Below are 125,610 nucleotides of genomic sequence, written 5' to 3'. Positions count from 1 at the left end.
TTATGCGCTAGTGATCTGCCCCCAGCATGATTTCCACAAAGGCCTTCATGTATGTCCTTTAGAATGTAATTTGCCTCATCAATGGAGACATAACGCAAGTAGGGTAGAGAAAATCCCTTCTTGTAGAGAACCCCATCAACGAGGGAATATTTTGCCGCACGCATCCTAATCTTTCGTGCTTCCATGCGGTCCTGGGGTAGCTCTTCGTTCTCAATGTACCTGATAATAGGTTCTGCCCACTCCATGCCATGGGCCACCTGGTGTATTTTCTGTGGCCAATCCCAGACCGTGCTAGGCTCATCCAAATATCCCACGGGTATGGCTTTATCTTCCTCTGTGGTTGCCAGTCGAGCCAGGGCGTCTACCTGCGCATTCTCTTCTCGGGGAATCCGGTGAATAGAAAACTTCTTAAAAAAATCCTTGATATCCTCTATCTTATGTAAATAGGTCTTCATCTTCTCATCCTTGGCTTCATATTCCCCCTGGACTTGTCCAGTTATTAGTTGAGAGTCAGTATATGCTACTAGTCGTTCAACTTCCAAAGCTTTCGCCATCATGAGGCCTGCTAGGAGGGCTTCATACTCTGCTTCATTGTTGGTTGCTTTAAAACCAAACCTGAGTGCATATTTGATGCATTCCCCATTTGGGGAGATAATTACTAGCCCTGCCCCACTTGCACGGGCGTTGACAGACCCATCCACATATAACGTCCAATTAGATTCGGCTTCTTCCTGCTTATCTGCAGCATGCTCGGGCCCATCTTCTGGTGTGAATTCCGCTATAACATCTGCCAGTACCTGGGCTTTTAAGGCCGTTTGGGGTTTGTATTGGATATCGAACTTTCCAAGTTCTACCGACCACTTCATGAGTCGCCCTGAAGTATCAGGTTTGCGGAGAACCTACCTAAGTGGTTGGTCCGTCAATACTATTATTGTATGAGCTTGGAAGTAAGGCCTGAGTTTCCTCGCGGAGATAACTAGAGCAAATGCCAACTTTTCTATCCTTGGGTATCTTTCTTCCGCCCCCCTGAATGCACGACTAATGTAATATACCGGTTTCTGGTTTCCATCCTCTTCGCGGACCAAGGCTGAGCTTACTGCCGACGGAGAAACTGCCAAGTACAAATACAATTGTTCTCCTTGCATCGCCCGCGACAATAATGGTGGTGAAGTGAGATACTCCTTTAGCTCTGTAAAAGCTTGCTCGCACTCAGGGGTCCATGAAAAAGCTTTCCTGAGCACACGAAAAAAAGGCAAACACCTATCGGTCGCCCTGGAAATCAACCTGTTCAGAGCTGCGATCCTTCCTGTCAATCTTTGAAGTTCCTTGGTCGATGCTGGAGACTGCATGTTGAGAATCGCCTGGACCTTCTCAGGGTTAGCTTCTATCCCTCTTCTACTTACCATGTAACCGAGGAATTTCCCAGAGGAGACTCCGAAGGCACATTTACTTGGGTTGAGCTTCATCTGGTGTTTCCTGAGGACTTGGAACGTTTCCTGTAGATCAACCAGATGGTCTTGAGCTTTCAAGCTTTTTACCAGCATGTCATCCACATACACTTCCATATTCCTTCCGATTTGGTCCTTAAACATCAGGTTTACTAGCCGCTGATATGTTGCACCAGCATTTTTTAGCCCAAAAGGCATCACCTTATAGCAATATAAACCTTGGTCCGTGATGAAAGAGGTTTTATCTCTGTCTGGCGTGTGCATTGAGATTTGGTTATACCCTGAATATGCATCCATAAAACTGAGCAGCTCATAGCCAGCTGTCCCTTCTACCAACATATCAATTCTTGGCAGAGGGAAACTGTCTTTGGGGCACGCCTTATTTAAATCCGTAAAGTCTACACACAACCTCTATTTTCCATTGGCCTTTTTTACCAAAACAACATTGGCCAACCAGTCGGGATAATGAACATCCTGGATGAAATCAGCTTTCATAAGCTTATTCACCTCTTCTGATATAGCCATGTTCCTTTCCGTGGCAAATGTTCTTCGCTTTTGCCTGATAGGTTTGAATGTAGGATCTGTGTTTAATCGATGCTCAATCGTAGTTGGATTAATACCGGGCATGTCTTCATGTGACCAGGCGAATACATCTTGATTCCGTCTGAGGAACTGTATAAGAATATTTGTGAAATCTGAGGGGAGCAGAGACCCTATCTTCACTTTTTTTGTTATGTCAGTGTCATTCAAGCATATCTCTACCAAGTCCTCGATTGGCTTAGCCCGGTCTTGCTCATTCTCTTTAACTTCATCTACAATCAAAGCCTCCTGTTGTCTCTTTTCTTTGAGAGAGGCAACGTAGCATTCTCTGGCAATGGACTGATCTCCTCTTAGTTCGCCCACGCCATGCTCGGTAGGGAAGCACATTAATAGGTGATAAGTCGAAGTGATAGCCCTCATCGAATTTAAGGTCGCTCTTCCTAGGATGACATTGTAAGCAGATGGACAATCCACCACCAGGAAGTCGACCATGACAGTGACTTGTTTTGGGCTGGTTCCTGCAGTGACAGGAAGGATGACTGCTCCCAGAGGATAGACTTTGTCTCCCGTGAATCCCACCAATGGTGATCTGGTAGGTCTGAGTTTCTCTTTACCAATCTTCATCTTGCTGAATGCATCAAGAAAAATGATATCAGCTGAACTTCCATTATCTACTAAGATTCGCCGAGTATTATAGTTAGCGATCATCATGGTGACGACAAGAGGGTCGTCATGAGGTTGCTGCACATCTTTCATGTCTTCATCTGAGAATGTAATAACTGGATCACCTAAACGAGGCATCTTTCGATGTTGAATCTGTACTCCCACTTCGCACACCTCAGATGAGCTTCGCATTCTCCTTGCATAGGCCTTACGGGCTGAGCTCGATTCTCCACCTCCTGTACACCCTTCGGCTATGACCCTGATCTCTCCTATTGGTTGTTGATCAGGGGGGTGGTTATCTCGGCCTGCTCTTAGCGGGTTAATGTCGGTTCTGTCATTCCCCACAATAAATTTTCGCATGTGCCCCCTTCGGATCAGAGTCTCAATTTGATCCTTAAGGTCGAAGCAATCCTCTGTAGCGTGCCCATGGTCTTTATGGAACCTGCAATACTTATCACGAGGTCTCCTTGCCGGATCTGACTTCAACTTCGGTGGCCACTTCAAATATGGTTCATCCTGCATCTGTAGGAAAACTTGATCTATCGGCATATTTAAAGGAGTGTAATTTGTATACCTCTCCGTGTTCTTATAGCGAGATGCCCTTTCATTCTGGTTGACCATGGGTTTCTTATACTTGGTTTCCTTTTCATCTCTGATTGTCAGGGCCGGCCTTTTCTTGTCTGACTTCTTATCCTCCCCTTCTTTTCCCTTTCTCGCAATCATTGCATCTTCAGCATTCATATGTCTTTTAGCTCGAACCAATAACTCGGCCATGTTGGTAGGAGGTTCCTCTGATAAAGAGAAGAGAAATCTTGAGGTTTGAAGTCCTCCATGAAGGCGGCTAGGGCCACCTTGTCATCCGCTTCCTCCACCTGTAACATCTCCGTGTTAAAACGACTAATGTAATCTCGCAGTGACTCTCCCTTCTGTTGCTTCACAGTAAGGAGGTGGGTAGCCGGCCTTCTATGCCTCTGGCCAGCAATGAAATGGCCCACAAAGCCCTTACTCAATTCTTCAAAGGTTTCGATGGTTCCTGGCTTTAGTTTGTTGAACCATACCCGTGCTGATCCTTTAAGAGTCGTTGGGAAAACCCTGCACATGATCTCATCCGGCATCGCGTGTAGGTGCATAAGCGCCTGAAAAGTCTCCAAGTGGTCGAGGGGATCTTTAGTTCCGTCGAAACTCTCAATTGTGGGCATTCTAAATTTGCTTGGCAAAGGGCATTTCATAACCGAGGGGCTGAATGGCAAATTGGTTTTCTGCACCAAACCATCTATGGCTGCAATGCCTTTTCCCTTCATAGCCTGCATCACACCCTCCATCTTTGCCTTGAGATCCTGCATCTCTAGGTCAACGTGGGAAATTTCCTCGGTCTTTTCAATGACGGTCGTGTCTTCATGGGGTCGGGAACTCCGTGGAAGAAAGGGGTGGATCACCTCTCTATGTCGGTTTCCCACCTGGCTTTGTTCAACTTCGGTCTCATGTCGGGGAGGATGAGTATCCTGCTCTTCCAGATTCCCATTACCCCTGTTTGGATTCGAGAGGTCTTGGCGTGGCAAGCCCTGTTGAACCGGTGGAACAAGGTGTTGCAGGAGTGCTGCATTTTGTTGGATCAACTGGTCCATACCCTGATTCAGAGTTTGGACCTGCAGTTCCAACGCTGCAAATCGTGTCTGGTCATTTGGGACGTCTAGATTTTCACCCGACTCTTCCCTTTGACCAGATCCCTACGACGGTGTTCCTTCGGTAACCATACCAGACCGCAAACTTCTATACCCAACGAGTAATAAATCGATTCAAGGGAATCGCGATTCCCACAGACGGCGTCAACTGTTGAGGTTGAATTTCGCCGCGGTCTAGTACGACACCGTTTCCTGCAAAATAAGGATGGCAAAGTCAAACACCGGTGTGGTGCTGGCCGTTGACCCTCCGACGATCAAGTTAGCAAGGATTCTCGATAGAGAATTTTAATCGTAATTTGCTTAGTAGGAGTTTTTTTTGTGTGTACCTTATCCCCGAGTCGTCTTTGTCTTTATAGTCACTTCCCTTATTCTTGGTAAGGGAGTTTCATCGTCCTTAGCCCATGGAGCCTACCTCGTGGAAATCCTATCCTTGATAAGATTTGAACTTATCCCATGACAAATCCTATCCTAGATACGATTTGTCATCATTCTTATCTAATAGAATGGTTATCCTTAATAACGAGATATTATCGTCTGAGAGTTAGAGAAATCTGGTGGCAGGTCAATATTTAATTCCCTTTTTTGTTAAGTCAAGATAGGCTAGGGTTATTTTTCCCTATCAACTTGTCACAACATATTATCTGTAGATTGAGTATGGGAAAGAATCTCCATCTTCATTATCTTTGGTATCTTTTTGTAGATATCTAACCTTTTCCTTGATATCTTTGTTTTAGCCGGAGCCGGAATTCCGGCCACCCATGTCTGAGGTGATGCAGGCATTAGTCCGGTTGGTTCAGCGATCAAGTTTGAGATTAGATTCCAGTGCTTCTCGTCGGGTGGATGATTATGACTAATAATCAGGTTACTGCTAACTCAACTTGTGGAAAATGAGATTTCCAGGTTTACCTTCTGTCATGCCATTAAGTCTCTAAAAAGGATTACTATATTTGGCTTATAAAGAAAGGCTCTTTCAATCAACAATACAATATTTGATATCAGTTGCTGTTTTTGGGATTTTAGGTTGTTCATGTTGTGCCCAACTACAGCTGCTCAAATTTGATGACAAATTTTTGTCGTAAAACTCTGGATATTATCATAATACTGAATTTAGTTTTTAAGGGATGTTTCTTATGATTAATTGAATATGTTCTTGTCTTTACATTGAAAAAGAAAAAAAGAAAAAATCCTACACCTGTTTTATATCAAGTGATTTTTGTTTATATAGCAATGTCAAGTTCCAAAAAGATGAAGGAAGGACTACATTTGGTACAGGAATGAAATGAATCTATAAATGGAATGATCATTCTTCTTGTATTGTTTGGTTGCAGATATAGAATGATCATTTCCATTCCAATCTTGAATGAGTTTTGAATTGATTTTTTTCCAAAATACCTTTATTAATAATAAATAAATTAAACTGACAAAATAACATTGTCCAGAAATCATAAATTTGCATTCCTTACTGAGAAAAAGTTCATAAATTTGCATTTACAAAACCATGCATACAATACCATCAATTTCATTGAACAAAAGTATTTGTTGGAACAGCATTTATAACAAACTTCGTTAATCCTTTTTTTTTTTTCTCCTAAAAAAATAAAAATTAATATCCAGATTTATAACATATCGGGAAGTATCAAGCATGAAAAAATTTAGTGCAATACTCATGAAATGATTGTCTTAATTCTTCTCTCCCTCGGCTTTTGATCACTCATTCATATTGAAACTTGTAATTTCTTTCTTTATTTATTTAGTCTATTTTGTGACTCTTTAATTAAAACATTTTCATTCGCTTGACTTAAGTCATACAATCATTTTCAATAAGTGTCACTCTCACGTTCCTAGCGCGCTCCCGCTTTCATGCTCCGCGCATACTTTGGCTCAAATTCTCACTATTTATAACTTAATTTTGCCGCTTTCACGCTCCCGTTCTTAAATTTGCTTTTGCTCCCTTTCTCAAATTCGCTTTCGCTCCCATTCTATGTGTGCTTGACTAAAGTATTTCAGCGCTTACTTTTATCTTAAGAAATAAAACTTAGAAGAATTTTTCACCACTTCAGATAACAACAATCCTTTATCACGTTTGGGTTGGGCTTCTTTTTGTTTGGTCCTGACTCCCACTTCAAATAACAAATTCTTATCACTTTTGGGCTGGGCTTCTTTTTGTTTGGTCCCAACTTATAGTTGGAAAATATTTTAAGTTGAAACAAATAATCCTTAATTTGTAGATTGATGAGAACTACAGAAATTTTAACGGTTAGTAAAATATTTTTTATTTTTAGGTAAAATATATATCTTTATTTTTATTTTTTAGTATTTAGCAAAAGTTTAGGTCGAGATTAAGGTTAAGTCCATGGATAGGATGCGTAAAATAACTTGCCTAAAATTGACAAGTAAATTAATTTTGTTAGGTTTTAATTTTTTTTTCAAAATAAAAAAAATATATATATATATATATATTTTCTATGATACAGAGAGAGTAGTAGTAGTTCAAATGATATAAAACTTATTTCAACTTTATTACAAGGGAAATGCCTCATTACTTAAGGGCATTTGAGCCTTTTCCCACAATCACATATAATTAGATTTACATGAACAAACTTGTATTGACCCTGTCTGTTGTCCCTGTGGAAGATACAACAGAGATGGGATACATTAATAACAGACACTACTACTACTACAGCAACAATAATTACACATAATATTTCTTTATTACATACATGAATTCATTCTAATTAGGCATCACTTATGTAGGTACAACTCTTAGATGGCAATGTAACCCGCTTTCGGTATTCTGCCAAAGCCCACAGTGGGTATATATTCCTGTAGGCTGCATAGTGTAACATGCAATTTTTCATGAAAACTCCAGTAATTTCCTGCATATAAAAGTGAAATAAATCATATATATATTAGACAACTCCCCAATAAAAAAAGGTTCAATCATTATTACATTATGGATTAGAGTAAATTGCCTACTTCAAATGATTTCTCTCTTTATACAGTTTGATTTTGCATCTTAACAAATTAGTTGTTTGATTTAGTCATATGAATTACCTGTTGGGGAAAATCACCATTTTCCATTTGAGAATTGATCAACAGCTTTGCACAACGGTGTAGAGGTGTTGGATCTCTCTCCGCCTATTGAAGGAGGAAAAGTTGAGAATCACACACACACAAAAACATATATAGATATATAAGTATACACAAATTTAAGTGTGTAAATGTTGCATCAATGAACAAACCTGCCCAGAATGAATTAGACCCATCATGGCCCATGCAGTATGCACCAGATTTGACCTGTTTCCTTCCAAAGGTGTATACTCCTGTTTCACAAAACACAACAATTATCAAAAACTACAAAAACATAAATTAAAGTGAACAATTAAGAGTTAACATTTAATTTTTTGAAACAATGGATGCTTAAGCATTACCTTGTTTGGGCAGGAAAGATAGCTCTCTCCCCAACCACCATCGTCACGCTGTGTTTCTAGCAGAAAATGAACACCTTTACGAACAGTTGGACAATTGTTGTAAGTCCTGCCAGCAGCAGCCAGCCCTCCTAAGGCAAACCAGGTGCCATATGTGAAACACACTCCCCAATTTCCATACCTGCAGGTTATTTCTTCATATTATTTATCCCAAATACTTAAAACACTCCATAAAAAAATTAGCACTTGAATAGAGCTAGTGGAGTGACATACCACGAGCCATCTGGCATCTGTACATCTTCTAGGTACCTAACAGCATTCGCGATAAAATTCTCTATCTCTTTCTTCCTGTGTCCAGGATATAACTTCTTAAACAAAACGAGAGCCTGAATTGACGATGAAGTGCACTCCACATACCTGGATCACAATTCTATTAGTTAATTTCAAGGAGTTTTCACTATGCTGAATTTGCAAAAAAAAATGAGCTTCTGTGGTTCTTACTCATGCTCAATGACAATGTCTGCGAAGAATTCAGTTGGATTGAGCAGCTGCAGAGGAACGAAAAAACAGAATTTAGTTTATACACAACATAATGTGATTGTCAAATCAGTTGACAAAAACAAAGGGCATGTCATTTCAGTATGCTTAAGAAGTTACCTCCAACCACTCTTGGGCACCTGCTGGTTCCCATGCTGCTAAACCACCATTTTTGCTCTGATTCATATGAAACATAACTTATTGATATTACAAATATATCTTAAGTCAACGAATTAACATGGTTCAACAACTTTAAGCGCATAGAAATGTAGGTGTTAAGAATTTTTCTAGTTCAACATAAATGTGTCGAGAACATATTGAAGTGTGATATATGTTTGTGCAATTTCATCCTTTACCTGTAAAGACATCAATATATTGACAGCATCATACAGCCGCTCAGGCTCCATTTTCTCACCAACAATTTCTGGAGGCATCATTGAGAAAAGGAGACAACACTGAACAAGATAAAAGAATAAATTAGAGACCATCCCATGGTTGTCGAAGTGTGATCCTCCACTTGATTGAGGTATCTCAGCAAAATTAGACCATTTGATTAAGGTATATCTTAGCAAAATTAACTACCTTCAATCCTTCAGCAGTGCAATCAGAAACTTGCCATCCATGATCTTGATCAGAAAATGTCCATGATCCTTTAGAAATGTGTCGGTACATGCTTTTAAAGTCACCAGAAGGATTGTCCGTAACCTGCAAATTTTTAAAAATGATCTGTCACAATTAAGCCCCAAAAAAATTGTATATAGAAAGAGTAAATTCAGCAGCTAAAGTGAGAAATGTCTTTAAGAATTTGAGTTGAAACCTGAGACTTTTTGATATAGTCATGTCCTTTCATTAGTGTAGGTCCAATTTCATCAGTGAGATTACTAGCCAATAGTGCTTGAATGGCAAAACCAGTATCCCATTCCTGACTGCCAAAACTCTGCAAATACAATGGTGATTATGAAAATTAGCAAATTGAATTATTTTTAAATCCTCACTTAGGATGAGTTTCATTAACACTAAACATATTACGGAACATTTCATTACTTATTCACTATATTATGAAAAGTGAATGGTTGTGAAGAAAAAAAATAAAAATACAAACACTTCATTTTTCTACATATTCTAGAGAATATATAGAGTTAACTATTGGGCATTTATTCTAACCTGCATCTTCATTCCATCTTCAGCAACCCATAAATAATCTGGGATCCTAGCTAGGTGTTTCTTGAAATAGTCCCCATTTGGATCTTCAACCCAACAAGCAAGCATACATAATACCTGCTCAAATCAAGTGCGCGATATATTAGTAATTCATAAAACTTAGTCATACATAGCATGAGAGAGAATTATATCTCCCACATTCATACAATTCATACCTTTTCCACGCATCCAATAGTAATGTAACGACTGTTTTCATCTTCGTAATGTATGTGCTTCATTGTAGTTTCAAGAGCCTTTGCCCTCAACTTGTTAAAGGGCCAACGAGTCAAAAGAGGCTCGGTGCATATGTAAAGACTGTCCCAGAGCAAATCTTGTATCAGGGGATGGGGATAGTAAAGGTCCTCCTGCAGCAAGTACACATAAAATTTTATTTATATGTGCAGACACATTTCAAGGACATAAGAAAACAGACCAACTGTAAAAATGAAATCTTAGAAGCAATTATATGGTAAGTTTACCTTTGCACACAAATGGCGCACTTTCCTCCAATTGATTTGATCGTATGGTTCGGCATAAAGTTCTTCTCTTAGTTGTAGAATGAGAGGAGTGATTGGGCCAACAAACCTTTTCCCATATAAATATGACATTGGCATGTAAACCATCCGACAGTAGCACCACATTTTCGCTGCATTTACACGAAGAAAACGTTGAAATTTGAACTGAAGCTATGTTACAAATTGAGTTTGAACATCTCATATGACCAATTCCTATCTATTATTTGGAAAATCTAAGGATATTTTAGGTATTTGCTAACCTGGATGCATAGGAAGGAAAGTAGGAATGAGCCAAAACTCTGGGGGCATTGGGTTGCTTCCTGACCATTCGCAAACACCAAGTATCTACAACAAATAGAGATCACCTCAGCATATGCCATATATGGATCATTGAATTATGATTTGTTTGCTCTAATTTATTTATTTTATAGATAATAGAATTGAAGGGTGAAAAAAAAAAAAAAAAATTTGTCATACCGAAAGCCAAGTCTTTCCCCAGGAGGGTATGGCTGCCACACTACCATGGTCAAGGATCCATTTTCGCGCTCTGGCGCAGGCATTGTTTTCACCACCATCAGGTCCTTCTCCAAGTATACGCATACAAATGTAGCTGAGCGCGGTACAGAACATGGTGCTGTGCCCCTCAATGTGTAATCCCCACCCACCATCTTCGTTCTGTCATGTACCAAAATGAATTAGCTAGTTAGGTATGATGACACATGCATGCTCTTGTGTGTAATAATTACTCCATAAATATGAATCAAGTTTAGAAATGGTATATTCCAGAAGTATGTACCTGATGACAGTAGATGTAACGAAGAATTTCTTTGCAATGTTCTGCTGGAAATACAGTATTAAGATGCCCCGTAATGTACATGCACATCACCTACACAACAATTAACAGTGCCACTTAATCAGAATTTCAATGGATCATAACCAAATGCATCAATTGATTGAACCAAAACTTAATGTACCATGTGTAATGCTCTTCAGAACAGGACATTTGCAATGTTGGCTAGTGATTTTTTTTTTTTTTTTTTTTTTTTTTTTTGTGCATAAGTAATAGTGTAAATTAAAATCAAGATTATTATTTATCTCATGTTGACATTGATGAAAATGAGGAACATTAATAATGAAGAAGGGGAGTAGCTTACCAGAGGTGGAAGGAAAAAAAGGGGACCGGCATTTTCAGCAGGCCAATGGCCATCACTGGCCTGCAAGGCTGCAAAGAAATGGACAGCTCTCTTGAGGGAAGTTGTGGCTGTTTCAAGTGTGATTTCCTCACCATCACCAACCTTCACTTGGGGTATTGTTTGTTTGAACTTCTTCTCTTGCAGAAACTGGAACCACAGCAAACACCGGGATAAAATGTTAAAAGACACCCTCTCTCTAATATTTTAGCTCAACCTTTTTTTTAGCATAGATGGTCGTTAACATATCAAAATCAACACTAAAATTCTCAATTATATAGTGTAAGATCTTTTGAAAAATCCTAAAATTAACGGAATTGTTAGAATGACTTAAATATATATAGAGGGTAAAGTGCGAAGAAAAAAAAAGCCATGTTATATACTAAATGTGTAAATGTTTTCTTGTGCAAATTTAAAAACTGAAATATCTAAAATGCTGTCCTAAATTATTGATTTCAGTTTGGAAGAGTATTTTGAGGTTTTATTAAAATTTAAAAAAAAAAAAATGTTAAAATTGACATATTAAGGGACAATACAGACCAATCATTTCGTCAGAGTACACGCCTGTTAGTCTTCGTCAACATACCAGGGCCGTGGCTTATCGCGGCAGAGTTTCACTGCCTTTTGCTCTCCTTTTCATTCGTCAATCATTCTCAACATGTGCTTGTCTCTCTCTCTCTCTCTCTCTCTATATATAATATATAATCGAACAATTCACGTAATTGACAAAGAACAGAATCCCCATCCTACAGTACTAAGCATATTTTTCTCTATTTCACACTCAAAAGACGGAAGGCCTCCAAAACAGGAGTCCACTTTCCACCACGTGAAGTGAAACCGTGTAAGCAGCCGTACGTTGCTTTTTCTTTTTATGATTCATCAAAACTGTTTGACTCAAACCGTCTTAGTTGTCTGATTGTCAAATTCCGTACCATTTCTCTTTATATGAAATATTTGTAGGTATGATTACATGTATGCAAGTACCTGCGTTCGCCACAGGAGGTCGCCGCTGGGCTTGACCTGGTACCGGTTATTCCAGAACTGAAGACGAGCTTCTTCAACCTCGGCTAGCTCCTCCGAGCTGCCATTGTAGTCCTGCTCAAATTCCCATATTTGCCTCCCAACGTAGTTGTTTGTACTATACAGATACGGATCGTTGCCTCCTTCCGCGATCTTCAGTCTCCACATTTTTTCCAGATACTGATAATCTATTTATGTCAGCAACAACAAAAAAAAAAAAAAAAAAACAAAAAAACATTGATTTATTTATAGAATGTGTGGTCATACAATGTGTCAATGTGTGTGTATATATCTAGCTTCAGTTAACTTGCAAATATACATGTAATCCTCCGTCTTTCCTCTTTTGGAATGTTCAAAAAAAAGATGTTCAATTTTCTTTTTCAATGACTAGCAAATTTATAAATTGTTTTAAAACTTTTCCAAATTATTTGTTTAATGTACTCTTAAAAAGTTGTAGTCACAAAGATACTTATTATGAGAATCATAAAAATCATGAGTAGAGTATAAATTTGGACTAGCTACATAATTCAGGGGAAAAAAAAAAAACAAACAAGTACTAACACTTAGTCACTAATTAATTATATGTATGTATGTATCTTCACTCTTTTGAGTTTTCCAGATTATTTGTCAGAATATATATATCTACATAAAAAAGTGAACTATATGACCTCCTCCTCTTTTGTTGAGTGTTTGGACAAGCTGGGAAGCACCAAAATAGAACGTGGGTGTGTTTGCTATAACTGTCGGGGAAAAAAAAAAAAAAAAATTTGTGAAACAATTTGTCAATTGATTAAGTGAACTATATGACCTCCTCCTCTTTTGTTGAGTGTTTGGACAAGCTGGGAAGCACCAAAATAGAACGTGGGTGTGTTTGCTATAACTGTCGGGGAAAAAAAAAAAATTTGTGAAACAATTTGTCAATTGATTAAGAATTATCTATATATATGTGTGTGTGTGTGTGTATGTATATGTAGGTACCTGTTTGATATTGCAGAGCTGCAATTGGGTGACTACGACTCGATCGAAAGGGGTACAATATGTGTGTGTATATATATGGAGAGAGAGAGGTACCTGTATGATATTGCAGAGCTGCAATTGGGTGACTATGGCTCGATCGAGAGGGTGTGTGTATATATATGGAGAGAGAGAGAGAGAGAGCTTTTGATGTTTTAATAGCTAAAGCACCTGCCCATTTATATAGATAACCAAAGCTTACCTGTGTCATTGGAATTAAATTATTGATGTTCATACTATAACTTTTATTATTATTATTATTATTATTATTATTATTATTATTGTGTTGTTATTGGCAGGAAACTTGCATACACCTTCACTCACACACCCACCTAGATTTTTTTAGACTCTGATCATCACCGTCCACTTTGATAGATACAATTCTTTTGGAGGAAAATATATATGTGTGTATAAACTTGTTGAGCTAAAGAAGAAAAATATACCAAGGTATAATTTAATGATATTTTCTACTTTTTGGTCTTATATTTTACTCATCTTTCTTACAGTAGATTATTTTCTCAATATAGTTTTTTTGGGTAAGCAAAATTTTATTTTCTCAATAATTGATATTCAATATATACAAATCGATAAATGTTTCTCTTCTATCTCTCTCTCTCACACACACCTAACACAATTAGGAATCTAAATCTAACTTTAGTGTGAGAAGGGAGGCAATTGGAAAGATACTTGTCATAGAATTAGACCTTGTAATTTTTATATATATATATAAGATATGGTATAATCAACTTAGAAATTACGGTATATTTTTCAATTATTTAAAATCGACTGAATAAATTTTGTTGCTCTATTCCGCTCTATTCAATATCATAATCTTACTTAAATCATATATTATCAAGTTATTTAGCTCTATTCAATATCATAATCTTAATTAAATCATATATTATCATATTATTTATTACTAGCACGTTGACGTTAACTTTAGTCTTTCTCCATCCCTTTAGTATAAACCCCTCATTATGAATCATTTTCCTAATTAGCGTAATAGTGAAGGATAAGGTAATAGACATGACACATGAGGAGTTGTCCAAATTAAATAAATATATATATATATATATATATATAGCCACGTGTCAACTTTTGACTTTTGTGACAGAACAAGATTAGGGATCTAAAGCTAACATTAAGGTGGGGGTGGGACAATGGAGACATTCTCAGCCAAAGAAAGATGACGGAGAGTTAACCTAAATAGTACTAAATAAGAAAGGAACACGTGGAAGAATTAGTAGGGAGTAAATTGGTTAAACAATATCTATGTCACATCATTATTTGTAAGAGACGTTGCTCTTATGTTTTCATCAAAAAAAAAAAAAAATTCATATCCTGTGCGTATTTTTGTTCTTACTCCTATTTTCTTTCTATGACTTAAATTTTACTATTCTCACTTTTGAATTTGTAGCAAACTTAAAATATAACCCAATATATATATAGATAATATCAAAACCAGGAATCTGAAGGCATTTGAAATATAATTTTAGAGTGAGAGGATGGCAATTGGAAAGATACTTGTCATAGAATTAGACCTTGTAATTTAGTTAAAAAAAAATATATCTAAAATATACTATACTCAATTTAATAAATAAAATATTTTTTTCAACTACTTTGAATGAATCATAAAAAGAAAAACGTTTCGAGTCAAACACTTAACACTTTGGATGAATCATAAAAAGGAAAACGGTTTGAGTCAAATGGTTTAAAAACTTAATAATAAATAGCCACGTGTGAACTTTTGACTTTTGTAATAGAACAAGACTAGGGATTAAAGCTAACTTCAAGGTGGGACATGGGTGTGGAGACAAATGAGAAAGGAAGGAGAAAATCAGTAGAACTCCTTCCTTTCTCATTACTTTCTCATTTGTAAAAGAAAAATAATGTTACATAATTCTTTCATAATTCAACCATAGTAAAAGAAAAACAAAAGATAGTTACAAATAATATTACATAATTCTTCTTAATAAGTATCATTTTTAGGTTTTGGATGCGCTTTTACTTTTATGTTTTACGCGTGCTCTTATTTTTGTTCTCATTTTCTCTTTTTATAACTTAAATTTTGCTGCTCTCATATTTTGAACTCTCACTCTATATGACTTAGGTTAAAATAACCCAATATATATATATATATATGCATGGGTTATATTGTCAATTTCTAGTTATATGTCATTATTATATATAATATCAAAATTAGGAATCTGAAGGCATTTGAAATATCTAGAAAGAAAACAATAAAAGAATCTGTAACCTTATATTGTGAATTTCTAGTTATATGTCATTATTATGCAGCTCTGCTTCTTTTGTTGAATATATATAATATCAAAATTAGGAATATGAAGGCATTTGAAATATCTAGAAAGAAAACAATACCTTAGAATAATTTATTCAACAAAGAAGCAGAGCTGCATAATAATGACATATAACTAGAAATTCACAATATAACCCCATGCAGGGGAAAGGGAACTCACACTGGCCAAACACCTGGGCCCTGGCATCATATCAAAATTATACAATTGAAATTAATATTGTTGTGTATAGTCGATATAGTTATTTTAAATTTAGTTCCATAAAAATTATACGATTGAAATTAACATTGTTGTGTTAAGTCAAAATAGTTATTTTAAATTTAGCCCCATCTGCGTCTTGATTTCAACCAACAATAACTAGGGTCAAATAATGAAATGTTCACCACATGCACAAAATCTTCAAGTTTGGTATGATTTGAAAATTGAAAGGGCATATCACTATATCAGCCAATCAATTATATCTGACCATTCCAGGCGGTGGATCTCGACCAAATGAGGTAGGCAAGTTGTTTGACTTCCATTGAAATTGGAATACAAACTTAGACATATGTACTGATTATACCGTATGATTTTGAAATACAAATATATATGCTTATATAATATATTAGTGATGATTCTAATCCATTGACATTTGGTAATGTTAAATTGAAAAATTGGTTAAACAATAATTTATTAATATAGAAAAATGATACTTGATATGTGAATGTGTCATATTACAATATTTAAAATTAAAATTATTAAGTTTCTCTCTCTTTCGTTTTTTTACTATCTTTTCTCATCCTTACCCTCAAGAGTCCAATCTTTCTCTTTTATCGTTTTTCTCTCTCTCTCCATCTCCTTTCACACCACCGAATACCTTCATTCCAATAAAAAATTAAATCGTATTATAGAGAACGGATGTTAATGGAGTCTTGAATGTTAATAGAGTTCAAAGTGATTTTGTGGGTACTAATCTTTTGATTTTGAATAAATTACACTAAGACCCTTTGAGGTTAAGTCATATATCAACTAGATTAACATTTTGGCTTTAAATTTTACTCATATTTGAATTAGTGGTTTAACATTTTACTTACACTCCAAATATCAATTTTTGGTGTAGTCATAGTACTTTTAAGGTGTTAAATAACTATGCTATCCTTTTGACTTTATGTTAGACTTTATTTCATGTGTAAAATGACTTAACTACCCAATAGACTTATTTTAAATTACCAAATTATCTTAGAATCTAACCCTCCCCTTCTTCTTCTTCTTCTTCTTCTTCTTCTTCTTCTTCTTCTTCTTCTTCTTCTCACTAAATGTAGACTTTGTCTGCAAGTGCCTGTATTCAGTAGCAAATGTATGGCCAGGACCCTTTACATGATAATGATTTTAGAATAAATAAATTGTTTGTTTGTGTATATTAATATTCTAGAATGCACCATGAATGTTGACAATTTTTTGAAATACGGAATTTTCTTCTTAGAATTCAAATTTTATACTTATGTTATTAATATCTCAATTCTAAAAATAAAAAAATAAAAAAAAATAAAAAAGATTTTACTTGGTGGATAAATTATCCTAAAGAAACCAACAAATTTTCAAAAAGACAGTTTTGCATAAAACTAATTTTCAGATAAAACTGTAGGTCGATACATCAACTTGATAAACAAAATTGGTCAGACAATCAAAGTAAGTAAAAGTGGGACACACTGGGAGTCAAACTAGTCACAAAAATTGAATTAAAAAGGGCGCAAACTCATGTAGATAATAGTGGTGCAAACTCATGTAGATTGGGGCACCATCGACCTCTGTTGACACCCACACCACCACCACCTAGACCCACATGATCATCAATACTAATAAAAACCCAGACTCCACCCACTAGATCACATTCGAATCCGACCTTCAAGCGATGGGGGAATTTTACCGGAGAATAAGAAGAAGATTGTGTCAGACACATAACGCCTGAACCGGAATCCTTGCTGGTGATTGTACGGCATCGATCGACAGTGAGAGATGGGAACTGTCAAGCGGCGGAGGCAGCGACGGTGACGAAGCTCAGAACAGCTGCTACGGCGGCGACACCAACTCAGCCGATCTCATCCTTGAGTTTGCGGCCATTGGGGCCAATAAGGCGGATGTGAGAGAGGGCTTTGACGAATAACCTCTGTTAAATTCCCAATTCTTTGCGAAATTCGACCCTCTATGCTACAATTTGCAAGATATAGTCAATTCGATTGGGTCAGCTTCATAACCTCCATCTGAAAATGGACGATGTAGTGCAAGCATCGTAACCCAATTGCTGCCACTGGTGCTATTGTTTATGAATTTCTCTAACTTAGGTTTGGGTATTGTAACGGGATGGGATTTTGTGTATTTTTGGGTTTGGTTTTAGGTGGGTGGCGGTGCGGTTTTGTTTTGGGTGGGTTGGGGTGGCGGTGCAAGGAGGTGTTAGGGTGGGTTGGTGGTGATGGAGGTGTCAAGAGTGGGAGCTGGCACAACTACTTCATGACAACCCGGTGTTGAAAATAGATATGAGACTTTTTGTTATTTAAGATTATATATATTTTATATTAAAAAATTGAGAGTAAGATGGTAATTCGTAGAAATCTAAAAATAAATTGAAATGTAAGCGAAAGTTAAAATCAAAATTTTTATCTAGTTGAAAAATAACCTAATCTCGGAAGTCTGAATGTAATTTACCTCTTAATTTTTGACTCTCCATATACTTGTATTATTTTTACCGCCTCTTATTTTACAATCAACTAAACCTATCAAATCCCTAAGTTGTTTTTTATTTTTTATTTTCTTTATACTAACAAACTAGAGAAAAAATTGGAGATAATTACAGAAGGAACTAAATTCCTAATTAGAAGAGGAACGCTAGTGCAGAAATATTTATAGAAAAGAAAATGGAGATAATTAAAGGAGGAGTTAAATTTCAAAATAGAAGATGAGTTAGGGGATCGAAAATAAAATTAGAAATCGAATGCTTTGTAATGAGTTAACATGACCTAATGCTAAATATTATTTGTCTTTTTATGTCACATAGCTTCTGACCTAACAAATCAGTCTAAATTTTCTGTCCCAGTAACACAACTTACAAGGGTAATGTTATTGGCGCTCCAAATACTTCCTTAGGCTTCCACTATTTTATTCTAAATAAAGGAAATAACCAAAGCAACCTTCTTCTTTCCTACGGGTTCTCTCTTCGACGCCCAGTTAGATCTCTTTCCCACATGTTCTCTACAAATTCGAAAAGGAACCTCCCTGATCTCGCTTACCATGAAATGGTCTTGAGTTGTTTTTTTTTAGCAAATAAATGAATAAATCTTATTTTGAAGACAAAGGATTTGCTTGGATGGAATATGACAGTGTTCTTTTTCTAATCTTTGATGTAACCATCCGAAGTGAATTTTGCAGAAAATATATTGAATGGATTAAGATTTGGGTCATAAATTTACAAAATCTAAAAAGAAATTGAAAATCCAAATGAAGACGGTTAAAGCTTCAAGCTTCCAACCAATTCCGATCGAATGAAGGGGTATTTTTGTCATTTAATTATTATTGAAAGCAGATAGAGCGCCAAAAGCTAAATGCTGTTCAGATACGCATGAATGAGAGAAGCTTTGCTTTGTTCTGAGCGCACCGATGTACCTAAAGAGGAGCACAACCCCATTCAAGAAAACTTCCCAATCGAAGCCATGTTCTTTAGTCACAAACAAAAGGAAATTAAGATTACCTATAGATGATGTTTGAATCAAATATCACTGCCCAAAAAATTTCAATATTACTTTTCATTGAATTAGTCCATTAAATGGACCAGAGGTCTAGGACCACCTAATAATTTCTCAATAAAAAAAGTCTTAGTTCTTCAATACTAATGTAATTTAAATTAGACAAGATGCATAAAATTCCATATATGAGCCACTTAAATCAATGGATTCCTTAAATAAAACAGATTATAATCCTAAATACGAATTACATATATATATATACACACACAGAGGCACGGTATTATATTAAAAAAATCCATGAAAGATTTGATTTATCTTCTCTAATAAATTATACTTTATTATAAGGAGAAATAATTGATCAACAATATATTACTGCATTGGAAAGATAATTACTATTGTTTTGTTTGCTAGGAATGAAGGAAGAGATGTTGAATAAAGAGAGGAAGGAAGGAAGGAACATATGTTTTTTGTTTGGTAAAGAGAATATAATGAGAGAAAGTATAATAAGATGGATTAGTTATCCTTCCATCTTCACAAATTTTATTCCATCCAAAAATGTACAAAAGATAAACAGAAAAACAAGTGAAACTTTTAAATTACAATACTATCAATACTAGCTTATAAATTACAATACTATCAATACTAGCTTATAACATAATAATTTCATAAAGATTCAAAAGAGTATTACAATTTAAAACTCTTTCTTTCCTTTTTCTCCTAATAATTAAACATATATAAGAGTACTGATTAACTTAAATCCTTAGCCGTCACTGATTAATTATTGCGCAATGTTTGGTATTTCATTGAATTCTGAAGTGCAAGACTGTGAGAGTCAAATGAAACGAATTTAAGTGGAATTTTTAGTTCCTAAATGTTAAATTAACAGTTCCAATTGACAGTAAGACCAAAGTAAACAATATATTGACAGTAAGACCAAAGTAAACAATATATATATATATATATATATATATTTCTGTAAGTAATGAGTATGCCTAGAAATCACCACAAAATTATTTCATCAATTTCTAAAGTGCAAGATAGAAAGTCAAATGTAACGAATTTAAGTGGAATTTGTAGTTCCTAAATGTTAAATTGTTCATTTTAATAGTTTTCTTCGAATTGACCAGTAAGACCAAATATTCGATTAACATCAATTATGACAACAATAAACTATTTAAAAAATGAGACACCTCAAATGCATGTATGCACGGTGGCATGGGCTCGGTGAGTTTTAAGATACCGTTCACATTGGTATTCATTTTCCGCACACTGAATTGTGTTTACAGTATACATTTGGCCCCCAATTCATACATCCAAAATTAAAGAATAAAAATAAATAATAATAATAAAATCATCCTATCGTATGAACTCCTTTAGAAACAAAGACTTCCATGACAAAGTTTGGTCTGTCCATTGTTTTCTTGCAATGATTCAAGATTTTTTTTTGTCAAAAGTGAGCAAACGTAAGATTCGATCAACTAAATGTTGTACATATTCAATTAATTTGAACCATTAAGTCAAATTTGTCTAACTAAGCAATTTAAGTGGTTATCTAAGGTCTTTAACTAAAAAAATTCTTTTTTACTTTTTACTTTTTTCTCCAATCTCTTAATCTTTTTCTCCTCTATTTTACCTTTTTTATTTTTTCTCCAATCTCTAAATCTTTTTCTCCTCTATTTTATGTTTTTTTTTCTAAATCTATTTTTCTCTTCTTTTCAATTCTTATCCTCTCCCTCCTTTTCTTACTATTGCGTGACCGAGCCGCCTTTAACTAAAAAAATGTTGGTAGAAATAGTGAATTTTTTTTTATAATTTAAGTGAAAGCAATTTTAAAATTTTTCAAAAACATAAATAGTAGGTATATTTATGACGGTAAAAAAACATAAAGGACATTTTTCCCTAATTTTTGTCTGCCTTGTACAAGGACGGTCATACATGACATAGCATGATGTGATTGGGTTAAACTTTAAATAAAAGGACTTGAGATAATAGTCAAATCAATATTATACTTCTTTCGTCTCAAATTAAGTGATTATTTTCAAAAATTTAATTTTTTAAGAAGATGATGAGGACAAGTTTTAATATTTTTTTATTATATTAATACTTTAATAGTGAATAAGTTATTAAATATATTTATAGTGGGTTCACATAATGTAATGGTTTACTTTTTATAAGTTCAATATATGAAAGTTAAATTGGTAGTATTATAAAAAGTAGTACTTTGACTTTTTAAATGTGACATTTAGTTTGAAACCGCAAAAAAAAAATAAAAAATATATATATATATATATTTAATTTGAGATGAAAGAAATATATAAATTAAAGTTTCACAAAAATTACATAATGTTTCCCCCCCCCCCCCCCCTCCCCCCCCTCCCCCCAAGGGCAAGAGCATTTCAGATGCTAGTGATACTTGGTCAAATTACGGGCGTGATTGTAAACCGTCAATTGCTAAAAAAATCCTTTTCAGCAAGTGGAGGTTGTTGTCGTCACTAAAAAAATCATTATGCACATCTAAATTATTACGAGGTGCTTTTACTTTTAGAGGGAAAATATTATTTGATTATAGCGCATCTAATTGCAGTTAATAGAATTACATAAAATCATTATCCACATCTAAACCATTATGAGGCGCTTTATGCTCACCAGGAGTTAGAACATTATTGATAAATACATATATCTAAACTATCATGAGGCGCTTTATGCTCACCAGGAGTTAGAACATTATTGATAAATAAATACACACACACACACATACATACTAGATAAAAAAAGACGTGCAATTGCACCTAATTAGAACTCTTAGTCTAGCATAAATATATATATATATATATACAACTTTGACATGGTAAATTTGAAATTTGTCATATATGTAATGTTACGGATTTTTCCTATTTTCTAATTTTCTAATTTCTATAATTTATTTATTTTTTGTGAATTATTTTAATCCTTACCTCGTTTTGCTTGCCACGCGAGCCCCGAGGGGCGTTTTGGTCATTCATAGAGCCGAGGGTTTTGGAAGTTTATTTTTAATCATTTTAAGTCAATTAGAAGTGACAGTATTATTTTTAGAATTTTTCAGAAGTTGGGACAATTTTCGGACTCGGGAACTTTTGCTGGTTTTGTCATTTTAAGAAAGGGGCATAATGAACTTTTCTCACATATATGTATATATCTATATCTATATATTAGAGGTAAATATTTATGAGACAAATGAGACAATGTATGGTAAGGACAAGATTATAACTTTGCACAAAATTAAAAATCAACCAAAAGTTGATGAGATTTTTATCATACCATTACCTTTCCTCCTCCCCCATTTTCGTGCATCATCCCCTCTCTCTCTATCACTTTCTTTATCTCTCTCTATATTCATACACAAGCACACATTTATATCTTCTAAAGAAAAAGCTTTGATTTGGAGAGTTTAAGATGAATTTTAAAGGAAGGGAAGAAGAGAGGTTAGAGAGCTTGGCATAAGCTTCAAATTGAGGCTAATATTGCTAGGGTTTTGAAGAATTTTGAAATTTTGGGAAGCTTAGGGCTTGTTTGGCTTGCTTTATTGAGGTAGGGAAAGTTTAAATTACAAGCCCTATAATTTTAGTGAGTTTCTATGTGTTTTCTTGCATGATTATTTTGGTGTTATGAAGCATGCTTAGTTTGTAAATTTTGGTTGTGATATTACGCATGAGATAGTGTTGATTTAATTGTTGTGGGTTGAGAATATGATTGTTTTTTTGTATTTGTGCCAATCATGCTATTTTTTTATGAGAAAGTGTAAAAGTATGATTTATGTGATCAATTTTTGTGTTTTAAATGTTTTAATATAATTATGATATAAACCATGACTTGTATATTAATAAATGATAGTATGACATGCAAACTCTTGACATGGGGTGAGTAGAGAGGATGAAGATTTGATGTGGAAGAAAAGGTTAGGAAGTAAGATGATAGTTGGTGATGAAAGTTAAGGTGAAGGTTATAAAAGCTTTGGTGAGGTTGGGTTAGAAAGGAAAAAGGGGCATTTGCATTTCATATATGATGATATGGCTTCTAATCCCATGATCCCTTTTCCTTGATCCCCTTTTCTTTGGTTATAGCTCACGGGATTTTTAGAAATGTAATTTAAGCTTCTTTTTTTTTTCTGAGCTGTTGAGTTCATTCTATCATCATTAACATTTTTTAGGAATTCGAAGATGAGCTGGTGAATGATATGCATTCATGGATATCAATGTAGTTAGGATTTCATTTTATTTATACTAAAGCTAAGTAATTTTTTCCATGGAGGCCTCATTCTTGTATTTAATTCCTTGGTAGTTGTATAAAATGAGATTTGTATAACTCAATCTTTAAACGATGTAATGGACTTGTACTCGGATTATTTGAATGTACGAGAGTTTAATTGTGTTTTATATATTGTCAAATGAAAGATTTGAGTCAGGTTTGGGCTTTGAGAAAGGTCACAAAGGAACTAAAGTACACAAGTTCAAAATTTTAGGCTTTTTTGGGCATTTTCAAGGTTCTAGGCATCTTGAACTGATTCAGCCCCATTGAACCGGTTCAAGGGGTGCAAATGGTTCTCGAGTGGGCATATTACCCATCTTGAACCGGTTCAGCCTCACTGAACCAATTCAAGTCCCCCAGTGTGCACCATTTGCCTTGTCAACTTATCAACTTTGATCACTTAATTTCGGACGGTCAAAACTTCTTCGTTCCAAACTCAAATTAGGTCATTCTTGAGTCCATTTTCAAGGATTTTGAGTTAGCTTTCCGATGAGACCAACATCATCTTCAAATTCCATTCATGTTGAGAGTTCTTATGGTTTTAGTGGAACAGTATCAGAATTAGCCTTGAACCGAGTAAGGCCGTTTTTGAGAAATCGTAACCAATGACCGTAAAACCTCTTTAAACATCATGGAATGACTAGAATGATTGTTTTAAACTTCATTTGACTAATTTTAAGGCAGATTATCCTCTCATATTGTAAAATAACCATTTTACCCCTGGTGTGTCATCGGGCTTGGTTAAGGACCCGGTTTGCGATTCGGACCCTGGGATCGGGTCGTTACAATATAAAAATTAAAATTTTATTATCATCTTCATACAAAATAATTTATAGAATTTATAAAATTTTATAAAAAAAATAAAGAATCATCATTGTACAACCAACACATATCAGTTTCCCTTATCTATTCCTCTATTGGTACGATATTAAGGATTCAAGCATATTTTTGAAGTGCTTCAAACCAAGTCAAATCTAACACAAGTAAAGGAAATTGAAAAGAAAAATAAAAATTGTAATTTAAAAAATCAATACTTATAAAATATTACATCCTTAAATTTGGTCAAAACTCTATTTTTCAGTTGACAGAATTGACTCATTCTAGATGCTCCTGTGAAAAAAAAATATATATATTGCTCTTTCAATTCACATTGAACTATGTTCCATTTTGTTTGGTCATTTATTACCGAAGTAAGAAAAATATTTAATATTATAGATGAAAAGGAGCAAAAGGAATGTAGAAGTCTAGGACGCTCTTTGCAATGCCATGCGTGGGAAAGCCCAAGCTATTGAAATAGTTTTTAGATAGGGAGAGCAAGTAGAAGGAGAGAAAAACCTTGAAACACAAGGGGTTTTAAAAATGTCTATTGAATGACTCTCAGTATTTATAGATGCATGTAATTAAAAGGTATTTTAGTAAAGATGTGTGAATTTATAAGGTGTAATCATATAATTTTAATTGTATATGTGCTTAGACTTGCAAACACCTTTTTGACACAACTCTTCATAAATTTATTTAAAATACAAAAAAATATATATATTAATAATAATAATAATAATAATAATTGAATGGGTGTTTCATTTGGACATAACTCATAATTGAATGGGTGTTTTTTCTCCTCAAAAAAGTGTTAGTAGTTAAATTTTTTCTCCTCAAAAAAGTGTTAGTAGTTAAATAGACATCTTTTCAAGAATTTAAAGAGGTGTTAATGTTTGATTCTAACTCTAATTCTTAATTAAAATATAGATATATCATCGCAGAAAATAATACACATAAAATCAAATGACTCCTATATATAATAACTTTAACTTTATCATGTCCATGAAAGTCTTAATCTGCTTCATCTTTATTGAACACCCACACAATACTATTGGTAGTATAAGAAACTCTTTCATATAATAATTACAGTATATTAAATAAAAGTTATATGCAAAGGGAACTCTAAAATATTTCAATAATAATGTGATATAGAAGTAAATATAAATAATACAGAGAGACATAAAAAGTTTTTAGAGCAGAGAAGAATTGGAACCTAAATATATAATTTATTTAAGAAGTATAATGCACTTACAATGTTGCTCTGAAAATAAAAAAAGTTTTTTTGCAGAGAAGAAGATAACATGAAAGGGTTTTTTTTTTTTTTTTTTGAGATCATATGACTTGTAGGTATGTATAAGTGGAAAACAACTCTTCACAATAGGTGTCTCTTTTAAATGTAAAAGTAGAAAGATATCTTAACTGTTGATGCCTTTTAGAAATTACGTTGCAGGAAGTTACAATTTTTTTCTCAAGGTATATAATTAAAGTTGATTTTTTAATAAAGAAATCTAGAATCTAGAGTGTAAGATTGATTTAAATTAAAATTTAAAAATTGTTTTAAAGAAGAACTATTTTGGGAAAAAAGAAGAAAGAAAAAAACAAAAAATAGTGTGTAAAAAGGAAACATCGCGTATAATATTTTTGTAAATTAAAGAAATAATTTTTAAATGTATATAAAAAATCAAAATTGAATACATTTTATAGGGTATATATATATATATATAATCTTTATAGGGTAAAATGCAGAAAACATTCCTATGTATATTACATGTAGCATTTTTATCCCTTATTTGAAAAAATTTACAAATAACAATCCTATTCTGTTAACATTTTAACATTGTACGAAAATATCATTTTAAGCAGAAATCTGACATAAAATAATATTATAATACCCATTTCACTCTTTTACTTATTAAAAAATGTTCAAAAAGCATATATACTAATAATCTTATAATATATTTTGTGCACTTTACCTATACTTTTCCCATCTTATCTTACCATAAAACTCCATTAATGAACCTTCTCTCATCATTCTTTTTATCATTGGCATTCTTTGGTTTAATTCATGCATGAGAACGGATATACAAGTTTGTTTTCTGAAAATTTTATATATATATTGTGAATTTGGTGTGCACAGTTGGTTTAAACATATCATATATTAATTGATTTGGGTTGTACTTTACATATTTACTCTTTAATATACTTTAAACTTACCACTCAGAAAAAAAACAGAGCTTCGCTCTCGGCCATGGAGGTCGGCGACCATGGTTGCCGGACTTTGTTCCGGCGGGATCACAGCCGTCCGGCGGTCCTCTCCTCTTTTTCTCTAGTTTGCTCCTTTTCAATTCCTTTTTCAAAATTTCATACGTAGTATATAATCTCATCGTCCTAACACATAAATACGGTCCTGAGGTTATCTTTTGGGAAGGAACCAATGCTGATACGAACTGACCATTACAGTCCTAGTCATAATAAAGTTCACAAATTGATAAAGAAACTAAACACTTCAATTTAGGAGCTCTTCTTTTGAATAATTTATTCAGTACCTATCTCCAGTGACGGACCCAGAAAATTTGGTGAGGGGGGGCGAATTTTTAATTTGTGGGTACAAAATTATATGATGGGTTCATTTTTGTAATTTTAATAGCGTTTTTTTCATAAATTTAAAAAAAAATTAAGTATAAAATGAAAAAAAAAAAAAAAAATCAGTGGGGCAAATTATAATTATAGTGGGGCATCTTCATAAATTATCAAAATTTGAAGTATAAAATGCTAAAAAAAAAAAATTCCAGTGGGGGCGAATTGTAATTTTAGGGGGGCATTTTCATAAATTTTAAAAACATTAGGGTATAAAATGAAAATATTAAAAATTCAAGGGGGGCATCTGCCGCCCCTAGTCCCTTGCTGGGCCCGTCCCTGCCTATCCCATTGACAAGTTAATTAGTAAACAAGGAAATATTATATACATTAGTGATAGAATTTAGATTGTTGGAAGATAACCTAAAAAAATCCAATGGTAGTATTTGTATGTACAAATGTGAATTTTTGTGGACAGGATCAACAATTGAAGTAGGTTTGATTTCCCATACATCAACATCAATCCAACACAGCTCAACACTTTCTGCATTGAACTTGTTGAAACGGTTAGGGAGAGAGAGAGAGAGGAGACCCCGGCCAGTTTCTCTAGAATTTGGCTTTTATGTTTGTGGAGGGAAAAATCTTCCTCCAATAAGAATGGAACACATCATCACTATATAAATCTACATTTGGTAGATTTCAGAAGCCCATCCGGATCAAGCCCAAATTACATTATTCTTTAACCTAGTATCATTTATATTGGGCCTCCAAGGCCAGGTAAGAGCATCAATCGGCTCAACGTCACCACGGTTGAAGTTCCGGCCCATTGGTCAAGTCACTTACACCAAGCTGCATTCGGCCCAAGTACAATTAAATATAGCCTAGTCCTATTAAGCAAAGGAGTCAACACAGAAGGAAAGTTTTATACAAAGCAAGTTTTACGTAGGAAATATCATACAATAGAAAGAACTCTATTTGTAAAGAAAGTCATGTATGGGAAGAATTGGAGGACAAGTAACGCGAGTCCTACCATAATTGTACCAACTTTTGTGTATAAATAGAGGCCTAGACCTCCAATAAAAGGGCCAAGCAATTCAATTCTTCTAGATACATTGTTCTTGTTTATTTTTACTATTCTTGAGTGTGTTGTATTATTTTTCTCAATCGTGATTGGTTAAGTGGAATTTTGAACCTACACTTTGGCGTCGTCTGTGGGAACGTGTGCAAATATATTCCCACTCTTATTTCACAGGTGAATCCTGCAACTACCATCCGGAATGTCGAACGGAGAATCTTCAACGGATCAACAGACGGAGTTGATGCAGAAGACGCATGAAGAGTTTCTACACCAGTTTAACGTACTTCGTCAGGCAAACGAAGCTAGCGTGGCTCAGATCGCGTTGCTTCGACAGCAGAATAACACTCTGCAAACGGCGATGGCTCAGTTGGCACCACCGCCACCACTAGGTGACATTGCAGCACCCCCTAATCAGAATATTCCTCCGGTTAACTGGTTTCCACCTAATGGGGCACGACCCAACGAGGCTCAGCCAAATGAGGTTCAGCAACAACAGAGGGCAAGGTCCGAGGTTGTTGCTTCAGACAACGTCCCTCGTCGCACGCAGGACGAGCAAGTCGAATCTATCCATAAGCTCACGGTGTGGTCCAATGGAATTCCAGATGGCGCAAGTGTTCAGGATGCCTTTGATGAGAAAAGACTCCTGAAGATTCAGACACTGGCTGAGATGGCTAGAGAGCACAAAAACTCCCTGGTCAAAACTCCTTTTACTGACGACGTGTATATGGTTGAGAGGCCCAAGAAATTTACCATGCCTTCTTTTACTCAGTTTGATGGTACGGGGGATCCTTCTCGAAACCTAGATCATTACGCCCAAAAGATGGCTTTGGATGACCGTAATAACCCTTGGATGTGCAGAGTTTTTCCTACCAGCTTGACAGGAGCAGCACTAGAGTGGTTCAGGAATAGGCCACATAAGTCCATCCCGGATTACGTAACTCTGTGCACCATGTTTCTGGCACAATACTGCGGAAATAAGAAGCAAAAGAAGAGTTTTGCTAGCCTCTTCATCGTAAGGCAAAAGAAGGGGGAAACATTGTAGGATTTCTTATCTAGATTCAACATAGAAGCCTCGGAAATAGCAGATTGTCATCCCGCGACTGCTATAGAAACATTTAAACTTGCAATGATTCAGGGGACGAAGTTTCACACTTCCTTGGTCAAATGTTCTCCTCCCGACATGCAGACTCTCAATGCCAGGGCCCAAATCTACATTCGGCTCGAGGAAAATGTAGTCCACCGAGCGCAGCACGCCACCCTCGTGACGGTGGAGAACAAGCCTCGAGAGAGGATTCCAAATTCAAAGATTCAGAAAAACCAACGCGCCTCAACGCCGATCACCCAGGCACCTGAGAAGAGGCAAAGGATAGAGGAAGGGTTAACACCTTTCCGAACTACCTTAGCGCGGCTCTTCCAAGAGAATAAGTTGAAGTTCACAGCCCCACAGCCAATGAAACAACCCTTGGAGTAGAGGGACAAAAGCAAGCATTGCGCTTATCACCGAGATTATGGGCATTCAACCAATGATTGCAGATCCCTTAGGCGACAAGTGGAAAATATGATAGCCCTAGGAGAGTTAGTAGACTACCTCATGACAAAGGAGTATGTGAAGCCTCGCGAGGTCCATCCTTGCAAGGTAGAAGGAACTCAGGAAAAGGTCATTCATGCAATACATGGCAGATCTGAAGATGATCAAGAGTCCGAGGTGATATACAGATCCAGATTGAGGGCAGCGCATAAGCTCAGAAAGATATCCTCAGTCAATGCTATCGCTTCGGGTAGCATCAGTATTGGATTCGGTGATGGCGATCTATCCAGAGTTCAACTCCCCCTATGAGGATCCATTAGTCATCAGTCTTTTAGTGGCAAATTACATGATCAAGAGGGTTTTCATAGACCCAGGAAGTAGCGCCAACATCATCACAAAGACGATCTTTGAGCAGCTAGAGATCCCGTCATCATCTGTTCGACCTACCTCCAGCCCATTGATGGGGTTCGATGGCACAAGAGTAGATCCCCTTGGAACAATAGACTTATCCGTAACTACGGCGAAGAGGACTCTGAAGGAGAACTTTGTTTTAACAGAGATCCATCCTTCTTATAATCTCATCATGGGAAGAGGCTGGATACACCGGATGAGAGGAGTTCCATCCACCCTTCACCAGGTGATGCGATGCTTATCATCGGACGGAAAAAAAGTGATTAACCTATTGGGCGATCAAGTCGCTGCGAAGGAAAGCTATATGTTGACACAGGCTGAAGCAAAGAAGGTGTTTAAACAGCAATAACCAGGTGTGGCTTCCAGAAATATACCCAAATTGCAATTACAGAGCCCTCTGCCCAAGTATCTTAAGGTAGAGAAGGAAGAGGAAATTGTGAAGCCTACCGAGGAGACCCTTGAAGCCGTAAAAATTATCCTCAGCGACCCTCAGAAGGTCACTTATTTAGGCTCTTCTTCCACGTTCGAAGAAAAAGAAGCATTAATTAATGTCATTCGAAGCAATGCAGATGCTTTTGCATGAGATCACTCGGACATGGTAGGAATCGATCCTTTAGTCTCTTACCATAGCCAGAAAGTGGATCCGGAGTTCAAACCGGTTAAGCAGAAATACCGAAGGTTTGTCCCCGAACGCAATCACATTATAGCTGAAGAAGTGAACAAGTTGTTGCAAGTAGGTTTCATTCGAGAAGTACAATATCCACAATGGTTGTCAAACGTGGTGGTCGTACAAAAGAAGAATAGAAAGTGAAGGGTTTGTGTAGACTATACCAACCTTAACAAATCCTGCCCTAAAGATAGCTTCCTTCTGCCAAAAATAGATCAGATGGTTGATGCTACTACTGGCTACGAGAGGCTGACATTCCTTGATGCGTACTCGGGATACAATCAAATTCCTATGAACCCAGAAGATGAAGAGAAAACGACTTTTATTATAGAAAATGGGACTTATTGTTACAGGGTCATGCCCTTCGGGCTGAAGAACGCCGGGGGTACCTATCAACGCCTTATTAACAAGATCTTTGACAATTTGTTAGGGAAGATAATTGAAGCATACATAGATGACATGGTGGTCAAAAGTGTGAAGAAGGAAAACCATCCGAAGTACCTCCAGGAAGTTTTCAATACTCTGAAGAAGTACAACATGAAGCTGAATCCATCCAAGTGCTCCTTTGCGGTATCATCAGGTCAATTCCTCGGCCATATAGTGAATAAAGAGGGATAGAGGTAAGTCTGGCTCAAGCTAAGGCCCTCATGCAGAATCAGGAACCAAAAAATCGTAGGGAGGTATAAGTTCTTACCGGTCGGATCACAGCCCTCAACCGGTTTATATCCCGATTATCAGATAAGTGCAAACCATTCTTCGATGCCATAGGATCTAAGAATAAAGATATATGGGGACCTCAGCAGCAGGAAGCCCTCAATCAGTTGAAAGGTTATATGGCCGAACCACCAATTCTATCCGCTCCACAACCCGGGGATGTTCTTATTATGTATTTAGCAATTTCTAGCATAGCGACAAGTGCAGCATTGATTAGAGAGGAAGGAAAGAGGCAACATCCAATCTTCTACACAAGTAAGACAATGACAGATGCGGAGACACAGTATAGTAAAGTAGAGAAAATCATCCTAGCCTTGGTTTATGCCAAGAGGAAGCTTCGGCATTATTTTGAATCCCATAGCATTGTGGTACTCACCAACTATACTATACGGGGTATACTCTCTAAGTTAGATCTATTTGGGAGAATTACTAAATGGGCTATCGAGCTTAGTTCCTTCGACATAACTTATGAGCCGAAGGTGTCGCATAAGGGACAAGCCGTAGCAAACTTTCTTTTAGAATATGAAGACACTCCCGAAGAGCCAGAACCCCCTGAGCCACAGTAGGAGCTTTGGGTCGATGGCTCCTTGAATCAAACAAGTGCAGGAGTTGGGATTGTTATGTTAACACTCGAAAGCACCAAGTTGCAGCAGTCCATTTGCTTGAATTTTCCTGCTACGAACAATGAGGCTGAATATGAGGCATTACTTGCTGGTCTTCGATTGGCCAGCTGCCTCCAGGTACGTTGTTTAAAGGTTTTTAGTGACTCACAGCTTGTTATAAATCAAGTGACAGGTCAGTATCATCCCAAAGAGGAAATGATGAAGGTATATAAAGAAGCTGTGGAGAATGTTACACGAGGATTCGATCAAGTCAAATTCTATCAGGTACCTCGTGTTGAGAACGCCGAAGCAGATCAATTGGCCACAGCAGCGTCATCCTCAAATGAAGATCTGACTCGGATTGTGCCAATTGACGTCTTGGACGATCCCAGCATCAACCCTCAGCAAGAAGTAATGGTGATTCTAGTTATTTCGCGAGAGCCATGCTGGATTGATCCATTGGAAGCTTACCTCAAGCATGGAACTCTTCCAAGCCAGAAAACTGAGGCGCGGAAGCTCCGACTCACCGCAGCTAAATATGCCATCATTAACAACCAGTTATACCGGAAGTCATTTTCAGGTCCCTACCTAAAATGTTTAAGCCCGACTGAGGCTCTTGTGGTATTGAAACAAATCCATGATGGAGATTGCGGCAACCACTTTGGGGGTAGATCCCTTGCACATAAGGTTCTAAATCAAGGCTACTTCTGGCCGTACTTGGCCCGGAATGCTGAAGAGTATGCTCGGAGATGTGACAAGTGTCAGCGCTACGGTCCAATGAAGCATCAACCTGCCGAAGATTTGCATGCAATGGCAAATCCATGGCCGTTTGCACAATGGGGGATTGATATGGTGGGCCCTTTACCCAAGACCGTGGAACAAAAGGAGTACGTGCTACTGGCTACAGATTATTTTACTAAATGGGTAGAAGCCGAGGCTTACTCAAGTGTGACCCATGAGCAGGTAAAAAGTTTCCTTTGGAACAACATTATTTGCCGGTTTGGGGTCCCAAAAGTTATTATGATGGACAATGGTAAGAACCTCGACAATAAAAGTACAAGAAAATTCTTCGCTAAGCATGGAATTGTACAAAAGCTAGCTGCAGTCAGTCATCCACAAGGGAATGGATAGGCTGAAATAACTAACCGAACCATTTTTAGTTGTTTAAAGAAGAAGCTGGAGAAACTCAAAACAAAATGATACGAGAATCTCCCTCAGGTGCTTTGGGCGTACCGAACCACTCCACGGCGGCCCACAGGGGAAAATCCATTTGCCATGGCTTATGGATCCGAAACTGTGATGCCAACCGAAGCGGCAGTTCCAACCCTTCGGACATTCTTGTTACTTGAAGGAAACAATAGTCAGCAGCTCGAACATAGTCTCGATCTCCTGGACGAGAAGATGGATACTGCAGCAATTAGGTTTGCTTCATATCAGCAACAGCTGCGCAACAGTTATAACAAACGCGTCAGGTTCAGGAGCTTTGTGGTAGGCGATTGGGTTTTGAAGCAAGAGACAGCTCATGTAAAGAAACTGGAACCTGATTGGACCGGACCCTACAGGTTTACTGAAGTAGTGGGGAAGGGAGCATATCGTTTAGCCGAAGCTGACGGAAGTCCCATTGCGCGTCCTTAGAATGCAATACACCTTAAAAGGTATTTCCAGTAGATAAGTTTGTCAATTTTGCTAAGAATTCTTCACAAATAAGGCTGCTTATGCCCACAGTCAGTCAAGTTTTTCTTTATATTGCTTTTATCGTATTCAGTACAATTCTACTCTATTTATTTCTTTCCATAAAAATGGGGGCCATACTACCCTATGATTATGCGATTTTTATGCATGTTTGTATGCCAAGACGCATTATGCAATTTTTATGTAAAGCAATGCTACAATGATTTATAAAACCTGAGTTGTGGCCTATAGTTAAAACTCTATGTCCCACATTGATAAAAAAGTATGTATTACATTCTGTTATATATGGGAATATTCAAATAGTTGATTGCAGTGTAAGGAGGGCCCACTGGTATTAAAGGCCGCTAAGCCCAATACCAGAGGCATTCCTTACACTGACCTTTTTGACAAAGTTTAGTCTATATCCCACATCGGATAGAAATAGAAAAGAAATGCGGTTAATATATACGTAATCCACTACATTTGGTTGCCAAGAAGGGAGTCTCAGTGGAAAAAAGTCTCCAAAGTAAACAAATAGGAAACTTCCCAGCCACTGTTACTCATTTTCTTGGCCTCCTATCATTTTTGAGTCTTCGGCCTCATGATAAGTTGTTTGAAAAAATATATATACATATGAAATAATGGTACGACGGCTCAACAAACCTCCCTTCAGGCTCAGCGCCGGGGAGTAATCTATTCGCCTCGGACCCTAAGTATCCGGCTCGACAAGCCTCCCCTATATTCGCCTCGGACCCTAAGTGTCAGGCTCGGCAAACTTCCCCTTAGGCTCAGCGCAGAGGAGTAATCTATTCGCCTCGAACCCTAAGTGTTTGGCTCGGCAAACCTCCCCTCAGGCTCAGCGCCGGGGAGTAATCTATTCGCCTCGGACCCTAAGTGTTCGGCTCGGCAAACCTCCCCTCAGGCTCAGCGCCAGGGAGTAATCTATTCGCCTCGAATCCTAAGTGTCCAGCTCGGCAAACCTCCCCTCAGGCTTAGTGCTGGGGAGTAATCTATTCGCCTCGAACCCTAAGTGTCCGGCTCGGCAAACCTCCCCTTAGACTCAGCGCTGAGGAGTAATCTATTCACCTCAGACCCTAATTGTTCGACTCGGCAAACCTCCCCTCAGGCTCAGTGCGGGGGAGTAATCTATTCGCTTCAGACTCTAAGTGTCCGGCTCTGCAAACCTTCCCTCAGGCTTAGCGCCGGGGAGTAATTTATTCGCCTCGGACCCTAAGTGTCCGGCTCGGCAAAACTTACTCTTACGTTCATACTCACTGACTCTAAGTTCGGTAATATGAGCCACGAGATTGTCCCACATCGAAAAAATATAAGAAGAAACAAGTATAAACATACTTACTTCACACAAATCCATTTCAAGAAGGGTTCCCTTGACGGTTAAATCAGCAAAGGAAAAAACAATCCTCTGTTATCAGATAAACCGTTAGAGGAGATCCCTTCTTCACATCTTATTTAGTTTTGCTTCAGACTAGAACAAATGAGGAACCCTTGGGCAGGGTACTTTCCTTAAAATAATCACATCTAACAAAGTATTTGCAATATTAAAAGAATTCAAGCATACTCAGTAGAAGCAAAATAAAGGCGACACAGCTTAAAAAACATGGTTATATCATTCATGTCTATCATTCCAAACATTGTTTCATTACAAAAAAAAAAAAAAAAAAAAAAAAAAAAAAAAAAAAGATTGCTTGATCTTACTTCCTCTTCGGATCAAACGGGGTAGATTCTTGATCCTACTTCCTCTTCGGATCAAACGGGGTAGATTCAAAAGCATCCACCACAGCTGGACTTACAGGTGGAGGATTTGATGGGCCAGGAGCAGCTGCAGGAGTTAAGACATTTGGAGCTGGAGGGACCTCAGGATGAGCCTTCACCATCTCGGCGAAAAAAACTTCAGCTTCCTGAGCCTTCGGACCCTCATCATAAGGGAAAGACACCCCCATATGAGTATCAAAAGCCTCGGGATCTGTTGTTTTTTTCTCCTGAACCTTGATTCAAGCCGGACCTGTAGGCCTTGGCGCTAGATAAGCGCACCAAACTGGAGTAACGCCCCTACATCTGCCTCCCTACAATGATGTAGGTGCTAAGGGCATCATTCAAACGCTGGACCTCATCCCCCAGAGACTCCACTTTTGCATCAGAAGCAGCCAGACGTTTCTTATAAACATCCCTAGCTTCATATGCAATTTGAGCATTTGCAATGGCATGTGATGCCTTCTTCTCAGAGTTGTTGAGGTCCTTCTCCAGCTTCTGAATGGAGAGAGACTGAGCCTTAGCAGTGGCACAAAGAGCCATGGTGTGATACAGGCCCTGCATTATCAGATAGAAACAATAACAATATAAGAAAATTAGTAAGATAATTATCACAGTGGAAGAAGAGTGAAGGAGCAGACCTCTATGGCTCGAACAGGGGCAGAAGGGAGTAGTTGTTCCAATCGCATTCTACCAATAATTTCTTCATCCTTGGGGAGCCACATTTCCTGAGCAACAGTCAGCGCTGCAGATGGATCAGTGATTATAGAATCACCGGTATGGAGGACGGACTTGTCGGCCCTCGAGAAAGAAGGAGTCCAAGGTGCTCCAGCCTCAACAAGGACGTAAGCTCTGACCTCTTCTTCAGGATTAGTCTCTTCAGCTTTCTTTCCTCTACTTTTTGGGTTGGAAGCACCCTTGGATTTCATGGTTGAAGAAGAAGTCAACCTCGCCTTCTTGTTCAAAGGAATTTCGTCAATCTCCTTCTCCTATTCATTTAAGCGCAATATAGTTAATGGGGCACTCTCTGCAGCCTTCCTCTTCAAGGCTTCAGCTCTTTGTTTTTCTTTCTCAGTCATAGGGAAGCTATCAAAAGATGGAAGTGAGAGGTCCATGAGATCAGCAGCTACGGCTCTGGAAGCAATTGCTTTAAGGTTTGCAGAGGTAAACAAGTCCTCAACCGAAGGAGGGTCTTTCCAAACCTGCCCTTCAAGGAAGGAAAGCCTCTTCTTAGCAGCAGAAGAAGGGAATGTCACTGAAAAAACACCAAGAAACTCGTAAATATATCGAAAGAATAAGACTCGACATGGGAAACAGTCAGAACAATCTTCATGAAGAGAGGGGGGACGTTCTATACCTAACTATCCAAACTTGTGTGGGATTGGGAGTTTGCTCGATTGGGGTACGGCCCATCTTCTTTTAACAATTATCATCCTCTCTTTCCACTTCTTCTCAGAAGTAGGGAGGTCTGTACATATCCTTTGGTGCAAGGGGGAGGTGAAAAAGAAATGACCAGGTTTGGTCCTATGCTTAGAAATGGTGTAAGTAATCAGCAAGTCAGCCAGAGTCAGGTCAAGACTCTCTAGCCATCGGCGAATAAGGAGTGCCGAGACTACTCGAAGGAAGTTAGGGTTTACTTGTAGGGGTGCAATTCCCAATTTGTTAAAGACTAAGTGATAAAAAGGATGAAGGGGGAATCTAAGAGCGTTGAGATGCCCAATAGAGAAGAGCAACTCGTCTTCTCCGACGCCCTCGCCGGCACAAAAATCGGCGCCCTTGGGGTATTCTGCTATTTCTACCCTCTCGGGAATCTCGAAGTCTTCCATTACGGATTCAATGGAAAACTGGATACGACGAATAGATAAAATTGCATTCCTTTCTTCCTTAGTGAAAATATTATCCGACCCAGAGGTGGATGTTTCAGCCTGGATTGGGGAAACATCCGGCTGATTAACCGAGTCATTTGCAGACTTAGGGAAGTTCGAAACCCTAGGAGGAGGAACCTTAATGAGATTAGGGGAAGACGGGGGCGTGGACTCAGAATCTGCGATTTCTATAGATTCGGGAGTAGTCGAAGTACTCATAATGTAAGATTGGAAGAAGGGAAAGAAGAACTAACATGGAGATATGAGAATATGAAGAACGCAGTGGACAGAATGAGCACACTGAGAACAAAAGCAAGTCTTGAAGAAGTCCTTGAGTCAAAATAACAATAGACACAAATGGAAACGCCTCGTGCGAAAATGGTAACTGCACAACTTCAATTCCCCTTTAATTAGGAGCCGTAACCCAATTAAAGAGGAATTGGGGGCAAAGTGTGGAGGGAAAAATCTCCCTCCAATAAGAATGGAACACGTTATCACTATATAAATCTACATTTGGTAGATTTCAGAAGCCCATCCGGATCAAGCCCAAATTACATTATTCTTTAACCCAGTATCATTTATATTGGGCCTCCAAGGCCAGGGAAGAGCATCAATCAGCCCAACGTCACCACTGTTGAAGTTCCAGCCCATTGGTCAAGTCACTTACACCAAGCTGCATTCGGCCCAAGTACAATTAAATATAGCCCAGTCCTATTAAGCAAAGGAGTCAACACAGAAGGAAAGTTTTATACAAAGCAAGTTTTACATAGGAAATATCATACAATAGAAAGAACTCTATTTATAAAGAAAGTCATGTATGGAAAGAATTAGTGGACAAGTAACGCGAGTCCTACCATAATTCTACCAACTTTTGTGTATCAATAGAGGTCTAGACCTCCAATAAAAGGGCCAAGCAATTCTATTCTTCTAGATACATTGTTCTTGTTTATTTTTACTATTCTTGAGTGTGTTGTATTATTTTTTTCAATCGTTATTGATTGAGTGGAATTTTGTACCTACAATGTCCATTTAAGTCTTTTCACAATAGTATTTTTAAACAATACATTTTCTTTCACCCGAATTTGCAAGGTACTTGTTGTGGTCAAGCCATGTTGTTTATCCAGGATGGCTTATTTGGACCTCCCTGGGCTGAGCACTTGGTGATATCATACCAATGAATGGATTTCGATTTGATACCAACTTTATATAAGCTGTGTGCTATGTAATCTAAGTGAAAAGACTTAAACTATTAAATAGGACTAACATACAATTTATATATACTTGTCGCTTCTCCATTCAAATTCCACGTGCTTACTAGACAAGTGCCGTTGTAACACCCTGTAGTACTTGTTCTTTTTTGTCAAAAGAGTGGAATGAAATTATTGGGGCATGCATGAAAAACTGAATAACGGGACTTGTCCAGTATACACCTGAATGCAGTGGTCTCACATGATAGTGTATGGGGTCCATAAATTGGTGCAATTACCAGTAAATTAATTAGACTACAGTGGCGTCCGGTAGTAGTGGAGAGGCTTGCAGTTCAACAAAGTCTATTATGCTAAGTGTTATGATAAAAAAGGTCTAATAGGAGTTTTTGAGAATAGAAGAAAAATAAATGTAAGAAAATAAAATAACACACGTAAACAAACGAGATAAGAACTTATGTGATTCGACTATATTTACATTTACAGAAAGAAAATAGAATAATATTTTACTATGAAGATAAAAAGATACAGGACAAGGTGACTCACATTCAAAATTCAAATACACTCACAAGCTCTCACTCTCTAATTGATATTACAAACTCAATTGACAATTTTGGATGATTAAAGCTTGAGATACTCTCGACTATTTATAGTCAAATGAATCATTCAAATATTTGCTGGGCAAGTATTACAAGTACTGAGCTTGCTCGTCACTCACAAAACAACTGTAGCTTGCTGTTGACACATCATAGCTGCAGCTTAGATTAGTTGTTGACTCAAGTTCCGAAGCTAGGCCGGAGCATATCATTTGATTACCATATGCTTGATCTCCGGTGCAAGTTGGCAACATATTTTTGAGCCATAATATGCTAATCCTTATACTTTATGCTAATCCTTAACCTTTTCTCGTTTTTTATTTTTTTTTATTTTTTGGCAAGGGGCGTGGAAAGCGTGATTGCACCACCATGCAGTGGTCCCACATGAAGTAGTGCAAGTGCAATAACCACTAAATAAAACTTGAATGCCTCCCATAGTGCAGTGGTCCCACATGAAGTAGTGCAAGTGCAATAACCACTAAATAAAACTTGAATGCCTCCCGTAACCGTATGGAATTAAAACTTTAAAATTATATTCGGTGAAATTGAAAAAAAATTTAATTTAATTTTTTTAATTGTTTTTCTTCAATTTTATTAATTTCAATTTTAAAACTTTAATTCTTACCAAACATAGCCACATTTATTTATTTATTTATTTAGAAACACTTTTATGTAATGAAATATCAAGCATTTATTTTTAAAAAAAATTATTATGGATCATTGGATGGTTGTTACCTTGGTTTCATTTATTGTTCAAAGTTAGACATTGAACACATTTTAAAGGTTAAATAAAGCGATAAAGTGTAGTGAATTTATTTATCTATTTTGTGTAATGGATACAAAATCATTGAACAAAACTGTACGTTATAATTTTACATGTCAAAAAGCAAATCTAATACTAACATAACTTACAAAGCAGAAGATAAAAGATTGATAAAATCTCACGGTGTGAAAACAAAAGATTTTTTTTTTGGGTAAATTGTCAAAACAAAAGTTTCATACTCTAAAAATAGGTATTTCTTTCTCAAATAATTCTTCATATCAATATGATTGAATGGATTTTCCTTTAATCTTATACTCTTTTATAATGAATTATAATCGACAAAATAATACTAAACGAATCAGACACTTTTTCTTCACTTTAATTTCCCAAACAAAAGGGCTTCAACTTTCAAGTTTTCAACACGTCTGTTGTGCCACCATATACAATTCCAATCTCAGCTTCAAAATTTCAAACGCTGTTGACCATTCACCATTTCTTATACCTTTATTGTGGCCCCATATGTCACCATTTCTTATACCTTTATTCACCATTTCTTATACCATGCACCACCACCAAACCCCACATTCATTGTGCTTCCTTCCATTTGTTTATTTTTAACTTTCTTGCCACTATTGCCCTACATCAATTAGTGTACCAAATTTCATGGTAGCCACCCAAAAAAAAAAAAAAAAATCAAAATCAAAACCAAAATAAAACTAGTAAGACTACTAACGGTGAAATTCTGAAAATAAAAATAAAAAAATAAAAAGGGAGAAGACGGCTAAAAACAGTGCAATACAGGCCAAAAAATAAGAACAAATTTTTTAAAAATGCCATTTTTATGTTGCCTCAAGAAGTTCATCATCAGTCACACCACAAGAGGTGTATATGCATTGCATTAAAAAAAATCAAAGAATGTGTGTCGACTATATTTGAGGATATTACAGTTGAATTAATTTTAGTGGTGGTTGGACGGAGGGTAGTTATGTTCAACATTTTTCCAAAATATAAAATAGTTATATATCCATTTAGTTATACAGGAGTGTTATATGCATTATATGAAAAAATGAGAGTTATTTTGTTACATTTTACCCACACATATATATATATATATATATATCGAGGGACTGTAATTTAACGTTTAGATATAAACATAATACAGTATTATATTTATATCTAAAGGTTAAATTACAGTCCCTTCTCTAATGTACAACATAATAATATTATCTCTATAATAAATTAAAAAATAACATTGACTTCTATCAAGTACTCTCTCCATCCTAAAATAAGTGTCATGTTTTTCTTTTTTGTCTGTTTTAAAATAATAGTCCACTCTTTTTTTCAAACAATATATTTCACATCTTTCTATATATATTCTTTGAGTTTAAAATTTCAAACTTGAATATTCAAAATTTAAAAGGACAAGTTAGTAATTCTTTAAACAGACAATACATGTCCTATAAATTCCCTTAAAGTTACTATTCCCCGTAAACATACTTAAATTGAGATGGGCGGAGTACATTGAATTTATTACCCTTTTATTTTTACTTTAAAGTGTACTTTTCAATGAAAACAACCGTAAGGATTGTTGAGCCTTACCCAAAAATATAATAATTCACGAGGGCAAAAAGATTTGACAAGGAGGTCAAGTAAGTAATTTTCAAATCAATAGGAGATACCCATAACCATACATACGCTATAATTGAGATATAAAGAACAAGTGGGTGGATAATTGATTACTTGTGTGATGGCATAAAATTTAATGTTGTTGGTAATTATTGCCTAAAATTAAAGAGATATTCCAGATTTGGCGGGTACGGTGCAAAAGCTTCTTCTTGTATCATATGAAGCGCTGGTATATAAATAATTCAATAATTTAGTTTCAAGTTTCGATGAAACCGATCGACTACTAGGACTATAGAAGTATGGAAGAAAGAGTTAGAAAACAGAATGAGTGACGTTTTTAATTGGGTAGGTGTTGATTATCTATATAAATGGTAGGTGCTTCACCTATTTAACCATCATAAGCTCATCCAACCCAAAACACCTCTCTCTCTCTCTCTCTCTCTCTCTCTCTCCACACACACACATATATATATACACAGAGAAGTGTACCCCTAGCCTCTCGAGTAATAGTCACCCAACTGCAGTTGTGCAAGATCAAACGGGTACCTCCATATATATTTGCTTGTTGTTTTTCAAGTTTTCTTGTAATTTCCTCTCGTCTCTGTAGATATCTCTCCAGTCTCCACACACATATACACATATATATATATAAGTAATAAATTATTGAGAAGTCTCTTGTATGTGTGAGAGGCCAGCTCGGAAGAGCTGAGCTGAGATGGTATCATCCGTCAGCATTTCAACCGGACCCACTCTATCGATTTAGGCTGGAGATGAATTAGGCTCAACATTTAGAGTTGAAAGTTTTCAAACAAATTAGATGTTTGTGTATATATATGTTTATATACACACACGTACACATTGTATAAATAAATTAATCTTATTGTTTTGACATATACATAGATTATCAGTATCTGGAAAAATGTGGAGATTGAAGATCGCCGAAGGAGGCAATGATCCGTATCTGTATAGCACAAACAATTACGTTGGGAGACAAATATGGGAATTTGACCAGGACTACAATGGCAGCTCTGAGGAGCTAGCCGAGGTTGAAGACGCTCGTCTTCAGTTCTGGAATAACCGCTACCAGGTCAAGCCTAGCGGCGACCTCCTTTGGCGATTGCAGGTACTTACATACATATACAGTATACATACATATACATGTTTTTCTCTCTCTCTAAAATGGTGGTTTTTTACTGTATATGATAACTTGGACTATTTTTATGTGGGTGGAATTAATGTAGCGGAGGCGAAAGAGAAATAAATGTTCTAAACTGATTCTGATAAAAAAATTTCTGCCCCTCTTCTCACACTTGGTACATATATATATATAATTCGCATACAAATACATTTTCAGACATCCCTGAGATCTAAAAATGTAACTTTTGTTCAGAACATTAAATTTGCTCAAACTAAAAGTCCTCCATCGGCTGCGCTTTCGGCTCCATATATGTTTAGTGCTGCACATATATCTTCATTTCCAATGATGGTGCAAGCTACATCCCCAAAAAAAAAAAAAAAAAAAACTATTTTCCGCACCATCATGAGATTCCTTTTGGGGTTGAGCATCCATTCTAATATATGGTGGCTATATATATATATATATATATATATTTCTTGTCACATACAACAAAACTGATCACTGACCCCACGTATCACCCTATTAGAATACTATTACATATTATATTAAAGTCATTGTTCTGCATCAGGAACAGACCCACCCCATGTCTACACTGGCTACATGGTTTCATGTGGCTCACGCGGTGGGGATTCGATCAACTCTTGTTTAAAAAAACAAAAGTTTAGTTCTGTCACATGGGGATTATATTATTTGTCAATATACGAGTAATATATATATATATATATATATATATATATATATATATATATAATGTAATTATATATAGAGAGAGAGAAACACGTGGTGGAAGAATGAAAATGAGAGAAAAGGCAGTGTGAAACACTGTGGGATAAGCGACCGCCCTACCTAGGTTGACGAATACCTGCCGGTGTCTATTTTGACTAGGAGTGACTACCTAGCGGGTCTGCACCACCGAAAATTATTACTACGTGTATTGTTTAGAAATTATTGATCCAATCGAGCTGATACACAAATAACAAAAAAAACTAAGAAAGTTTGTACAAAATTAATATATTTACTTACGTATTAACAAGCATTGACCAGGACTAACGATTTTGGGAATAATTTTTCATCCATCACTAAAAATTCTAGCTTAAAATAGAGTGATTTGAAATTGGCATTTAAAAATTAAATGGTAGATTCTCATCGATCTCACATCTTAGAAATTAAGGTTTAAATCTCTTTAGAACTATCAGAGAATTTTTGAAATTATCTCATATGAGAACATATATCACGTGACAGATTATGAAGTACTCTGATAGATTGACGCCCTATAATAAAAAAAGAAAAAACAAAAATTGGTACTTAAAATTAGTCTCCGGCATCCACTTTTATAAAGTTTGTCTTTCTTTATTTTTTTTTTTTACTTTTGGAAGTTGCCATAAATACCAAATCTTTCTTCTTTACGACTGGTATGACAAAGACCTAAACATAATAAACGCAACGGGCCATCTTTTATTACATAATTTGCCTTTTATTTTTAGACTGGAATCTCTGCCGAACTCTGATTATTATATAGCATATTTTAGCAAATTTATTTATTTTACCACATTACTCTCTGCCGAGCATGCCAAATTTGCAACATCACGATTTTGGGCTATATATGAGGTTTATCTAAATTTACGAAGATTCTAAGTTGAAGGGCATAAGTAATTCAACGCTTAATTTTAAATAAATTAAATGCTTGTTTAATTAAGTTAATTGTTATATTAAAATAAAAATCAATTCAACCTTAAATCTATATCACTTGTATCATTTTCTTTAGAAATTGAGTTGAAGAACAAAAGTATGACTAACTCCAATTAATTTATTAATATTTTCAACGGTATGATGATTTGACATGTATTCACACAAGTCAAACTCTTTATCATTATTCTTTTATTTTTTCGGGTGAAGAAATCATCAAATACATCCTCTTTTTCTCATTACGTGAGTAAGGGCTACGACATTAGTAAATATATTAATGATATCGTGATGATGTCAGCTCTCACTTACATAAATAAGTGAAATGTGTACTCCAAATCATTATCCTTATACTTTTATACATTTAAGTCATTCTAACAGTTCTGTTAATTTTAGGATGCATTATGAGCTACACTAAAAGCATCAGAGTTCAAAAGATCTTACACAATATAAATGGGAATTTTAGTGTTGATTTTGATATGTTATTCTCTTATATGTTAACTACCATCTATACTAAAAAAGCTTGGGCTAATATTAGAGAGAGGGTGTCTTCTAACATTTTATCCCATGTTTCCTGTGGTTCCAGTTTCTGCAAGAGAAGAAGTTCAAACAAACAATACCCCAAGTGAAGGTTGGTGATGGTGAGGAAATCACACTTGAAACAGCCACAACTTCCCTCAAGAGAGCTGTCCATTTCTTTGCAGCCTTGCAGGCCAGTGATGGCCATTGGCCTGCTGAAAATGCCGGTCCCCTTTTTTTCCTTCCACCTCTAGTAAGCTACTCCCCTTCTTCATTACTAATGTTCCTCATTTTCATCAATGTCAACATGAAACAAATAATAACATTGATTTTAATTTACACTATTACATATGCACAAAAAAAAAAAAAAAAAAAAAAAAAAAAAAAAAAAAAAAAACTAACCAACATTGCAAATGTCCTGTTCTGATGAGCATTGCACATGGTACATTAAGTTTTGGTTCAATCAATTGAAGCATTTGGTTACGATCCATTGAGATTCTGATTAAGTGGCACTGTTAATTGTGTAGGTGATGTGCATGTACATTACGGGGCATCTTAATACTGTATTCCCAGCAGAACATCGAAAAGAAATTCTTCGTTACATCTACTGTCATCAGGTACATACTTTTGTAATATACTATTTCTAAACTTGATTCATATTTATGGAGTAATTATTACACACAAGAGCATGCATGTGTCATCATACCTAACTAGCTAATTCGTTTTGGTACATGACAGAACGAAGATGGTGGGTGGGGATTACACATTGAGGGGCACAGCACTATGTTCTGTACCGCGCTCAGCTACATTTGTATGCGTATACTTGGAGAAGGACCTGATGGTGGTGAAAACAATGCCTGCGCCAGAGCGCGAAAATGGATCCTTGACCATGGTAGTGTGGCAGCCATACCCTCCTGGGGAAAGACATGGCTTTCGGTATGACAATTTTTTTTTTTTTGGGAATGGAATTCACTCTTAAATTCTATTACCTATAAAACAAAATAAATTAAAGCGAACAAATCATAATTCAATGATCAGTTTCAAATAACTTCCATATGCTGAGGTGATCTCTATTTGTTGTAGATACTTGGTGTTTGCGAATGGTCAGGAAGCAACCCAATGCCCCCAGAGTTTTGGCTCATTCCTACTTTCCTTCCTATGCATCCAGGTTAGCAAAGTTCATGATGTAATGTTTTGAGTACACATCTTAACCTTTGTGAACTAATACCTAATATATCCTTAGATTTTACAAATAATAGAGAGGAATTGGTCATTTGAGATGTTCAAACTCAATTTGTAACATAGCTTCAGTTTAAATTTCAATGTTTTCTTCGTGTAAATGCAGCGAAAATGTGGTGCTACTGTCGGATGGTTTACATGCCTATGTCATATTTATATGGGAAAAGGTTTGTTGGCCCAATCACTCCTCTCATTCTACAACTAAGAGAAGAACTTTATGCCGAACCATACGATCAAATCAATTGGAGGAAAGTGCGCCATTTATGTGCAAAGGTAAACTTACTATATTATTGCTTCTAAGATTTTATCAATTTACAGTAGTTTGAAATGTGTCTTCACATATAAATAAAATGTTTATGTGTACTTGCTGCAGGAGGACCTTTACTATCCCCATCCCCTGATACAAGATTTGCTCTGGGACGGTCTTTACGTATGCACCGAGCCTCTTTTGACTCGTTGGCCCTTTAACAAGTTGAGGGCAAAGGCTCTTGAAACTACAATGAAGCACATACATTATGAAGATGAAAACAGTCGTTACATTACTATTGGATGCGTGGAAAAGGTATGAATTGTATGAGTTTGGGAGATGAAAAAAGTTTTATGAATTACTAAAATATCGCGCACTTGATTTGAGCAGGTATTATGTATGCTTGCTTGTTGGGTTGAAGATCCAAATGGAGACTATTTCAAGAAACACCTTGCTAGGATTCCAGATTATTTATGGGTTGCTGAAGATGGAATGAAGATGCAGGTTAGAATAAATGCCCAACAGTTAACTATATATTCTCTCTAGAATATGTAGAAAAATGTAGTGTTTTTATTTTTTATGTCTTCACAACCATTCATTTTTCACAGTATAGTGAATAAGTAATGAAGTGTTCTGTAATATGTTTAAGTGTTAATGAAACTCTTCCTAATTGAGTATTTAAAAAAATTTCAATTTGCTAATTTTGATAATCACCATTGAAATGCAGAGTTTTGGCAGTCAGGAATGGGATACTGGTTTTGCCATTCAAGCACTATTGGCTAGTAATCTCACTGATGAAATTGGACCTACACTTATGAAAGGACATGACTTTATCAAAAAGTCTCAGGTTCAACTCAAATTCTTAAAGACATTTCTCACTTTAGCTGCTGAATTTACTCTTTCTATATACATTTTTTTTTTGGCTTAATTATGACAGATCATTTTTGAAAATTTGCAGGTTACGGACAATCCTTATGGTGACTTTAAAAGCATGTACCGCCACATTTCTAAAGGATCATGGACGTTTTCCGATCAAGATCATGGATGGCAAGTTTCTGATTGCACTGCAGAAGGATTGAAGGTAGTTATTTTGCTAAGATATACCTTAATCAAATGGCTAATTTTGCTGAGATACCTCAATCAAGTGGAGGATCACACTTCAACAACCATGGGATGGCCTCTAATTTATTCTTTTTTCTTGTTCAGTGTTGTCTCCTTTTCTCAATGATGCCTCCAGAAATTGTTGGTGAGAAAATGGAGCCTGAGCGGCTGTATGATGCTGTCAATATATTGATGTCTTTACAGGTAAAGGATGAAATTGCACAAGCATATATCACACTTCAATATGTTGTCGACACATTTATGCTGAACTAGAAAATTTCCTACATTTCTATGCGCTTAAAGTTGTTGAACCATGTTAATTTGTTGACTTAAGATATATTTGTAATATCAATAAGTTATGTTTCATATGAATCAGAGCAAAAATGGTGGTTTAGCAGCATGGGAACCAGCAGGTGCCCAAGAGTGGTTGGAGGTAACTTCTTAAGCATACTGAAATGACATGCCCTTTGTTTTTGTCAACTAATTTGACAATCACATTATGTTGTGTATAAACTAAATTCTGTTTTTTCGTTCCTCTGCAGCTGCTCAATCCAACAGAATTCTTCGCAGACATTGTCATTGAGCATGAGTAAGAACCAAAGAAGCTCATTTTTCTGCAAATTCAGCATAGTGAAAACTCCTTGAAATTAACTAATAGAATTGTGATCCAGGTATGTGGAGTGCACTTCATCGTCAATTCAGGCTCTTGTTTTGTTTAAGAAGTTATATCCTGGACACAGGAAGAAAGAGATAGAGAATTTTATCGCGAATGCTGTTAGGTACCTAGAAGATGTACAGATGCCAGATGGCTCATGGTATGTCACTCCACTCCATTCAAGTACTAAATTTTTTATTAAGTGTTTTAAGTATTGGGGATAAATAATATGAAGAAATAACCTGCAGGTATGGAAATTGGGGAGTGTGCTTCACATATGGCACCTGGTTTGCCTTAGGAGGGCTGGCTGCTGCTGGCAGGACTTACAACAATTGTCCAACTGTTCGTAAAGGTGTTCATTTTCTGCTAAAAACACAGCGCGATGATGGTGGTTGGGGAGAAAGCTATCTTTCCTGCCCAAACAAGGTAATGCTTAAGCATCCATTGTTTCAAAAGGTAATGCTTAATTGTTCACTTTAATTTATGTTTTTGCAGTTTTTGATAATTGTTGTGTTTTGTGAAACAGGAGTATACACCTTTGGAAGGAAACAGGTCAAATCTGGTGCATACTGCATGGGCCATGATGGGTCTAATTCATTCTGGGCAGGTTTGTTCATGAATGCAACATTTACACACTTAAATTTGTGTATACTTATATATCTATATATGTGTTTGTGTGTGTGATCCTCAACTTTTCCTCCTCCAATAGGCGGAGAGAGATCCAACACCTCTACACCGTTGTGCAAAGCTATTGATCAATTCTCAAATGGAAAACGGTGATTTCCCCCAACAGGTAATTCATATGACTAAATTAAACAACTTATTTGTTAACATGCAAAATCAACCTGTATAAAGAGAGAAATTGTTTCAAGTGGGCAGTTCACTCTAATCCATAATGTAATATTGATTGAACTTTTTTATTCCAGAGTTGTCTAATGATCATCTCATTTTTACATGCAGGAAATTACTGGAGTTTTCATGAAAAATTGCATGTTACACTATGCAGCCTACAGGAATATATATCCATTGTGGGCTTTGGCAGAATACCGAAAGCGGGTTCCATTGCCATCAAAGAGTTGTAGCTACATAACTGATGCCTAATTAGATTGAATTCATGTAATAAAGAAATATTATGTATAATTGTTGTTGTAGTAGTAGTTTGTGTTATTAATGTATCCCATCTCGGTTGTTTCTTTCACAGGGACAGGGTCAATACCAGTTTGTTCATGTAAATTTATTATATGTGGGGAAGGGCTCAAATGCCTTTTAAGTAATGATGAGGCATTTCTCTTGTAATAAAGTTGAAATAAGTTTTATATCATTTGAACTACTAGTAATGTCTCTATCTCTCTCTAAGCCACACCTAAGATCATGTTAACGACAATCATGTATTTTGAGAAATGAAATATTGGATTGCCAAAAACTGAAATACAGGAATCACTTTCAGATACCACTTTGAATGAAGTAGTTCTTACAAATTGACAAATTAAGGATTCGTAAAATATTTTCCCGGAAAATTAAGAAATAGAAAATTGCAGAGCAAGTCAATCTGCAGAATTTGGAGAAGCATTAGAGAGAGATGAATATTGATCCAAGGTTGAAGTACGAGGGGTGGATCCAATGGTAAAATGCCACAGAGGAAAGGTGTCATTTCGTATAGTATATCACCCAGAAGAGCATTTGTAGATTTATTTGTATTACTTGCAATTTAATTTTAATTGTAGATTATTTATACATTTATCAGATACACTATACATATAATATGGAATATCAGATAACAGCATAAATCATAGTAAATTTAACGGTTAATAAACAATATATATAACAAATTGTTGACCATAAGGATTCTATCCAAGGACAATCTAGGTGTTTTGATGATAACAAACTATTAATGGTGTTTAAGGACTAATGTTTATATTGAGTGTTATAGATGATTTACATTCAAAGAAGAACCTCAATGAAGATCATAAAGATCATTCCATGTATTCCATTACTCAAGATCATATCTATGGAAAGCAAATGAGACAAAGGAACATGAAGTTGCAAGGAACCAAATGCAAAGTCCATCCAAAGATAGATTGGACTACAATGAATAAGAAAGCAACTCAAAGGAAGAAAGAAAGCAAGAATACCTCAAAGCCTAAATGATCATGTCAAAGCTTGAAGAAAGGGGTAGAAAGGATGGTGAGTGTTTAGGATTCAATGTCAATGTATTTATGAATTCATTTGAAACTCATCTCTATAGGACCATGCATATCATACATCATTCATATGCTCCTATATTCATTAGCAATAGATTATGCACTTCATTCATATAATTGACACATGAAGTCTTTGCTAAAAGAATGAGTTAGTTCAAGCTTGCATAAACTTAGAAAGAACTCATCACTTATGCTAGAAATGCTAAGACCATGCACATCAATCATATAATTCATATTGGTCAACAATTAAGGCATGAGAAACCTTCATTACCATGAGTTGGTAACGGATATTAGGACCTCAAAATGCGCGTCATGAAAAACTGTGTTTTTGGCTAAGTGTGAAAAATGGATTTTTGAAATAATGATTATTTCAAAATAATTTTTCCCGGTAATAACTCTTTATACTTAAACTAGCCTAAACTGATTTTATCAGAATTTTTGACCAAGTCTACATTGGTCTACATAAGGATTCATTTTTACCAAAACTATCAGAAATCCAAAATTGTACTAAAATTGAATTTCTACATTTTGATTTAGTTGGATTTCAATTTTCTAATATTTTTTATTGAATCCAAATGGGGAGTACTTCCTTATTTCCATTGAAAACTTAAAGTAAATGGACATATAAATACTGTAAAGACATTTACTTAAATGTTTTCAATGGAAATAAGCTGTGTGCAAAAGCCCTGTGCAGAAGCCTGTTGCAGACCACAAATAGTTTGAATTTCTGGTAAAATGCAACTCAACCGACTCAGTCAGCAATCCAGCCGACTAAGTTAGGCCGAGGCTCGTCAAAATCAAAATTCAATTCAATCGGCTCATTTAATAATTCAGCCGGCTTATTTGATAATTGAGCCGACTCCCTTCTCAACCCAGTTGACTCAGTTAGACCGAGCCTTATCACTTTCAGAACCTAGAAAATAGGCAACTCAGCCAACTCAGTTTCTAACTGAGTCGACTCAGTCTTGAACTGAGCCGACTTAGTTCACAACTAAGTCGACTAAGTCTTGAAAGAATAGCCAACGGCTATATTCCTTCAGTGTCAGAGTTGCGCATCTTCTTTAATACTTCTACAATCTTGCTCCAGGCTTTATACAGACCTTTATACACATATTTCGAGCATCATAGAGTCAGATATTCATATGCCCATCATGTAGATTTACACAACAGTTATATTACATCATATGGTTTATATATATACATCAATTTTGTATAGCTGAAACGAAGAGAAGAGAGAGCCATATTCGTGAGCCTTAAACAAAGCTTTTGTTCTGGGTTTCACTTACCATTTACAGAGCTTTTGTTCTGGTATAATCCATCTTCAAAGGAGCTTTTGTTCCCAGCTTGATTTGATCTTAAACAGAAATTTTGTTCTGATATTTTACAGAGCTTGTGTTCTGTTTGGTTCTTCATCATCTCTCATACATTTTATACTTAGAGTTTGAGCTTCACTTGATTTCATATATACTCTATTGTGAGGTTTGATTTGTATCAGTTCTTGAGAGGATTTATTGTACTACCACTTCTATTTACAAATCTGCTGTAAGACTAAGAGGTGTTTTTCTTAGCAAATAAATTGTAAAGGCTGGTGTGGCCCGAGTAAGCCTAAGAGAAGGAGTTCTCTTAACAAAGCTATTGTAAGGGCTGGTTTGGCCCAAAGGAAGACTAAGAGAGGTTTTCTCTTAGCAAGGAGTTACTTCTAATCAAGGTTTGCTCTCCACCCATAAGGAGGAGCCATAGTGGATTGGGAAGTCTCAAGAGGGGTCTTGAGCCGAGGAGTAGGAGTTTCTGAACCTCGTTAAAATCGCCGTGTCTATGTTTGCAATTTCTCTTCCCTTATCTCTCTTATAATTGTGCCATTATATTGCTAAATTCATATATCTATTGTTACACAATTGCTATAAGATACTTGCTGAAAATTGGAGTTCTATAAACTTAAAATCAACTACTGCTTGCTACTACAATTATATGCTGATTTTGTTTAACTCATTGTTGTCAAATAGAAATTGCATCTTGCGCATCTACTTAATTTTAAATCTGCCATTATTAGACAAGGACTCTATTCACCCCCCTCTAGAGTCCATTCTTGGGCAACACAAATGACATAGATTTCTCAAAATAGCTCCAAAATTGAAGGCCAGCCTTGCATTTCTCCTTCCACAGCTCGCCTTTGCTGCTAACTTCTATTCTTGGCATTAACTCTCAAAATCCATCCCATCCGCATTCCTCTCTCTTTCTCTCTTTCATCCAAAGTAAAGGAAAAACACAAAGAAAGAAGAAAGAAAGAGAAAAAAAGATAGAGAAAGACGGACCTTATGCCAATTGTTATAATATATTACAATATATTCTTACTATATTATATAATCTCTACTACCTTGTATAGGATTATAATATATAGTTACCTTGTATATGATTACTTGTTCATCACTCATAATCCTCCCTATATAAACCCCTCTTGTATCTCTTATAATTTACATCAATATACAGAGTTCAATTCGGTCTCTTATTTCTAACATAGTATCAGAGCCAAGTTCTTTGTATATTTTATTTTAAATATATATCTATCTATATTTATTTATTTTTCTTTTTCCTCACATACTGTTCGGGATTTGAAAGAGGGTTTCAGAAAGTCTTTTCAACTTCTGAGCATACCAGGCGAAAGAACACCCTTAGATCATCCCAACGCCACCAGAAACGGCTAGAAAACACCTTGCACGCGCCCCCACGCACCACCACAAGGTTCAACCACTTTTCCCGTCAAGCCACGCGCCACTACACGCTGCCACGCGCCTCCCACGCGCCCAGGTGCGTCAGACCCACACACTCCGCCACGTCAGCTTTCACGTCACTCAGATTGCCACGCCATCTGACACATCAGCAAGTGCCACGTCAACTGCCATGACATCAAGTTCCACATCAGCGCCACGTCAGCAGTATTCTGCCACGTCAGCGCCACATCACCAGCGTTTTGCCATGTCTGCACCATGTCAGCAGTGTCAGAAATTTTTTCTAGAAACACCTATCCAGCCCAGTTTTTCGCGCTGATTCCGAATCCGTAGTCCGTTTTTATATTTGGAATTTCTAAAAGGCCCAAAATGAGGTAACTCACCCTATTTCAGTTATTCTTAATGGTGACAATTACTCCTTTTGGAGTCAATCTATGCGTAGTTTTTTGAAAAGTCGCAAGCTATGGTCCTATGTCACTGGAAATCATACAACACCTACTCAAGCCACAAAAAAGACATCAGATGCCTATGCCACATGTGTTGAAGACTTGGATAGTAACAATCACAAGATCATCGCATGGTTACGTAACACATCCAATTCTTCTATTGGTGTGGAATTTGGGAGTTATGAGACAGCCAAGGAGATCTGGAACATGCTTGTTTCTCGCTACTCTGGTTCTGATGGGGCTCGCCATCAATTAATGGTTCAACTTTCTACTCTTAAACAAGAATCAGGTCAGCGAATTAATGAATTCTTAAACAAGAATCAGGTCAGCGAATTAATGAATTATTCTCTCAGATGAAATGCATATGGGATCAATTAGCTCTTTTTGAACCATCATTGGAGCATTTTTCTTAAGCAAAAAAATTTCTCGAGTATCGCAACCACATTCGTCTTTATCAGTTTCTGATGAGTCTTCATGAAGATTTTGAACCAGTATGCAGTCAGCTTCTCCATCGCTCACCTCTTCCATCACTTGATTAAGCTCTCAATGAACTTGTTCGAGAAGAGACACGTTTGCAGACTCGTCGTTCTCAGAATCATATCATTGTTTTAGCCACACCATCTTTTTCTCCACAGTTAATGCCATCTCAGTCCGCACCAGATCGCCCCGCCTCATTTTTTCGACAAAATGGACGCAACAATACTAATCAGTCTGGCTCCAAGGGATGTAACAATAACAATCGTTCTGGCTCTCAGCAATCCAACAACAAAAAGGACCGTTCCGGTCTTTACTGTACTTTCTGTCGGATTCCGGGGCATAGCATTGACTTTTGTCGTACTCGTGCTAGACTCTCCACTTTAGCTGTGGCTAACGTAGAATCTCTATCACCACCATTTTCAATACCAGTCAACAACTCTTCTGGCGAATCTACATCTGCCCCATCTGTTTTCTCTGTAACTGACCTTGAGGCAGTTCTCAACCAGGTTTTATCTCGCTATCAAGGTGCATCTTCCACTGCTCTTTCTACTACACTAGGTAAACATGGTTCTTGGTATTTTGACTCTGCTTGCTGCAATCACATGACACCTGATCCTACCTTCCTCACATCTCAGACTTCTACTTCTCACTCTCACGTTATACATACAGCCGATGGTTCCACTATGCCTATTAGTCACATAGGAACTATTTCTCAATCTCAGTTTTCTATGCCTCATATTTATCTTGTTCCAAATCTTTCCCTTAATCTTTTATCTGTTGGACAACTAACTGAGTTGGGATTAACCATTACTTTTTCTTCTAATGGTTGTGTTTTACAGGATCCTCAGGCAGGACAGATCATTGGAACAGGCCGTAAGATAGGACGACTATTTGAACTTTCTTCATTACATCTGCCTACTACCACTGTTTCTGCTACCTCAACACTATCCAAAACTCCTACATTTGAGTTGTGGCATTCTCGCTTGGGTCATGCGTCATTATCTCGTGTCAAAACCCTTGCATCTACGGGTTTGTTAGGTCAGGTTAAATTTGCGTCTTTTGATTGTATTTCATGTCAATTGGGAAAACAGCCTGCCTTACCATTTAATAAAAGTGAGTCTTTTGCTTCTGCTCCATTTGATCTTATTCATTCTGATGTTTGGGGACCTTCGACTATATCTATTATAGGAGGATCACGATATTTTGTTGTTTTTGTTGATGATTTTTCACGATTCACATGGATTTTTTTAATGAAAAATCATTCTGAATTACTTAAAATATTTCGTGATTTTACTCAAATGATTGTTACTCAGTTTTCCAAACCAATCAAAATGTTTCGGTCTGATAATACTTAATAGTACCGACAAAATGAATTTCAAAAAATTATTCAACATTACAGTACAATTTTTCACACTTCTTGTACTGGCACATCTTAACAAAATGGTCGAGCTGAACGAAAACTTCGACATATTTTAGATTTAACTCATTCACTCACTCTTTCTGCTTTTGTGCCTTCATCTTTTTGGGGTGAAGCATCTCTTACTGCTGTTTGTACCATGAATTGTGTTCCCACACCACTTTTACAAATTCAAACACCCTATGAACGTCTCTATGGAAAACTTCCTGACTACAGTCATCTTAGAGTCTTTGGGTGTGCCTGTTTTGTTCTTCTTCAACCTCATGAGCGAAATAAGTTACAACCACGTTCTCGACTTTATTGTTTTCTTGGTTATGGAATTGAACAAAAGGGGTATAGATGTTATGATCCTGTTGACAAACACCTCAGAATTTCTCGTCATGTCATTTTTTGAGAGCATAAACCGTTTCATACATTATCTAAGTTTAGTGGCGTCCATGATCAGGCTTTTCCTCTTCCCCCATTTGATACCTCTGCAGATCTCTTTCCAACTTCCACAGAATCATCTGATATAGTCAACCCTTTGCAGCTGCATCCCACTCATCTGCTCAGTCCGAGGTTCCTGCCAGTGCGCCTACCACACATCTTCGCCCTCATTCCACTCGGGTAAGAAATCCACCTGCACATCTCAGTGATTTTCATTGTTATCATGCTCTTGCTACCTTACATGCACCTCACAATTTTCATGAGGCATCCTCTAACCCCATATGGCAGCATGCAATGGAAGAAGAGTTAGGTGCACTATCTCAAACTCGTACATGGGATCTGGTTGATCTGCCTCTTAGAAAGTCTGCTGTAGGATGTAAATGGGTTTACATGATCAAGACTCGTTCAGATGGGTTTGTCGAGCGCTACAAAGCTTGACTTGTTGCTAGAGGGTTCACACAGGAATATGGCATTGATTTTGAGGAGACATTTGCTTCTGTTGCACGTCTTTCCTCTGTTCGAACTCTTATTGCCGTGGCAGCTTCTCATCATTGGGGACTTTTTCAAATGGATGTTAAGAATGCTTTTCTCAATGGTGATTTACTTGAGGAAGTATACATGTAGCCTCCTCCAGGTTATCCTTATCCTTCTACAAAGGTGTGCCGCCTTAGACGTGCTTTGTATGGTCTCAAATAGGCACCGCGAGCTTGGTTTGCCAAGTTCAGTCAGAGTATCTTTCGACTTGGCTACTCTGCTAGTCCATATGACTCTGCTTTATTTGTTCGACGCACCAATTGAGGTATCATTCTCCTTTCACTTTATGTTGATGATATAATCATTACTGGAGATGATTTGATAGGAATTCAGGAGCTCAAACAATTTCTTAATCGTCAGTTTGAGATGAAGGATCTTGGACCCCTCAGTTATTTTCTTGGTCTTGAGATAAATACCTCTACAGATGGATACTATCTTACTCAAGTGAAATACATATCAGATCTTCTATCAAAATCCAGTCTTACTGACAGCAAGATTGTTGATACCCCCCTTGAGTACAATACCAGACTTAATCTACACGATAGAGAATCTCTTCGAGATGGTACTTTGTATCGCTAATTGGTAGGTAGTCTGGTTTATCTCACTATCACTCGTCCCGACATCTCTCATGCCGTTCACATAGTTAGTCAGTTCATGACTGCCCCTCGCTTCACTCATTTTGCTAATGTTCATCGCATCCTTCGTTATCTCAAAGGCACTATGTTTCATGGACTGCATTATTCTTTCCAGTCATCGCTTATTCTTCGTGCCTATTCCGATGCAGACTGGGCAGGAGACCCTACTGATCGTTGTTCCACCACTGGATATTGTTTCTTTTTTGGTGATTCACTTATCTCTTGGCGCATCAAGAACCAAACTGTGGTTGCACGATCTAGTACAGAAGCTGAGTACATGGCGCTTGCTGATACTACTTCTGAGCTTCTATGGTTGCGTTAGCTCTTTCAGGACATGGACGTTTCTTCATCCACTGCCATTCCTATTTATTGTGATAATAGGAGTGCCATCCAGATTGCACATAATGATGTTTTTCATGAGCGCATTAAACATATTGAGATTGACTGTCATTTTGTTCGTCATCATCTTCTTCAGAAGACCTTACAATTGCGGTCTATCACTTCACATGATCAGATCGCTGATGTTTTCACCAAATCGCTTCCGCCATGCCGCTTTCAAGATCTCATTTCCAAATTCAAGATGGTTTCATTCAATCCACCTTGAGTTTGTGGGGGGCTGTTAGAATATATTACAATATATTCTTACTATATTATATAATCTCTACTACCTTGTATATGATTATAATATATAGTTATCTTGTATAGGATTACAATATATAGTTACCTTGTATATGATTACTTGTTCATCACTATAATCCTCCCTATATAAACCCCTCCTGTATCTCTTATAATTTACATCAATATACAGAGTTCAATTCGGTCTAATATTTCTAACACCAATAATATCCATTTTGCCAAAAACTTCCTACATTTTCCTGGGAAGCACTCACTGTGGGACGTGAATACGATGCTGATGGGCGTGCGTGCAGCCCAACATGTGCGCGCACAGACTACAACATTGCTCCTCCCTCTCCTTGTCTTCTCATCATTTCTAGTTGTGACAATATTTGGTGCGCCAGAATCCGACGCCCTCATAAAGTTCAAGGCCTCAATAACGAATGCTAATTCGGCTCTAGGCAGTTGGAATCCTGCAACAAGTCCGTGTAACGGAGATTATGGACAATAGATAGGTGTGCGCTGCTCTGAAGGTAATGTGTTGGGTTTGCAGCTCGATAACATGGGCTTAACCGGCGACATAGATGTTGATGCTCTTGCTTCTTTGCCTGGCTTGAGGATTCTCAGCTTTCAGAACAATAAGTTTGAAGGTCCAAAGTAAAAAACATTGAAACCTGTATTAAGAATGAACAAAAAAAATAAAAAATAAAAAGTGAGAAAAAAATTATAATCCAAAGTAAACTTATAAAGAGTAAAATAAAAATAAAAATAAAAATTAAAGAAAAAAGAATAATGATACTTCTCAAAAATAAATAGTAAAGAAAAAAAAAATTAATTACTGAAAATAATAATAAATTATGAATGAACCAAAAATAAAAAATAAAAAAAAAAAGAAAAAAAATTTCAATCCAAAGTAAACTTACCAAATCAACCACTTCTAAACATCAATTAGAAAGAGAAAAATAAAATAAAACAAATCAACTACCTTCTAAACATCAATTAGAAAGAGAAAACTAAAAATAAAACAAAAGAAAAAAATAATAATAATGTTTCTAAAAAGAAAAAGTACCAACAAAAAAAACAGTTATTTACCACGGTTTTAAAAAAACCGTGGTAGAAGACCCTTTTTATCATGGTTTTAAAATAATCGTAGTAGAAAGTATATTTTTTACCACGATTATTTTAAAACCGTAGTATATTTTTTTACCACGACTATTTTTATTATCGTGATAGAAAATAAATTATTTTTATTATAATTTAAACGGGTCTCTCTATCACGATTTTACAGAGGGTGAAAATTTTTCACTTACCTTTTGGCGGTCTTATTCCCACCAGTGTCAATAAAAATATATATATATACATATATGTTAAATGTATATACTGCTCACATGTACAGAAACCACACACATACAACACTCTTACAGAACACAAACATATATCTCAAAAGCCGGCCGCCCCTTTCTCGATCTGGTTCACGATTCGGAGTCTATGGCCTCTGAAATTCTTGAAATCAATGTATACGGAGGCAGCAACGCAGGAGGAAGCTCCACCTCCGCCTGCTGCAGAGGAGAAGCCGCCGTAGAAGGAAGAAAATAAGAAAGCAGACCAAGGAGATGAAAAGAAAGCCGGCCACCCCCTTTCTCTCAGACCGTCCAAGCCGTCATTCCTCTTTCTCTCCAAGCCTAACCCTTCTACCGAAGCCACTGAGGGTTGAGTCGACGGTCAGCGCAGCGTTAGAGCAGAGAAGATAGCGGCACAGCTGATTGGCGTCGAGATTGAACAAGGATTCACCCCTTTCTCCAAGCACTAACCCTAGTTCCCTCTCTCATTCGAAGCCCTAAATTCGAAGGACACGAATTGAGGTTTGTATTTTCATCCCCTGTTATATTCATCAAATTAATACTCAAATAGGTATGGTATGGGATTCGCCCCATACTTCTAACAGAGACAGTGGTTAATTTGTTGGGTTATATATATATATATATATATCTGCCGTCTTCTGCCTTTTTCTCTTGAACTTATCTTCTCTCTAACTGAACCTTTAAATTTTCTCTGTAGCTGTCCCGTATCTGAAAACCCAAGCTTGGATCCGCAGTTTAGTGTATAAATCAGTTTTTGTGCAATATATGTGTGTTTGTGACACTGAAATATGACCTATGGACTTATTGCTATTTTTTTTTTTTTTAATGTTTAAACTTCGTAAAGGTCATGACCTAGTGTAGTTCCCTCTAATCAAAAGTGTTGGGAGGGTCGGATGGATCCTGATATGATCTTGTGCATTATTTGCACAAAGTATATTCGAAGCTGCATTCTCAGGATTGGCAACCCGAGCTTATAACACTGCACCAAGCAATGACAGCTATTGAATATGTAATGGAGGAATTAGTGGCAGAAAAATCCTCCAGTAATTTATGTTGTTTCCTATTATTGACGATTTACTGTTGCTAGAGGAATCACTGGTGAAAAATCCTCCTTGTTTACTATTTTCTATTTCTTTCCATTCTCATAATTTCTTCTCCTATGTAGAGGAGCCTCCACCATTGTATTGTGTATGAAAAGAGAGATTATAATGAAAGATATGTAGCCCTTTGGGCTCTTTGTGCCGTGGATGTTGGCCCTAGTTGCTGAACCATATAATAGCCGCGTGTTCTACTCGTTTAATTTTTCTCTTCACATATATTACGTATATTTTATGTTATAAATAACTGCATTAACAACTTAAATTGTCTTACTGAGTGCAGCATATGAATTTATATGCTCATTTTTGTGTTTTTTGTGATTTTCAATTTTTTTATCTATCTACCACAGGTTCGTTTTTTCCAACAATTACCTTTTCTCTCCCATAATTTTGCTTGTGTTTGTACTAAAATATCCCAAGTATGGATTGGCAGAATATTTCCAAAATAAGTTGGTGGATACCATACATTTTATGAAAATTCTTAACTTGAAGGACAGCGTTGAGAAGGATACATTCTTCCGGAAGCTCCCCAATCTAGCAGAGCAGCTTCCAAGGCAAATTGTGCTGAAAAAGGTGCTTCTTAAATTTCTTGTGCAAAATGTTCAATTTCAATTTTTGGCAAATTCACTATGTTTATCTTCTGGTCTATGCAGTTACTTCCTTTATTAGCTTCCGCCTTAGAATTTGGTTCTGCTGCTGCCCCCGCATTAAATGCACTTTTGAAGATGGGTTCTTGGCTCCCACCTGAAGAATTTAGCACCAAGGTCTTTTAAGTATTCACATGGTGGCCTTCTTGTTTTATGTTTCCATTTCTAATTGATTCCAATCATTCCACTCCTCTTTGGGTTCCTGGATGTTTTTATGATTACTAATTACTTTAACTTGATCAATGCAAAATCCCTTGCTTTCATTTGTAGATACTACCAACAGTTGTTAAATGTAATACCCCCTAATTTCGGAACACGGGTTGATCAAGTCCGCGCACAAAATTAAGGGATATCAAAACAATTAAAGTATTTAACAAGCACAGAGTACAAAGATGAATAATAAAGAATAAAAAAAACTCGCTGAAGGAAATCTATTAAATAAAAGTTTCATTAATATATCTCCCAAAATTTACAACACGGGAATCCTGTAAGTCAAGGACCCCTTAACCAAAAATCCATTATCCAGAAATTCATTATTAAATACTAATAACAAATGAAATAATAAAAATATCCTACTTTTAAATAAACCGAAAGAGTGGATAAGTCCTCCAGTTGCGGATCCTCTTGAACTTCTAACAACTTGAAAAATAAATCGTGGGTTAAACCCTACGAACAAGTTCACTCTACCAGGCCTCTGAAAACCAATAAGTAAATCATCTCTGATCAAAACCAAACATAATAAAATTTTTACTTTAATAAACAATGATACACTTATATATAAATAATTATATATAATACCCTAACCACATCTACTACTAGGTTCATTAAATTTTCAAAACCCATAAACAATAATTAAATATTAATCATACCTACACCAATCCACTATTTCTTTTAAAGAAAAGTTCCTTAAACCTTAATCCCATCCTGAATGATTATTTAATCATTTAAATAATAAAACATAATTAATGGAAAAGTACATTTAATCTCATCCCTAATAATAACTGTAATTATTTAAATCACATATTCAATATTCAAGCTTTGTCGAATCATCCATGTCTCCACCAGTATTACTTTATTAATATATATAAAGTAATACACTAACCCGTAAGTACTAGGCTATTCTAGTTTAAGAATATCTAATTTTAATCCAACCTATACATACCATAACCACAGATGATATTTTAATCATCTAACACATATCAATATAAGTACACTTTGGCAAATCAACCATGCCATTATAAATATATTTAGTTATACAAATTGGCAATTCAACCATGCCTCCTTTAGGTATATTCATTTATACATTGGCAAATCAATCATGCCTCCACAAGTATATTTATTTACACATTGGCAATTCAACCATGCCTCCATGTATGTATATTTATACATTGGCAATTCAACCATGCCTCTACAAACATATATATTTATATTTTTAAACTAGCAACTCATCCATACTTCCTATATATGTATTTTATTTATATCAATACTTAGGCAATATATTTACGCTTACGGCAACTTATCCATGCCTACATTCAACCATGTACCCAATTTAAACTTAACAACAACCTAAATCATACATAGACACCTCATGCATATTATTTGCATATCAATAATTTAATAATCAGCCTATTATGATTTAATCAATCACTCCTTTATACCAAATAAGAATAATAATATTAATACTCTTAAATGATATATATACATACATATATATAAAATACCAACAATAATAATCATTGATTATTTAAATCATATATATATACAACTATCCACACAACTCTTAAATTAAATAAACCACACACACACACACACACACATATATATATACTTATACCCCATTCCATCAAAAGTTATTAATTAGTTATATATACACCCAGTAAATACCGTGGTGATACTCTATAACTCTCCGAACACCAATAACACATCCTTTGAGGGTTGATTTCAACACCAACAAGCTTAAAATCAACTCTGGAACATCACCGGACCCCACAGGAATTTTCCGAGGCCCCAAACACCTCTCCACGCGCCACCACGCGCCGTTAGAAGTTTCCAAACATTCCTCACGCGCTTCCACGCGCCACCACATGCTGCCAGGTGGCCTCACGCGCATCCAAGCGCTAAGACGCGCTACCACGCGTGCGCACACGCAGCCACGCGCGCTGGCTACCTTTCTTGCCTTCTTGGTGACGCGGCCTGCTCCCATTGGCCGATTGCACCCCGTCCCTGTGGGTGCGCTGCACTGAATCAATCTGCTATCTTCAATGGTCCAGATCTGTGTGCTCCATATCAAGTGTACGCCGCGCCACACCTGATTGGTTCTAACCATCATCTCCATCAGTGGCCCAGATACGCATCCACACCATCCTACTCTAAATCGCATCACACTGGATTGCACTCCCAATCTGATACAACATCCTCAAATTCGTGTAAAGTATATATGTATATTATATTTATACACATAAATAACTATATGTATAATAAAAAAAAATATTAGAAAATTATAAAACAATCCAGAAAAATTCCAGAAATTTTAGAAAAACTCCAGAATATTACTAAAAATTCTATAAATGCTAATTAACCCTCTTGGGTCACAAATCCACTTGTAGATTGATTTTAGAAAAATATATATGTAACACCTATACATATCAATTAAATTCCCATAATCCAAAAATTAATTACAATAATTTATAATTTTAATTATTCCAATCTAAACATTATTTTAAACAAATAAATTTAAGCTTCAAGCTTTAATTATCTCTTCCAATTCTAACATCCTCCTTTTCAGATCCGACCTCTTTCTTGTCAGCCCTTCTTCTTCCTCTCTCTCTGTCTCTCTTATTTTTCTAACGTATCAAACTTTTAACCCTAAAGCCTTATGTGTTTATTTATACACATAAAAACTTAAATCCTATTCCTAATAGGATTACCAAATAAAATAATATAAATAATAAAAATAATACTCTTTAAATAATATAATATATATAAACATATATTATATCACAAATACATATATATATATATATCTCATAATTAACCATTGATTAATTAAATCATATATCATGTATGTATATATATATATATCCATAAATATATATATTCTTCCGTAAAACTTATTAATTAATTATATTTATATATATAATTAAATATATATATTTATAATTATACCAAAATTAATCATTTAAATAATAAAATAACCATAGGCCTTTATTAATTAACCTAATAAGGTTTCATTCCAGCCCAAAACCATATCCTTTGGTTTAACATTCCTTAAGCCCAACCCGATTAATTTAAATAAATAAAATAATTAAATTAAATCTAATAATTACAAAACAATTAACAATCAATTCACACAATCATAAATACACACATTACAAATCAACAATTCAATCATAACATTCCACAAATCATAACATCACACCAATTCATCAAACATAATCGCGAAATATAGTTTAACACAAATAAAACAATTAAATCATAACACTCAATTAAATAAAACAAATCATTTAAAAACAAAATAAAAGCAATTAATTTCAATTAAATCAAACAAATCAATTAAAAATAAAATAAAGTTAATTAATCACAATGAATAAATCTTTTAAAATATCGGGGTATTACATTAAACTTTTTGCCTCCAATGACCGGGCTATTCGAGTTGGTCTCCTGCAACATGTTGATCAATTTGGAGAGTCACTGTCAGCCCAAATTGTTGATGAGCAAGTATGCAGTCCGTGATTAAATGATTATGCTGTCTTTCTTAAGATTGAGGAAGTTCCAATCTATTCCTGTTTTGGGCATGATAATTAATAACATTCTACATGTTTATGATTGACTTTGGACATTCTAACATGTATGATCTTGTTTTCTGCTAGGTTTACCCTCATGTTGCTACAGGGTTCTCTGATACTTCTGCTTTTCTTTGGGAATTGACGCTCAAGTCCATGCTTATTCTAGCTCCTAAGGTGCACTTATTCTTTTGGTAGCAATCAATGCTCTCTATTTTTCAGTAGTACAGTTTTAAAATATGTTGAAATCCTTTATTTTTGAAAAACCATTTTTCAAAAGGACATTTGAAACAAAACTTTGGGCCTCTTCAAGATCAAGGTGGTCATTCAAGGTCTTTCCAAGGTCAAATTACCTGTGCCCTAGATATGTAATTGAGGATGCAGATTTCTAGCCATGTTCTTCTTCTACCTATTCCGCATTGTCTTCAATGGTTACTCATATACTTATGACATTTTGACACATACCAGAATTTTGAGTAGGACATTGCCAACACATGCCTTGTATTTCTAACCTAGAGAAATACCAGAAAGAGCATAGGTTGAGGAGGCAATAGAAGATGTAACAACCTATAGTTTAGCAGTGGCTATGGCCTTACCTGAAGCCAAATGGTGAAATAGGATTTGGTAGCTTACCTATGTTAATATTTAAGGCTCTGTTGAGACACGTTCTGTATTTGATAACAATTTTTAAAAAAAAATTGAAAGAGTATTGCTGACACTGTAGTTGACCTTTCTACTGGCATTTTTTCCTCTTAATATATGCATTCATATAATCAACAGTCTTATATTTTTTTTTATCTTGATTGCATGAATTGTTCACGGGATTGTCTCTATGTTCATTATGTACTGGTTAAAAGATTCTTTGGATTGCTTTATTTTACTAGAACATATTTATATTTTTTGTTTCTATTTTTATTTTTATTTTAAAAGTTTTTGTTTGACTTAATTGCAGCTCTCTCAACGCACTATGGCAGGATCTTTGTTGAAGTATCTTTCAAAGCTTCAGGTATGGCATTGTTTCATTTGTTAATATAACTATATTAGAATTAGTTTTAATTTTCCACTTATTGACTTTTTCTTTCAATGTAAAGTTACCTTTGTTTTTTTTTGTTCAGATAGTACATCTCACTTGATTTTAGAAAGTTTCTCTTTCTTTAGTTTTTCATTGTTTGTGCTTTGTAGTTTTGACCCCCAATGTGTGCGAGAGTACGTACCTGATAAATAAAGAGAGGAGATGGTATATTATGCTGTGTGCTGCTTTTAGTTAGAAGTTTGAACAGATAAAGTATAATAACTGGTATAGGTCTTGCTACTTATGCAAAATTTGTGCTGGAAATTTTTTTGGTACTTTATGCTTTGCATCCTCTTTTTTCTCAAAATGTTTTATAAAACGACTTCACATAAATATAATCTTTTGGACTAACAGTAACCTGGTGCCAACTTGGCAGTCTAGGGATTCTTGTCTGTTGAAGATAGCCCCTGGGCAGTTTTTTTTTCCTGAATACCTGGACAAGTTTAACTGCATAGATCTTAAGTACTTAGTTGGACATCAGATGAACTTACGGTGGTCTGGACCCAGAGTCAACTGGTCGTTGTGACTTATGAGTAAATCTTAGGTCAAAGATTATCGCCGTTGAATAATTTGATTTACAAAATTTTAGACTATCTACTATCCTTTTGAGCTATCCAATGAAATAGAAGGTGGATGCTTCTAAAAAGCATGACAATATCTTCTATCTTAAAGGTTTGATCTGTTAGCAGTAGGGTCCTTGTCCTTCTTGTCAGATGTATCACTTCCTGCTTCTAGGATACAGAGTGTTCTGTTGTTATAATCTTCATGGAAATGAATTGCTTATGTTGGTTGAGAATTGCTTGGGGATCTCATCAACGGTGACAGTCAGTTTCATATATAGATATACACACGCACATGATAAATTAATTGCATGCACAAACTTTCAAAAATGGTGCATTCTTCTTGTTGTTGCTCTTGTAAGTGAAAGGAAGGCACTAAACTCCTGTGTTCTCTATCTTAAATTTGGCAGCATATGAATATGATATTAAGATTCAGTTGCAATGAAATTTTTATTGTTTTCTAGGTACTTAATCTTTCCCTTTGATTGGGTGCAATAGCTTAAGAATTAAGATTGATCTTACCTGTACAATTTTGTACATGTACCATTTATTTGTCACTTGTATATATTCTAGAGAGCAAGGTGGCTCAGTTGTGACAGGGATTTCGTCTGCATGCCCCGTGGAGTATTTTTATGCCGTAATTTTATCAGCTGAACACAACAAAATTTTTTGAATGTCACTTTCTTTCTTGGTCTGCTGATTCTACCCTCAGTTGCAAATGTGATGTTCAGATAGGGGAGTGATCATTTAAAGGTTCCTTTACTTTTTGTTATCACTAATTTTATGAGCCGAACACAACGCTCCACTCAACTAAATTTCATAAATGTCACTCTCTTGGCCTACTGATTTACCCTCCATTGCAAGCCTGATGTTAAGGTAGGGGACTAGTCATTACAGGGCATCTTTGTCTGAGTGGTCTTCTGCTCTCCAATAGATTTTATGCCTTAAATGTGTTGGTCAAGAACAGACTACAGAGCAATCACATAAATTTTAATTTAAACACTAATTTTTGAAGTTTTATTCGTGCTGAAGTTTTATGCTTTTTATTGTTTCTTGTAAGAGTTTTCAGGCTCAAATTACTTTTGTTGCACATTACTACTCAAATGATTTCTTTTGGTGACGGGATGTCAATGACCTAAGATATTGAGTTAATACGAAGAGTAGATCTTTCAATGTACCTTTATTATAATGCTTGCTTTGCTTGGTTTAATTTTGACAACTTTACAACTTGCTTTATATTCAATGACTTCAACTATTACATCTTTGTAGGTCAAGCTAGGATTGCGGTTGCCGTTACTTTTTTTGTTGCCGTTATATTTTTTGTATGGCTTTGAACAAGTTGCATATATGTAAAGGAACAGAGAGACAAACAAAGTAAGAAGATATAAGAATTTTTGTTTTATTTTGGTATGGCATAAGAAGTTAGAAATTTGTATATGGTTAATTTTTGTATAAAACAATGATTTGGAATGGTTATATATATATATATATATATATATATATATATATATATATATATATGATGTTATTGGTTAGTTATAAGTTATTTTGGTTATGATGCTATTTTTAATTTATTTAGTGTTTGCTTTTGGAGTCCTGCAAGGCTAGTAGTGGGGAAAAAAAAAGGCCTCGTGGGGGGCTGTACTATTTAAAAAAAAAAAAAAAAAATTATATAACACTTTCTACCACGGTTTTGAACCGTGGTAGAAAATCCTTTTTCAATTACGGTTCTGCACTGTGGTAGAAAGAGGACTTGCTACCACGGTTTTGCACCGTGGTAGGTACCACGATGCAGAATTGTGGTAGAAAGAGGACTTACTACCACGGTTCTATACCATGGTAGAAAGTACACGGTGCAAAACCATGGTAGTAAGTTATGACTTACTACCACGGCTGTTTCTACCACGGTTCAAAACCGTGATATAAAGTATTTTCTACTGTGGTAAAAAGTCAATTTTTTTGTAGTTTAACCTTCTCAATGCCATAAATTAAGAATAACAAATTTTGAACTATTCGAACTATAATTACAAAGAGAAATAAAAATAAAAACTAAAGAAAAAAGAAGAATGATACTTTTGAAAAAGAAAAAAGAAAGAAAAAAAATACAATAATGACTCAACGTCAACTATGTAGGTGATAAAGTTTTATAGAAAATAAAATAGATAACTGAAATTTTATTAGGTAATTTGTGTTAGAGCTTTATAAAAACTCTTTTTATATCAATTAATAATTTTTTTTTATATTAATAAATAAATACTAAACTAATGAAGCAATTAATAAATAAATACTGAAATACTATCCAGCAGTAGATCCTTTAGATTCAACGTCAATTATGCTTCAGCCTCGGATCGTTGGTGAGAAGCACTATGAAACTGCGCAAAGAGTTAAGCAAACTTTACAACGTTACAAAGAACTTCAAGACATTATAGCTATCCTTGGGTTGGATGAATTATCCAAAGAGGATCGTTTAACTATAGCAAGAGCACGAAAAATTGAGCATTTTTTATCACAACCTTTTTTCTTAGCAGAAGTATTTATGGGTTCTTCAGGGAAATATGTTGGTTTGGCAGAAACAATTAGAGTGTTTCAATTGATCCCTTTCGGAGAATTAGATGGTCTTCCCGGCCTTTTATTTTGGTAGGTAACATCGACGAAACTACCGCGAAGGCTATGAACTTAGAAATGGAGAGTAATTTGAAGAAATGACCTTAAATCTTTATGTACTGATCCCTAATCGAATTGTTTGGGATTCAAAAGTGAAAGAAATCTGTTGCCCAAGGATTAACTCTAGAGGGGGGTGAATAGAGTCAATGGCCAATTTTTGTAATTTATAGATTTACAATTTCTAATCAACCACTTAAGCAATTATGTAATATTTAAGATATGAAAGTAAACAATTAATAGCATAATTGTAAAAGATATAAGGGAAAAGAAATTGCAAATAATGACTCAGCGATTTTAGCGAGGTTCGGAAACTCCTACTCCTCAGCTCAAGACCCCTCTTGAGACTTTCCAATCCACTATGGCTTCTCATTACAGGTGGAGAGCAAACATTTACATGAAACAACACCTTGTTTCGTCTTGCTAAGAGAACAACCTTCCCTTAGTCTTCCTTTGGGTCACACCAACCCGGTTGGTCAAGCTAACCCTTACAATAGATAGTATCAAGAATAATGAAGGACAAGAAATATCTCTCAAAGATTGATGTACAAATTTAGCTCTCAACTAAAGTATATATGAATATCAATGAAGCTCAAACTCTATGAATGATATGAATGAGAAAAGATGAAATATGTGAAGAATATAAACTCTTATGAATTCAATAGAATCTCTCAAGTGTATAATAGAGCAAAAACTCTATGAAGATTCAAACAAGAGCAAAAGTCCTTTAAATCCTTACTAGAATCTCTCAAGATTAGTATATGAAAGAATGAGAGAGATGAGGAGAAAATGTGAAAACAAAAGCTCTCTTTTGATGCCTAATGAAGTCTCTCAAGTGTTGGCTCTCTTGCATGCCCACAATGTCCTTACATTGCGTATTTATAAGCCATTGGAAAAATATAGCTGTTTGGAGGCATTATGGTAAGTTCCCAGGAGGTCAAATGGTAAAAATAGCCGTTAGGAAGCTTCTGCCCATTTATCTAACCGGTTACAAGGCTTAAACTACTCGAGAAGATGAGATTCAGATCTTATCTAACCGATTACTTGAATGTAAATGATTGAAGTCATTATTCTGGCTTAATTCAACTAATCGGTTACAAGTTTCTTCCTAACCGGTTACATCATTCAATGTTAGAATGAGTCCTTAATGCATCTACTCGGTTAGAAGGTTCTTCCTAACCTGTTACATCAGTCATTGTTGGAATGAGTCATTTTCTGCCTTAATACATCTACTCGGTTACAAGAATTGTCCTAACCGGTTACAAGAAGTATTTCAAGGATTGGTCATTCTACCCATTAAGCTACTTGGTTAGAAGGATCTTCCTAACCGGTTACATGGTCATCAGATTTTGGGGACAGTGTTTCAGATATTTTAACTGGACAATTTTTCTGCTGGACTTCTGCATATATTTTATTTTCATTGAAAATATTTAAGTAAATGTCTTTACAGTATTTATATGTCCATTTACTTTAAGTTTACAATGTAAATAAGGAAGTACCCCCTATTTGGGTTTAATAAAAAATATAAGAAAATTGAAATCCAACTAAATCAAAATGTAGAAATTCAGTTTTAGTACAAATTTGGATTTCTGACAGTTTTAGTAAAAATGAATCCTTATGTAGATCAATGTAGAATGGATGAAAAAATCCCATAAAATCAGTTTAGGCTATTTGAAGTATAAAGATCGAGTTATTATCGGGAAAAATTATTTTGAAATAATTATTATTTCAAAAATCCATTTTTCACACTTAGCCATTTTTTATATTTAGCCAAAAACACAGTTTTTCATGACGCGCATTCAGGGGTCCTAATGTCCTTTGCCAACTCATGGTAATGATGGCTTCTCATGCCTTAATAGTTGATCAATATGAATCATATAATTGATGTGCATGGTCTTGACATTTCTAGCACAAGTGATGAGTTCTTTCAAAGCTTAAGCAAGCTTGAACTAATTCATTCTTTAGCAATGACTTCATGTGTTAATTATATATGAATGAAGTGCATAGTTTATTGCTAATGAATATAGGAACATATAAATGATGATATAATATGTATGGTCCTATAGAGATGAGCTTCAAATGGATTCATAAATGCTTTGACATTGAATCATAAACACTCACCATCCTATGTACCCTTTTCTTCATGCTTTGTCCATAATCATGTAGGATTTGAGGTAATCTTGTTTTCTTCCTTCCTTTGAGTTGCTTTCTTACTCATTGTAGTCCAAGCTATCTTTGGATGAACTTTACATTTGGTTTTTTGCAACTTCAACTCTCCTTTGTATCCATTCCTTTCATTGATATGATCTTAAATAATGGAATACTTGGAATGATCTTTATAGCTTTATTGAGGTCATTCTTTGAATGAATAATCTATATAACACTCAATGTAAACATTAGTCCTTAAACACCATTAATGGTTTGTTATCATCAAAACATCTAGATTATCCTTGGATGAAATCCTTAAGGTCAACAAAATCATTTTATCTACTAATAGTGGTCAAATTGGCATATTACCAAATCACACCCCTATTGCAACAGCTGTAGATATAGGTATTTTGAGAATACGCCCTAACGACCAATGGTTAACGATGGCTCTGATGGGCGGTTTTGCTAGAATAGGCAATAATGAGATAACTGTTTTAGTAAATGATGCGAAGAGGGGTAGTGACATTGATCCCCAAGAAGCTCAGCAAACTTTTGAAATAGCGGAAGCTAATTTGAGGAAAGCCGAGGGTAAGAGACAAACAATTGAGGCAAATTTAGCTCTCAGACGAGCTAGGACACCAGTAGAGACTATCAATGTAATTTCATAACTAGTTGGTGCGTACGAATAAAATAAAATAAAATAAAAAGAAGAAGTTCCGTTTATCCACCCTATATTTGATTTGGTTTTGCTGATTGAATACAATCAAGCAGGATCCGATTTGAATGCAACAAAAAAAATGGAAAACTCAAAAATGAAATAGAAAAGATACAAAATCAATAAAAGAGTGTGGGTGAAAAAACTTATTAGATACCATTGACTCCGGTATCTAATAAGTTCTACCTACTCTAACCACTGAGTTAAGTAGGTTATTTATCATTACAAATAGAACCAAGTGGGACCCGTTGCATCGATGAATTATAAATATCATATTACTTATAAGCAATACCAATCAAATAGATCAAATAGCTTTGATGCTAAATCATGGAATATTCATCTTGACAAGAAATTATCTACACAATAAAATAGGTATTACAAACACTAAGGGCTATAGCTCAGTTAGGTAAAGCACATCGTGTACACACGCCCAATGTTTTTCAGGGGAGTCCATCATGCAATCAAAAGAAGTGATCTTATTGAGAAATCGATGTCTTACTCCATAACTTTGAGGGAACAAGAGAACAATAGCCTGACAAATGGTTCGGTCTGATTCGGGTGTCCATTTAGTTGGCAAATAGAACCCATCATTGATTTGAGATATTAATAAGTTGAATACCCAGTTTATTCATTGCTAGGCATAATAAGTGTAAGGACCTCAAAAAAATATCTTTTCGTCCTATGAACTTTAAGGTGTATGAAGTTTCGAATTTTATTTTTAAGCAGAGTGATGGAGACTTCATTTAACTTAGATTGATCTAGGCCAGAGGCAGACCTACGTCAAGATAACCCTTTTTTGAAACACTTTGGTAGTGCTCCTGGATCATAATCAAAATAATGAATCAGAGCACATGGAGCCATCTCCTTATCTTTCTGTCAAGAAAAAATATGGCGAACTAGCTGATATTTTACTTATATCAGTTAATGAAAGAGCCCAATGCGAAAAAAAAATGCATGTTGGGTCTTTGAAACAGTTTGTATCATTTTGATAATAATCAATTTGATCTATTTTACTGAGAAGGTCTACAGTTCGAGTCCGTATAGCCTTATAAAATAAATAAATAAATAAATAAACTGTATCATTTTTATTTCCTTATTGTTGTTTGTAACTGTCCAGTTGGTTCATCGAAATAAAGCATCCCCATATGTTCACTCATGGGCATCATTTAGAGCAGAACATAAAACTGAAAGCAAAAACGCATTTCAATGGATCCAATCGATATTTTTCCAATCTCGAATAAACAAACCACCAACTTTTCTTCATTAATCTTCAGATGTTAATTACATATTTATTTTCCTCCTTTCCTGTCCACAATCAAAGAGTTATGGATACGCCTCTTTTTGGTATACCTAATCCTAGTGAATTTTTGAAGTTAAAATCAGGACATGAGCCCGGTTAAAAACTCCAATCTAACCCAACCCAAATCCAATCGAATAGTAATTCACATGGATCTAGGAAAGGCCTGCTATACTTGTGCACAAGCTAAAGTTTGAAAAACGAATATTTTTTGTAAGTTTCATTGTAAACAATATAAAAAAGTTCCATTGTAAACAATGCCAAATCGGCTTTTTCTTTTTCTTCGTATACCTTACCTAGCAAAGCAAAAAATAAGTAGTCTTCTCTTTCCGTATTCAATCAATATAAACTCCTCCGCTTGGATTCTAATAAAAAAAACAATATCAACACCAATATATTCTAAATCCTCAGATGGAAATTACTAGACATTCTTCTCCATCTAACTATTTGCTCTGTTCTAAATCACCTAAATCACTAAGAAAAAGAGACAAAAAGATCTCTTGATTCTATTTCTTTTAGAATATTCATTCTATATAAATAGAACCAAAATGGATTTCAATTTATAATAATAATAAATAGAATTATCAATTCTTTCTTTAAAAAAAATAAGAATTCTATTTAGAATTCCTTTTCTTTAGAAAGAATCCTAGATGAGGTGAAACCAAGAGAGTTTTATTTGTATAAGAGCAATATATATTTATATATTTATACTAATACTAACTATATTGAAAAAAAATCGAAATAAGTGTAATGGAAATGGAATTCTAATTGATCAATCTTGAAACGAGACATGTCCCACAGTAAACAAACGAAACTACAGAGTTCGATCAAAATGAATTTTTGTTTTAACTAAACAATTATGACCAATTATAAAGAGAAAATAGAAAAGAAAAAATATGCACACCACAAACCTGACCTAATATATATATAGGTTATATGTAATAGAGTTTTATAAAAAATAAAATAGGTGACTGAAATTTTATTGGGTAATTTGTGTTAAAGTTTTATAAAAACTTTATTAATAAATAAATACCGAAACATTGAAACTCTTTGCACATTTAATAATAGTATATATATATATATATATATATGTATATATGTATATAAAGGTTAAATTAATACACTCCCTTTTCTAATGTACCACATAATAATATTATCTCTATAATAAATTAAAAAATAACATTGACTTCACTTGATGTCAAGTAGATTGAATTTCTTGCCCTTTTGTGTTTACTTTTTAGTGTACGTTTCAATTAAAACAACTATAAGGATTGTTGAGCCTTACCTACAAATATAATAATTCTTGAGGGCAAAACGAATTTGACAAAGAGGCCAATTTACGTAATCTTTAAATCAACAGGAGATACCCATAACCATACAGTTACGCTATAATTGAGATATATAGAACATGTGGGTGGATATAATTGATTACTTGTGTGAGGGCATAAAATTTAATGTTGTTGATAATTATTGCCGTCAAATATATATTAAAGAAATATTCCAGAATTGGTGGGCATGGTGCAAAAGCTTCTTGTATCATTTGAAGTAACATTGACTTCACTTGATGTCAAGTACATTGAATTTCTTGCCCTTTTGTGTTTACTTGAGGGCAAGACGAATTTGACAAAGAGGCCAATTTATGTAATCTTTAAATCAACAGGAGATACCCATAACCATACAGTTACGCTATAAATTTTTTTTTTTTTACTTTTTTTTTTTTTCCTGGCAAAGACAAACAAAAACCAAACACAACAAAAAAACCTAAGAACCAACATCAGCCACAGCAAAAGAAACGATAGAAGGAGGTAAAAGAAGATAAAAGCTAATCCGACCCAAACTCAATCCGCGAAAGAGCTGCCAACTCATGAGGCACCCGATTACCCTGGCGACGCACATAAGTAAAAAAAGCAGACGAAAACCGCCGCAAATCCCGATTAATATCAATACATAAAGAAGCAATTTCTGAAGGATAATTCTCCCTTCGCAACACCGCATTCACCACAACTATGGCATCCGATTCAAACCAAACACACGAAAATCCCAAATCCAACGCACAAAGAATAGCTCGTTGACACACTAATACTTCCGCCTCCAACGATGATGAAGCGGAAACAGGCAAAAAATAATTGCTTGAAGCACATTGCCCTGAAAATCACAAAAAACGACTCCACCACCCCCCTGCAAGGATTGCCCATAAAAAGAAGCATCAAAATTACACTAAACACTTCTAGCTGGAGGAGGACACCACGAATCCACCAAAGGGAAAGACGGTGCAGGCTGCAAAGAAGAAGAAAGGGTCAGAGCATCATAAAATTCCCAAAAACTGGCAACCGCCCTCCGAACCACAACCGCAGGGTGTCATAACGACCCCTCAAAAACCAACCAATTCCTGACCTTCCAAATACCCCAACAACAAAAAGAAATTAAACTAGAACATTATCAAACTCTGAAGAGAGAATAGCCTTCTGTAACAGAAATTGCCAATCATCCAGAAAAGAAGGAAAGAAATAACCAGAAAAATCAAGCCGCAATGGTGATAACTTCCACACTTGAATGGAGTGAGGACAACAAAAAAGAAAATGCACAACAGTCTCCTCCTGTAAACCACAACGAGCACAAAGAGGCGACACCACATAGCCGCGGGCTAACAAAGCGATGCGAATCGGCAAAGCATGCATGCAACAACGCCAAAGAAAATGTTGTACCTTAGACAAAGTGCGACACCGTCAAATATAAGACCAGTCGCCATTATTATGATTAACCCCTGAAAAATTAAACATGAAAATGGCCAGTTTATAAGCAGATTGCACTGAAAACTTACCCAAACTTTCTGGATTCCAAATGACTTCATCCGGTTTATCCCACCTACGTACAGGAAGGGAATAATTGATACAAAACCTCCACCTTCCACGAAGACGCAGAAGAATCAATTAACTCAGCCACAGAAGAAAATGGAGGTAGATCCGATGGTAGTGAAAGCTTCTCCGGAAGCGTAAGAACCCAATGATCCTTGCAAATATGCGTAAGCTTCTCAGTTACGCTATAATTGAGATATATAGAACATGTGGGTGGATAGAATTGATTACTTGTGTGAGGGCATAAAATTTAATGTTGTTGGTAATTATTGCCATCAAATATATATTAAAGAAATATTCCAGAATTGGCGGGTATGGTGCAAAAGCTTCTTGTTGTATCATTTGAAGTGCTCGTATATAAATAATTCAATAATTTAGTTTCAAGTTTCAATGACACTGACTACTAGGAATTCAGAAGTATGGAAGAAAGAAAAAAGATCGAGTGACGTTAGAAGTTAGTGGGTAGGTTTTGGTTATCTATATAAATGATAGGTGCTTTACCTACTTAACCATCATCGCTCATCCAACACAAAACACCTGTCTCTCTCTCTCTCTCTCTCCCTCCCTCCCTCTACACACACACACACACACACACACACACACACACATATATATATTCAGAGAAGTGTACCCCTCTCGAGTAATAGTCACCCAACTGCAGTTGTGCAAGATCAAACAGGTACCTCCATATATATTTGCTTCTTGTTTTTCAAGTTTTCTTGTAATTTCCTCTCGTCTATGTAGATATCTCTCCGGTCTCCACACACATATATACATATATATCTATACTATTATTAAATGTGTAAAGTGTTTCAATGTTTCAGTATTTCAGTATTTATTTATTAATTGATATAAATTCTATAAAACTCAAAATTACCTAATAAAATTAATATTAACTCAAATTAATAAAATATAAAAAGAGTTTAATTCAAATTACAAAGTCCCACATTGGTTTTAAGTAAAAATGATTACATGAAAGTCTCTTATAAAACTATAGAGTTAAAGAAATAATAATCACACCTTTTCGGCCTTTTGTCTAAGATCAAGTGTAGTACTAATTTTTTTTGAATCGGCCTTTTGGCTAATCTTTCTTGATCTTTTGGCTAAGATCAAGTATAGTACTACTTTCTCGGCCTTTGTGCAAAGAGTTTCAGTATTTATTTATTAATTGATATAAATTCTATAAAACACAAAATTACCTAATAAAATTCAAATTAACAAAATATAAAAGAGTTTAATTTACAATAAAGAGTTCTCATTAATTATTATATCCCACGATATAAATTCTATATCTATACTATTATTAAATGTGCAAAGTGTTTCAAAATTTATTTATTAATTGATATAAATTCTATAAAACTTAAAATTAACTAATAAAATTAAAATTAATTCAAATTAACAAAATATAAAAAGAGTTTAATTCAAATTACAAAGTCCCACATTGGTTTTAAGTAAAAAGGATTACATGAAAATCTCTTATAAAAGTATAGAGTTAAAAGTGTAGTACTAAATTTTTTTGGGTTGGTCTTTTGGCTAACCTTTCTTGGTCTTTTAGCTAAAATCAAGTGTAGTAGTACTTTCTCAGCCTTTATGCAAAGAGTTTCAGTATTTATTTATTAATTGATATAAATTCTATAAAACTCAAAATTATCTAATAAAATTCAAATTAATTCAAACTAACAAAATATAAAAGAGTTTAATTCACAATAAAGAGCTCTCATTAATTATTATATCCCACGATATAAATTCTATAAAACTCAAAATTACCTAATAAAATAAAAATTAATTCAAATTAACAAAATAAGTATTTATTTATTAATTGATATAAATTCTATAAAACTCAAAATTACCTAATAAAATAAAAATTAATTCAAATTAACAAAATATAAAAAGAGTTTAATTCAAATTACAAAGTTTCTCATTGGTTTTAAGTAAAAATGATTACATGAAAGCCTCTTATAAAAGTTTCAGTATTTTAATATTTCAGTATTTATTTATTAATTGATATAAATTCTATAAAACTCAAAATTACCTAATTAAATTAAAATTAATTAAAATTAACAAAATATAAAAAGAGTTTAATTCAAATTACAAAGTTCCACATTGGTTTTAAGTAAAAATGATTACATGAAAGCCTTTTATAAAACTATAGAGCTAAAGAAATAATAATCACACCTTCTCAGCCTTTTGGCTAAGATCAAGTGTAGTACTAAATTTTGCAGTACACTACTACTTACACAAAATATAATAAATTCAAATTATACTGTACAACTCACACAAAATATAGTAACAGTAATTACCTAATAAAATTCAAATTAACAAATTATAGTATACTACTCTCATTAATTATTATATCTCACGATTGCAGCAGGAAGGGATTCAAAACCTAAACCAAACCCAAATGGACCAAAAAATTCTTTCCACACTTGAGAACAAACATATTTAAATTAAGTACCATATTTGATCTAAACATTTCAGAATAACTTTAGAGTTACTGTTGAAAATTCAATCTATAATCAATTGTGCTTGATCAAATGGTCCATATATTAAATTATTTGTCAATTTTCATATTTTTTATTTAATAAAATCCTTGATGTAAATGAGTCGTGAGTTTATTGCTGTAAGCCACACTAAAAATGATAGCTTGGAAAGCAAAATTAATACATTAAACGACAGAGACCAACCAATATGCAATAACCAACGAAGCAGGAAAAACAAAATACAATAATTAATTTTTCTAATATAATATTTATTAATGGCTATGTAAAATAAACTAATTTTTCTAAAACTCTACCACAAATTAGTTTTTATCATGAGTTTCTTAATAAAATTAAATATAATTAGATAAGGATATATTTAATAATTTCTATAAAACTCTATCACAAATTACCTATTTTATTTTCAATAAAACTCTATCATACTAGACGAAGATATATTTAAAGAATTTCTATAAAATTCTAACACAAATTACCTATTTATCTATTTATTGTGAGTTTTTTAATAAAAGAAAATCTAATTAGACAAGTATTATTAATGTAAAAAATTATTTTTTAATTAATATAAAAAGAGGTTCAAAAAATTTCTATAAAACTCTAATACAAATTACCTATTTATCTTTTTATTATAAGTTTTTTTTAATAAAAGTAAATCTAATTACAGAAGAATTATTAAAACAAAAAATATTTATTAATTAATATAAAAAGAATTTTTAAAAGAGTTTATATTAAACTCTAACACAAATGACTTATTTATTTATTTATTATAAGTTTGTTTTAATAAAAGAAAATCTAAGTAGGCAAGAATTATTAATATAAAAATATTTTTTAATTGATATAAAAAATAAAATAATTTTCCTAAAACTCTATCACAAATTACTTTTTATTATTATTATTTTTAACAAAAGCTAATCTAATTTCACAAAATTATTAAAATATAAAAATATTTATTCATTCATATAAAAAGAGTTTTAAAAATATTTTCTATAAAACTCTAACAAGCATTACCTATTTATCTATTTATTATGAGTTTTTCTAATAAAAAAATATAATTAAACAATTATATATTTAAAGGAAATAAAAAATTTCTATAAAATCTATCACAAATTATCTAACTCTAAAATTTACCTAATAAAATTCAAATTAATCTATTAATCTATTTATTATTATGAAATTTTTAATAAAAGAAAATCTAATTAGACAATAATTATTTATATAAAAATTATTTATTAACTGAAATATAAAATAAATTAATTTTTCTAAAACTCTACCACAAATTAGCTTTAATTATGATTTTCTTAATAAAATTAAATTAAATTAGACACGGATATATTTAAAGAAAATATAACAATTTCTATAAAACTCTATCACAAATTACCTATTTTCTTAAAAAATTTTCCACAAATTAGCTTTTATTATGAGTTTTTCATAAAATTATTAGACAAATATTATGAATATAGAAAATTATTTATTAATTAATATATAAAGTGGGTTTCAAAGAGTGAGTTTTTTAATAAAAGGAAATCTAATTAGACTAAAATTATTAAAATAAAAAATATTTATTAGTTGATATAAAATGAGTTTTTAAAAGAGTTTATATTAAACTCTAATACAAATTACCTATTTATTTATTTATTATAAAATATTTATTAATTGATATAAAGAGAGAAATTCAGAGGGACATAAACCCAGAATTACAGAAGTTCCACCAAAGAGTTTTAATATTTATTTATTTATATATTTATATAAACAAATTTTATTAAACGTGCAAGGAGTTTCAGTATTTCAGTATTTATTTATTTATCTAAAAAATATTTATTAAATGATATGAAAAGAGTTAAAACTCTAAAATCTATCTAATAAAATTAAAATTAACCAATTTATCTATTTATTATTACGAATTTTTTAATAAAAGAAAATCTAAAGTTTCAGTATTTATTTATTTATATAAAAAATATTTATTAAATATGAAAAGCGTTTCAGTGTATATTTATTTGTATAAAAAAAATATTTATTAAATGATATGGAAAGAGTTTTTTTTTTTCTTTTTTTTTTTTAAAAAAAACTCTAAAATTTACCTAATAAAATTCAAGTGTTTATTATTAAAAAATTCATAATAATTACAAAAAATCTAAAGTGTTTCAGTATTTATTTATTTATATAATAAAATATTTATTAATTGATATAAAAAGAGTTTTTATCAATACTATTATTAAATGTGCAAAGATTTTCAGTATTTAAGTATCTATTTATATATATATATATATATATATATATATATATATATATATATATATTTATTAATTGATATGAAAAGAGTTTTTATAAAATAAAAAATAAAAAAACTCTATCAAACTCTAAAATCTATCTAATAAAATTGAAATTAACCTATTTATCTATTTATTATTATGAATTTTTTAATAATAAAAAATCTAATTAGACAATAATTATTAATATAAAAAAATATTTATTAATTGATATATAAAATAAAATAATTTTTCTAAAACTCTACCACAAATTAACTGTTATTATGAGTTTCTTAATAAAATTAAATCTAATTAGACAATGACATATTTAAAGAAAATAAAATAATTTTTATAAAACTCTATCACAAATTACATATTTTATTTTCAATAAAACTCTATTACACTAGACAAAGATATAATATTTAAAGAGTTTCTATAAAATTGTAACACAAATTACCTATTTATATATTTATTAAGAGTTTTTAATAAAAGGAAATTTAATTAGACAAGTATTATTAATAAAAAAAATTATTTATTAATTGATCTAAAAAGAGGTTTTAAAAGAGTTTCTATAAGACTTTAACACAAATTACCTATTTACCTATTTATTATGAGTTTTTAATAAAAAGAAATCTAATTAGACTAGAATTATTAATATAAAAATATTTATTAATTGATATAAAGACAGTTTTTAAAAGAGTTTCTATTAAATTCTAACACAAATTATCTATTTATTTATTTATTATAAGTTTTTTAATAAAAGAAAATCTAATTAAACTAGAAAAACTCTACCACAAATTACATATTTATCTATTTATTTTGAGTTTTTTAATAAAAGGAAATCTAATCACGCAACTAGAGGTTTTAAAATAGTTTCTATAAAACTCTAACACAAATTACCTATTTATTTATTTATATATATATATATATATATAAGAAATAAATTAGTGACAAGTCTCTTGTATGTGTGAGAGGCCAGCTCGGAAGAGAAGCTGAGACGGTATCATCCGTCAGCATTTCACCACTCTATCGATTTGGGCTGGAGATGAATTAGGCTCAACATTTAGAGTTGAAAGTTTTCAAACAAATTAGATGCATGTGTGTGTATATATATATAAGGTACACATTGTATAAATAAATTAATCTTATTGTTTTGACATTTACATAGATTATCAGAATCTGGAAAAATGTGGAGATTGAAGATCGCTGAAGGAGGCAATGATCCGTATCTGTATAGCACAAACAATTACGTTGGGAGACAAATATGGGAATTTGACCAGGACTACAATGGCAGCTCTGAGGAGCTAACCGAGGTTGAAGACGCTCGTCTTCAGTTCTGGAATAACCGCTACCAGGTCAAGCCTAGCGGCGACCTCCTGTGGCGATTGCAGGTACTTACATACATATACAGTATACATACATGCATATACAGTATACATGTTTTCTGTCTCTTAAAATGGTTGTTTTTTATACGATAACTTGTACTATTTTTTTGTGGGTGGAACAGACCCAACTCACGTCTACACTGGCTGCATGGTTTCATGTGGGGCTCACGCAGTGGGAACTCGACTCTTGTTTTGGTGGCTTTCAGTCTTAATTTGAAAAAAAAAAAAAAAATGTTTAGTTCTGTCACACTATTTGTCAATTACGTGATCATATTTATTAATAATGTAATTATATGTATAGGGAGCTAGAGAGTGAGAAACACATGGTGGAAGAATGGAAACGAGAGAAAAGGCAGTGTGAAACACTGTGAGATAAGCGTCCACCCTACGTAGGTTGACGCGCCTATTTTGACTATTTTGACAAAGACTCCACCACCAAATTAATAGAGATGTGGAATTGGCACTTAAAAATCAAATGGTTGATTCTCACCGATTTCACATCTTAGAAATCAAGTACTTAAAAATAGCATCCGACATCCACTTTTATGAAGTTTATCTTTCTTTATTTTTCTTATTTTTGGAAGTTGCCAGCTGGGAAATACCAAATCTTTCTTCTTTATGACTGTGTGACAAAGACCTAAACATAATAAACGCAACCGGCATAATCTTTTATTACATAATTTGCCTTTTATTTTTAGACTGGAGTCTCTGCAGAACTCTGACATTATATAGCATATTTTAACAAATTTATTTATTTTACCACATTATTCTCTGCCGAGCATGCCAAATTTGCACACTTAATTTTAAATAAATTAAATATTTATTTAATTAAGTTAATTTTTATATTAATATAAAAATCAATTCAACCTTAAATCTATATCACTTATATCATTTTCCTTAGAAATTGAGTTGAAGACAAAAGTATGACAATTCTAATTAATTGTCTAATTAATTTATTATTTCAGTGGAGATTGACATCATAATAATATTATTAATATTTTTTAGGGTGTGATGACTTGACCAATACTCACACAAGTTAGTCGAATTTATCCCACAGTCAAACTCGTTATCATTATTCTTTTTTTTTTTTTACAATATTATTTTTTCGGGTGAAGAAATCATCAAATACAACCCATCTCTTTCTCATTACGTGAGTAAGAGCTAGGACATCAGTAAATATTAATGGCATCGTGATGATGTCAATCCTCACCCACATAAATAAGTGTGGGATGTGTCCGACTATCGTACTCCAAATTATTATCCTTATACTTTTATATATTTAAGTCATTCTAACAATTCTGTTAATTTTAGGATGCATTATGGGCTACACTAAAAGCTTTCAGAGTTCAAAAGATCTTACACTATATAATTGAGAATTTTAGTGTTGATTTTGATATGTTACCTACCATCTATACTAAAAAGCTTGAGCTAATATTAGAGAGAGGGTGTCTTTTAACATTTTATCCCCGTGTGTTGCTGTGGTTCCAGTTTCTGCAAGAGAAGAAGTTCAAACAAACAATACCCCAAGTGAAGGTTGGTGATGGTGAGGAAATCACACTTGAAACAGCCACAACTTCCCTCAAGAGAGCTGTCCATTTCTTTGCAGCCTTGCAGGCCAGTGATGGCCATTGGCCTGCTGAAAACGCCGGTCCCCTTTTTTTCCTTCCACCTCTGGTAAGCTACTCCCCCTTCTTCATCATTAATGTTCCTTATTTTCATCAATGTTAACATTAGATAAATAATAACCTTGATTTTAATTTACACTATTACTTATGCACTAAAAAAATAAAATAAATAAATAAAACAAACACTAGCCAACATTGCAAATGTCGTGTTCTGATGAGCATTACACATTGTACAATAAGTTTTGGTTCAATCAATTGAAGCATTTGGTTATGATCCACTGAGATTCTGATTAAGTGGCACTGTTAATTGTGTAGGTGATGTGTATGTACATTACGGGGCATCTTAATACTGTATTCCCAGCAGAATATCGCAAAGAAATTCTTCGTTACATCTACTGTCATCAGGTACATACTTTTGTAATATACTATTTCTAAACTTGATTCATATTTGTGGAGTAATTATTACTATAAACTTGAAAGGAAAAGAATATGAAAAAAAACATTTTCTCTGTATTAGCACACTATTCACAAATTCACACAGGTTCTCTTTATAGGAGAGAATACACGCACATAACTAGCTGGCCTAATTAATAATTTCCTAATTTACAGTATTTGACCAAAATTCTATTTACAGCAAATGTCCTCCAAATATTATATGTCACACCCCAAATTTTAACACAAGAACTACTTGTCCTGCATAAAAAATCTAAGGTATAACTTCCATCAATTCTCAACATACATCCTCCATAATAGAACTACGATGAATCCCGTCATTAACAAACATGAGAGTCTGACAAATTTTATACAAATCCATAAATAGAGGTGCAATTCCCTCTAGTAAAACAAAACATCTATGACCACTGAATCAACTCAATAAAGTTTCATAAAACATTAACTTTATTACAATAATCAGAATAAAGGAAAACCGAGCTAAAATAAATCAATGTGCAACGAGCTAAAATCCGTTCCGGTCACGTGTCACCATCACGTTCCTACTCTACGAGCACCTGAAATGTGATAATGGGGTGAGCTCACAAGCTCAACAAGAAATGCTAAACACAATCATCGTTCAGCAAGCTAACCTTACCTTGTATTCCCATATATATAAGTAACTCAATAATTTCATTAATTAAATGTATATTCTAATTAATTATAAACTCAATAAATAACCATCATTTATTTTAAGTAAATTTGCATATCTCATCTGAGCCCCGGGCTCCCATCCAATAAAGTGGTGTGATTCGTATAGTCCCTGACTACCGAAAACACACGTGTGTCTGGATTGTACGTCTACTCCCCAGATGATCCCTGATCACGTCCACACAATAAGGGCATGGTAGTGCACTCCCAAATAGGTAGGTCCCTGACCATACCCAAAAGTCATCATAGGGTCAGTCCCTAACTACCCTCCGACTAATCCAAACTCATCCTTTAATCATTAATTATAATGAACTAGTATAGAAAAGAATATTTCATAATTCTATTTTACTGATTATTGTGTAATTTATATATAACACCTGATTAGTGAGAAAACAAAATCTATACTCTTAATATCTTACACAACACGTTCCATTCTTAGTTCAATCTCTAATATTATTTTAAATAGCTAATCATGAAAATTTTAGTGTTTAAATGAATTTCAATGCTCACAAGTAATTGAAACCCATAGCAACCCTTAAACGCATTAATTGTTTTTTTTACTTAAATGGCTAATGATGTACATTATATATGTCAATATAGACAAATTAAATTATAAATGCTTAGCAATCAAATTATTATATACAAGTGTATATATAAATATCTTAGATGCTATAATAATATATTAATACTGTATATTTAACAAATGTGCCAAGAAACCCATATATATTTACATATGATTAACAAGCAGAATTAATCAATTAATATATATATATATATATATATATATATATATATATATACATTTTACAATATGTTTAATTTATATCTTAAGAAGTTGACCCAACAGCCTGTATAAATAGTAACTTACTTCAATTCCTATTTCCATGTATAATCAATCTCAACTGATCAAATCTAAACTAAACGTATATACAGGTGTCCATATAAAGATGTTTGCTTTCGTTACACCTACAAAAATTATCATACATATATATATAGATCCAAAGTTTATATATATACACACAATATACAATTCTCCGATCTAATCCTCCAACCATACATCATAGATTACAATAGACCAATAGTTGACAACAGTAACAAAAAAATTAATGATCATTCTGATTCTTTGAGTGAGATCAGTAAATCGCAACATAAAAACAAAAACTTATAAATCAATCTATTAACATAATCCAAACATAGCCAATCAACTTTAATTGAATTAATAAACAAGGTTCATGTAGTTAAATTTTATCTAATCTTTAGTAATAAAGAAATTCTTTTAATTGCGTCCAATTAAATTTCAGGCAATATCTTACGCAACTATAATAATCTAATCATAATTATCATTCAGAATAATTTTTCCACAGTTTAATAAAACATACAAATTAGTTTTTCAAGATTAATCATTAGCAAGTTACAAATATTTATAAGAGTACAATGCAAGATTAACTTGCCTCAAATATCGTTTCACCTTCCTTTCCAGACAATCGACTATTGAAATATAATTTCTCCTTCTTCTCTAGGCAATTTCTCGGTCACCGTCTTTCCTTCTGGCTACTACAGATGTCAATATCACTCTCTATATCTCACCCTTCTCTCTTCTTTTCTTTCTTTTTTTTTTTTTTTTTTGTTTTACAAAATGATATCTCTGTAGAACTGATACAGCGTGAGTTATAAAAGATAATTATAACTGTAGTTGAGATAGTTTAGGATTCCTTTTTGAAATTTAAATTTTTAAAAAACTCTAATATCTCTAATATAACATTTAAATACTAAATAATAAATAATAAAATATAATATACAAAATTTAAGGGTTTTACATTCTACCCACCTAAAAAGAAATTTCGTCCTCGAAATTTGCATACCTTATTCGAAGAGATGTGGGTATTTTTCCTTCATTTCTGACTCTAGCTCCCAGGTAGCCTCTCTCTCGTCCTGATGATTCCACTGCACCTTCACTAGAGGTATCCCTGTCCGCCGCAACTGTTTCACCATACTGTCAACGATGCGAACAGGAGTCTCAACATAGGTTGCATTAGGACGCAACTGAACCTCTATGCAGTCAACTGCCTGAGTTTCATCCCTCAAGCACTTCCTCAACATAGAGACATGGAAAACATTATGAACAGCAGATAGTCTGGGTGGTAAGGCCAATCTATATGCCACTTTCCCAATACTCTCTGTGATCTCAAAAGGTCCGATGAATCGAGGAGCTAACTTCCCTTTCTTCCTACCAAATCTCGTAACCCCCTTCATTGGTGATACTTTCAAGAACACCAAGTCACCCACACTAAACTCCAAAGCACGACGGCGTCAGTCTGCATAACTCTTTTGTCGACTCTGAGCTATGTGAAGTCGATCTCGAATGATGGCAACTTTCTCCGTAGTCTCTTGCACCAACTCTGGCCCCAAAAAACTACCATCACCAACCTCAACCCAACATACAGGATAACCCAACATCGAAGAGATGTGGGTATTTTTCCTTCATTTCTGACTCTAGCTCCCAGGTAGCCTCTCTCTCGTCCTGATGATTCCACTGCACCTTCACTAGAGGTATCCCTGTCCGCCGCAACTGTTTCACCATACTGTCAACGATGCGAACAGGAGTCTCAACATAGGTTGCATTAGGACGCAACTGAACCTCTATGCAGTCAACTGCCTGAGTTTCATCCCTCAAGCACTTCCTCAACATAGAGACATGGAAAACATCATGAACAGCAGATAGTCTGGGTGGTAAGGCCAATCTATATGCCACTTTCCCAATACTCTCTGTGATCTCAAAAGGTCCGATGAATCGAGGAGCTAACTTCCCTTTCTTCCTACCAAATCTCGTAACCCCCTTCATTGGTGATACTTTCAAGAACACCAAGTCACCCACACTAAACTCCAAAGCACGACGGCGTCAGTCTGCATAACTCTTTTGTCGACTCTGAGCTATGTGAAGTCGATCTCGAATGATGGCAACTTTCTCCGTAGTCTCTTGCACCAACTCTGGCCCCAAAAAACTACCATCACCAACCTCAACCCAACATACAGGTGAACGACAAGGTCTACCATAAAGTGCCTCATATGGTGCCATGCCGATACTAGCCTAATAGCTATTATTATAAGCGAACTCAACCAATGGAATATGATCCTCCCAACTGCCCCGAAAATCTAGCACCCAAGCACGAAGCATATCCTCCAACACCTGAATGACCCTCTTGGACTGGCCATCGGTCCGAGGATGAAAAGCAGTACTCAAACTCAAAGGAGTACCAAAAGCTGCTTGGAAACTACTCCAAAATCGAGATGAAAAACGAGGATCATGATCTGAGACAATAGACACCGGCACTCCATGAAGCTTAACTATGTCTCTAATGTAGATCTTACACAATTCCTTTACAGTATCAGTAGCTCGAATGGGTAGAAAATGAGCTGATTTAGTCAATCGGTCCACTATCACCCATACTGTATCATGGTTATGTATCGACCTCGGTAACCCCACAACAAAATCCATCGTCACATGTTCCCATTTCCACTCAGGCACAGGCAAAGGCTGTAATAGTCCTGTTGGTCTCTGGTGCTCAGGTTTCACTCGCTGACAAGTGAGACATCTAGATACAAACTCTGCCACATCACATTTTATGCATTCCCACCAGAACTGCCTCTTAAGATCATGATACATCTTAGTGCCACCTGGGTGCACTGTGTACCTAGAGTGATGTGCCTCCTCTAAAATCTCTCTCTTGAGGTCTGCTAAGTCTGGAACACATAGCCTACCTCGAAATCTCATTCCACCATCAGCTCTATATGCCCAGTCAACATTACCTTCATCATTAATAGACTCAACTGTTTTGGTCTATAACCTGTCATCCTGAGTCTGAAAATGAATGATCCGTCTGATCAAAGTAGGTTGTACAGTCAAACTACAAAGAATAGCCCCTGTACTCTGAGAACTCGGCATGATAGAAAACTCTGCCAATGCCTCTAACATCATCCACTCCTGAATCATCATAAAGGCAACTAATCCTCTCGGTTTCCGACTCAAGGCATCTGCTACCACATTCGCCTTTCCAGGATGATACTGAAGAGTCATATCAAAATCCTTCATCTTCTCCATCCACCTCCGTTGCCTCATATTCAACTCCTTCTGAGTATAGAGGTATTTGAGGCTCTTGTGATCAGAGAATAACTCAAATTCCTCGCCATACAAGTAATGCCTCCACACCTTCAATGCAAAAACCACTGCTGCTAATTCCAGGTCATGTGTAGGGTAATTTTGCTCATGTGGCTTAAGCTGCCTAGAGGCATACGCTACCACCTTATCATCTTGCATTAATACACAGCCAAGACCCTGATGTGATGCATCTGTGTAGAACACAAATCTCTCGCCACTAGTAGGAATGGTAAGAACTGGTGCTGATGTCAATCTCGTCTTCAGCTCATCAAATGCCTGCTCACAGCGGTGGTCCCAAACAAACTTCACATCCTTCCGAGTCAACCGAGTCAAAGGTGCAGCAATCTTGGAGAAACCCTCAATAAAGCGCCTGTAGTATCCTTCCAGTCCTAAGAAGCTACGAATCTCAGTGACAGTAGTAGGCTATTTCCAACTCATCATAGCCTCCACCTTGGCAGAATCTACTGAAACTCCATCCTTAGAGATCACATGCCCCAAAAACTGAATCTGCTCCTGCCAAAAGTCACACTTCTCAAACTTAGCATAGAGCTGATGCTCACGCAAAGTCTAAAGTGTAATGTTCAAGTGTCTCTCATGCTCCTCCTTAGTCTTGGAATATATCAGGATGTCATCAACAAATACCACAACAAACTGATAGAAGTAAGGTCGAAACACTCGGTTCATCAAATCCATAAAAGTTGCCGGAGCGTTAGTCAACCCAAAAGGCATGACTAAAAACTTATAGAGGCCATAACGAGTCCTGAAGGCAATCTTAGGAATATCCTCCTCCTTAATCCTCAGTTGATGGTATCCAGTCCTCAAGTCAATCTTAGAAAACAACTGCGCCCCTCTAAGTTGATCAAACAAATCATTAATGCGTGGCAATAAGTACTTATTCTTAATAGTGACCTTATTCAGTGCACGGTAGTCAACACATAAGCGGAGTGACCCATCTTTCTTCTCGACAAATAAAACAGGTGCTCCCCAAGGTGATGTGCTAGGTCGAATAAACCCCTGATCTTGCAACTCTTGAGTCTGCTTCTTCAACTCACTCAATTCAACTAGCGCCATTCTATAGGGTGCCCTAGAGATAGGTGAAATACCAGGAGTAAGGTCGATGCAGAAATCCACTGCCCTCCTAGGAGGCAAACCCGGAATATCCCGAAACACATCTGCATACTCTGACACTGTAGGCAACTGCTCTATAGTCACGCATTGCTCAACCACCTCGATGTGGGCCAGAAATCCCATAGTCATGGTGCCCTCAAACTCCCCACACTTATATCGAGAAGGTAACTGTCCCAGAACTGAGAAAACAATAATCCTCTCATGGCAGTCCAACTGAGCATTATATCTAGCCAACCAATCCATACCCAGTATAGCATCAAATTCTCTCATACGTAATACTATTAAATCAATAGGATACTCCAACTCCCCAATTGTAACAGGGCAAGCACGACATTTTCTATCAAGTGTCGTCGCGCTCCCGAGTGGAGTTGTAATAGATAAGGCATTACTTATATGTCCAGGTTCTAATCCCAGTGTATCCACAAATGATAGTGCAATTAAAGAATATGAAGAACCTGAATCAAATAGTACTCTAGCTATACTGCCATAAATAGTAAGTGTACCTTCCACTGCTGGTGGTGCACGATCCTGTCTCCCATTTGGAACAACTGCATAAACCTTTGCATCTCCTTGTTGCTGTGGTGCCTGACCTTTCTGCTGGTTATTCTTGTAGGGCTTAGGACAATTACGAGCCAAATGTCTTTGCTCACGACAATTGTAGCAATGCCCGCTGAACTGATATGGCTGTGCATCATGAGGTGTGGCTGGTACTAAAGCTGTGGATTGCTCACCTTCACCAACTCTCTGCCGTTTCCCTGCTCTCCAATCTTGTCTACCTCTCTGCCAAGACTGACCCTGCCAGTTTCTCCGAGTCTGCTGCTGCTGACCCCTCTGATTCTGTTGAGAGTTACTCTGATTCTGTTGAGTGCTGCTAGCCCCCTTACCTTTCTGTTCTGCCCTACGCTCCTTCTGTTTCTAAAAGGCAATGTTATTATTCTCCTCTACTGCCATAGCACATTCCACCACTTTAGCATAAGTGTCAAAACGATGACCCACAACAAACTTCTTCACATAAGAGACCAATCCTCGCTCAAACTTTCTAACCTTGTGTAACTCATTCGCAACAATGTGAGGAGCGAATCGGGATAGCTCTATAAACTTCCTCTCGTACTCACTAACTGACATCTCATTATTCTGTTCCAGCTGCATTAACTCTGCTGCCTTCTTCTCCTTCACTGATTGTGGAAAGTATTTGTCGTTGAACCGAGTTTTAAAATCATCCCAGGTCATAGTTGTAATGTCCACAACCATCCTGGTCTCTGACTGCCACCACTGGCGCGCCTCACCAGATAAAAGAAATGCACCAATCTTTCTTTTCTGCACCTCAGTGCAGTCCATCATCTCAAAATACTTTTCCATATCTTCAATCCACTTCTCAGCATCAAGTGGATCGGTAGCTCTAGCAAATTCAACAGCCCCCAATTTGCGGATATCTCTGATAAATCCAATCATAGGATTCGGCACATGAGGTGCATCCTCCAACTGAACATCGTCATGGTTAACACCACCACGACCAACACCTCCCTGACCTCTGCCTCTAGCAGGTCATCCTCTGCCTCTTCCAGCTCCTGACATCCTATTTTCAGTAAAGAATGTCAATGATAAGTCTCACAAGTAATTTATACTTAAACTATAGCATGGTAAGAGAGCAATAATTCGTATAAGTATATGCTCCTATTCTTACTATCACTTCTCTTAGCCAGGTAATTCTTAACCTAGGCTCTGATACCAAACTGTCACACCCCAAATTTTAACACAACAACTACTTGTCCTGCATAAAAAATCTAAGGTATAACTTCCATCAATTCTCAACATACATCCTCCATAATAGAACTACGATGAATCCCGTCATTCAATTTAACAAACATGAGAGTCTGACAAATTTTATACAAATCCATAAATAGAGGTGCAATTCCCTCTAGTAAAACAAAACATCTATGACCACTGAATCAACTCAATAAAGTTTCATAAAACATTAACTTTATTACAATAATCAGAATAAAGGAAAACCGAGCTAAAATAAATCAATGCGCAACGAGCTAAAATCCGTTCCCGTCACGTGTCACCATCACGTTCCTACTCTACGAGCACCTGAAATGTGATAATGGGGTGAGCTCACAAGCTCAACAAGAAATGCTAAACACAATCATCGTTCAGCAAACTAACCTTACCTTGTATTCCCATATATATAAGTAACTCAATAAATTCATTAATTAAATGTATATTCTAGTTAATTATAAACTCAATAAATAACCATCATTTATTTTAAGTAAATTTGCATATCTCATCTGAGCCCCGGGCTCCCATCCAATAAAGTGGTGTGATTCGTATAGTCCCTGACTACCGAAAACACACATGTGGCTGGATTGTACGTCTACTCCCCAGATGATCCCTGATCACGTCCACACAATAAGGGCTCATTAGACCCATGGCCATAATAAAATGGCAGTGCACTCCCAAATAGGTAGGTCCCTGACCATACCCAAAAGTCATCATAGGGTCAGTCCCTGACTACCCTCCGACTAATCCAAACTCATCCTTTTAATCATTAATTATAATGAACTAGTATAGAAAAGAATATTTCATAATTCTATTTTATTGATTATTGTGTAATTTATATATAACACCTGATTAGTGAGAAAACAAAATCTATACTCTTAATATCTTACACAACACGTTCCATTCTTAGTTCAATCTCTAATATTATTTTAAACAGCTAATCATGAAAATTTTAGTGTTTAAATGAATTTCAATGCTCACAAGTAATTGAAACCCATAGCAGCCCTTAAACGCATTAATTGTTTTTTTTACTTAAATGGCTAATGATGTACATTATATATGTCAATATAGACAAATTAAATCATAAATGTTCAGCAATCAAATTATCATATACAAGTGTATATATAAATATCTTAGATGCTATAATAATATATTAATACTGTATATTTAACAAATGTGCCAAGAAACCCATATATATTTACATATGATTAATAAGCAGAATTAATCAATTAATATATATATATATATATATATATATATATATATATATGTATATATATATATATGTATACATTTTACAATATGTTTAATTTATATCTTAAGAAGTTGACCCAACAGCCTGTATAAATAGTAACTTACTTCAATTCCTATTTCCATGCATAATCAATCTCAACTGATCAAATCTAAACATATATACAGGTGTCCATATAAAGATGTTTGCTTTCGTTACACCTACAAAAATTATCATACATATATATATAGATCCAAAGTTTATATATGTGATACCACTCGATTCTAGAACCACGGGTGATCAAGTCCGGGCACAGATCCGAATGATACCAGACAATCAATATATAAACAAGCAGGAATAAAACCGAATTAAGAATAAAATAATGATATGCTGAAAAGAATTCTAATTGTAAAACCTCCAAAAATAAAAGTTTTAATATAAATTAACTTTCCAATCCGTACAACTCGGGAACCTAACTAGTGGACCCCTAATAATCTTAACTGATAAAACTTTACAGAATAAAATCCAAAACTAAAACCAGAAAGAAAAATCCTATTTAGTCGGAAGAGTGAATGACTGTATTTGCATCACCACGAACAAGCTCTAAACCTGTTATAGACGATCACCTGAAAAATAAGGGTGGGTCAGGCCCACATGCAAGTTCCATGCCACTACAATCCATACACAAACCCGATACGCAAATACATCCTAGATAACTCAACAATAGCTAAGATAGTCCATATAGATATAAGTACACACTATAGGACGTTCACCAGCCCACATAATCCGTCTCAACCCGAGTAGAACAACCAAGGAAACATCATCAGGCCTGGTTATCAATCCTAGGCGATATACGCACCCTAACCATGATCAGGAGACTCAAGCTCGTATCATGGCACTTAAGTATATATTTAAATCTCTTCCTAATACAGAAAAGTAAAGCAACCATCCATTATGTCGTTCAACTGTTTTAGTTGACAGGACATGCATCCATGTTGGAGTTAACTGTTTGAGTTAATCCATTCCATATGTATGAAAGGGGTAGGACTTAGCTTTTTTGATCTAATCCATCCCTAATATGTCACCGTCCCATACCGGTACATATAATGCAAATGATCCATCAATGATACCACATGTTTGAACATCAAATCCCTCCGGAAACCAACACAATAGAAATCAGATATTGATAAGATCCTATCATGCATCCAGTATATGTTTATAATCATAGATCCTCCTTTTAAATTGTTAAAATAAGAATAAACAATTAAACCATCCATTTCCATGTAATTGACAGAACCAAAATTAAGACAGTTCAGCAATTATCCTCCATAACATAATATAATGAATATCAGAATTTTAAACTGCACATTATACTAGAATTCCAAATCAACACATCCATACTAGTTCGTTTTAAATGTTAAAATGATGACTAGCATTTACATCCTCCCAAATCCTTTACGGCATGCAAATCTATAATTAAATCTCGTGGCATCTATGTAATTCCCCATTATAAATTCTGTGTCGGATATAATGACACTCCAAAGTTTAAGTACATCATATGAAACTTCAAAAGTATTTTATACCAATTTCATTTAATTTGCTAACACGAAACTAGCAACTAACCTTCCACTACTCCCGACAATATACAACTTATTAGATACGAGTACATGACGTCATAACCAACATTCTTGGAACTGAACTATGCTAAATATATCATTGATATAAACTCTAACAATAATTACAATGTCAGTCCAAATTAAGTTGTCAAAACAACTTAGCAAAACAAGCATTCCTCCTTCCTTGACAGTAGGCCTATTATAAGCTTATGTTTTATGACATGCATTTAGGTTTAGCACCTTAGCATAAACCAACTATTTGAAGGCTTTAACAAGTTAATTTTAATCATTTAAAACCCCCCATCACTTTCCAATAATTACCTTTAAGCCCCTGAACTTCAGAAAAATTGCAGAAAACACCCGTAGGGGTTTGTTTTCCCATGGGAGCCGGCTCCCCTTTATTGGAGCCGGCTCTTAGGCTTCTAGAGCCGGCTCCCCCCCATGGAGAGCCGGCTCTCTCTTCATGGGAGCCGGCTCCCACCATTCGGGAGCCGGCTCTCACCCCTGAGAGCCCCTCTCTGCTTCACTGCTTCGTTTCTGCTTCGTCCGGTTGTCGTCTACTCTTCCGGCGAAGCCCAATGTCTTATCCTAAATCTTTTTAACATTCCTAGGGTTCTATTCAAGTTCCTAAAGTCCTAGAAACCCTACATATTCCAATATGAATTTATTAACAAAGCTTCAACCGAAACAATTTTCTTTTCCTCTGTTTATTTTCTTCGCTTCCGGCGAAGACCACTCCTCTGCTCCAAGTTTCCTTAAAGTTCTTAAGGTTCAATACAAGTTCCAAAAATCATAGAAACTTCTTAAATTCTATTATGAACTTGATTGACAGAAGTTTAAATAAAAAACAACACAGTTTGAGAAAAACCCAATTTCAGTTATTTAAACGTAAAACAGGTTACAGTCTAATATAACATGCATCAACTATTAGTTTTAAAGGTTGAATTAATCCCTGGAGACTATATAGAATGCACAGAACACAATTTTATAGGAAGGAGACAGAATGAAACTTGCCTTTGAGATTTTTGAATTAAAATCCCTACGCCGTCTTCCTAGATTTTTCCGGCGATCCCGCACTGTTCTAACTTATTTGCTTCCTCCTTGGTTCCTTATACAAACAACACTCCTATCCTTCCTTGGTTCAACCCACAGTCCATGGCTGAAATCCCATCTGGTGGTTCTATCAGTTTCAAGCGCCCCACTATTTTTCCCTCAAACACCCATTACATGTCTCTGTACCTCTCTATCTCACAATACGTGAAAAGGGTTTTGTTTTCCTAACCCTAACAAACATATAAGATTATATATATAGGCACTTACTAAGACCTAATTCCAATTCCTAGCTAACTATAAGTCGGCTTATTTATCTCTATAAAAGAAAACCCTAATCCTATATAACCATACAAAAAATATATACCAAATAAGTCATATTAAAACATACGTCATTTAATCCTACTTTTAAGTAAAAAAAAAAAAATAATTAAATTAAAGCAAAATTAAATAGTTAAAGCAACACAGCCAATTAACATAAAATAGATAAATAATTAATTTAACATACATAAACAATTACAATACAACAATTAAATTAAATACACACAAATAATATTAAATCAACTAATTTAACCAAATAACAAATAAGTCCAATAATTTAAATAAAAATGAAAAACAAACCAAAATATTCCCATTTTATCCTTTTGAAAACTAGGGGTATTACAATATATATACACACAATATACAATTCTCCGATCTAATCCTCCAACCATACATCATAGATTACAACAGACCAATAGTTGACAATAGTAACAAAAAAATTAATGATCATTCTGGTTCTTTGAGTGAGATCAGTAAATCGCAACATAAAAACAAAAACTTATAAATCAATCTATTAACATAATCCAAACATAGCCAATCAACTTTAATTGAATTAATAAACAAGGTTCATGTAGTTAAATTTTATCTAATCTTTAGTAATAAAGAAATTCTTTTAATTGCGTCCAATTAAATTTCTGGCAATATCTTACGCAACTATAATAATCTAATCATAATTATCATTCAGAATAATTTTTCCACAATTTAATAAAACATACAAATTAGTTTTTCAAGATTAATCATTAGCAAGTTACAAAAATATATAAGAGTACAATGCAAGATTAACTTGCCTCAAATATCGTTTCACCTTCCTTTCCAGACAATCGACTATTGAAATATAATTTCTCCTTCTTCTCTAGGCAATTTCTCGGTCACCGTCTTTCCTTCTGGCTACTACAGATGTCAATATCACTCTCTATATCTCACCCTTCTCTCTTCTTTTCTTTCTTTTTTTTTTTTTTTCTTTTACAAAATGATATCTCTGTAGAACTGATACAGCGTGAGTTATAAAAGATAATTATAACTGTAGTTGAGATAGTTTAGGATTACTTTTTTAAATTTAAATTTTTAAAAAACTCTAATATCTCTAATATAACATTTAAATACTAAATACTAAATAATAAAATATAATATACAAAATTTAAGGGTTTTACATTATATTTACAGCTAATAATATTTGGTAGTATTACTACCGAATCTTTCCTTTTCAACACTCCCCTTCAAGCTGGTTTGAAGATATCCTCCATAGTCAGCTTGCCAATTAGTCTGTCGAACTGTCTTATAGGAAGTCCCTTTGTAAGCACATCTGCAACTTGCTCAGTAGTAGGAATGTACGGCATACAGATCAATCCTTTTTCGAGCTTTTCCTTGATGAAGTGTTTGTCTACCTCCACGTGCTTTGTTCTGTCATGAAGCACTAGATTGTGAGCGATCGAAATAACAACTTTATTGTCACAGTACAATTTCATAGGCAATGGATTAGAGACCTTTAATTCATCCAATAGTCTCTTAATCCATAATACCTCACAAATTCCATAAGCAACTGATCTAAATTCGACCTTTGCGCTGCTTCTTACTACTACATTCTATTTTTTACTCCGCTAGGTGACAAGGTTACCACCAACAAAAGTGCAGTAACCAGAAGTTGATCGTTTATCAATAGCACTCCCAGCCCAATCCGCGTTAGTATAGGCTTCAACTTGCAAATGCCCACGATTTTTTAACAGTAGACCTCTTCCAGGGGTCCCCTTTAGGTATCTGAGAATTCTATAGACTGCATCAAAGTGTTCTCGTCCAGGTGAATGCATGAACTGGCTAACCATGCTGACTGCCAAAGCTATATCTGGACGTGTATGTGACAAGTAGATCAGTCTTCCAACAAGTCTTGATACTGCTCTCTATTCATAACTTCTTCATCTTTAGAAGGCTGCAGCTTAAGGTTGGGCTCAATGGGTGTCTCGGCTGGTTTACATCCTAGCAGACCTGTCTCACTAAGCAAATCAAGAACATATTTATGTTGATTCACAAATATAGCTTCTTTGGATCTAGTAAACTCCATTCCAAGAAAGTATTTTAATGCACCCAAATCATTGATCTCAAAGTCAACTGCAAGTCTCTTTTTCAATCTTTCCAATTCTTCATTGTCATTACCTGTCAAGATTATATCATCCACATAGACAATTAACACTGCAACATTGCCTTCTCTACTGTGTTTGTAGAACATAATATGGTCAGCTTGGCTCTGACAGTAGCCACAATTCTTCACAGCTCTCCCAAATCTCTCAAACCAAGCTCTAAGGGACTGTTTGAGACCATATAAAGATTTTTTCAGTCTACAGACTTTATTAGGTCCCAATTTTCCCTCAAACCTAGGTGGTAGATTCATAAAGACCTCCTCCTCAAGATCTCCATTTAAAAAGGCATTTCTTACATCTAACTGGTGTAATGGCCAGCTGAAATTCACTGCCAAAGATAACAAAATTCTGATTGAGTTTATCTTGGCTACAAGAGCAAAAGTTTCTTGATAATCAATTCCATAGGTCTGGGTGAACCCTTTTGCTACTAGTCTTACCTTGTACCTCTCTATACTACCATCAGCTTTACATTTCACAATAAAGACCCACTTGCAGCCTACTGTTCTTTTCTCCTTAGGTAAATCAACTATCTCCCAAGTACCACTTTTTTAGAAGCATTCGTGTGATACCCCTCGGATCCGAGACACAAGTTGATCAGGCCCAGGCCCAAACCCGGCAGAAATATCAAACAATTAATATTTTAATGAACACAGAATACAAGATGAAATAATAAGAAGTAAATAAAAGTAGCTGAATTGAATTCTAATGACAAATCTCCACAATATAATTATTAAAATCCAAACTTAAAAACCTCCAATCAATTAACAACTCGGGAATCCATCTAGTGGACCCCTAATAAAATCCCAACTGTAAATGAAATAACAGAAATAAGATTTAAAGCTAAAAAAGTAAGCAATCCTACATAGTCGGTGAAATAGAAGTCTGTATCTGCTCTGCACGACCAAGCTCTAACCCTGGAACTGACGAGCACCTGAAAAAATATAAGAGTGGGTCAGGCCCACATGCAAGTCTGATCTACTGCAACCCAAACAGGAATCCGATACGCAGATACATCCTAGATAGACTCAACAATATCTAGAGTAGTCCATATATGTATATATTACACACTATAGGACGCTCACTAGTCCAATAGGTCTGTCTCAACCTGAGTAGAGATACCATGCAAATCGCACATTACGTGGTCATGTGTACCTAGACCTACCAGGGAACAGCAACTACTATCCAGCTATCCATCCTAGGCGATATACGCGCCCTAACCATGGTCCTGAGACTCAAGCTCATACCATGGCACCGTATAATAAATATATAAAGTCCATACTCCTAATACAAAATATCATCCATCTGTATAGTTGTAATATCCCTAATTTTAATAGGATAATCCTGGCATTTCTTTAATTGTTTAATCTTTTATTTAATTGTTTAATTGCGTGTTATTTTATTGGTTATTTTAATTGTGTGTTTCTTTTATGGTTATTTACATTTGATTTTGTGTTAATTAATTGATTAAAGTGTTTTGTTTTGTTTTATTGTAAATTGTTTAAATTAAATTGTATTATGATGTTTTATTTGCCTTATTTGAAAATTGGTTTTATTTAATTAATTTGGTTTAAATTAGAATTGTGTTTTTCTATATTTTCACGTATTAGCCGACATAGGTTATAATTTAGGTTATTCTTGGGCCAATTAAGTGTTGCATTAGGGCTCACATTATACAAGGGTTAGGGTTGGATTACTAAGCCTATAAATATACATGTACGAGTTCTACCTAGGGTTTTAAAACAAAACCCATATACGTAGTAAAATACAGAGAGCAACAGTTATGGTTTTAAGAAAATAGAGAGCGAAAACTTGAGAGCTTACAGAGACGGATCAAGGAGGGAAGCTAGGGTTGTGGGTTTCAATTAAGACTAAACCAAGAGTGACGGAGGTGGAACAACAGTCGGAAACTTCATCGAAAAATTCAGGAGACGACAGTTTAGAGTTTCAAATCTGAAACTTAAGGCAAGTCTTTGTTCTATTCTTTCCCTTTAATCTGTATTCTGTGCATGCCTAGCTAAACTTTAGGGGTTTAACTAATGATAAAACAAAGTAATCATGCATGCTTAACGGACTGAAACTGAGAGTTTTATGGTTATATATACTTGTGTGTGATTTCATTATTTTCTTGGATCTTTGTGTATGATTTATAGTTTAACTTGAATCTTTGCCTACTAAAACACTTAAAATAATTTAGTATGGATGTATGAGACTTAGGTTGAAGCTTATGGGCCTTAACAATGAAGTTTTAGGGTTTACAGAGGCTGAACGAACGAAGAAGAAGACCCCAGCACTAACTGAGGCGCCTAAGTTAGCAATTCAGCCCCCTTTGTTCCCAACTGAGCCCCCTCAGTTAGCAATTGAGCCCCCTCGGTTAACAATTCAGCCCCCTCAGTTAGCAACTAAGGCTGCTCAGTTGTAACTTAGCTTGCTCAGTTGGGGTTTTGGTTTTTAATGCCCAGATTTGTTTTAAAAACCTATTTTAATTAAATCTAATGGGTTAAATGGACTAGGGAAGGTTCTAGAGTGTATAATACATCTCTTAGGGCTAAGGAATTGGACAAAATAGATTTGAAAATAATTTCTATAAATTATTTAAAGGATGAATCAGTATAAAAGCATACAGCTTAGCATACTGATAATGGATGGAAAGAACCAAATTGTTTAGTAAATTTTGGGCAACATAATGAATTGTAAATAAGATTATAAATCTTATATTGGATGCATGATAGATCATTTTATGTTTAAAGTTTGAACTATGCATGCTCTGGATGTTGATTGTTGGAATATCAAATTCTCTAGTGCAATTACATGAATTAATGCTGGGATTTATATTGCTGAAATTTTAAATACTTTTCTGCAATGATATGGATAATGGTTTGGATTGTAAATTACTAGCTTATTATGCATGTGTTATAATTTACAAGGATATGGAGGATTATATGCACCGGTATGGGACGGTGACATACTAGGGATGGTTTAGCTCAAAACGCTTAGACCTAACCTATCGGATTAAAGGAATGGATTGAAAAATATTGAATCCTAATTGTGACTAAGTCAGATCAACTGCGACTAAGTTGAATGGCTTCCTAGATTAATGGATGGTGGTTAAGTCATATCAACTGAATAAGTTGAGTGACTAACTAGTTTGTATATTGTATGTCATCTTAATAAGTATTTGAATGGCATACCCTGGTTTTGGACAGATTTTATATATATGTTTATGGTACCACGAGATGAGCTTGAGTCTCAGACTCGTTGGTTAGGGTGCGTATATGCAGTGGATGCGTAGCTGGTTAAAGTAGGTTGAGGTGTACCCTGTTAGGTCTAGGTACTCATGCCCACCTTTGGGTGCGTTTTCGCATGTTGCCTTCTATTCAGGTTGAGACCCCTACTGTAGTCCAGTGAATGTCCCTTAGTGTGGATATATATATGTATGGACTAGATAGATATTGTTGAGCTATCTAGGATGTATCTGCGTATCGAATTACTGTTTGGATCGTAGAAGAATAGGACTTGCATGTGGGCCTGACCCACTCTTTATTTTCTAGGTGTTCGTCAGTTCCAAGGTTAGAGCTTGGACGTGCAGAGCAGATACAGACACTCACTCCTCTGTTTACGTAGGACTACTCTCTATATTTAGCTTTATGTTTCATTTCAGTTATTTCAGTTTCAGTTTGGGATTTTATTAGGGGTCCACAAAGATGGATTCCCGAGTTGTTAAACTTATGGAGTTTTGGATTATCGGATTTTAATAATTATAGTTTGAGGATTTTTAATTTAGAATTCTTTCAGCGTTATTATTTATTTTCTTCATTATTTTGTAATCCGTGTTTGTTTTAAAATACTTTAATTGTCTGATATCCCTCGAGTTTGGGCCTGGGCCTGATCAACCCGCGTCTCGGATCCGAGGGGTATCACAATAGTGGTCTGATACATGTATAACAACTGCATCTTGAAACCACAGTAGGTTATTCAATTATTTGATTGACATAACATAAGTAAGTGATGGACTTAACCTATATAATTAATTCATACCTTAATCCAAGTTAGGTAGAACTTAGTGTTTGAACTAGTCCAGACCTAGTATGTCACCGTCCCATACTGATACATACAATCCTCCGGTTAACATAGTTGACAATACAGTATTAAATAGTCATCAACCATAATATGCACAAGATAAATTAATCCATATACATAAATATTAGGCATTTAATACAGGGCCTAAAATCATAACCAATGTTGTAAACTGCTATAACATATGCAACCATTTACATCCTCCAACAAGATCCATGAATTGATACAATTTAGTACAACTGAAGTACCAATTAAATCCATACTAAGTATAGTTGATTTTAATTAATTCACCATACCTATAACACTGGAAAAATGTATAATTATATATAATTAGATTATATATAAAAACCTTACACAATTCCAGTAAATAAAACTAATAAAACAGTGAGCAAACTACCCATCTTCTCTTAGGTTCATCTTGCTCAAATCTTTAATCCAGTTATGAATTTATATTTTTTCACCATAATACTAGTCTTATACAGTCCCACACATCATTTAAAACCATTTAGATTAATTGCAGAAACCCTGAAAACCCAAACAGTTTAAAAAAAAAAAAAAAAAACCACGTTACAGTGCCTTTCAAGAAAAGCAGGCTCTAAAAAAATGAGAGCCTGCCCCATGTTTTCACCTAGAGTCGGCTTTAGGCTCTTAGAGTCGGCTCGAAGACACCAAGAGCCGGCTCTCCCTTTTGGGAGCCGGCTCTAAGAAGGTTGGGAGCCTTCTTTCCCTCCTCTTAGCAGCCTCGTCCATTCTCGCTTCGTTTTCTTCAATTCCAGTGATTTACAGAACCTCTGTAATGTGTTCTAAATCTTATTCTAGGTTCAATCTTAGTCCTAAATAAATTTTAGACCACTGATATGCAATTAATACATGTATGGAACACAAGTTTTAAAGCAACGATTATAAAATCCTCGTTAGCAAATTTTAAGCAAGTCACAACAGATTAATTCAAATTAATGTAATGCAATTAAATACTGTTCTAAGAACTTGTTCTAGGGTTCAAACTCAGTCCCAGATTAGTTACAAGGCATCTAATCACATTACTAATCTCAACTAAAACAAGCTTAATCGTAAACCACAGAAGAAACAAATAGCAGAAAAACAAAGTTTATTCAAAGCATTTAATTCACGAGATTTAAAAAAAAAAAATCATGTATGCATAAAAGACATCGTATTATGTTGGTTTAAATCCGTTTTAGCCTTAATTAAATCCCTGGAGTCTAACTAGGCATGCACAGAACACGAATTAAAGGGAAAGAGAAAAACAGAGACTTGCCTTTGAGTTTCAAATTTGAAACTCAACACCACTATTCTCTGAATTGTCTATTAAACTCCCCACTGCTGTTCCACAAAACCACGTTCCTTCCTCCTTGATCCCACATAGCCTTCCTCTCCTATCTCTCTCTGTTTTCCCTCTGTATCTCACGGTCTTTGCTTTTACAGAATTTACGTTTACTTTTCTAAAACCCTAAACCGTGTATTATTTTATATTTATAGGTAAATAATAACACTAACCCTAATCCATGTACAATTAGAGACTAAGCCCTAATTCCAATCCTAACCGGCCCATAAAACTATCTCAGTTCGAACCTACGGCGGCTCACATATACGTGAAATATAAACCAAAGTTATAACTGTAACCCTAAGTTACCATAAAGAAAAACAAATAAATATTACATTAACCAAATAAAACAATTAAATAAGTTTAGAAATTAAACAGGTAATTAATCCAAGTAATTAATTCAAATAATTAATTAAATCCAATTAAGCAATTAACTCAATTTAATCACCACAATAAAACAATTAATCAAATAAAAAAAATAATTAAATCAGAAATTAAATACCAGAAATATCCGTTTAAAATTAGGGGTATTACAATTCATCTCTTCCATCACTGCTAACTTACAATTCGGATCATCAAGAGCTTCCTAAATGTTTCTCGGGACAAACAAGTGTGAGATTTTTGAGATAAAAGCCCTATGAGTATGAAAGAGTTTTTCATAAGAAATGTATTTGGCAATGGGATATTTTGGATTTGGATATTTGATTCGAATACCTTTCCTAACAGCTATAGGAATATCAAGGTCTGATGGTTCTTGGTTAGGAGAAACAATAGGAACTGAAAATGAGTTAGGAACAAAATTACCTTTGATATTTAGAGGTCCAGTTCCCGGAGATTGAGATTGATCATTTCCAAGAGGAATAGGTTGACTTTGACTCTTTTGATGAGGTATTCTCCAAGTATAAATCAGAGGCTCAGTATTGGGAACTTTAGTGCCCGGTTATAGTGATTCTTCCCCTGTTTCAAATACAGTAATGTTTGGCACTATATGACTAGTATTCCCTTCATTGTTTTCATTGGTTTTATCACATTATTCCTGACTTTGAATTTCGGGAATAACAGTAGGATGAGATGAAGGAGTCAAAATCACATTTGGTAAAGGAGTAGGAGATAAATCCCAAAAATTTTCTTCCATCACCTCATTCTCCCCCTGAAGAGAATTTTTAGGAAAGTAGGATTTATTTTCAAAGAAAGAGACATCCATACTTTCATAAAAATTTCTTGTTTGGGGATTATAGCACTTATATCCCTTTTGATTATAAGCATACCCTATGAAAACAATTTTTTCAGCTCGAGGATCAAGTTTGGACCGAGTATTATTGGGTATATGAACAAAAGCTATGCAGCCAAAAACCTTTAAAGGTAAATCCGAGTATATCCTTGATAATGGAAAAATTCTTTTGAAACATTCTAATGGCGTACTATATTTTAAAACACGTGAAGGCATTCTATTAATCAAATACGAAGCTGTTAAAACAGCTTCCCCCCAAAGATATTTTGGAACATTCATTAAAAACATTATAGCATGAGCCACTTCAAGTAAATGTTTATTTTTTTTTTCAGCAATTCCGTTTTGTTGAGGGGTATCTACACATGTAGACTGATGATGGATACCCTTTTCTTTCAAAAAAAACTCCCCAAAATTTCAGTAAAATACTCGGTTCCATTATCGGTGTGAAAAATGCTAATTTTTGCTTGAAACTGAGTTTCAACCATTGTGTAAAAATTCTTTAAAAATTTTTCAACCTCAGACTTTTCATTCATCAAATAAACCCAACATAAACAGGTATGATCATCTATAAAAGTAACAAACCATTTTTTCCTAGAGATAGTAGTAACTCTTGAAGGTCCCCAAACATCACTATGTATTAAATAAAATGGTTTTAAAAAAGTATAAGATTTTGGCAACTAAGTTGTACGATGACTCTTAGATAAGCAACAAGTTTCACAATAGAACAATGAACAATCCAAACCTTTAAATAAAGCAGGAAACAAATGTTTAAGATATGGAAAGTTAGAATGTCCTAGTCTTAAATGCCAAAACATTATTTGTTCATAAACAGAGTTAGAACTAACACTACTAAGGCCCTGAGCCTTTTATTACTGGAGAAGTCCCCATTAAAGTAGTAAAGTCCATCTATTATCTTAGTACTACCAATCTTCTTCCCCGAGCTCCGGTCCTGAAATTCACAGTAAGAATCACATAAAATTACACGACAATTAGATTCTTTGGTTAGTTTACTCACAGACAAAATGTACAGGCACTACATGGAGAATAGGTTTAAGATCTATATTCTTGGATAATTTTATCAAACCTTTTCCTGCAATAGGTGAGAAACTACCATCTGCAATTCTAATTTTTTCAAGGCCAGAACATGGTGAGTAAATTCTAAAAAGATTGGAAAGGCTGGTCATATGATCAGAGGCTCCAGAATCGATGATCCATGGAGTTTAATTAAAAAACAAGAAAGGGCATTAAGTGCAGTACCTGTTTATGCAAGAGAAACACTAGGAATATCATATGAGGAATTAAATTTCAGCAGCTTCAGAAGATGATCCATCTGCTCCTTGCTTAAGGGACTTGTCTCAACTTCATTAGCAGTAGGAACCGCACGTCTATTTCTATCACCAGGCTTGCTACTCTTCCAATTCGCTGGTTTTCCGTGGATTTTCTAGCAGTTCTCCCAAGTATGGCGCAGTTTATTGCAGAAGTCGCACCAGACCCATGGCTTCTCTTCAGTTTTTTGCTTAAAATTGACTGCTTTATTAGTAGCAGTTTCTGCAACAATAAGGGCAGAACTCTCAACAAGTCCGCTGGTAGTTTTCTTCCCCAACATTACATGTCTGCGGCTCTCTTCTCTTCGAACCTCAGCAAACACTTCACCAATTGGAGAAAGTGAAGTCCTGCCAATGAACCATCCTCGTACTTCATCAAATTCCACGTTGAGCCCAGCAAGGAATTTGTAAATGCGATGAGCCTCCACGGTCCGTTTGTAATGATTGGCATCTTTAGTGGATTTCCATTCATAATCATTGAACAGATCCATGTCCTGCCAAAGACGCTTCAATAAATTGAAATACTTGGTGATCGAGTCTTCTTCCTGCCGAATCTCACCAAGTTTTAGAGTCAATTCATAGATCTAAGACTGATTTCCCAAATCAGAGTACATCTGATTCACGTTGTCCTAGAACTCTTTAGCCATGGAGTAACACATATAGTTGGAGCTAATATCCTCGTCCATGGAGTTCACAAGCCAAGTCATCACCATTGAATTTTTTGCATCCCAGGTCACGTACGTTGGGTCCTCTGATGCTGGTGCCTTCTTGTCTCCCTTTAGGTACTCAATCTTTCCCCGCCCTCTGATGTACATACGAACGGACTGGGACCACCGTAAATAATTGTCACCATTAAGGCGAATATTGGTGATCTGAACCGAGTGAGAATCGGTACTGGGGGCTTGGGTTGTCGGATTGGTTGACTGGGTTGTGAAAGGCGAGGTTGACATGGAGGAAATGTCAGATATGGCTAATCAACAAAGAAATTGTGTAGAAAAGAAAATTAAGGTTTTTTTTTTTTTCTTAGGGTGGCTCTGATACCATATAAACTTGAAATGAAATAAATATGGAAAAAAAAAACGTTTTCTCTGTATTAACACACTATTCACAAGTTTACACGGGTTCTCTTTATTAGAGGGAATACACGCACATAACTAGCTGGCCTAATTAATAATTTCCTAATTTACAGTATTTGACCAATATTCTATTTACAGTAATATTATATTTACAGCTAATAATATTTGGTAGTATTTTCAACAATTACACACAAGAGCATGCATGTGTCATCATACCTAACTAGGTAATTCATTTTGGTACATGACAGAACGAAGATGGTTGGTGGGGATTTCACATTGAGGGCCACAGCACTATGTTCGGTACCGCGCTCAGCTACATTTGTATGCGTATACTTGGAGAAGGACCTCATGGTGGTGAAAACAATACCTGTGCCAGAGCGCGAAAATGGATCCTTGACCATGGTAGTGTGGCAGCCATACCCTCCTGGGGAAAGACATGGCTTTCGGTATGACAATTTTTTTGGGAATGGGATTCACCCTTAAATTCTATTACCTATAAAACAAAATAAATTAAAGCAAATAAATCATAATTCAATGATCAGTTTCAAATAACTTCCATATGCTGAGGTGATCTCTATTTGTTGTAGATACTTGGTGTTTGCGAATGGTCAGGAAGCAACCCAATGCCCCCAGAGTTTTGGCTCATTCCTACTTTCCTTCCTATGCATCCAGGTTAGCAAAGTTCATGATGTAATGTTTGAGTACACACCTTAACCTCTGTGAACTAATACCTAATATATCCTTAGGTTTTACAAATAAGAGAGAGGAATTGGTCATATGAGATGTTTAAACTCAATTTGTAACATATGTTGAGTTCATATTTCAAAGTTTTCTTCGTGTAAGTGCAGCGAAAATGTGGTGCTACTGTCGGATGGTTTACATGCCTATGTCATATTTATATGGGAAAAGGTTTGTTGGCCCAATCACTCCTCTCATTCTACAACTAAGAGAAGAACTTTATGCCGAACCATATGATCAAATCAATTGGAGGAGAGTGCGCCATTATTGTGCAATGGTAAACTTACTATATAATTGCTTCTAAGATTTTATCAATTTACAGTGGCTTGAAATGTGTCTGCACATATATATAAAATGTTTATGTGTACTTGTTGCAGGAGGACCTTTACTATCCCCATCCCCTGATGCAAGATTTGCTCTGGGACAGTCTTTACATATGCACCGAGCCTCTTTTGACTCGTTGGCCCTTTAACAAGTTGAGGGCGAAGGCTCTTGAAACTACAATGAAGCACATACATTATGAAGATGAAAACAGTCGTTACATTACTATTGGATGCGTGGAAAAGGTATGAATTGTATGAATGTAGGAGATATAATTATCTCATGCTATGTATGACCAAGTTTTTTGAATTACTAATATATCGCGCACTTGATTTGAGCAGGTATTATGTATGCTTGCTTGCTGGGTTGAAGATCCAAATGGAGACTATTTCAAGAAACACCTTGCTAGGATCCCAGATTATTTATGGGTTGCTGAAGATGGAATGAAGATGCAGGTCAGATTAAATGCCCAACAGTTGACTATATATATTCTCTAGAACATGAAGAAAAATGAAGTGTTTCTTTTTCTTCACAACCATTCATTTTTCACAATATAATGAATAAGTAATGAAGTGTTCCGTAATATGTTTAGTGTTAATGAAACTCATCCTAAGTCAGGATTTAAAAATAATTCAATTTGCAAATTTCCATAATCACCATTGTCTTTGCAGAGTTTTGGCAGTCAGGAATGGGATACAGGTTTTGCCATTCAAGCACTATTGGCTAGTAATCTCACTGATGAAATTGGACCTACTCTTATGAAAGGACATGACTTTATCAAAAAGTCTCAGGTTTTAATTCAACTTCTTAAAGTCATTTCTCACTTTAGCTGCTGAATTTACTCTTTCTATATACAAATTTTTTTTGGCTTAATTATGACAGAACATTTTTGAAAATTTGCAGGTTACGGAAAATCCTTCTGGTGACTTTAAAAGCATGTACCGCCACATTTCTAAAGGATCATGGACGTTTTCCGATCAAGATCATGGATGGCAAGTTTCTGATTGCACTGCTGAAGGATTGAAGGTAGTTTATTTTGCTAAGATATACCTTAATCAAATGGCTAATTTTGCTGAGATACCTCAATCAAGTGGAGGATCACACTTCGACAACCATGGGATGGTCTCCAATTTATTCTTTTATCTTGTCTAGTGTTGTCTCCTTTTCTCAATGATGCCTCCAGAAATTGTTGGTGAGAAAATGGAGCCTGAGCGGTTGTACGATGCTGTCAATATATTGATGTCTTTACAGGTAAAGGATGAAATTGCACACTTCAATATGTTGTCGACACAATTATGCTGAACTAGAAAATTTATGAACACCTACATTTCTATGCTCTTAAAGTTGTTGAACAAACCATGTTAATTTGTTGACTTAAGATATATTTGTAATATCAATAAGTTATGTTTCATATGAATCAGAGCAAAAATGGTGGTTTACCAGCATGGGAACCAGCAGGTGCCCAAGAGTGGTTGGAGGTAACTTCTTAAGCATACTGAAATGACATGCCCTTTGTTTTTGTCAACTAATTTGACAATCACATTATGTTGTGTATAAACTGAATTCTGTTTTTTCGTTTCTCCGCAGCTGCTCAATCCAACAGAATTCTTCGCAGACATTGTCATCGAGCATGAGTAGGAACCACACAAGCTCATTTTTCTGCAAATTCTACACAGTGAAAACTTCTTGAAATTAACTAATAGAATTGTGATCCAGGTATGTGGAGTGCACTTCATCGGCAATCCAGGCTCTCGTTTTGTTTAAGAAGTTATATCCTGGACACAGGAAGAAAGAGATAGAGAATTTTATCACGAATGCTGTTAGGTACCTAGAAGATGTACAGATGCCAGATGGCTCATGGTATGTCACTCCACTAGCTCCATTCAAGTGCTAAATTTTTTATGGAGTGTTTTAAGTATTGGGAATAAATAATATGAAGAAATAACCTGCAGGTATGGAAATTGGGGAGTGTGTTTCACATATGGCACCTGGTTTGCCTTAGGAGGGCTGGCTGCTGCTGGCAGGACTTACAACAATTGTCCAACTGTTCGTAAAGGTGTTCAATTTCTGCTAAAAACACAGTGCGATGATGGTGGTTGGGGAGAGAGCTATCTTTCCTGCCCAAACAAGGTAATGCTTAAGCATCCATTGTTTCAAACAATTAAATGACACCTAAAAATTAACTCTTAATGTTCACTTTAATTTATGTTTTTGTAGTGTTTTATAATTGTTGTGTTTTGTGAAACAGGAGCATACACCTTTGGAAGGAAACAGGTCAAATCTGGTGCATACTTCTTGGGCCATGATGGGTCTAATTCATTCTGGGCAGGTTTGTTCATGAATGCAGCATTAACACGCTTAAATTTGTGTATACTTTATATATGTACGTGTTTGTGTGTGTGATTCTCAACTTTTCCTCCTTCAATAGGCGGAGAGAGATCCAACTCCTCTACACCGTTGTGCAAAGCTGTTGATCAATTCTCAAATGGAAAATGGTGATTTTCCCCAACAGGTAATTCATATGACTAAATCAAACAACTAATTTGTTAAGATGCAAAATCAACCTATATAAAGAGAGAAATGGTTTGACGTTGGCAATACACTCTAATCCATAATGTAATATTGATTGAACTTTTTTTTTATTGGGGAGTTGTCTAATATATGATCCATCTCACTTTTACATGCAGGAAATTACTGGAGTTTTCAATAAAAATTGCATGTTACACTATGCAGCTTACAGGAATATATACCCTTTGTGGGCTTTGGCAGAATACCGAAAGCGGGTTCCATTGCCATCAAAGAGTTGTAGCTACATAATTGATGCCTAATTGATTGAATTCATGAAATAAAGAAATATTATGTATAATTAATTGTTGTAGTAGTAGTAGTGTGTTATTAATGTATCCCATCTCTGTTGTTTCTTTCACAGGGATAGGGTCAATACCAGTTTGTTCATGTAAATATATTATATGTGGGAAAAGGCTCAAATGCCTTTAAGTAATGAGGCATTTCCCATGTAATAAAGTTGAAATAAGTTTTATATCATTTGAACTACTAGTACCGTCTCTCTCTCTCTAAGCCACACCTAAGATCATGTTAACAACAGTCATGTCTTTTGAGAAATGAAATATTGGATTGCCAAAAACTGAAATATGGGAATCACTTTCAGATACCACTCTGAATGAAGTAGTTCTAATCAATTGACAAATTAAGGAAAATTAAGAAACAAAAAATTACAGAGGAAGTCAATCTGCAGAATTTGGAGAAGCATTAGAGAGAGATGAATATTGATCCAAGGTTGAAGTACGAGGAAAGGTGTCATTTGTATAGTATCACCCAGAAGAGCATTTGTAGATTTATCGGTATTACTTGCAATATAATTTTAATTGTACATTATTTAGAGATTTATCAGATACATATAATATGGAATATTAGATAACAGCATAAATCATAGTAAATTTAACGGTTAATAAACAATATATATAACAAATGACATGGATTTCTTAAAACAGCTCCAAAATTGAAGGCCAGCCTTGCATTTCTCCTTCCCACAGCTCGGCTTTGCTGCTAACTTCTATTCTTGGCTTTAACTCTCAAAATCCATCCCATCCTCATTCCTCTCTCTCTCTCTCTCTCTCTCTCTCTCTCTTTCTCTCTTTCATCCAAAGTTAAGGAAAAACACAAAGAAAGAAGAAAGAAAGAAAGAGAAAAAAAAAGATAGAGAAAGACAGACCTCATGCCAATAATATCCATTTTGCCAGAAACTTCCTACATTTTCCTGGGAAGCACTCACTGTGGGACGTGAATACGATGCTGATGGGCGTGCGTGCAGCCCAACATGTGCGCACACAGACTACAACATTGCTCCTCCCCCTCCTAGTCTTCTCATCATTTCTAGTTGTGACATTTGGTGCGCCAGAATCCGATGCCCTCATAAAGTTCAAGGCCTCAATAACGAATGCTAATTCGGCTCTAGGCAGTTGGAATCCTGCAACAAGTCCGTGTAATGGAGATTATGGACAATGGATAGGTGTGCGCTGCTCTAAAGGTAATGTGTTGGGTTTGCAGCTTGATAACATGGGCTTAACCGGTGACATAGATGTTGATGCTCTTGCTTCTTTGCCTGGCTTGAGGATTCTCAGCTTTCAGAACAACAAGTTTGAAGGTTCAATGCCTGATTTCAAAAAACTCACCGCGCTATGGAACTTGTATCTGTCGAATAACCAATTCTCAGGTCCCCTTTCGGATGATGCATTTGATGGTATGAATTCCTTGAAGAAACTCTATATTTCCAATAACATGTTGAAGGGTAATATTCCCAAATCAATTGTTACCTTGCCCAAGCTTATAGAGGCAAGGCTCGAGGACAACCAATTTTCAGGCCGCGTACCTAGTTTTCAGCAGAAGGATTTGAAAATGATAAATTTAGCAAACAATCAATTAGAGGGTCCAATCCCTGACAGTCTAAGCAACATGACTCCAAGCTCATTTCTAGGTAATTAATCAAACACTTTTTTTTTTTTTTTTGGTTGTCCCCTTTACAGTGAGTTAAGCCTTCTTTTGCCAATGCCATCTTAATGTTCTTTTTCCTTTTGGGGTTTTATAACAATGCAGGCAATAAAGGTGTGTGTGGGAAGCCACTGGACACAGTATGCAAATCCGCAGATGCTGCCAACACTCCAAATGGTACTCCTAATCAAGCTCCCAATGCAGCTAATAGTCCCAATGGTCCGAATGCTCCAATTGCCTCACCGGATCACAATAAATCTCCTCTGACAATAGTCTCTATTGTAGTTGCCGCTCTGATAGTATTAGCAGCAATCATTTTAGTTGTGTTGGTATGCTTCCGAAAGTCCAAGGAACCACAATCATACAAGGAACCACAATTACACCAGGCTGTGTCAATGAACAACCAGAAGAGCATGCCAATGAAGAGTGTGACAGCGAAGAGCGTGGCAGCAATCCCAGTCCCAGCTGCAGCAAAATACCATGTGGAACCGGAGTCATCCCCTGAGATAAGTGGGGAAATGAAGAAGGGCGAAGTGGCAAAGTTGTCATTTGTTAGGGATGACAGGCTGAAGTTTGACCTGCAGGACTTATTGAGAGCCTCAGCAGAAGTGTTGGGGAGCGGAAACTTTGGTTCTTCATACAAGGCTGTACTCATGGATGGTCAAGCTGTGGTTGTCAAGAGGTTTAAGCAAATGAATAACATAGGAAAAGATGAGTTCCATGACCACATGAGAAGACTAGGAAGGTTGCAACACCCCAACTTGCTGCCTCTTGTCGCTTACTATTTCAGAAGAGAAGAGAAACTATTGGTGTTTGATTATATCGAAAATCGCAGCTTGGTTGGCCACCTTCATGGTATGTAACTTCTCATATATGCACTTTTTTTTCTCAACAAGGCAACAAAAATCAATCAGATACCACCTAGGTAGCTTAACCAATCATCTATTGCATACTTATTTTCATCCTATACTCTTGTTGGACAATATTGCACTATGCAACTACCAAACCGTCCAAAAGACATTTTAGGGCCTGCTTGGTTTAGTTTTCTGTTTTCTGAGAATTGAAAAATCAGAAAACTGCACAAAAATTTGCTTGGTTAATAGTTTTTGAAAACTTAGTTAAAATAACTGTTGTTTTCATAGAACTATAGAGAGAGAACTGTCTTTATAGTTCTCTAAAAACTGTTTTCTCTTTTCTGAATTGTTGAGAACTGTTTTTAGAAAACTGAATCAAACGGACCTTAGTGTTTAGGAGAAACTTTAGTTACATGAAGCCACACACCTACCATTTGAAAGTCTTTTAACATCTGATTTTTTTTGGATATGAGCTGAACATTTTCAGGAACTTCACATTCATGTCTTTGCTCATAATCCCATTTGTGGAACTATAGAAAACAACGTGCATTGATATCACTTTTGTTTGTTTAGGCAACCATTCTGTGAACCAACCAGGACTTGATTGGCCTACCCGTTTAAAGATTGTGAAAGGAGTAGCCAAGGGCATGGCTTACATCCACAGTGAGCTCCCTAACCTACTCGTACCCCACGGTCACCTGAAATCTTCCAATGTTCTGCTAGATGAATCCTTCGAGCCCCTCTTGATGGATTACACTCTAGTCCCGGTAGTCAACCTAGAACAAGCTCAGAAGATCATGGTTGCTTTTAAATCACCGGAGCATGTCAAACACGGACGCACAACAAGGAAGACAGACGTGTGGAGTCTCGGAGTACTGATATTGGAGATCTTAACAGGCAAGTTCCCTGCAAACTACGTTGCAGAGGGTGACGGTGCAGAGCTGCAAGGCTGGGTTAATAAGATCACAAGGAAAGCAGCTTTCGATAAGGAGATGGGGAACACGACGAATGCTGAAGGACAGTTGAAGAAGCTTTTCAAGATTGCAGTGGCTTGCTGTGAAGAGGATGTAGAGAAAAGGTGGGAATTGAAAGTGGCTGTCGAGAAGATTGAAGAGATAAAAGAGAGTGACAGTTATGAAGTGGATGTGTAATTAATTAATTGTTGGGATTGGTTGTTACTGGTTTTTAGTTTCAACCCCCTACATGATCAAGAATCAAAAGGCTGAAGGGGTTGAGGTTGGAATGTAGGCATCAAGACTTAAAAACTTCCATATAGTTGGTGCAGTTTCATGTTCAAAAATAATTTCACACAAAGACAAAAGATGTTCTTTTGTTTTCATTTCATTCTCTCTCAAATCCATCGTTGTGACATAAGAACTAGATAATAAAGATGTTATATATATCTATATGTATTATGTGTAGTTAGATGATCTCTTTTTCTAATTGTATATTGTGTTTGAAAGAAAATTTTCACAACTTGTTTAAACTGTGTCTTTCATTAACCATTGCGAAATTCGTAATTAATTAAACACTAACCAGAACCCGACCATAAAAATCAAGAAAAAGTCGTCGATTAGTTTGTTCATCATATATGTGTGTGTGGCAGTCCAATGATTATCAGCTTGTTATAATGATGTAATGAGCAATGATATAGAAGCCGAGATTGGTTAAACAATTCGACTAATAAGTGACCATGTTTTATTAAGGTGATATCATAAACCCATGTCAAGCGTATATGATACGGCCTTAATTTTATGGTGGGCACTGATATCATATATACCATGTCAATTTCATGGTTTCAATTTATTTGCATTAATTAGTTGTTTAAGTTTTTCTTTTCCGTAACAAATAAATTTACAAGAGAGGGGGACAAAAGCATGGAAATTTGATGTGCAATTTTTGAAAAATTATTAATTCTTATATGCTGTTGATCTGAATAGAGTTGGCGCCGAATTAATGGTGTGAATTGTTTCGAACTTGCGACATAAAACAATTTCATGTTTGGCAACATAAAAACTGAGTAAAATATTTTTTTCTGTAAAACGTTTTCCCTCATTTTTACAAAAATAATTTATGATTTCAGTGCGTAAGTTGTTTTCCAGAATTGTTTCGAACTTTCGACATAAAACAATTTCATGTTTGGCAACATAAAAACTGAGTAAAATATTTTTTTTGTGTAAAACGTTTTCCCTCATTTTTACAAAAATAATTTATGATTTCAGTCCGTAAGTTGTTTTCCAGAAAAGGTATGCACCGTCAAGTGCCCAGCCACCAAAGAATCTCAATCAAATTCAAACTGAATATTCTCAAAGAAAATTTTACATATTCGAACACAATCATCTCTTCTTTTCCTACATCTATGAAAACTCTAATACTCATCTGCATCTATGAAAACCCTAATTTCCTAGGCATCTTCCAAATCATATTTCTTTGCAATCTTCTATGTTTGATTTCTATTCAAATTCATCTTTTAACAGAAAGTCCAATTTGATATTTATTTAAGGAATTGTGTTTGTTTATATATATATATATATATATATATATGTTATATTGTTATATATATACATCGCTATGTGTTGGTTTATTGGAAAAATCAAAAAAAAATTCCCGTTTCGAGATTTATATTTTATAATCTAACTTAAATACAAAGAGAGGTGTATGGTGGATCGATAATAATAATAACAATAACAGAATATAACAATAACAACATATAACAGAATATAACGATGGACTTACAGAAAACCTTCTTCTTATTGAACTTCCAAAATAGTACAAAGAGAAATATTACAGGAGAAAGAAAAGAAAATCGAAAGATACATTGAAAAGAAAATCGAAAGATACAATGAAGGGAAACTTTGCCCTCTATTTATACATAAAATGGACTTGAAATTAACATTTTGAAGTCCGCATAGTGCATGGGATGTGTGCTTGAATAATGCAGTCGGTTGGCCCACCACTAAGTGCTGTCTCCTTATCTGATGGAAAGTAAACATCTGATTAAAAATACTGTAGAATCAAAGACTTTGGGAAAAGTGCTTTGTCTTCTTCTGTCGGCAAGATAAGAGGAATCTTTACTTTTTGGGTGGATTCATCTTTTCCATCAAGTGGCCGGTGAGGGAGTCCCAATAATCGGCTACTGTGGGTTCTTCTTCAGAAATGAGATCTTCATTGGGATCTTGTGCATAACCAGCTAGACAGGAAAACTGATTACCTTCTTGACTGGTCTGGCTAGAGACTGACACCATAGATGCATCATCTCGTACTGTAGGTGTGGAGGAATCAAAAGATTTAACAAATTTGTTCCTCATAAAATCCATGCATTTAACCATTAAATCTGCTTCGGTAATTAATGGTTGTTGCTTTCTGATCATATCTTTAACAAGTTCAAATGGGTTAAAGATTTCTGGTTCTGGAATAGTTAATTTTGGAACATTATCCATGTATTCCAGTGTTTTCTTTCTGATAAGATGGAGGAGGGCTTGAATAGGGTCCTGAGTCATGCCTGACCACCATTGGTAATAAAAAAATCATCGGAAGGACTGGTAACTTGTCAGTGGTATAACCACATTGAAAATCCCATTTCCAAATCCAAGGAATTCCAAATTCAGTAAAAAACAATAGGGTGGATTTCCCTACAGGAATATTATCATGTCCTCTTAATTGAGGATGAAATTGTTGCCATGACAAGTATAACTGCCTAATTAATTCGGGCAAAAGGTACACAAAAGGCTGTTTTGTATCTGTCCTGTTCTGCAATCTGTTATCTGTTGATATTGTTATATTCTGTTATTGTTATTATTATTATCGATCCACCATACACCTCTCTTTGGTATCAGAGCCGTTATATGGCTTAACTCTATATTGTTAATGCTTATTGGTGCTGGTAGCATGATTATTATTGTATTTATGTAATGAACAATATGACTACTTTTCTGTCTGACTTATGTTTATCCCAGATTCAATTATGGGTCGTCCAAAAGTCGCGTTGGAATGTTTAGCCCGCTTTTTGCATTAAATTGCTGCACAGGGTATTGTTTCCAGTAAATCGTTGACAGACAAGTAATAGAATCTCTCTTAAGCAGAATGACGACAGAATAGTAACTTACTGTTCATTATATAATATTATAATATTTATATTATGCAGACCTCAAAGCATTAACAATATTTAACAAACATGTTAAAACCATCTTCCTCCTCTTTAGGAGTACAGGAAAACCAGGATTCAGAATTGATAAAAAATGCTGAATTAGTGGAATGGACCAATGTTCAAAATAAATTGAATAAATGGACTATCCCTCCAGTAAGTGCTAAGAGCATTTACAAAATCGGAATGTTTAATGTAGCTGATCTATGGACTGTCAAGACCATGGAACAGACTATGCAATTAAGCACTAAAGACACAATAATTAAATTACTGTCTTCTCGTGACCTTTAGAGGCACATGCACAAATACAAATACAAATACATCTATATAAGTTTAATTCAAATTGCTTTTAAACCTTTAACCTTGCTCAGTATGGATGCTTGTATTCAAGCAACCCTTCGGGATGCTCGATGTCTGAAATTTCACCCTTCTTTAATGGGTGCATTGGAAACCAGTCTATGTCATGGACCGGTTTATTTTAATGTCTATCCTAGTCTGAATTTATCTTTAACAGATAAAAACATACATGAGGCAGTTAGTCTTCGTGTTCAGACCCATGGGTATGATTATTTACCTGGATCAGAAGTGATAAGTGTTATTTATCGCATCTATTACAAAGTACTTGATACTTTGTGTCCAAATGCCATACGCAAAGACTCTAACGGAGTAACAGTGTTATGGGACACCAATATGTTCACATCAAATGTTGCCACAAAAAGGATGATTCCTTAGAGTGAAATAACATTTCCTGAACATTGGACAATTTCTAATGCAGTTCCGGCAAAGCCAATTGCTAACCATAGCTTGGACTGTGTTATTCAGGACCAGGATGGTGATGTTTTTCTGAATTTTAGAAAATCATTAGATCTACCCAGATCTACATCATCTAAAGAAAGTCATCTTCCTTATCATGTTTCTTGTCCTCCTTCTCGCCATTCGATCTCTTCGGATTACAGAAAGGAAGATCTCCCTCCTGAAATCGTTGGTTCAAATCACCTCAAGCTGAAAGGAATACAGCAATCTCAGAATCAAATTCCAAGAAGAGTATACGAGAAAGCACCAATAGGTATGTCTCGTCGCCAATTTGGAATTGAATTCAGCCCAACCCCATCAGAAATGGGAATCGGAAATGAATCTGTCAAGGATCAATTTGATGATCCTACAGATATAAATGACCCTCATGAATATTAGTTTTAATGAATTTTGTCCCAGATAGAATTGCCATTAATACTGAATTTCAACAGGATCAATATAAAGAATTCAGAAATTGGTATTTTACTCAGATGAATCTGAAATTGGTTCTGATTCTGATGTGTTACCTCATATTGAGGCTTTTCAAACTGAGTTTACTCAGATGCCTGAGTTGAACAGAATTATCTATGATAAGAATATTCACTCCAATACAGCACCTGCTCCGAGTAGATATTATTATCCCAGACCCACACCTCAAGATAACTTATATGAAGAAGATTATTTTCATACACAGAAATCTTTTCATGGTAAGACCATTTATGAATGGAACATAGATGGAAAATCTAATTATCAGATATATGAGGTTATTCATCATATGTTGATGTATAGCCAAGTCTGTAAATTAAACCACAACACTGACCCAACCATTGCTAAATTTGTCGTTGCTGGTTTTACAGGAATCCTTAAAGGATGGTGGGATAATGTTCTCACTGACGTTCAGAAAGCTGAAATCTTTTCTGCTACCAAGATAGTTAAAGATGAAGCTACTCAACAACCAAGACCTGCTCCTGATGCGGTTTACACCCTCATCACCACTATTATCCAACATTTTGTTGGCCCGGAAGGCGCTAATAGTGAACGAAGTCGTGAACTTCTACAGAATTTAAGATGTCCATCTTTAACTCATTTTCGGTGGTATAAAGATGTATTCTTGGCCAAGGTTCTCCAACTCAATGATGCAAATCATGAGCATTGGAAAGCAAAATTTGTGGATGGTTTACCAACCTTTTTTGCTGAAAGAATCAGGAAAAAGCTTAGAGATATTAATAATGGTATCTCTATCCCTTACAGAAACTATACCTATGGTGGATTAGTCAATATTGTAATCCAGGAAGGTCTAGCTCTCTGTAATGATCTGAAGTTACAATCCCAGTTAAAAGCACAAAGATTAACTGGTCAAAAGGAAGTAGGTGAATTTTGTGATCAATTTGCCTACCAGACTCCCTTATCTTATCCTAAACCTAGGAAAAGAAATAAGGCTGAAAAGCCTTATAAAAGGAAGTATTCCAAAAGAAAGAATTATTCAAAGGAAAAGGATAATTCTAGACAGTACACTAAGCCTAAGAGGAAATATATTCCTAAAGCAAAGGGTAAAGGAAAATCCAAAGCTGAGGCTAAATGTTTCAAATGTGGACACATAGGCCACTATGCAAACAAGTGCAGAACTAAGGAGAAACTCAGTAGTCTTCACATCGAAGATGAGCTAAGGCTTCAATTAAGTAAATTGTTACTTAATATTAGTTCTTCTGAATCCGAATCATCAGCTGATTATGGGGACGTTGTTATGGAATTACAGTCTTCTTCTTCCTCTGAAGCAGAAGTTGAAAATCCTAAATGTTCATGTCATCCCTCTCATGATGATTACTATAAGGCAATTGTTGAAATGAATGGGTTAAGCTTAAATGCTTTAACTTTAACTCAACAATCCTTATTAGATCTTATAGATCATATCCAGGATCCTCAAATCAAAATGAAAGTCTTTGAAATAGGTTCTGCTCTGGCACAACCTAATGAGGATACTAATAATCCTGATTTTCTGAGAGCAGAAAATCATTACAGCATGAAAAAAGTTCTAAGCAGATTAGAACACCAAGGAACAAATTCCCGTCCTGCTAATATCCCTGATCTCAGAATGGAGATTAATCTTTTAAAAGAAGAAATTCGCCAGCTAAAGTCTTGCCAAACTAAGATGGAACTGGAAATTACTCTTTTAAAAGCAAAATCTGCAATTGCAACTTCATCATCTCAGATTAAAGTTCCTCAATCAGAAAGCACGAATTATCTTCAACTCTTGAATCAAGTTACTTACCAAAATTGGTATATATCTATCAATTTGGTAATTAATCAAGAGTACACCATCACTAGTGCTATTGCCTTAGTTGATAGTGGTGCAGATATGAACTGTATACAGGAAGGATTGGTTCCTACTCAATATTTTGAAAAAACCACTCAAGGTCTTACCAGTGCAAGTGGTGGTAAGATGCAGATTAAGTATAAACTTAATCATGTTTTCATTTGTAAAGAAGGTATTTGTTTACCATCTACTTTCTTACTCATCAGAAATATGGCACAACAAGTTATTTTGGGCACCCCCTTTTTAGCTTTAATCATGCCAATTGAGAAAATTGATTCTCATGGAATATGCTCTATTTTACATGGCCAATCAATCACTTTTCAGTTTTTGACCCCACCAGTAAACAAGCATATCAATGTTCTTAAAGATAACATTATCTTTAAGGAAAAGCAACTGAATTATTTGCAAAAGGAGGTATCCTCCTTAACAATTAATCAAAGATTGGTACAACCCACTGAGCAACAGAAGATTGAGTCAATACGACAAAACTTTCTAAAGGATATCTGTAGTGAGATTCCTAATGCTTTTTGGGACAGAAAAAAGCATATTGTTTCTTTACCTTATGAAAAAGGATTTACCGATCTTATGATTCCTTCTAAAGCTAGTCCCAGCCACATGAAAGCTGACTACTTGGAATTATGCAAAACTGAAATCAGCTCTTTAATGGCAAAGAAGCTTGTCACTGACAGCCACTCCCCATGGAGTTGTAGAGCTTTTTATGTCAATAAAAATGCTGAAAAAGAAAGAGGAATTCCTCAATTGGTTATTGATTATCGACCACTCAATCTTGCTTTGAGCTGGATCCGATATCCAATTCCCAACATCAAAGATCTTTTAGATAGATTACAATCTGCTGTAATATTTTCTAAATTTGATCTTAAGTCTGGATATTACCAGGTACAGATTGCAGAACAGGACAGGTACAAAACAGCCTTTTGTGTACCTTTTGGACAGTATGAATGGACAGTAATGCCATTTGGATTAAAAAATGCCCCTTCAGAATTTCAACATATTTTGAATGACATATTTAATCCTTATACTGAATTTTCTATTGTTTATATTGATGATATTCCTATATTTTCAAAATCAATAGATCAACATTATAAACACTTGAAAATTTTCAAAGATGTTATTTACCGAAGTGGTTTAGTAATTTCTGCTCCTAAACTAAAACTGTTTTTAACCCAGGTCCGATTTCTTGGTCATGAAATTTGTGATGGAAAAATTAGACCTATTGATCGCAGTATTGAGTTTGCTTCTAAATTTCTAGATGAAATTAAGGATAAAACTCAACTTCAAAGATTTCTTGGTAGTTTGAATTATATTCGAAATCACTACAGAAATCTTGCACAGGATACAGCAATTTTGTACTCTAGGTTAAGGAAATCTCCTTCCCCATGGACTTTGGAACACACCAAGGCAGTCCAGAAGATTAAACTCAGAGCCAAACAAATTCCTTGCTTAGCTCTAGCCAATTCTTCATGGTTCAAAATTGTGGAAACCGATGCATCCAATATTGGATATGGTGGTATTCTTAAACAGAAAAATCCAAATACAGGAACCGAGGAGCTTGTTCGCTTTACTTCAGGAACTTGGAAAAATGCACAATTAAATTATTCAACCATTAAAAAAGAAATTCTTTCTTTGGTTAAATGCATTTATAAATTCCAAGATGACTTAATCAATCAGAAATTCCTGTTACACATTGATTGTAGTGCTGCTAAACAGGTATTGGAAAAAGATGTAAAGAATTTAGTTTCCAAACAGATATTTGCTGGTTGGAAAGCTGATTTATCTGCTTTTGATTTTTCTATTGAATATATTAAAGGCAGTTCTAATTCTTTACCTGATTTTCTAACTCGTGAATTTTTGCAGGGTTCATGAATCAGCCCCCTCATGGGTAGGGCCGGGGTAATACTCCAAAGGCTCGCTGCAAAAATAAGGCTAAGGCCAAAGTGGTTATACCACTAAATGATGATCAATTTCCATATTTGGATCATGTTGCTGATCTGCTCAGCACACCTTCTAAAGGCGGCAGCAGTTCACAACAGAAACAACAGAAACCAACCATGAAAGAGGTTCTTGAACAAGAAACTCCATGGATACCTAATCAAAGGTATATTCAGACAGTATTGGTACTGGATTCTCAAGATGAGCAATGGATGCCAGATCCTTGGGAAGTTAAATCCAGATATGTAATACCCCTAGTTTTTAAAAGGATAAAATGGGAATATTTTGGTTTGTTTTTCATTTTTATTTAAATTAATTGGACTTATTTGTTATTTGGTTAAATTAGTTGATTTATTATTAATATTTTGGTTTGTTTTTCATTTTATTTACATTATTGGACTTATTTGTTATTTGGTTAAATTAGTTGATTTATTATTATTTGTGTGTATTTAATTTAATTGTTATATAGTGGATTGGTTTGTTTAATTGATTAAGTGTGAATTATTTGTTTTAGATTAATTGATTTATTTTACTTGTTGATTGGTTTTAAATTAATTGTTTAATTGAATTGGTATTTTGAATTGATATATAATTTCCTTATTTATTTATTTTCCTTAATTAGGTTTAGGGTGTTATGATTAAGTAATTAGGTAGCCGACTTGTAGTTGGGCTGGACTTAGGGTTAGGATTACTGGATTTGGGATTAGGGTTTCAGAGGAGTCTATATATATATAACGATATATGTTGCAAGGGTTTTGGGAGAAAACCCTATTCACGTAGGGGTAATTTAAGAGGAAAAACAGAGATACACAGAGGGGGTTGTATACACTTCAAGGTGTATATTCTTGTGTAGTCTGCAAGGGTTAAAATAAAACATTATTCACGTAGTATTAATCTATGAAGCTAAGGAGGAAGAACAGAGGAATGGAACAATGGTCAGAGGTGGGAGCAGTATAAGAGAATTCTGAAACTTAGAGACGATGCGGCTGTAAGGTTTCAAAACGAAATCTAAAGGCAAGTTTCATTCTCTCCTTCCTGTAAACTTGTGTTCTGTGCATTCTAAATAGACTCCAGGAATTTAATTAAAACTTTTAAAACAAATTTTATGCATATTAGTTTAGTCTGAAATTTGGTTAATCGTATACTAACTGAAGATGGCTTCCCTTGCATAAATTGTTAGATTATGTATTAAACCTCTGTAAATTAATTCATAATGCGATGTGGGGTGTTGTTAGGATGGTTAGGAAGTTAGTTAACCATTATAATGGAATTTTGACACTGGTGATCAGACTTTAGATTGTTCATACGTTCGGTTAACTGTGAATGGCGTTTTTGGATACGGTTTTGTTTTGTTTTAGATTTTTGTCAATTAATGCATGCTGGATGGTGAGAAGTTTCTAGGGCTTTAAGAATTTAAATTGAACCCTAGGAATGTTAAAATACTTGGGACAGGAACGTCGGACTTCGCCGGAAACCCAGAAAAATCATCGGACGAAGTAGAGACGATGCAGAGGGGCTCTCAGGGGTGAGAGCCGGCTCCTAAATGGTGGGAGCCGGCTCCCATGAAGAGAGAGCCGGCTCTCCATGAGGGGGAGCCGGCTCTAGAAGCCTAGGAGCCGGCTCCAATAAAGGGGAGCCGGCTCCCATGGGAAAAAACCCCTACGGGGTGTTTTCTGCAAATTTTTCAGAGTTCTGGGGTTAAATGCAAATACTGAAAATTAAAGAGGGTTTCAAATATGTTAAAATTAACCTATTAAGACCCTTAAATAGTTGGTTTAAGCTAGGATGCTAATCTTAAGGGGCATCAGGAAACAGAAACATGGAATAGGCATGCTGTCAAGGAAGGATGAATGTTTAAGTTAATAAATTTGTTTTAATAACTTAAACTGACTGGTATCGAATTACTTTTGGGATATTATATAAATTATTTATATACTTTAATGGAGGCCAGAAAGTTCGGTGTGGGATATGGGCATAGACAGTATTAACTTAAATATTAAATGGTATGCTGTCAGGAGTGGTAGGAATTTTAGTTGCTAGTTTTGGTTTAGCGAACTAAATGGACTAGTGTGGGAATACTGTTAGGGTTTCATATAATGAGCAGTTTGGAATTCAGAGTGTCATATTATATCAGGCACAGGTTTTGGAGTGGAGGATCAAAGGGACGTCAGGTGGTGTAAATGCTAACTTTTATGCTGTTAAGGATTTATGGAGGATTTCATTACTTGTCTTTGTTTTGGAAATTTAAATAATATGGTATGAGAGGATGGTTTGGGATACCTAGTATAATGTATTTAGTTCATATTTCTGACTGATCATTATAACAGGTTATGGATGTTAATTGATGAACTGTTTAACTTCTGTTTTATCAATTGTATGGATGTGGATACTATAAATTGTTTATCAATACTTTAACAATTTATTTGGAGGATTAATGATTATAATCATATACTGGATGCATAATAGGATCTTAATAATATCTGTTTTCTATTGTGCTGGTTTCTGGATTTATTTGATGTTCTAATGAATGTGCATCGTTTATGGATCATTTGCATTATATGTACCGGTATGGGACGGTGACATATCAGGGATGGATTAGATCAAAAAGCTAAGTCCTACCCCTTCTTACATACGGAATGGATTAACTAAAATAGTTAACTCCTACATGGATACATGTCCTGTCAACTAAAACAGTTGAACGACATAATGGATGCTTGTTTTATCTTTCGGCATTAGGAAGGAATTTATATATATATTTATGGTACTGTGATACGAGCTTGAGTCTCCTGATCACGGTTAGGGTGCGTATATTGCAAAGGTTGAGTAGCTAGATATAGCTAATGTTCCCTGGTGGGTCTAGGTACTTGGCCGCTGAAAAGTGTGTTTTATATGTCACCTTCTACCCAGGCTGAACTATGCTATAGGCTAGTGAGCATCC

General features: G+C 35.1%; 6 protein-coding genes and 1 long non-coding RNA gene across 11 annotated transcripts; 6 read left to right on the top strand and 1 right to left on the bottom strand.

Annotated features, from left to right (window-relative positions):
* Positions 1–6,819: 6,819 nt before the first annotated feature.
* On the bottom strand, positions 6,820–13,371 carry LOC132285526 (beta-amyrin synthase 1-like). Of its 2 annotated transcripts, none has more exons than XM_059787715.1 (19): positions 13,295–13,371; positions 12,188–12,411; positions 11,168–11,353; positions 10,810–10,899; positions 10,491–10,688; positions 10,274–10,358; positions 9,978–10,144; positions 9,675–9,863; positions 9,463–9,576; positions 9,116–9,235; positions 8,881–9,003; positions 8,655–8,753; positions 8,419–8,475; positions 8,263–8,309; positions 8,035–8,178; positions 7,765–7,942; positions 7,576–7,656; positions 7,388–7,471; positions 6,820–7,209 (listed from the first exon to the last, which is right to left on the bottom strand). In XM_059787715.1, exons 2-19 carry the CDS (start codon positions 12,389–12,391, stop codon positions 7,069–7,071), a joined length of 2,307 nt encoding a protein of 768 aa, XP_059643698.1. In that variant the 5' UTR covers positions 12,392–12,411; positions 13,295–13,371; the 3' UTR covers positions 6,820–7,068. The 2 variants fall into 2 exon arrangements, with proteins under 2 accessions (XP_059643698.1, XP_059643699.1); XM_059787716.1 differs by having other exon boundaries at positions 12,188–12,403.
* A 9,183-nt stretch (positions 13,372–22,554) lies between these two features.
* Positions 22,555–23,680, top strand: LOC132284476 (uncharacterized). The gene is made up of 2 exons (XR_009472288.1): positions 22,555–22,835; positions 23,455–23,680. It is a non-coding gene; the product is annotated as an uncharacterized LOC132284476 (long non-coding RNA).
* A 17,921-nt stretch (positions 23,681–41,601) lies between these two features.
* Positions 41,602–49,351, top strand: LOC132285312 (beta-amyrin synthase 1). The gene is made up of 19 exons (XM_059787479.1): positions 41,602–41,986; positions 42,345–42,567; positions 44,852–45,037; positions 45,312–45,401; positions 45,523–45,720; positions 45,868–45,952; positions 46,130–46,296; positions 46,397–46,585; positions 46,661–46,774; positions 46,998–47,117; positions 47,229–47,351; positions 47,477–47,575; positions 47,748–47,804; positions 47,914–47,960; positions 48,043–48,186; positions 48,275–48,452; positions 48,553–48,633; positions 48,736–48,819; positions 48,987–49,351. The coding sequence occupies exons 2-19, from the start codon at positions 42,364–42,366 to the stop codon at positions 49,125–49,127; spliced, it is 2,307 nt and encodes a 768-aa protein (XP_059643462.1). The 5' UTR covers positions 41,602–41,986; positions 42,345–42,363; the 3' UTR covers positions 49,128–49,351.
* Positions 49,352–54,478: 5,127 nt separating this feature from the next.
* On the top strand, positions 54,479–56,157 carry LOC132281721 (uncharacterized). The gene is made up of 2 exons (XM_059783396.1): positions 54,479–54,905; positions 55,823–56,157. Exons 1-2 carry the CDS (start codon positions 54,479–54,481, stop codon positions 56,155–56,157), a joined length of 762 nt encoding a protein of 253 aa, XP_059639379.1.
* A 2,727-nt stretch (positions 56,158–58,884) lies between these two features.
* Positions 58,885–67,392, top strand: LOC132283117 (uncharacterized). Of its 4 annotated transcripts, none has more exons than XM_059785012.1 (6): positions 58,885–59,365; positions 60,395–60,534; positions 60,615–60,725; positions 64,478–64,567; positions 65,343–65,396; positions 67,292–67,392. In XM_059785012.1, exons 2-6 carry the CDS (start codon positions 60,433–60,435, stop codon positions 67,373–67,375), a joined length of 441 nt encoding a protein of 146 aa, XP_059640995.1. In that variant the 5' UTR covers positions 58,885–59,365; positions 60,395–60,432; the 3' UTR covers positions 67,376–67,392. The 4 variants fall into 4 exon arrangements, 3 of the variants coding, with proteins under 3 accessions (XP_059640995.1, XP_059640996.1, XP_059640997.1); XM_059785013.1 differs by having other exon boundaries at positions 59,562–60,534; XR_009471948.1 differs by having other exon boundaries at positions 58,885–60,534; positions 60,615–60,734.
* A 14,220-nt stretch (positions 67,393–81,612) lies between these two features.
* Positions 81,613–111,078, top strand: LOC132286349 (beta-amyrin synthase 1-like). The gene is made up of 18 exons (XM_059788672.1): positions 81,613–81,830; positions 83,313–83,498; positions 83,765–83,854; positions 107,299–107,496; positions 107,638–107,722; positions 107,899–108,065; positions 108,166–108,354; positions 108,451–108,564; positions 108,781–108,900; positions 109,013–109,135; positions 109,262–109,360; positions 109,531–109,587; positions 109,697–109,743; positions 109,826–109,969; positions 110,062–110,239; positions 110,358–110,438; positions 110,538–110,621; positions 110,797–111,078. Exons 1-18 carry the CDS (start codon positions 81,627–81,629, stop codon positions 110,935–110,937), a joined length of 2,307 nt encoding a protein of 768 aa, XP_059644655.1. The 5' UTR covers positions 81,613–81,626; the 3' UTR covers positions 110,938–111,078.
* A 704-nt stretch (positions 111,079–111,782) lies between these two features.
* LOC132286350 (pollen receptor-like kinase 4) lies at positions 111,783–114,814 on the top strand. Its single transcript, XM_059788673.1, has 3 exons — positions 111,783–112,604; positions 112,724–113,473; positions 114,046–114,814. The coding sequence occupies exons 1-3, from the start codon at positions 111,920–111,922 to the stop codon at positions 114,621–114,623; spliced, it is 2,013 nt and encodes a 670-aa protein (XP_059644656.1). The 5' UTR covers positions 111,783–111,919; the 3' UTR covers positions 114,624–114,814.
* Positions 114,815–125,610: the final 10,796 nt, after the last annotated feature.

This window comes from Cornus florida, unplaced genomic scaffold (genome assembly GCF_030987335.1).
Source record: "Cornus florida cultivar Cherokee Brave unplaced genomic scaffold, ASM3098733v1 CherokeeBrave_3.0.0_Hap2_Chr11, whole genome shotgun sequence".
NCBI classification, from domain to species: Eukaryota; Viridiplantae; Streptophyta; class Magnoliopsida; order Cornales; family Cornaceae; genus Cornus; species Cornus florida.
This window is presented reverse-complemented; position numbering and strand designations above follow the sequence as displayed.

Excerpts from the sequence above, each read along its gene's own strand:
- LOC132285526 (XM_059787715.1), bottom strand. The coding sequence starts at position 12,391 with ATGTGGAGACTGAAGATCGCGGAAGGAGGCAACGATCCGTATCTGTAT. Across the intron at positions 8,476-8,654 it reads ATATATTGATGTCTTTACAG|AGCAAAAATGGTGGTTTAGC; the intron begins GTAAAGGATGAA and ends CATATGAATCAG. Across the intron at positions 7,943-8,034 it reads CAGATGCCAGATGGCTCGTG|GTATGGAAATTGGGGAGTGT; the intron begins GTATGTCACTCC and ends AATAACCTGCAG.
- LOC132285312 (XM_059787479.1), top strand. The coding sequence starts at position 42,364 with ATGTGGAGATTGAAGATCGCCGAAGGAGGCAATGATCCGTATCTGTAT. Across the intron at positions 47,352-47,476 it reads GCACTGCAGAAGGATTGAAG|TGTTGTCTCCTTTTCTCAAT; the intron begins GTAGTTATTTTG and ends TTTCTTGTTCAG. Across the intron at positions 48,634-48,735 it reads GTCTAATTCATTCTGGGCAG|GCGGAGAGAGATCCAACACC; the intron begins GTTTGTTCATGA and ends CTCCTCCAATAG.
- LOC132281721 (XM_059783396.1), top strand. The coding sequence starts at position 54,479 with ATGACACCTGATCCTACCTTCCTCACATCTCAGACTTCTACTTCTCAC. Across the intron at positions 54,906-55,822 it reads CAAAACCCTTGCATCTACGG|CTGCATCCCACTCATCTGCT; the intron begins GTTTGTTAGGTC and ends AACCCTTTGCAG.
- LOC132283117 (XM_059785012.1), top strand. The coding sequence starts at position 60,433 with ATGAAAATTCTTAACTTGAAGGACAGCGTTGAGAAGGATACATTCTTC. Across the intron at positions 60,726-64,477 it reads CTGAAGAATTTAGCACCAAG|GTTTACCCTCATGTTGCTAC; the intron begins GTCTTTTAAGTA and ends GTTTTCTGCTAG. Across the intron at positions 65,397-67,291 it reads AGTATCTTTCAAAGCTTCAG|GTCAAGCTAGGATTGCGGTT; the intron begins GTATGGCATTGT and ends ACATCTTTGTAG.
- LOC132286349 (XM_059788672.1), top strand. The coding sequence starts at position 81,627 with ATGTGGAGATTGAAGATCGCTGAAGGAGGCAATGATCCGTATCTGTAT. Across the intron at positions 83,855-107,298 it reads GTTACATCTACTGTCATCAG|AACGAAGATGGTTGGTGGGG; the intron begins GTACATACTTTT and ends GGTACATGACAG. Across the intron at positions 109,361-109,530 it reads ATATATTGATGTCTTTACAG|AGCAAAAATGGTGGTTTACC; the intron begins GTAAAGGATGAA and ends CATATGAATCAG.
- LOC132286350 (XM_059788673.1), top strand. The coding sequence starts at position 111,920 with ATGCTGATGGGCGTGCGTGCAGCCCAACATGTGCGCACACAGACTACA. Across the intron at positions 112,605-112,723 it reads GACTCCAAGCTCATTTCTAG|GCAATAAAGGTGTGTGTGGG; the intron begins GTAATTAATCAA and ends ATAACAATGCAG. Across the intron at positions 113,474-114,045 it reads CTTGGTTGGCCACCTTCATG|GCAACCATTCTGTGAACCAA; the intron begins GTATGTAACTTC and ends TTGTTTGTTTAG.